Source organism: Gobio gobio (genome assembly GCF_949357685.1).
Source record: "Gobio gobio genome assembly, chromosome: 22".
NCBI classification, from domain to species: domain Eukaryota; kingdom Metazoa; phylum Chordata; class Actinopteri; order Cypriniformes; family Gobionidae; genus Gobio; species Gobio gobio.
In genome coordinates, this window is record NC_137118.1 from 26,294,389 (window position 1) to 26,438,567 (window position 144,179).

Consider the following 144,179-nt stretch of genomic DNA (forward strand, 5'->3'; position numbering starts at 1 on the left):
CCCCCTCAGCTGCGAGGGCTCTTCGACAGCGTGTCCCTCCTTCCTCCCGGGTTTCGGCACCACTGTAGTAAACGTTGTTTGTACGGGAAGAAGGAGGCGGGAACCGGCGGACAATCAAAACATTTAATCAAAATAAAATGGCGGCGACAGCCCCTCACGGTCGACTGCCGCCTACATACAAACAAACACAAAATGAAAATAAAAAGCTGCAGCCCCTCACGGACGACTGCAGCGAACACAAAATAAAACATAACACAAAATCCAGGCCTGGTCCTCTCTCGTCCCTCACTGTCGTCGCTCCTCCTTTATAGTCCCTCACTCCTCCGCGAGGGCCGAGATCGCTGCGGCGCGCAGCTGGCGCTCATCCTCCCTGATGAGCGCCGCCTCGTCCCGCCCTCACGGTCCCTCGGCCTCGCCACAGTGTCTATAATGTAATATGCTAAACTGACTTTATTGCGGGTGCGGGTCGGGCGTCGGTTCTATTTTAAGCGGGTCGGGTCGGGTGCGGATTTTAATTAGTGCTGTTGTCGGAGAAGGGGTCGGATGCGGTTTTAAGCACTGCGGGTACGGGCGGGTGCGGGTTTACAAAATCGGAGCTGTGCAGGACTCTGTTCTAGACAATAGCATTTTATATGGTCTGATTTTATGGTAGGTATTGAACTTAATGATATTAAACTACAGTGTATGGAAAAGAGAAATCAAAATTTGTATACAAAAAAAAAATAAATACAATTTGCCATGTGCACCAGGAAAGACAAATTATAAACTGAAGAAGTATGCCTGTCATTCAGTATGATAAGCATTTCAATAAAACAATTCATATAATTCATATTTTTGAATAAATAGCTTCTGTGTTTAAAATTGCCCTGTGTATAATGAGCTGGTGGGTTTATGGTGAGGTGTGTTGCACACCGGGTGTGATGGGCCGCTTTGTGCCAGAAAGTCCAGGGCCACTTTTTTGCCCCAGTCCACCCCTGCTTTCCAGTGTCTTCATGCGCAGGAAGTTGTGCAACACACATGTGGCCTTCACACACACCTCTGCAACCTCTGGACTGGTTGCAATGACACGGGCGGTACATCCGCCACCAAGCTGAGAGGATGCCAAAGGCGCACTCAACTACCAACCTAGCCCGGCTGAGGCGGTAATTGAACACCCTTTTCTCTGGTGGGATGTGATGTCCAGGGTATGGCCGCAAGAGGTTGGTCATCAGTGGGAAGCCCTCATCCCCGGCAGATTGACCATTATTTGGCTTGACACCGGAGTGGTCTGGATCAGGTGATGATGGACCAGGATCGGCTTGGGTTCCTGTCAGGTCGGGGTTGGACTTCTGGTCAAGTCTCGAGCTCAAGCCCTCCACCAAGGACAGCAAGTGTTATCTCCTATCCAATACAAAGATTATATGAACATGTGAACTCATGAATGTTTTTTTTTTTTTTAGCTGATTTACAACAGAACTGAATTCTTGCAATTGCATCACTAATTGTGTTATTTTCCTGTTTATTACTGTGAAGCTGCTGTGAAACAATCTGTATTGTATAAAGCGCCGTATAAATGAAGCTGACTTGACTTGACTATAACAAGAACATGAACACAAATTTGAAAACCTCACTACAAATAATCCAGAATTGAAGATAAATGATATTAATCCTACTCTGTCTGTTACACTACCTCACACCTGAAATCACTGATCGAGTGAATCTCCTGAACTTCTCCTGAACTTCTCCAGATCATTTCTAATCCATTCATGTTGTAACACCTGCTCTAACGTCGGCCGTTTCGTTGGATCCCGGGCTAGGCACTGGCTAATCAGATCACTGCATTCTGTACACATTTTATTAAGGAGAGAGCTGGTTAGTCATGATGACCATGTGACACGAATGTTGGCAATTATGAAAACAGCATCTGGTGAACTATAAACTGAATGCATTTCAACTTGAAACATCTTACATACTTCACCTTTACCTGTTTCTAAACAGAGCCTTTGCTTTATGTGTGTGTGTTTATCGATATTCTTCACTCACCTTTGGATAAGTTGGAGTTCTGAAATGTAACTTTGGCCTGTGTGATTTCCGTTCTATTGCCAAAGGGAGAACGTCCGTTAACCATCAGGTACAACAACACCCCTAGAGCCCAGACATTTGCTGGGACGGCGTGGAATCGAGATTCTGTGAAGACTTCAGGTGGGCAGTAAGAAGGTAATCCTGTGAGCAAGACATTTTTGCACATTGTTGAGCAATTTCTTCAAAGCATCAAATAATCAGAAAGTCACTACATCCAGGTTTCCACACTCCAAAAATACTCACCACGGTATATTTTTGTCTCGTAGCCATCACCACTAAGTAGCTGACCGCAGCCAAAGTCGATCAGCTTGAGCTCTAACGTGTTTGTCTTCACCAGGAAATTCTCTGCATGAACGTCATTATGAAAAACGCCATGCTCGATGCAGTGCTGTACCGCCAGCGCAGCCTGTCGCAGGATGACCCGTGCTGTTGTTTCATCCAGTTGACACGAATGACGAATGATGAAGTCCAGCAAGCTCTCGCAGGGGTCAGGGAACTCCATTATGAGAACGAATGTCCGAGGATGTTCAAACCAGTCGTACAGTCGGACGACGTAGGGGCTTATGGGTTCATGCCTCATCATTAGCAGCAGCGCCACTTCTGTAACGAGAGGTTCGGGATGCCCGGGCTAGAGAAAAGTAGTAGACAGAAGGTTAGCTGGGTAAAAATCTGAAGAAAACCTATCATTTTTAAATGTACTTTTCTTTGATCTTTACAGACACGATCATCAGAGCCTTTCCAGGTTTATTGATCTATTACATTTACACCTAATGCTTCCTACAGGTGTATTGACTACAGTAATCAGCACTTAAACAACAAACAGCACTTAAACAACAAATACAACTTTTGACCAACTTACAATATCAAGATAACGATCATTGTCAATCTTGTGCATCTGCTTGATGGCAACCTGCAAAAAAAAAAACAGCGTTCAATAACGGTATTCAAGCGCCTGACTTTGCACATAACATTTACGATTTGAGCATCTAAGTATTAACCCATCTGTATTAAGAATGTTTTGATGCATGCAAGAGCAAAAATGTTTGTACAATTCAGCAAGATTGCTTTACCTTTTTGCCATCAAACTTCCGTGTTCCCTTGAACACTCTCCCAAAAGTTCCGGATCCAATCATCTCTCCCACGTTATAGAGAGTCTCAAAGGAGTCTGAAAAACAAAATATGAGAAATGTATGAGCTTGCAAACAAGACGATAATAATACTGTTTAAAACAATGTTGGAGAAATAATGTCTTTAATAATTTTAATAATAAATAATACTTTTACTTTAAAAAAAGGTTCCCAGTAAAATGAAATCCAATGTGACTGTACACTGCCCAGCCTTATTTCAGTCTCACCTGTTGAGCTCGTGTTCACCGGTGAAGCCTCCATAAGGCCATTTGAAGTCTCCGTTGGCTCGACGGGAACTTGACCTGGCAGCGGATGGCACATCCACTCTTCGTCGCTCCAACTGCCCTGTTCGTTTCGGCTATCCGATCTATCGCCACTCCACCTCCAATCGACGATGTACGAGCCTCTGCTGCTAAGGCTCAACGACTCTCTGCAGAACCGCCTCACTGTATTGTCCTCAGAGAGGGACAAATATGATGTGGACATGATGCCTGCTGAAGACATTTTTAATAATATTAATAATCAATGTCAATGGTGAAATTGTTACTTTATGTTTTATTTTTTTCAACTTTCTATTTTCAATGACACATTATTTTGTTAACTGAGCCATAACTTGTGTAATAAAAGCCTATTCTGACCTCTGCGAAAGCCTTTAGATGGAGTGGACGGACGTCCATGATCATCTGGGCTCTGCCGGCTGCCGCTCTGCCACTCTCTCTTCCTGTCAGTCCGACCTGTTGGCACAGAAACAGAAAACTCAGAAGACAGAAGCGCTAAATGTGTAGGAAGCTCCTGGATCTGTGATTGCTAGATCCTTTGTTTTATATTAAAAATATCAGTGCAAACAAGACGATAATAATTCTGTTTAAAACAATGTTGGAGAAATAATGTCTGCAGATTGACCATTATTTGGCTTGACGCCGGAGTGATCTGGATCAGGTGATGATGGACCAGGATCGGGCTCTGGCTCCAGATCCGCTGGAGGAACAAAAGACTCCACAACATCCACATCACTGAGACAACAGCAGAGGAGCGAGCGCCTCACAGCCTTACACACGTTCCTGAGGAAAGAACGAACTCGTTTCCTCTTCTTACATTCTGTGGGTTTTTCTGAAATGAAGAAAACAAAACTGAATGATTAGAAACATCTCTGACGTCCAATTAGGCAGTGATAAAATGACATAACTTACGTTTTACTTAAAAAAAAGGTCACCAGTAAAATGAAATTCAATGTGACTGTACACTGCCCAGCCTTATTTCAGTCTCACCTGTTGAGCTCGTGATGTACGAGCCTCGGCTGCTAAGGCTCAACGACTCTCTGCAGAACCGCCTCACTATATTGTCCTCAGAGAGGGACAAATATGATGTGGACATGGTGCCTGGTCAAGACATTTTTAATAATATTAATAATCAATGTCAGTGGTCACATGAAATTGTTATTTTCAATGACACATTATTTGTTAAAGGGTTAGTTCACCCAAACGCCGGCGCTACGTCATATTCTCGCGCATGCGTCGTGGAGGCCTACACGGAAGACAAGAAGAGGTTGAATAAAGGCGTTATTTTGATTTTTTTTTTGGCACAAAAACTATTGACGTCGCCTCGTAAAATTATTGTAGAGCCACTGTGGTGAGATGGACTTTGTAACGACATTTTAAGTGCCTTTTATGGGTCTTGTGAGTGTAAATGTACCAGGGTTTTTCCTACATTGAAAATTTTTTGGCGGCCGCCAAAACAAATTTTTGTCCCGCCAAAGCTTTATTTGATGAGCTATTGTGATTTATGAATGATGTAGAATAGATGCTGCGCTTGTAACTGAGTGACAGAGAGACGATCAGAGCTCCTCCCTCGCTCGCACTCTCTCTGTCTTCAAAATAAGCATTCTTAGCTTTCTAATATTTCACATATTACGTTAATAAAAATCAAAAGGTCGGAAGACCGAATCCATGTTGCACGTGGCGCTATCAGACGATGTTTTCCTTTCATTGCCGCTGGGTGTGAAATGCGCTCAAAAAACATTGACTGATTCTCTGACCAGCTGACATAAAGCATACTTTCAATAAACGGGAAACAAATCGTGTCCAGTTATGAAGTGTTTTCTGTGTGTTGACAAATCTTTCGCGATGTTCTAACAGACGGGATTCGCACACAACGCGTCTGCTAATGTCCGATTCGCAACCTAATGAACCGAATCATTTTAACGACTGGTTAGAACAACTGATCTGTCCAACACTGAACTAACGAATCAGTTTAAATTTACTCAGAACACCTGAAATGAGAACACAAGTGTGCTTACACAATTTAGCAAGAGTGGGTGTAAGAGTTAGTTTTAATTATCCAGTCTTTCAGCTTATTTATGTTCATAATGTGTAGTAAAATAAATAGCCTATAAATCACTTAGTTTAGACTGTGAGGTGAACCCAGAACAAAGTTGTTGTTAGCTAGCTGATAATTTTATGAAATTGTATATGGCAGAAAATTAGGCTATTTGTTCATTTTTTAAAAACTACTTTTTAATATTGATATGATTATATACCAAAACAATTATCAGTAAATAGTGTAAAAATGAGGAACAAAAACAAACATCAAGGTATCCCACATGAAGAAATACTATAGTATATTATAGTAAAATTACTATAGTGTTTTTGAGCCATACTATAGTAAAGATACTACAGTAAATTGTAGTATATTGTATTATATTATAGTATTTACTACACTTTGTTTATTTACTGTAGTATATTTACTATAGTACAGTTCAAAAACACTATAGTATTTACTAGAGTAATTTTACTATAATATACTATAGTATTTTTTCATGTGGGATCAAAATAAGATAAGCAAAAGTTACAAACTTTCTTTGAATTTATTTAAAATGTATTGTCAGTATTGCGCTTGCAGATCATGTGGGTAGGGGACTTTTTTTACTGTGCGTGCGTGTGTCATGTCTGTCAGCCACCACCGAAGACCATTTTTGACCCAGGAAAAACCCTGTGTACTGAATGCCAATGGAGGCCTATCTGAGGCCTTCTCAGCCATCAGCTTTCAACAAAAAATATCTTCATTTGTGTTCCGAAGATGAAGGTCTTAAGGGTGTCGAACGACATGAGGGTGAGTAATTAATGACATCATTTTCATTTTTGGGTGAACTAACCCTTTAACTGAGCCATAACTTGTGTAATAAAAGCCTATTCTGACCTCTGCGAAAGCCTTTAGATGGAGTGGACGGACGTCCATGATCATCTGGGCTCTGCCGGCTGCCGCTCTGCCACGCTCTCTTCCTGTCAGTCTGACCTGTGGGCACAGAAACAGAAAACTCAGAAGACAGAAGCGCTAAATGTGTAGGAAGCTCCTGGATCTGTGATCTGGGTCTGGTCTGGCAGCGTATCCTGGGGGCCAGTTGCATAAACTAAGCCATTACGTTAAGACAGTGTCTTAAGATCTAGTATGAGCCACTAGCAGTTAGGCAAGTCTATGTTTTTATGTAACTGATTTAAAAAAATGTATGAACAGTCTTAAAGAAAAAAAATGTATGTCTAACTTGTAAGACTAGTCTTAACGGTTTATGCAACCGGCCCAGGCCTGATCACGGTCATCAGAACACTGTCTGTCTCCAAACCTCCTGACCAGCCGTCTGAGAGAAAGCAGCTCTCCTGGATATGGAGCGGCCCGAGGCTGAAATATTTCAGTAACATAACATAACTAACGTTAAAGCACTCACCTTCTCTTTCACCCATCATCTTCGCCATCGACATCCTCCTGCAATCTGGAACAAAAACAATACAAAACACAAAACAAAACAAAACAACACACAATACAATACAATAAACTCTCCTCAAAAATACTCCTCCAAAAAAAAAGAAAACAAAAACAAAGAATTAATCAAACTCGACACTCCTAAAATAAGAAAAGAACAATAAGATAAAAGTATCTACAACTCAAAAATGTAACTCTGTAAAGGATATCTCCTGCGATGTTCTTCCAGAATAAAAGTCTCGTCTCCTCCAAACAGCTTCAAAATTTCAAGGTCAGCACAGAAAATATTCTGCAAAAGTTTGTGAAATCGCCTCAGTCGTCTCTCTCAACAACAGATCAACAACACAATCGGTGCGTGTCTGAGTCTGCGTCAGAATTCATAACAGGCGTCGCCATAGCAACTAAAACGTGAATCATTCATATGAGCGGAGCCGTGAGCGCGCATCGATCTGAACACATTTATTGAATAGTTACAAACTTCATTTGGACGTTTTCTTTATTAAAAAGTTTGAACCTGTTTCATTGACTCAGTTCAAAACTTTGATTCAGTGATTCCTCTGCATCCTCATCACTCAGAAATGCTAGATGTCTGTGCATGCATCAAAATGTGTTGGTAAATACTTTGATTTATTTATTTTTACTATATTTTTGCATATGAATAAAAAATATTAAATAATGTTTCCTTGTATTAGTTTAACCTCTCAATCCGCAGTGGTGCATTAAAGGATTAATGAAATGATAAATTATTAATTTAATGCTTCATTTAGCATTTAATTAAATGCTAAAGGACCGGCCACTTAAACATCAGCATAATAAATGCAGTTACTCATCTTTCATCTCCTATCGTGCAGATCCGATCGGACGAATCCAATAAACACCAGCATGTAAGTGTAAGGGTCCACTCTGAAAAATAGAGGGGGGCAAACAAAAAAATCCTCCTTCATTTACTTGAGCGTATTTGAGTTATATTAGTAATTAATCACGTCCATTTTCAATGCAATAGCGAGTATTCTGAGGATCTCCCCTGCAGTTTAGAGTCTTCAGCTCCAGTTAAACCCTCCCAGGTCTCTCTCCTTCAATCACAGGCCTTCTGATGACTCATTATATACAGGAAGCGCATTACAGGCTCCGTGAGGTGTCAGTCAAAGCGGCTATGGTTTTGGTTGGATAAAGGCAGGCAATGCCTAGCCAATGCCTTGCCAACAAAGGTTTGATTGATGGACGTTGTAACCAATCAAAAGGCATCATCTTGCGAGAGCACACCGCAGTGGAGACTGGCACTTCTTATCAACTAAATTAGTTTTTTACACTTTGTAAATTCTGTAATAGTTGCTTTAGTTTTTCAGTAACTGTATATATCCATTATAATTAGCAGTTTATTGCAGATTTATTTGAATGAAACGCTACTCTTTACAATTACAAATCTTCTGAAATAAAGGGCCTTTTTGAAAGGACGCCTAGAGGTTTTTTTTTTTTTTTTTTGACATAAAAGCTTACAGAAGCTACATTTGTAAGAGTATCATCCTCAAATTTGAATCACAACATGATCAGAAATGCAGTTTTATATTTAGGTTATTTTCAGGCCTTTAACATTAAAGTATCATCAATTTTTCCCTGAGTGAATTTCAATACAACTTTTCAGGGTAGAGGAGGCGTGCAAGATGGCGCCCTGATCACATGTACGTTTGTGAGCTCAGCAATCCCAAACTGTTTTATAATAGTTACAACGAAACTTTTTTTTTGTTGAGAATTTCCATTTATTAATGTCTTGAATTTTTGGAACAACGATAATGGGAGGATCTGAAAAGAGGAAAGGTGTGAAGAAGTCAGGGAAAACAGTGTCGGATACTCCTGCTGGATCTGCTGGCACAGGTGACGATAAACAAGCAGTCGAACGACATAACAGTACTCCTGCAACCGGGGTATTGAAGGACAGTTTGCTAGCCTAGAAATCTAGACGCACCCTAGCGTAGGGTTGCCACCCGTCCCGTAAAATACGGAATCGTCCCGTATTTACAAGCAAAATGACGCGTTCCGTATCAAACCAATACGGGACGCGATTTGTCCCGTATTTTACACAGGTCCACACATAGTTCAATAAACACATACGGAGTTTGCAGTGTGGAGAATACTGATAGCAAATATAAAGAATCAATTTCACAATAAGTAGTACAGGAGCTCATTTGTGCGTGATTGCGGGCTTTGTTGCTATAGCGGCAGAGTCTCGAGAACATGCGCTGTGCCAGAGTGTGCCTGTAAACTTGCGCGGTTTTTTAAAAACATGTCGAGCTTGCGTTGCGTCCACCGTTTGAAGAACGCAAGGGGATCTCCAGATATAGAACTGAATTAATATCAAAAAGGTATCAATGGGTCTGTCCAGTAACTCATGATGAACCTCAGGCCAACTGCACACTTTATGAGAAGCATTTCAGTGTCTCAGACTGTCTGACTGTGGTGACAGACCAGTCTATGTGACAGACACATCCGTGCTTCTAAAGGTAGGCCTATAGTTTTTTTTAATGGATAATATATTAATATAATATTCCAATACATTATCAGAGCTTGGCAGACAGAATTATTATTTTTTTAGACAGGTTAATTTATAGATTCTAGCCTAATAAATGTTATTATTAATTTATCATTTATTTAGGCTATATCATACATACTAAATAATCCTGTCATTTAAAGTTTATGACATTTAAAAAATATTTAGATAAAAATGGGACAAATAATTACACGATAATATAGTCATAATTTAAGTAAATTATTCAAAGAAAATAAACATTTTTAAAATTCAAAAAAGTGATTAGGCCTGGTTCAGAATGACTTCTTAAAGGGACAGTTCACCCAAAAATGAAAATTCTGTCATCATTTATTCACCCTCAAGTTGTTCCAAACATGTATACATTTCTTTGTTATGTTGAACACGTAGGAAGATTACTGTGGAAGTCAATGGTGCCCCCAAAGCAGCCTGGTACAAACTTTCTTCAAAATATCTTCTTTTGTGTAGGCCTACAGGAGAACAAAGAAACTCATACAGGTTTGGAACATCATGAGGCGTCATAAGTGCACCAAATAGGCTAAGAGTTCTTTAGAATTAAATAAAATAATCAAATGTAAAATAATATAGCATGTGTTCTGTTGCAAATTCACGTACTTGATCTTATGTTTTCTTATGGTTTATTATTGAGCTGTCAAGTTGTTAATGTTGAAATAATCATTTCATGACGTATTCTTTATTTCTGCCCTTTATGCAATTGTTTTTTAGGGGATTTTTTTTTTCGGGGGTGGATATTTGCTGTCAAAGTGAGGCCAAAGTGAATGGGAGTCAATGGGATGCTAACAGCAGGTGATGGCTTGGTTAGCAATGGCTGCCCCTATGGAAGGTACACTTTCCGGGGGCTGGATTACCCCGTTGGGAAAAACCAAACTCTGGTCAGGCCAATCACAGCGTGTGTAGAGTCGGTGGGCGGGCTTTACATAATGACGGTACGAGTTGCGGAGGTTCTGCGTGCCACTCGTAAACACAGAAGCTGGCGAACAGCGGTCTTTTGAATCGGCTTTGACTCTGGAAGACTTGGAGTTAAGCTTGGAGTTAAGCCGTAGTCAACGCTTCTCGTTTACTTTGAATGGGTGACGTCATGCGTTGCCGAACTGAATTGTGGGTTCCGTTGCGTCGCTTCACTCGCGTTGCAAGCATAGGTTGCAAGCGGCAAAAGTTGAAGATTTCTCAACTTTTCAAGCGCCAACGCAGGCGTCATCCAATCAGATCACCCTATGCAAATATCCTAGAGCAGACGCTAGCCAATAGCGTTCGTTTAAAACACTGGTGAATGAAGAGTGAAGAACGATCTAAAATGGAGGAAAAGCTAATAATTGCGGTGGGTAATCACCCGGTCCTTTACGACCAACAAGGCCGGACTTACCATTGGGCTTGACTGGGCTGAAGCCCATGGGCCCCGCCCAATAGGGGGCCCCGCCCTTTTACGTAGATTTTTTTCAATAATATGTCAGTCATTTAATTTTTAATTTAAAGTTTGTTGATTGGAAAACGTGCGTGCTTATTGGGCGCGAAAAGGTCCGAAATCCGTTCAAAATAAGGATGCTAATGTCAAGGCTTCTGAACGCCACTACAAACATCAGAAGAGACTCGATTGATGTCAGAAGTTCGCTTCGTTTGGATGATGTGAACACGGTCTTCCGAACTCGGGTGCGCACCCGCGAACCGTACCAGAGTCCCCTTAAAAAGGGTGGTCTGGGGTACGGTTCATGTGAACTCCGGTACGGTTCGCTGCTGATGTGAACGCAATCGTACTAAATCGCGGAAGTGAACCGATATTAATTACATATGATTTGATAAAAATGTGTGTTTGTGTGTGTTTCACTCATTTCCGCAATCGCAATCGAACTCGGGTTCGTTCCAGGCAATCGAACCAAGTGTGAAAGCACCCTAAAACTCATTTGAATGGTGAGTACTTGCCCAGAGAATGGTTGCTCTACCCACCATCCATCGGTTGTGTATTTTGTTTTGCTTGCCGCCTTTTTGGCAAAGTTTGCCGGTCAATCCCTTTTTGAGTCTGGCTATATGTGATGTAGTAGACATACTGTAGGTCAAAGTCAGCCTAACACTTCCTATATGTGTATGGAGATGTATATAATCTATACAATATGTCAGCACTTACCAAGAACAGTTTTTTTTTTTTTAAGATTTATACACTCATAGATTTAGCTATTTATATGTAATACAAATGATTTGTTTTTCAATATGGTTTCCAGGTAAATAAGTGTTTTATTCTCATTCTGACCAAGACATTTGTGCATTGCAATAAACACATGATCACTTTGAACTTTTTTAATCATTATTTATTTATTTATTGGAAAACTTTTTCAAGCTTCAATCAGTGGTCATATAAATACATTTTCACGTTTTGTATTTTTTCTTTTTTTTTTACATGTAACACTGTATACTGTACCAGTCACCTTTTGAAATTAGCTTTGCACTTCAAATAACGATTGGATCGATTATATTGTTACGCCACCAGATGGCGACAAATTACTTTTAAAAAACATTTGTCATTGAATCGTTCATTCAGGAGATTGGTTCAAAGATGCTGATTCATCTATGAAACGATTGTATTTGATTGAGGAATTTAATCATTCATTCAAACCCAAGTTTTTTTTAAATAAATAATTCAGATTAATTAAAATTTTTTATAGACTTCAGCAATTAACATAAATTATGTTATTTTGTTTAGTTGTTTGTTCAGAATCGTGATCTCTATTTTTATTCTCAGTTTATCCAGAATTGTGTTGCTCTAATACATAGCTTATGTATCATTTTGTTCTATTTAAAGTAATGTATAGAAGGTAGGGCCCGAAAGTGACTCAAGCCCAGGGGCCCCCACCACCCTAAGTCCTGCCCTGACGACCAATCATTGTTTACATACTGGGACACAAACCGGAGAGACCAGGCCTGGAAGGAGGTGGCAGAGACGGTTGGAGAATCTGGTATGTTTCATGCTTGTATTCTGTCCGTGTACTCTGTTTATCATTGAATGACAGGCAGCATATCATATCATGTGTGGATCAAATAGGCGCTATCGCCCAGCCAAATGAGGAATAAAATATTAAAGTGATCAGTTTTCATACACAAAATAATGAATTACATTTGAGTGGAAGGTGGATTTGACCGTTTATCTGTCAGTTGGCTGGTAGATGGTAAACGCTTAAAAAAATGTATTTATTATGAACCTTGCATAATTGAAATCTATACCAGAACCTGTTTTATTTGGCATGTTTAATTCAGTTCTTATTTTAATAACTAAACAAGTTTAAACACTTGAGCAACACTTGTTGTATTTGAATTAATTGTTTAATTTATTTACATTTTTGCATGTCAGAGGATACATGTAGGACCCGATGGAAGTCACTGGGGGACAGATTTAGGAAGGAGAAGAAAAAAGAAAGGGAAATGACAAGGAGTGGGGCAGGGTCGCCTGGGACCCAACCCTGGCGTTTCATGGCGGTGTTGGGATTTCTCACACCATTCCTTCATGACCGTGAGACGTCCAGCAACATCCCCAGACGACCTCTGCCCCCTTCACATCAGTCCATCAGTCCAGAGCCAGAGGAGGACAGCCAGGTCAGAGAAGACAGCCAGGCCATCACCCAGCAAGCCCCTTCAAGCAGAGGAGATGAGGCAGGCAGTGACACAGGCAGGCAGAACCTAACAAAGCTCTCAAATACATTATTATTTCAGTACTATCAAGGAGGGTTAAGTCATTTAGAAAATCAATGTCAATCTGTGTAGAGCTGAACCATATGCTGCAAAGTTTAGGCCACACAACCGTTGACACCTAATGCGTAATAACGTTATATAATAAATTATTTCAAAGAATGATTTGACATTAAAATCATGCCATGTTCATTGATTATCAATTGTTGCTGTAACTATGCAGGCAGACAGACAGAGCAGGAGGAAACTGTCGAGATCAATGACAAGGGTAGGAAGAGAAAAAAAAAGGGAAATGTCTTCTTTTGAGAGAGGACTGTTGGCAGCAATTGAGCCCCTGACGCAGATGACCACGCTGCCACATCCACCACCACCGCCGCCGCCTCCAACACCAGCAGCAGATGAAGACGAGGTTTTCTTTCAGAGCCTCTTGCCGTCCCTTCGTAGGCTTTCTGTGCTGAGGAGGGCCAGGCTTCTGCACACACACACACATACATATTACATACATACAGCACTAAAATAAACATATTAAAATAATCGTATGGCTGTATTGTTTTCTCATGTTCATATAGAATAATACAGTAAGTATTTTAAATTTGTCGTATCATACAGCGCTGTCGACGCAATACAATCACTTAAAGGGATAGTTCTCCCAAAAATGTAAATTCTGTCATCATTTACTCACCCTCAAGTTGTTCCAAACCTGTATGAGTTTCTTTGTTCTGTGAAGGCCTTTGTATTTTCTCTCCAGTGAAAATCTGCTCAAATCATGAATGTATTAGTTGAAAACAGGGCTGAAAGGGCAAAGGCTATGTACATTATGACATGGTGATGAAAATATAAAACCAACATGTTAATTTAATGTAAAAAATAATTGTTATGACACTTGGAATCTGCACTTTTAAGAAAAATATAGGTAGCTCTTAAAAGAGCTTTTGGGTTTTGTGGCTCTGAAAAGAGCCTTTGGCGTATTCTATGAATTCGGCTGCCATGGCACTGCACCCTCCTGGTTGAAGTAGTAGGCACAGTACGTCTCTCGGAGTTGGATAGCTCTACGGGTGGCATTGTTGGAGCCCATCCTTGGTGCATCTCGCAGGGCCTCAGGAGCTGAAGATGGCTCAATGGTGGGTTCAGCTCTGTGTGCGCATCTTCTCCCCCTTTCCAGCAGGGGCGGACTGGCCATCTGGCGTACCGGGCGTTTTCCCGGTGGGCCGCTGGACAATGTGGGCCTGCCCGTTGCTACGTAAATATATGAAGAATAAATTATAGTAAAACTACGTAGCCTATATCCTTCCGTCAGCCCAGACGAATGGCCCGCGCAGCCCTCTTGAGGCAAAACTCCATGCAAAACTCTAATCTATAGCCTGCTCAGTCCCAGTGTCTCAGTGGTGTAAAAGCGCTCGTCAATGTCAAAATGTTTGCGATATCCAATCAAATTCGACGAGGCGGGATTTACTGTGCACAGCAGCCGAGCAGCGCGGGCGACACTTGAATGCGAGCCGAGGTAAGAGCTGAATACGAGTCAATGGGCAGCAATATTTCCCGACTGTTAACGATTTTAAAAATGTTAAACGACGGACATTAATTTCCAGGGATGTAAACTACTGTTGAGCTTTCAGAATGAATCAGATTATAATGCCTTTTACGTTATTCGTCGTCAAAGAATTGTAGCAACAATGACCCGATTCAATCAGATTTTGGGCCGAATACATCACCGGATGAGGCTTCTACACACCAACTCGTGACTCTCCTAATCAAATCAGACATAGACAATGGGGTGTGTGTGTAAGAGATATCGAAGTTAATGAACAACCACGATGTCCGCCAGATTGTCTGAGTCTACAGAATGGAGCATCGAATTGTACCGCCTGAAGGCATCCACATGACTTTACACACACACACATATCAGCGCTGAAAGAAGACAATTCTTGCACGACACGTGTTACTTAAAACATGGGACTTAAAGAACTGTCTTAATAATGTTCAAATATATATAATCCGTTGATTTCATGTCTTTATACAATGTATTAGAATAACTAGGATGTTTACTGTTGCCAATCAAAACCTGTATGCCAGTAACTGTGATAATCTTGTATATCTGGACGCGCAAATCGCAGAATGACCGTTCTTAGTATCTCTGTTATCGCAAAATTATGACTAGGCCAAATTTGGTTCAAAAATCAGATTTTGATGCATAATTTCAGAAATACCAGCTTTCTAAAGAAAAAGAGGCTTAGAATTTCCACCCTATTGATTAACTCAGAGGAGGGGGGTTCAGAGAACAATGGAACACTCGCGCCTTCTCGAGAAGATCTCTCCACGGACGTGATTGGATCTTTCCATAAGTCGGGCTCGGCCACTCCATCTATAAATGCAGAAGTTATCATGAACTCCTTGCGCTCCGCCATTCCGCCACTACAAGGACCCTGGCCTTTGACCTTCCTTTGAGAGAGGGATTCCTTTGGCACCAAGCCAAGAGAGAGAGACCTGCAACTTCTGGAGCGACTTTCCTGAACTTCACAGAAATTCTCCGGACTCACCTCCTTAGCGAACTTCCACGACGATTCGAACTCAGACACGTACACGAGAGAGCCTAATGCAAGTATTATATTTCACCTTTAACTGCTTGTACGAGGTTGTCTGAATTAATCCTGATTCACGAAATCATAAATGTCTGAAGGGTTTTGGTGAAGTGATTGAACTGTCTGTCTCTCTCTCTCTCTCTCTCTCTCTCTCTCTCTCATCTCTCTCATCTCTCTCTCCCTCGTGGATTCTCTCTTTCCATCATTCTTTTCCCTTTGATTTTATTCGTTAAGTTTGATTTTTCCTTGTTTGTACCATATCGTTTGTTTCTCCTATATATATGCATATTTACCCCCGTGTGATTCGTAGCTTTGTATTCTATAGTGTTTTATTAAAACTCAATAATTGCATTAAACTGAATCCTTATTGTTTTGCTCACAAATCTCGAAGTCACTGAAGCGTAAGATCTAAGCTACCCATTTAAGCTTGATTTTCATGTATTACTACTTTAGTAATACAAATTGTGCAAACATAAGAGATATTATTTGTCCTGATCAAACAGATCAATGTTTCTTAAGGTTTGTAAGATTGATAATTGATGAAGAAATCAATTTGGATAAAGGTTACTTTTAAATGATTAAAGGTTCCGTTATACGTTAATTTTTCTGTACAACAAGCTAATAATATTCATAAACTCATGAATATTCATACCATTTGAATTAATTATTCCCCAGAACTTATTGTTGTTACAGAATGCACAAAGAAACATTAGCGTAGGTGTCGCAGTTTTCAGCATATCAGAGGGAATGTTTGTCTTTCTGTTTCCAGGCTTTCTTCAGTAATTTCACAATCATTTTCAAATGATTCATAATACTCAAAATATCTTTCTCATATATCATGCTAAAACTGGCAACTTTCATATTCAAGTGGCCAATGGAAAGTGACATATGAAAATAAATATATAATTTGCTAGTTACATGCATTATTTTACACACTGGTAATCAAAAGTTTGAAATAATTAAGACTTCTTAAATTGTTTTTGAAAGAAGAAGGCTGAATTTATTTGATCAAAAATACAGTAAAACCACAAATATTAAGAAATATTGATACAATTTCCAATAGGCCTAGTTGTTTTCTATGAGAATGTATTGTAAAATGTAATTTATTTCTGTAAAAGCTGACTTTTCAGCATCATTACTTCAGTAAGTGTCACATGATCCTTCAGAAATCATTTTAATATGCTGTATTTTTCATATCATTTTTAAACTCTTTTCCACTATTTGAGCTCAATTCCATAAAATTACAGATGTCTAGATACTATAGCCACTAGAAAGGCACCCTAAAACAGTCCACATTCTGCACTACATCCTAAGTCTTCTAGACCAGAGTCCTGCACGGGTGACGGGTGACCCGCGAATATTGCTGAAACGGGTGAAAAACATCCTACTGTGTCGGATACGGGTGCGGGTCGGACAAGGGAGAACACGGGTCTAAACACGGGTTTTAAAAAGTCACGTGCAAACGAATATAGGCCTATATATAAAAATATATGCATGTATATTGTAGATGTGTTCCTGAAAATATGCATATACAAAAATATGCCTTGCCTGTATTTCAAGTTGATTTTCAAATCCATATCAGTTTATTTGTTCTCCTCCCAGGAGAATCACAACCGCGCGCGCGCTCTGCCTGCACTCGTCGAGATGGATCATGAGGAGTTGAAGAAAAGATAGCCGCAAATGTGGAAGTTCATCGCTGAGGAAGCACGCAGCTAACTGTGGTAACAAAACCAAGCACACGCAGTTCAATCGAACAGTATTTTTGTTATGGTTCCTGAGTTTAGTCTCTTAATAACACTGTCTTAGTAGCCTACATTAAGCCACTTTTGTACTTTTGTACATAGTATACGTTATTAGTATTATGTTTACTGAGTTTGGTCTCTTAATAACAGTGTCTTACCTACATTAAGCCACGTTAAGCGTTTTAGAATGTCCCGAAGTTGTCCTTAAGTTAATGGTCGTGTAATAACTTATGTATGCTGGCAATAAACATTTTTGTAAGTGTGTCTGTAGTAAACGTTGTTTGTACGGGAAGAAGGAGGCGGGAACCGGCGGACAATCAAAACATTTAATCAAAATAAAATGGCGGCGACAGCCCCTCACGGTCGACTGCCGCCTACATACAAACAAACACAAAATGAAAATAAAAAGCTGCAGCCCCTCACGGACGACTGCAGCGAACACAAAATAAAACATAACACAAAATCCAGGCCTGGTCCTCTCTCGTCCCTCACTGTCGTCGCTCCTCCTTTATAGTCCCTCACTCCTCCGCGAGGGCCGAGATCGCTGCGGCGCTCAGCTGGCGCTCATCCTCCCTGATGTGCGCCGCCTCGTCCCGCCCTCACGGTCCCTCGGCCTCGCTGCTCGCCACATACCCCCAACGCCCTTCGCAGGCGATCACGGCGGCCGCGGGACCTGGGGGTAAGAACAGCGAGGTGAGAGAACGGAGCGGGGAGCATGAGGAGCGACAGAGACGAGAGAGTGGAGAGAGGAGAAAAGAAAAAAAAAAAAAAAAAAATTCTGGTCCGGTTCCCAGACACACTGCCGCTCCGTCCTCAGCCAGCCGAGAGGCTCTTCCTCGCGGTGCCATGCGGTGGTACTGGACGGCCGGTGGACGGCTCGACACTCCTCCGCCCCCTGGCGGCTGGCGGTGGCTCCTCCTTCTGAGGGCGGCCGGAAGCGAGTCCCCGTCCCGCGCTCCCTGCTCCTCCCCAACCTGGCGGACGGCAGCGCTCCGGCTCCTCCCCAATATGGCGGGCGGCAGCAGGCTTCGGCTCCGGGCAAGCGCTGGGGACTCCTTCGCCCCCTCGCGGACGGCAGCCACCCCACCTCGACCCAGGGGCACGGCAGCGAGCTCTCCGTCCCACCGACCTTCATCCGCTCCAGCACCACCGCTTCGGGCAGCCGCTCGCGGACTTCTCTCCTCCGCGCTGCCCGAACTCCGCGGCACCGCGATCCCCCTCAGCTGCGAGGGCTCTTCGACAGCGTGTCCCTCCTTCCTCCCGGGGTTTCGGCACCACTGTAGTAAACGTTGTTTGTACGGGAAGAAGGAGGCGGGAACCGGCGGACAATCAAAACATTTAATCAAAATAAAATGGCGGCGACAGCCCCTCACGGTCGACTGCCGCCTACATACAAACAAACACAAAATGAAAATAAAAAGCTGCAGCCCCTCACGGACGACTGCAGCGAACACAAAATAAAACATAACACAAAATCCAGGCCTGGTCCTCTCTCGTCCCTCACTGTCGTCGCTCCTCCTTTATAGTCCCTCACTCCTCCGCGAGGGCCGAGATCGCTGCGGCGCGCAGCTGGCGCTCATCCTCCCTGATGAGCGCCGCCTCGTCCCGCCCTCACGGTCCCTCGGCCTCGCCACAGTGTCTATAATGTAATATGCTAAACTGACTTTATTGCGGGTGCGGGTCGGGCGTCGGTTCTATTTTAAGCGGGTCGGGTCGGGTGCGGATTTTAATTAGTGCTGTTGTCGGAGAAGGGGTCGGATGCGGTTTTAAGCACTGCGGGTACGGGCGGGTGCGGGTTTACAAAATCGGAGCTGTGCAGGACACTGTTCTAGACAATAGCATTTTATATGGTCTGATTTTATGGTAGGTATTGAACTTAATGATATTAAACTACAGTGTATGGAAAAGAGAAATCAAAATTTGTATACAAAAAAAAATAAATACAATTTGCCATGTGCACCAGGAAAGACAAATTATAAACTGAAGAAGTATGCCTGTCATTCAGTATGATAAGCATTTCAATAAAACAATTCATATAATTCATATTTTTGAATAAATAGCTTCTGTGTTTAAAATTGCCCTGTGTATAATGAGCTGGTGGGTTTATGGTGAGGTGTGTTGCACACCGGGTGTGATGGGCCGCTTTGTGCCAGAAAGTCCAGGGCCACTTTTTTGCCCCAGTCCACCCCTGCTTTCCAGTGTCTTCATGCGCAGGAAGTTGTGCAACACACATGTGGCCTTCACACACACCTCTGCAACCTCTGGACTGGTTGCAATGACACGGGCGGTACATCCGCCACCAAGCTGAGAGGATGCCAAAGGCGCACTCAACTACCAACCTAGCCCGGCTGAGGCGGTAATTGAACACCCTTTTCTCTGGTGGGATGTGATGTCCAGGGTATGGCCGCAAGAGGTTGGTCATCAGTGGGAAGCCCTCATCCCCGGCAGATTGACCATTATTTGGCTTGACACCGGAGTGGTCTGGATCAGGTGATGATGGACCAGGATCGGCTTGGGTTCCTGTCAGGTCGGGGTTGGACTTCTGGTCAAGTCTCGAGCTCAAGCCCTCCACCAAGGACAGCAAGTGTTATCTCCTATCCAATACAAAGATTATATGAACATGTGAACTCATGAATGTTTTTTTTTTTTTTAGCTGATTTACAACAGAACTGAATTCTTGCAATTGCATCACTAATTGTGTTATTTTCCTGTTTATTACTGTGAAGCTGCTGTGAAACAATCTGTATTGTATAAAGCGCCGTATAAATGAAGCTGACTTGACTTGACTATAACAAGAACATGAACACAAATTTGAAAACCTCACTACAAATAATCCAGAATTGAAGATAAATGATATTAATCCTACTCTGTCTGTTACACTACCTCACACCTGAAATCACTGATCGAGTGAATCTCCTGAACTTCTCCTGAACTTCTCCAGATCATTTCTAATCCATTCATGTTGTAACACCTGCTCTAACGTCGGCCGTTTCGTTGGATCCCGGGCTAGGCACTGGCTAATCAGATCACTGCATTCTGTACACATTTTATTAAGGAGAGAGCTGGTTAGTCATGATGACCATGTGACACGAATGTTGGCAATTATGAAAACAGCATCTGGTGAACTATAAACTGAATGCATTTCAACTTGAAACATCTTACATACTTCACCTTTACCTGTTTCTAAACAGAGCCTTTGCTTTATGTGTGTGTGTTTATCGATATTCTTCACTCACCTTTGGATAAGTTGGAGTTCTGAAATGTAACTTTGGCCTGTGTGATTTCCGTTCTATTGCCAAAGGGAGAACGTCCGTTAACCATCAGGTACAACAACACCCCTAGAGCCCAGACATTTGCTGGGACGGCGTGGAATCGAGATTCTGTGAAGACTTCAGGTGGGCAGTAAGAAGGTAATCCTGTGAGCAAGACATTTTTGCACATTGTTGAGCAATTTCTTCAAAGCATCAAATAATCAGAAAGTCACTACATCCAGGTTTCCACACTCCAAAAATACTCACCACGGTATATTTTTGTCTCGTAGCCATCACCACTAAGTAGCTGACCGCAGCCAAAGTCGATCAGCTTGAGCTCTAACGTGTTTGTCTTCACCAGGAAATTCTCTGCATGAACGTCATTATGAAAAACGCCATGCTCGATGCAGTGCTGTACCGCCAGCGCAGCCTGTCGCAGGATGACCCGTGCTGTTGTTTCATCCAGTTGACACGAATGACGAATGATGAAGTCCAGCAAGCTCTCGCAGGGGTCAGGGAACTCCATTATGAGAACGAATGTCCGAGGATGTTCAAACCAGTCGTACAGTCGGACGACGTAGGGGCTTATGGGTTCATGCCTCATCATTAGCAGCAGCGCCACTTCTGTAACGAGAGGTTCGGGATGCCCGGGCTAGAGAAAAGTAGTAGACAGAAGGTTAGCTGGGTAAAAATCTGAAGAAAACCTATCATTTTTAAATGTACTTTTCTTTGATCTTTACAGACACGATCATCAGAGCCTTTCCAGGTTTATTGATCTATTACATTTACACCTAATGCTTCCTACAGGTGTATTGACTACAGTAATCAGCACTTAAACAACAAACAGCACTTAAACAACAAATACAACTTTTGACCAACTTACAATATCAAGATAACGATCATTGTCAATCTTGTGCATCTGCTTGATGGCAACCTGCAAAAAAAAAAACAGCGTTCAATAACGGTATTCAAGCGCCTGACTTTGCACATAACATTTACGATTTGAGCATCTAAGTATTAACCCATCTGTATTAAGAATGTTTTGATGCATGCAAGAGCAAAAATGTTTGTACAATTCAGCAAGATTGCTTTACCTTTTTGCCATCAAACTTCCGTGTTCCCTTGAACACTCTCCCAAAAGTTCCGGATCCAATCATCTCTCCCACGTTATAGAGAGTCTCAAAGGAGTCTGAAAAACAAAATATGAGAAATGTATGAGCTTGCAAACAAGACGATAATAATACTGTTTAAAACAATGTTGGAGAAATAATGTCTTTAATAATTTTAATAATAAATAATACTTTTACTTTAAAAAAAGGTTCCCAGTAAAATGAAATCCAATGTGACTGTACACTGCCCAGCCTTATTTCAGTCTCACCTGTTGAGCTCGTGTTCACCGGTGAAGCCTCCATAAGGCCATTTGAAGTCTCCGTTGGCTCGACGGGAACTTGACCTGGCAGCGGATGGCACATCCACTCTTCGTCGCTCCAACTGCCCTGTTCGTTTCGGCTATCCGATCTATCGCCACTCCACCTCCAATCGACGATGTACGAGCCTCTGCTGCTAAGGCTCAACGACTCTCTGCAGAACCGCCTCACTGTATTGTCCTCAGAGAGGGACAAATATGATGTGGACATGATGCCTGCTGAAGACATTTTTAATAATATTAATAATCAATGTCAATGGTGAAATTGTTACTTTATGTTTTATTTTTTTCAACTTTCTATTTTCAATGACACATTATTTTGTTAACTGAGCCATAACTTGTGTAATAAAAGCCTATTCTGACCTCTGCGAAAGCCTTTAGATGGAGTGGACGGACGTCCATGATCATCTGGGCTCTGCCGGCTGCCGCTCTGCCACTCTCTCTTCCTGTCAGTCCGACCTGTTGGCACAGAAACAGAAAACTCAGAAGACAGAAGCGCTAAATGTGTAGGAAGCTCCTGGATCTGTGATTGCTAGATCCTTTGTTTTATATTAAAAATATCAGTGCAAACAAGACGATAATAATTCTGTTTAAAACAATGTTGGAGAAATAATGTCTGCAGATTGACCATTATTTGGCTTGACGCCGGAGTGATCTGGATCAGGTGATGATGGACCAGGATCGGGCTCTGGCTCCAGATCCGCTGGAGGAACAAAAGACTCCACAACATCCACATCACTGAGACAACAGCAGAGGAGCGAGCGCCTCACAGCCTTACACACGTTCCTGAGGAAAGAACGAACTCGTTTCCTCTTCTTACATTCTGTGGGTTTTTCTGAAATGAAGAAAACAAAACTGAATGATTAGAAACATCTCTGACGTCCAATTAGGCAGTGATAAAATGACATAACTTACGTTTTACTTAAAAAAAAGGTCACCAGTAAAATGAAATTCAATGTGACTGTACACTGCCCAGCCTTATTTCAGTCTCACCTGTTGAGCTCGTGATGTACGAGCCTCGGCTGCTAAGGCTCAACGACTCTCTGCAGAACCGCCTCACTATATTGTCCTCAGAGAGGGACAAATATGATGTGGACATGGTGCCTGGTCAAGACATTTTTAATAATATTAATAATCAATGTCAGTGGTCACATGAAATTGTTATTTTCAATGACACATTATTTGTTAAAGGGTTAGTTCACCCAAACGCCGGCGCTACGTCATATTCTCGCGCATGCGTCGTGGAGGCCTACACGGAAGACAAGAAGAGGTTGAATAAAGGCGTTATTTTGATTTTTTTTTTGGCACAAAAACTATTGACGTCGCCTCGTAAAATTATTGTAGAGCCACTGTGGTGAGATGGACTTTGTAACGACATTTTAAGTGCCTTTTATGGGTCTTGTGAGTGTAAATGTACCAGGGTTTTTCCTACATTGAAAATTTTTTGGCGGCCGCCAAAACAAATTTTTGTCCCGCCAAAGCTTTATTTGATGAGCTATTGTGATTTATGAATGATGTAGAATAGATGCTGCGCTTGTAACTGAGTGACAGAGAGACGATCAGAGCTCCTCCCTCGCTCGCACTCTCTCTGTCTTCAAAATAAGCATTCTTAGCTTTCTAATATTTCACATATTACGTTAATAAAAATCAAAAGGTCGGAAGACCGAATCCATGTTGCACGTGGCGCTATCAGACGATGTTTTCCTTTCATTGCCGCTGGGTGTGAAATGCGCTCAAAAAACATTGACTGATTCTCTGACCAGCTGACATAAAGCATACTTTCAATAAACGGGAAACAAATCGTGTCCAGTTATGAAGTGTTTTCTGTGTGTTGACAAATCTTTCGCGATGTTCTAACAGACGGGATTCGCACACAACGCGTCTGCTAATGTCCGATTCGCAACCTAATGAACCGAATCATTTTAACGACTGGTTAGAACAACTGATCTGTCCAACACTGAACTAACGAATCAGTTTAAATTTACTCAGAACACCTGAAATGAGAACACAAGTGTGCTTACACAATTTAGCAAGAGTGGGTGTAAGAGTTAGTTTTAATTATCCAGTCTTTCAGCTTATTTATGTTCATAATGTGTAGTAAAATAAATAGCCTATAAATCACTTAGTTTAGACTGTGAGGTGAACCCAGAACAAAGTTGTTGTTAGCTAGCTGATAATTTTATGAAATTGTATATGGCAGAAAATTAGGCTATTTGTTCATTTTTTAAAAACTACTTTTTAATATTGATATGATTATATACCAAAACAATTATCAGTAAATAGTGTAAAAATGAGGAACAAAAACAAACATCAAGGTATCCCACATGAAGAAATACTATAGTATATTATAGTAAAATTACTATAGTGTTTTTGAGCCATACTATAGTAAAGATACTACAGTAAATTGTAGTATATTGTATTATATTATAGTATTTACTACACTTTGTTTATTTACTGTAGTATATTTACTATAGTACAGTTCAAAAACACTATAGTATTTACTAGAGTAATTTTACTATAATATACTATAGTATTTTTTCATGTGGGATCAAAATAAGATAAGCAAAAGTTACAAACTTTCTTTGAATTTATTTAAAATGTATTGTCAGTATTGCGCTTGCAGATCATGTGGGTAGGGGACTTTTTTTACTGTGCGTGCGTGTGTCATGTCTGTCAGCCACCACCGAAGACCATTTTTGACCCAGGAAAAACCCTGTGTACTGAATGCCAATGGAGGCCTATCTGAGGCCTTCTCAGCCATCAGCTTTCAACAAAAAATATCTTCATTTGTGTTCCGAAGATGAAGGTCTTAAGGGTGTCGAACGACATGAGGGTGAGTAATTAATGACATCATTTTCATTTTTGGGTGAACTAACCCTTTAACTGAGCCATAACTTGTGTAATAAAAGCCTATTCTGACCTCTCCGAAAGCCTTTAGATGGAGTGGACGGACGTCCATGATCATCTGGGCTCTGCCGGCTGCCGCTCTGCCACGCTCTCTTCCTGTCAGTCTGACCTGTGGGCACAGAAACAGAAAACTCAGAAGACAGAAGCGCTAAATGTGTAGGAAGCTCCTGGATCTGTGATCTGGGTCTGGTCTGGCAGCGTATCCTGGGGGCCAGTTGCATAAACTAAGCCATTACGTTAAGACAGTGTCTTAAGATCTAGTATGAGCCACTAGCAGTTAGGCAAGTCTATGTTTTTATGTAACTGATTTAAAAAAATGTATGAACAGTCTTAAAGAAAAAAAATGTATGTCTAACTTGTAAGACTAGTCTTAACGGTTTATGCAACCGGCCCAGGCCTGATCACGGTCATCAGAACACTGTCTGTCTCCAAACCTCCTGACCAGCCGTCTGAGAGAAAGCAGCTCTCCTGGATATGGAGCGGCCCGAGGCTGAAATATTTCAGTAACATAACATAACTAACGTTAAAGCACTCACCTTCTCTTTCACCCATCATCTTCGCCATCGACATCCTCCTGCAATCTGGAACAAAAACAATACAAAACACAAAACAAAACAAAACAACACACAATACAATACAATAAACTCTCCTCAAAAATACTCCTCCAAAAAAAAAGAAAACAAAAACAAAGAATTAATCAAACTCGACACTCCTAAAATAAGAAAAGAACAATAAGATAAAAGTATCTACAACTCAAAAATGTAACTCTGTAAAGGATATCTCCTGCGATGTTCTTCCAGAATAAAAGTCTCGTCTCCTCCAAACAGCTTCAAAATGTCAAGGTCAGCACAGAAAATATTCTGCAAAAGTTTGTGAAATCGCCTCAGTCGTCTCTCTCAACAACAGATCAACAACACAATCGGTGCGTGTCTGAGTCTGCGTCAGAATTCATAACAGGCGTCGCCATAGCAACTAAAACGTGAATCATTCATATGAGCGGAGCCGTGAGCGCGCATCGATCTGAACACATTTATTGAATAGTTACAAACTTCATTTGGACGTTTTCTTTATTAAAAAGTTTGAACCTGTTTCATTGACTCAGTTCAAAACTTTGATTCAGTGATTCCTCTGCATCATCATCACTCAGAAATGCTAGATGTCTGTGCATGCATCAAAATGTGTTGGTAAATACTTTGATTTATTTATTTTTACTATATTTTTGCATATGAATAAAAAATATTAAATAATGTTTCCTTGTATTAGTTTAACCTCTCAATCCGCAGTGGTGCATTAAAGGATTAATGAAATGATAAATTATTAATTTAATGCTTCATTTAGCATTTAATTAAATGCTAAAGGACCGGCCACTTAAACATCAGCATAATAAATGCAGTTACTCATCTTTCATCTCCTATCGTGCAGATCCGATCGGACGAATCCAATAAACACCAGCATGTAAGTGTAAGGGTCCACTCTGAAAAATAGAGGGGGGCAAACAAAAAAATCCTCCTTCATTTACTTGAGCGTATTTGAGTTATATTAGTAATTAATCACGTCCATTTTCAATGCAATAGCGAGTATTCTGAGGATCTCCCCTGCAGTTTAGAGTCTTCAGCTCCAGTTAAACCCTCCCAGGTCTCTCTCCTTCAATCACAGGCCTTCTGATGACTCATTATATACAGGAAGCGCATTACAGGCTCCGTGAGGTGTCAGTCAAAGCGGCTATGGTTTTGGTTGGATAAAGGCAGGCAATGCCTAGCCAATGCCTTGCCAACAAAGGTTTGATTGATGGACGTTGTAACCAATCAAAAGGCATCATCTTGCGAGAGCACACCGCAGTGGAGACTGGCACTTCTTATCAACTAAATTAGTTTTTTACACTTTGTAAATTCTGTAATAGTTGCTTTAGTTTTTCAGTAACTGTATATATCCATTATAATTAGCAGTTTATTGCAGATTTATTTGAATGAAACGCTACTCTTTACAATTACAAATCTTCTGAAATAAAGGGCCTTTTTGAAAGGACGCCTAGAGGTTTTTTTTATTTTTTTTGACATAAAAGCTTACAGAAGCTACATTTGTTAGAGTATCATCCTCAAATTTGAATCACAACATGATCAGAAATGCAGTTTTATATTTAGGTTATTTTCAGGCCTTTAACATTAAAGTATCATCAATTTTTCCCTGAGTGAATTTCAATACAACTTTTCAGGGTAGAGGAGGCGTGCAAGATGGCGCCCTGATCACATGTACGTTTGTGAGCTCAGCAATCCCAAACTGTTTTATAATAGTTACAACGAAACTTTTTTTTTGTTGAGAATTTCCATTTATTAATGTCTTGAATTTTTGGAACAACGATAATGGGAGGATCTGAAAAGAGGAAAGGTGTGAAGAAGTCAGGGAAAACAGTGTCGGATACTCCTGCTGGATCTGCTGGCACAGGTGACGATAAACAAGCAGTCGAACGACATAACAGTACTCCTGCAACCGGGGTATTGAAGGACAGTTTGCTAGCCTAGAAATCTAGACGCACCCTAGCGTAGGGTTGCCACCCGTCCCGTAAAATACGGAATCGTCCCGTATTTACAAGCAAAATGACGCGTTCCGTATCAAACCAATACGGGACGCGATTTGTCCCGTATTTTACACAGGTCCACACATAGTTCAATAAACACATACGGAGTTTGCAGTGTGGAGAATACTGATAGCAAATATAAAGAATCAATTTCACAATAAGTAGTACAGGAGCTCATTTGTGCGTGATTGCGGGCTTTGTTGCTATAGCGGCGGAGTCTCGAGAACATGCGCTGTGCCAGAGTGTGCCTGTAAACTTGCGCGGTTTTTTAAAAACATGTCGAGCTTGCGTTGCGTCCACCGTTTGAAGAACGCAAGGGGATCTCCAGATATAGAACTGAATTAATATCAAAAAGGTATCAATGGGTCTGTCCAGTAACTCATGATGAACCTCAGGCCAACTGCACACTTTATGAGAAGCATTTCAGTGTCTCAGACTGTCTGACTGTGGTGACAGACCAGTCTATGTGACAGACACATCCGTGCTTCTAAAGGTAGGCCTATAGTTTTTTTTAATGGATAATATATTAATATAATATTCCAATACATTATCAGAGCTTGGCAGACAGAATTATTATTTTTTTAGACAGGTTAATTTATAGATTCTAGCCTAATAAATGTTATTATTAATTTATCATTTATTTAGGCTATATCATACATAATAAATAATCCTGTCATTTAAAGTTTATGACATTTAAAAAATATTTAGATAAAAATGGGACAAATAATTACACGATAATATAGTCATAATTTAAGTAAATTATTCAAAGAAAATAAACATTTTTAAAATTCAAAAAAGTGATTAGGCCTGGTTCAGAATGACTTCTTAAAGGGACAGTTCACCCAAAAATGAAAATTCTGTCATCATTTATTCACCCTCAAGTTGTTCCAAACATGTATACATTTCTTTGTTATGTTGAACACGTAGGAAGATTACTGTGGAAGTCAATGGTGCCCCCAAAGCAGCCTGGTACAAACTTTCTTCAAAATATCTTCTTTTGTGTAGGCCTACAGGAGAACAAAGAAACTCATACAGGTTTGGAACATCATGAGGCGTCATAAGTGCACCAAATAGGCTAAGAGTTCTTTAGAATTAAATAAAATAATCAAATGTAAAATAATATAGCATGTGTTCTGTTGCAAATTCACGTACTTGATCTTATGTTTTCTTATGGTTTATTATTGAGCTGTCAAGTTGTTAATGTTGAAATAATCATTTCATGACGTATTCTTTATTTCTGCCCTTTATGCAATTGTTTTTTAGGGGATTTTTTTTTTCGGGGGTGGATATTTGCTGTCAAAGTGAGGCCAAAGTGAATGGGAGTCAATGGGATGCTAACAGCAGGTGATGGCTTGGTTAGCAATGGCTGCCCCTATGGAAGGTACACTTTCCGGGGGCTGGATTACCCCGTTGGGAAAAACCAAACTCTGGTCAGGCCAATCACAGCGTGTGTAGAGTCGGTGGGCGGGCTTTACATAATGACGGTACGAGTTGCGGAGGTTCTGCGTGCCACTCGTAAACACAGAAGCTGGCGAACAGCGGTCTTTTGAATCGGCTTTGACTCTGGAAGACTTGGAGTTAAGCTTGGAGTTAAGCCGTAGTCAACGCTTCTCGTTTACTTTGAATGGGTGACGTCATGCGTTGCCGAACTGAATTGTGGGTTCCGTTGCGTCGCTTCACTCGCGTTGCAAGCATAGGTTGCAAGCGGCAAAAGTTGAAGATTTCTCAACTTTTCAAGCGCCAACGCAGGCGTCATCCAATCAGATCACCCTATGCAAATATCCTAGAGCAGACGCTAGCCAATAGCGTTCGTTTAAAACACTGGTGAATGAAGAGTGAAGAACGATCTAAAATGGAGGAAAAGCTAATAATTGCGGTGGGTAATCACCCGGTCCTTTACGACCAACAAGGCCGGACTTACCATTGGGCTTGACTGGGCTGGGGCCCATGGGCCCCGCCCAATAGGGGGCCCCGCCCTTTTACGTTGATTTTTTTCAATAATATGTCAGTCATTTAATTTTTAATTTAAAGTTTGTTGATTGGAAAACGTGCGTGCTTATTGGGCGCGAAAAGGTCCGAAATCCGTTCAAAATAAGGATGCTAATGTCAAGGCTTCTGAACGCCACTACAAACATCAGAAGAGACTCGATTGATGTCAGAAGTTCGCTTCGTTTGGATGATGTGAACACGGTCTTCCGAACTCGGGTGCGCACCCGCGAACCGTACCAGAGTCCCCTTAAAAAGGGTGGTCTGGGGTACGGTTCATGTGAACTCCGGTACGGTTCGCTGCTGATGTGAACGCAATCGTACTAAATCGCGGAAGTGAACCGATATTAATTACATATGATTTGATAAAAATGTGTGTTTGTGTGTGTTTCACTCATTTCCGCAATCGCAATCGAACTCGGGTTCGTTCCAGGCAATCGAACCAAGTGTGAAAGCACCCTAAAACTCATTTGAATGGTGAGTACTTGCCCAGAGAATGGTTGCTCTACCCACCATCCATCGGTTGTGTATTTTGTTTTGCTTGCCGCCTTTTTGGCAAAGTTTGCCGGTCAATCCCTTTTTGAGTCTGGCTATATGTGATGTAGTAGACATACTGTAGGTCAAAGTCAGCCTAACACTTCCTATATGTGTATGGAGATGTATATAATCTATACAATATGTCAGCACTTACCAAGAACAGTTTTTTTTTTTTTAAGATTTATACACTCATAGATTTAGCTATTTATATGTAATACAAATGATTTGTTTTTCAATATGGTTTCCAGGTAAATAAGTGTTTTATTCTCATTCTGACCAAGACATTTGTGCATTGCAATAAACACATGATCACTTTGAACTTTTTTAATCATTATTTATTTATTTATTGGAAAACTTTTTCAAGCTTCAATCAGTGGTCATATAAATACATTTTCACGTTTTGTATTTTTTCTTTTTTTTTACATGTAACACTGTATACTGTACCAGTCACCTTTTGAAATTAGCTTTGCACTTCAAATAACGATTGGATCGATTATATTGTTACGCCACCAGATGGCGACAAATTACTTTTAAAAAACATTTGTCATTGAATCGTTCATTCAGGAGATTGGTTCAAAGATGCTGATTCATCTATGAAACGATTGTATTTGATTGAGGAATTTAATCATTCATTCAAACCCAAGTTTTTTTTAAATAAATAATTCAGATTAATTAAAATTTTTTATAGACTTCAGCAATTAACATAAATTATGTTATTTTGTTTAGTTTGTTCAGAATCGTGATCTCTATTTTTATTCTCAGTTTATCCAGAATTGTGTTGCTCTAATACATAGCTTATGTATCATTTTGTTCTATTTAAAGTAATGTATAGAAGGTAGGGCCCGAAAGTGACTCAAGCCCAGGGGCCCCCACCACCCTAAGTCCTGCCCTGATGACCAATCATTGTTTACATACTGGGACACAAACCGGAGAGACCAGGCCTGGAAGGAGGTGGCAGAGACGGTTGGAGAATCTGGTATGTATCATGCTTGTATTCTGTCCGTGTACTCTGTTTATCATTGAATGACAGGCAGCATATCATATCATGTGTGGATCAAATAGGCGCTATCGCCCAGCCAAATGAGGAATAAAATATTAAAGTGATCAGTTTTCATACACAAAATAATGAATTACATTTGAGTGGAAGGTGGATTTGACCGTTTATCTGTCAGTTGGCTGGTAGATGGTAAACGCTTAAAAAAATGTATTTATTATGAACCTTGCATAATTGAAATCTATACCAGAACCTGTTTTATTTGGCATGTTTAATTCAGTTCTTATTTTAATAACTAAACAAGTTTAAACACTTGAGCAACACTTGTTGTATTTGAATTAATTGTTTAATTTATTTACATTTTTGCATGTCAGAGGATACATGTAGGACCCGATGGAAGTCACTGGGGGACAGATTTAGGAAGGAGAAGAAAAAAGAAAGGGAAATGACAAGGAGTGGGGCAGGGTCGCCTGGGACCCAACCCTGGCGTTTCATGGCGGTGTTGCGATTTCTCACACCATTCCTTCATGACCGTGAGACGTCCAGCAACATCCCCAGACGACCTCTGCCCCCTTCACATCAGTCCATCAGTCCAGAGCCAGAGGAGGACAGCCAGGTCAGAGAAGACAGCCAGGCCATCACCCAGCAAGCCCCTTCAAGCAGAGGAGATGAGGCAGGCAGTGACACAGGCAGGCAGAACCTAACAAAGCTCTCAAATACATTATTATTTCAGTACTATCAAGGAGGGTTAAGTCATTTAGAAAATCAATGTCAATCTGTGTAGAGCTGAACCATATGCTGCAAAGTTTAGGCCACACAACCGTTGACACCTAATGCGTAATAACGTTACATAATAAATTATTTCAAAGAATGATTTGACATTAAAATCATGCCATGTTCATTGATTATCAATTGTTGCTGTAACTATGCAGGCAGACAGACAGAGCAGGAGGAAACTGTCGAGATCAATGACAAGGGTAGGAAGATAAAAAAAAAGGGAAATGTCTTCTTTTGAGAGAGGACTGTTGGCAGCAATTGAGCCCCTGACGCAGATGACCACGCTGCCACATCCACCACCACCGCCGCCGCCTCCAACACCAGCAGCAGATGAAGACGAGGTTTTCTTTCAGAGCCTCTTGCCGTCCCTTCGTAGGCTTTCTGTGCTGAGGAGGGCCAGGCTTCTGCACACACACACACACATACATATTACATACATACAGCACTAAAATAAACATATTAAAATAATCGTATGGCTGTATTGTTTTCTCATGTTCATATAGAATAATACAGTAAGTATTTTAAATTTGTCGTATCATACAGCGCTGTCGACGCAATACAATCACTTAAAGGGATAGTTCTCCCAAAAATGTAAATTCTGTCATCATTTACTCACCCTCAAGTTGTTCCAAACCTGTATGAGTTTCTTTGTTCTGTGAAGGCCTTTGTATTTTCTCTCCAGTGAAAATCTGCTCAAATCATGAATGTATTAGTTGAAAACAGGGCTGAAAGGGCAAAGGCTATGTACATTATGACATGGTGATGAAAATATAAAACCAACATGTTAATTTAATGTAAAAAATAATTGTTATGACACTTGGAATCTGCACTTTTAAGAAAAATATAGGTAGCTCTTAAAAGAGCTTTTGGGTTTTGTGGCTCTGAAAAGAGCCTTTGGCGTATTCTATGAATTCGGCTGCCATGGCACTGCACCCTCCTGGTTGAAGTAGTAGGCACAGTACGTCTCTCGGAGTTGGATAGCTCTACGGGTGGCATTGTTGGAGCCCATCCTTGGTGCATCTCGCAGGGCCTCAGGAGCTGAAGATGGCTCAATGGTGGGTTCAGCTCTGTGTGCGCATCTTCTCCCCCTTTCCAGCAGGGGCGGACTGGCCATCTGGCGTACCGGGCGTTTTCCCGGTGGGCCGCTGGACAATGTGGGCCTGCCCGTTGCTACGTAAATATATGAAGAATAAATTATAGTAAAACTACGTAGCCTATATCCTTCCGTCAGCCCAGACGAATGGCCCGCGCAGCCCTCTTGAGGCAAAACTCCATGCAAAACTCTAATCTATAGCCTGCTCAGTCCCAGTGTCTCAGTGGTGTAAAAGCGCTCGTCAATGTCAAAATGTTTGCGATATCCAATCAAATTCAACGAGGCGGGATTTACTGTGCACAGCAGCCGAGCAGCGCGGGCGACACTTGAATGCGAGCCGAGGTAAGAGCTGAATACGAGTCAATGGGCAGCAATATTTCCCGACTGTTAACGATTTTAAAAATGTTTAACGACGGACATTAATTTCCAGGGATGTAAACTACTGTTGAGCTTTCAGAATGAATCAGATTATAATGCCTTTTACGTTATTCGTCGTCAAAGAATTGTAGCAACAATGACCCGATTCAATCAGATTTTGGGCCGAATACATCACCGGATGAGGCTTCTACACACCAACTCGTGACTCTCCTAATCAAATCAGACATAGACAATGGGGTGTGTGTGTAAGAGATATCGAAGTTAATGAACAACCACGATGTCCGCCAGATTGTCTGAGTCTACAGAATGGAGCATCGAATTGTACCGCCTGAAGGCATCCACATGACTTTACACACACACACATATCAGCGCTGAAAGAAGACAATTCTTGCACGACACGTGTTACTTAAAACATGGGACTTAAAGAACTGTCTTAATAATGTTCAAATATATATAATCCGTTGATTTCATGTCTTTATACAATGTATTAGAATAACTAGGATGTTTACTGTTGCCAATCAAAACCTGTATGCCAGTAACTGTGATAATCTTGTATATCTGGACGCGCAAATCGCAGAATGACCGTTCTTAGTATCTCTGTTATCGCAAAATTATGACTAGGCCAAATTTGGTTCAAAAATCAGATTTTGATGCATAATTTCAGAAATACCAGCTTTCTAAAGAAAAAGAGGCTTAGAATTTCCACCCTATTGATTAATTCAGAGGAGGGGGGTTCAGAGAACAATGGAACACTCGCGCCTTCTCGAGAAGATCTCTCCACGGACGTGATTGGATCTTTCCATAAGTCGGGCTCGGCCACTCCATCTATAAATGCAGAAGTTATCATGAACTCCTTGCGCTCCGCCATTCCGCCACTACAAGGACCCTGGCCTTTGACCTTCCTTTGAGAGAGGGATTCCTTTGGCACCAAGCCAAGAGAGAGAGACCTGCAACTTCTGGAGCGACTTTCCTGAACTTCACAGAAATTCTCCGGACTCACCTCCTTAGCGAACTTCCACGACGATTCGAACTCAGACACGTACACGAGAGAGCCTAATGCAAGTATTATATTTCACCTTTAACTGCTTGTACGAGGTTGTCTGAATTAATCCTGATTCACGAAATCATAAATGTCTGAAGGGTTTTGGTGAAGTGATTGAACTGTCTGTCTCTCTCTCTCTCTCTCTCTCTCTCTCTCTCTCTCTCTCTCTCTCTCTCTCTCATCTCTCTCATCTCTCTCTCCCTCGTGGATTCTCTCTTTCCATCATTCTTTTCCCTTTGATTTTATTCGTTAAGTTTGATTTTTCCTTGTTTGTACCATATCGTTTGTTTCTCCTATATATATGCATATTTACCCCCGTGTGATTCGTAGCTTTGTATTCTATAGTGTTTTATTAAAACTCAATAATTGCATTAAACTGAATCCTTATTGTTTTGCTCACAAATCTCGAAGTCACTGAAGCGTAAGATCTAAGCTACCCATTTAAGCTTGATTTTCATGTATTACTACTTTAGTAATACAAATTGTGCAAACATAAGAGATATTATTTGTCCTGATCAAACAGATCAATGTTTCTTAAGGTTTGTAAGATTGATAATTGATGAAGAAATCAATTTGGATAAAGGTTACTTTTAAATGATTAAAGGTTCCGTTATACGTTAATTTTTCTGTACAACAAGCTAATAATATTCATAAACTCATGAATATTCATACCATTTGAATTAATTATTCCCCAGAACTTATTGTTGTTACAGAATGCACAAAGAAACATTAGCGTAGGTGTCGCAGTTTTCAGCATATCAGAGGGAATGTTTGTCTTTCTGTTTCCAGGCTTTCTTCAGTAATTTCACAATCATTTTCAAATGATTCATAATACTCAAAATATCTTTCTCATATATCATGCTAAAACTGGCAACTTTCATATTCAAGTGGCCAATGGAAAGTGACATATGAAAATAAATATATAATTTGCTAGTTACATGCATTATTTTACACACTGGTAATCAAAAGTTTGAAATAATTAAGACTTCTTAAATTGTTTTTGAAAGAAGAAGGCTGAATTTATTTGATCAAAAATACAGTAAAACGATACTCGGTTACTTAACGTAACCTCGGTTCTCTCTAGAAGAGGGAACGAGTATTGCGTAAGTTCCTTACGCTACGGGAAAGTATTCTTTCTTCGAGATTTCTGAAAAACCCAAAATTATCCTTAATTTTGTAACATTGTCAACGCAGTGCGGCAGCCTGGCAGACCATAGCAGGCTATTCCAGCGTGCTATTGGCTGCTCTGCTGGCAACTGCAGCAGCCTATCGGTGAGCCCGCGTGACGTGGCGACCAATGAGGGCGCTTCGCGCCCACCTGGCTTCATTTGCCTACAGGTGGGGCGTGGCCACGTGTATATAAGCAGGGCTCACGGGCTGCATATTCGGTTTTCTTAGTTCTGAAGCGTAAAAGCCAGCGGGGCGCACGGCAAGGAACGCAATACTCGTTCCCTCTTCTAGAGAGAACCGAGGTTACGTTAAGTAACCGAGTATCGTTCTCTTACGAGAGGTTCTCTCGTATTGCGTAAGTTCCTTACGCTACGGGAACATATTGTCAACGCCGTGCGCGCCTCGCATACAGCATATGTATCCCAGGGAACCGGGGACCATAACACTGCTCGGGCAGGGTGGCCGGTAAAGAAAAAACGGGCCACCACATATACAGACACTTCATTCGAACTGACGGGTGGTTTACGACGGGTGGTTACAACACCCTGTCCCATGAATGAGGGAACGGCACCTGCCGGTCTCCTTCAAATTCACCACACCTTGTCTCATGAATGAGGGAGCGGCAACGCCGGTCGCCTTCAAATTCACAATATCTTGTTATATGAGTGAGGTAACGGCACCGCCGGTCACCTTCAAACTCACAACAGCTCGTCTCGTAAATGAGGGAACGGCACCGCCGGTCTCCTTCAAATTCACATGAGCCTAGTACCGAACTTACTACCAGTATGTGAGCTATGTCTGCGCAGAATCACTGGGCAGAACCAACGGCCCTATTGAACTGATAACACTTTCGCCTGTAAGGCAGGAACTTCCAGATTGTAAAATCTCACGAACGTAGACGGGGAGGCCCAGCCTGCCGCCATACAGATATCGTGGATGGAAATCCCTCTGGCCCAAGCCCACGAAGAGGCCATGCCTCTGGTGGAGTGTGCTCTGACACCTAGCGGGCACTGCAGGTGTTTGGAAGCATATGCAGTTGCAATCGCGTCCACTATCCACCTGGACAGGGTCTGTTTCGAGGAGGCGAGACCTTTAGTGCGCCCACCAAACGAAACAAATAGCTGCTCAGAACGCCTGAAGGCGGCGGAGCGTGTGACATAAACCCTCAATGCCCTGACAGGGCAGAGGAAATTGCCACCGTCCCCCTCATCGGATGCTGGCAGAGCCGAGAGGGAGATAATCTGCGCCCTGAAGGGAGTGCCGATCGCTTTGGGGACATAACCATGCCTCGGTCTGAGAATGACCTTAGAGTCATTAGGACCGAACTCCATACACGTCGGGCTCACTGAGAGCGCGTGTAGATCCCCCACGCGTTTCACTGAAGCCAGAGCTATCAGAAACGTGGTTTTCAGCGAAAGGAACCTTGGTTCCACAGTCTCGAGCGGTTCAAAGGGATGAGCCTTCAGGGCCTCTAGGACCAAGGCCAGATCCCATATAGGAACCGACGGGGGCCGCGGGGGATTCATCCGTCTGGCTCCTCTGAGGAAACGGACGATGAGCTCGTTCCTTCCTAGCGTGCTACCTAGCGTCGTCTGAGCGAACGCTGCTATAGCCGCCACATACACTTTGAGCGTGGAAGGGGACCTGCCCAATTCCAAAAGCTCTTGGAGGAAGGAGAGCACCCGCTGGACCCCACATTGCTGTGGGTCCAATCCCTTGGAAACACACCACTCAGTGAACACCGACCACTTAGAACTATATAACCGCCTCGTCGAGGGGGCTCTAGAGTGTGAAATCGTGTTCATAACCCCTTCGGGCAGGTCAACGGGTATCCGTTGGTCACCCATACATGCAGAGACCATCGCTCTGGATGGGGATGCCAAACTGAGCCTCCTGCTTGAGAGAGAAGGTCTGCTCTCAGCGGAACTGGCCAGGGGGGTGAGTGCGACAGCTTCACCAGCTCTGGGTACCAAATCTGGTTCTCCCAGCGCGGTGCTATAAGGAGCACCGGACGGCGCGTTTCCCTGATTTTCGCTATGACCTGGGGCAATAGGGAGATCGGCGGGAAAGCATACAGCGGGAGGCTGGGCCAAGTTTGGGACAGCGCATCCTCGCTTTTGGACAGAAACGTCGGGCAGCGGGCGTTCTCTTTTGTTGCAAAGAGGTCGAGCTCCGCTCTGCCGAACAGGCGCCATACCAGCTGGACTGTCTGGGGGTGCAGGGACCATTCTCCTGGGAGAATGAGGCCCCTGGACAGCTTGTCCGGGCCCACATTGAGGTGGCCCGGCACGTGCGCAGCTCTCAACGAGCGCAGCGAGCTGTGTGCCCACACGAGCAGGCGTTCTGTCAGATTGCCCAGACCTCTGGACCTGACACCGCCCTGCCGGTTCACGTAGGACACCACTGTGGTGTTGTCCGACCGGACTAACACATGGTGTCCTCGTATAAGCGGGAGAAACTGCTTGAGCGCGTTCTCTACTGCTATCATCTCCAAACAGTTTATGTGTAGGAGTTTTTCCTCGCTCGACCAAAGGCCCGAGGCTGATCTGCCCTCGAAAACGGCGCCCCAACCCGTGGTGGAGGCGTCCGTCGAGATGACCTTGCGGTGTGAGATGGCTCCCATCGTCACTCCCCTCTGGTACCAGTCGGCTACTAACCAGGGCTCTAGGGCTGACACGCAGCCCTGAGTCACTCTGATCCTGAAGCCACCGGACGCCCAGGCCCTGTGAGGCACTCGGGCGTTTAACCAGCATTGCAGCGGGCGCATGCGCATTAAGCCCAGCTGGAGCACAGCTGCAGCTGAGGCCATACGTCCCAGCATCCTCTGAAACAGCTTGAGAGGTGCGATTTTGCCTGGCCGAAAATACGCAGCCATGCGCCGAACTTGGCGCGCGCGATGGGGTGACAGGCGGGCTGACATTGCCACAGTGTCCAGATTCAAACCCAGAAATGAGGTTGATTGCGTGGGCACTAATGAGCTCTTGGTCCAATTGACCGTGAGCCCTAGGCTGTCCAGATGGCTGAGCAGCATTGCCCTGTGGGCGAGGAGCTCGGCCTCCGACTGCGCCAGGATGAGCCAATCGTCCAGATAGTTCAATACTCGCATCCCTCGATTTCTCAGAGGAGCGAGGGCCGCGTCCATGCACTTCGTAAATGTACGGGGTGCTAGTGACAGGCCGAACGGAAGGACGGTGTATTGATAAGCCTGGCCGTCGAAGGCGAATCGTAAGAATGGCCTGTGACGCGGCGTTATCTTGATTTGAAAATATGCATCTTTCAAATCTAGGGAGATTAGCCAGTCTCTCGGGCGAATATGCGCGAGGATCTGCTTGGTCGTGAGCATCTTGAACGATCTTTTCATAAGAGCTTTGTTCAGACGCCTCAGATCCAGAATCGGTCTGAGCGACCCATCCCTTTTTGGCACGAGAAAATACCGGCTGTAAAAGCCTGACTCGCTCATAGAGTGGGGAACCGGTTCTATAGCCCCTTTGCACAGCAGCGTGGCTATTTCTGCTCGAAGTAGATGTGCTACTTCCTCGCTCACTCTCGTCTCTGTACGCGCACAGAAGCGCGGAGGGCGGCGAGCGAACTGCAGAGTGTAGCCGTGCTTCACTGTTTTCAGCACCCATTCTGATACACCTGGAATGGCTTCCCACGCTCTCGCGTGCGCCACACGGGATAGAACGGCCTCCGGGCTCAAAACGCCGCGCTTCGCGGGTTTGACGGCCCGTATAGGAGGGGCGGGCGCAGTGCGCGCGCTCTCTGTGCTGTGGGCCAGCCGATCGCTCGCGATGGCTGGCCGCCCTACACACTGCATCTCTGCCGCTTCGAGCGGGGAGTGGCTTGTGTGCGGCCCTACACTCATCGCTCCGGCCACCCTGGGCGGAAAATAAATGGTGTGTGGCGTGGCGCGTGGCGCCTGAGGCATAATGTTCGCGAAAATGTGTGAGCGCGTTTGAGCGGGCACAACTCTTACGCGTGGAACATGACCGGTTAAGAGTGGCTGTGTGACAGCGCGTGTGGTGGTTAGTCGTGGACGCAAACAAGCGGACACGTGACCTAACTCTAGCACTCGAGCGGCCGGTGGCCGCTTTATGTGAGTGGGGGACACAGGGTTTATAGTGCTTGTGTGCAGGGGTGAACACAGAAAAGTGGGCACATTTACTGCATTTGAAACACATACGGCGCGAGCCGTGCGACCAGAAATAATGCAACTTTTGTGATTTCTCTGGTTCGCCGTAAAAACGGCGGTTGTTGACAGGCGAGAAGGCATTTTTGCCGGCTCGTTGGCTGCGTGAAATCCATCTGCAGCAGCCACAGTGGTGGGGGCTGACAGGAAAAAGAGTTTTGACGGTGGTCCGGCCGCGGCGGGACTTAACCGTCGTTTCTCGCCTCTTGCTAGGAGGACTTTGGAGGCTCGGGCTTCAGCGTGATCCTAGGCCGGGGGCCCAGAGGTGGAGGCGGCTTACCACGGCTGGAAGAGCGCGATCTGGGGCGGCCGCTCGGTCTTCTCTGAGACGAAGGGGGCCGCGCTGGGCGCTGCGCGGAGCTCGTTGCTGGCTGGTCACGAGGACGGCGAGCAGCGGAGCTATTGCTAGCGCCGGGGCGTCGAGGCAGGAAAAGGTTCATGGCCTGCGTCGTTTTCTGCACTTCGGAGAAACGGTCGACGATCCCCTTGACCGCTGGTCCGAAAAGCCCAGACGGAGAGAGCGGGGCGTTTAGGAAGGCCGCGCGCTCTGTTTCTCGCATGTCCGCGAGCGTGAGCCAGAGGTGGCGCTCAGCTACCGTGAGGGAGGCCATAGAGCGTCCGAGGGCCTGTGCTGCGGTCTTGGTGGCGCGAAGGGAGAGATCCGTCGCGCTTCGCAAATCCGTGATTAACTCAGCGTCACAGCATTTCTCGTCCATGTCGCGGAGGAGATTAGCTTGGAGGATTTGCAGCACGGCCATAGAGTGCAGAGCGGACGCAGCTTGACCGGAGGCAGCGAAAGCGCGGCCGATCAGCGATGACGTCACTCTGCAGGCCTTAGACGGGAGGGCAGCCTTTGAGCGCCAACCAGAAGGCGGGCAAAGGTGCGCTGCGACCGCCTCTTCCACCGGAGGGATAGCGTTGTAACCTTTCTCGGCCGCGCCGTCAACTTGTGAGAGCGTCGAAGAAGCCTGAGACGAGACCCTCGCGGAGAATGGCGCATTCCAGGACTTTGCGAGCTCCTCGTGAAGCTCCGGCAAAAAGGGTGCAGTCCTGGAGGTGGGCGCACGGCGGCGACTGTTTAGGAAGCATCCGTCAAGTCGGTTCGGCGCTGCCACCTTGGGCGGGGCCCATTCGAGGCCTAGCTGCTCGACAGCCCGGGTGAGAAGGCGCAAGAGTTCGGCGTCCTCACCCGCTCGAGAGCGTCCGGAGCCCCGGACTGAAGAGGACGCGGAAGACCAGTCCTCGCTGTCGGAAGCCATGATGGAGCAGCTGTCGGCGCGTTCCGCGGCCGCATCCGCCTCATCCCCGGAGGCGGCAACAGAAATGGCGGCCTGGGGTGGGGGCGGGGAAGGCGAGAGTGAAGCGGGCGGGAAAGGTTCCGGCGAGCTTCTCTCTGCGAGCTCCGGAGTCCGCTGCGAGCGGCGCTTCTTCTTGCGCGGCGTGGCAGGGACTGGAGGGATATCATCTTCGAACAGGACGAGTCGAGCCCGCAGGGTCGACATCGTCAGTTCTTCGCACTCTTGGCATCCGCCAGCGTGGAGTGCGGCGGCGGCGTGATCACGGCCCAGGCAGAGAGCGCAGATCACATGGCGGTCCCCGGAGCTGAGCTGCGCGTGAAACGAGCCGCAGGTGGAACGAGACATTTGTATCAACGCTCGGCTCTTTTTGTGAAAAGTGTGACGCAGCGGCGACAACACTTTGAGCGTAAAAGGATATGGGGCTGCCGGATAGCAGAGCAGGCACGGAAGGCTGAAGGTGGCGCGATGCTGCCGGCTTCCTCAGGCGCTGTCCTCTGCTTGCTTGTCTGCGCGGTCACGGCGGCGGGTTCCAGATCCAGCGATGCGAAGGGCTTCGCTGAAGAAAAGAAAATCGAATATGCAGCCCGTGAGCCCTGCTTATATACACGTGGCCACGCCCCACCTGTAGGCAAATGAAGCCAGGTGGGCGCGAAGCGCCCTCATTGGTCGCCACGTCACGCGGGCTCACCGATAGGCTGCTGCAGTTGCCAGCAGAGCAGCCAATAGCACGCTGGAATAGCCTGCTATGGTCTGCCAGGCTGCCGCACTGCGTTGACAATGTTACAAAATTAAGGATAATTTTGGGTTTTTCAGAAATCTCGAAGAAAGAATACTTTCCCGTAGCGTAAGGAACTTACGCAATACGAGAGAACCTCTCGTAAGAGAACCACAAATATTAAGAAATATTGATACAATTTCCAATAGGCCTAGTTGTTTTCTATGAGAATGTATTGTAAAATGTAATTTATTTCTGTAAAAGCTGACTTTTCAGCATCATTACTTCAGTAAGTGTCACATGATCCTTCAGAAATCATTTTAATATGCTGTATTTTTCATATCATTTTTAAACTCTTTTCCACTATTTGAGCTCAATTCCATAAAATTACAGATGTCTAGATACTATAGCCACTAGAAAGGCACCCTAAAACAGTCCACATTCTGCACTACATCCTAAGTCTTCTAGACCAGAGTCCTGCACGGGTGACGGGTGACCCGCGAATATTGCTGAAACGGGTGAAAAACATCCTACTGTGTCGGATACGGGTGCGGGTCGGACAAGGGAGAACACGGGTCTAAACACGGGTTTTAAAAAGTCACGTGCAAACGAATATAGGCCTATATATAAAAATATATGCATGTATATTGTAGATGTGTTCCTGAAAATATGCATATACAAAAATATGCCTTGCCTGTATTTCAAGTTGATTTTCAAATCCATATCAGTTTATTTGTTCTCCTCCCAGGAGAATCACAACCGCGCGCGCGCTCTGCCTGCACTCATCGAGATGGATCATGAGGAGTTGAAGAAAAGATAGCCGCAAATGTGGAAGTTCATCGCTGAGGAGGCACGCAGCTAACTGTGGTAACAAAACCAAGCACACGCAGTTCAATCGAACAGTATTTTTGTTATGGTTTTGTGTTTTTGTTATGGAGTTTAGTCTCTTAATAACACTGTCTTAGTAGCCTACATTAAGCCACTTTTGTACTTTTGTACATAGTATACGTTATTAGTATTATGTTTACTGAGTTTGGTCTCTTAATAACAGTGTCTTACCTACATTAAGCCACGTTAAGCGTTTTAGAATGTCCCGAAGTTGTCCTTAAGTTAATGGTCGTGTAATAACTTATGTATGCTGGCAATAAACATTTTTGTAAGTGTGTCTGTAGTAAACGTTGTTTGTACGGGAAGAAGGAGGCGGGAACCGGCGGACAATCAAAACATTTAATCAAAATAAAATGGCGGCGACAGCCCCTCACGGTCGACTGCCGCCTACATACAAACAAACACAAAATGAAAATAAAAAGCTGCAGCCCCTCACGGACGACTGCAGCGAACACAAAATAAAACATAACACAAAATCCAGGCCTGGTCCTCTCTCGTCCCTCACTGTCGTCACTCCTCCTTTATAGTCCCTCACTCCTCCGCGAGGGCCGAGATCGCTGTGGCGCTCAGCTGGCGCTCATCCTCCCTGATGTGCGCCGCCTCGTCCCGCCCTCACGGTCCCTCGGCCTCGCTGCTCGCCACATACCCCCAACGCCCTTCGCAGGCGATCACGGCGGCCGCGGGACCTGGGGGTAAGAACAGCGAGGTGAGAGAACGGAGCGGGGAGCATGAGGAGCGACAGAGACGAGAGAGTGGAGAGAGGAGAAAAGAAAAAAAAAAAAAAAAAAATTCTGGTCCGGTTCCCAGACACACTGCCGCTCCGTCCTCAGCCAGCCGAGAGGCTCTTCCTCGCGGTGCCATGCGGTGGTACTGGACGGCCGGTGGACGGCTCGACACTCCTCCGCCCCCTGGCGGCTGGCGGTGGCTCCTCCTTCTGAGGGCGGCCGGAAGCGAGTCCCCGTCCCGCGCTCCCTGCTCCTCCCCAACCTGGCGGACGGCAGCGCTCCGGCTCCTCCCCAATATGGCGGGCGGCAGCAGGCTTCGGCTCCGGGCAAGCGCTGGGGACTCCTTCGCCCCCTCGCGGACGGCAGCCACCCCACCTCGACCCAGGGGCACGGCAGCGAGCTCTCCGTCCCACCGACCTTCATCCGCTCCAGCACCACCGCTTCGGGCAGCCGCTCGCGGACTTCTCTCCTCCGCGCTGCCCGAACTCCGCGGCACCGCGATCCCCCTCAGCTGCGAGGGCTCTTCGACAGCGTGTCCCTCCTTCCTCCCGGGGTTTCGGCACCACTGTAGTAAACGTTGTTTGTACGGGAAGAAGGAGGCGGGAACCGGCGGACAATCAAAACATTTAATCAAAATAAAATGGCGGCGACAGCCCCTCACGGTCGACTGCCGCCTACATACAAACAAACACAAAATGAAAATAAAAAGCTGCAGCCCCTCACGGACGACTGCAGCGAACACAAAATAAAACATAACACAAAATCCAGGCCTGGTCCTCTCTCGTCCCTCACTGTCGTCGCTCCTCCTTTATAGTCCCTCACTCCTCCGCGAGGGCCGAGATCGCTGCGGCGCGCAGCTGGCGCTCATCCTCCCTGATGAGCGCCGCCTCGTCCCGCCCTCACGGTCCCTCGGCCTCGCCACAGTGTCTATAATGTAATATGCTAAACTGACTTTATTGCGGGTGCGGGTCGGGCGTCGGTTCTATTTTAAGCGGGTCGGGTCGGGTGCGGATTTTAATTAGTGCTGTTGTCGGAGAAGGGGTCGGATGCGGTTTTAAGCACTGCGGGTACGGGCGGGTGCGGGTTTACAAAATCGGAGCTGTGCAGGACTCTGTTCTAGACAATAGCATTTTATATGGTCTGATTTTATGGTAGGTATTGAACTTAATGATATTAAACTACAGTGTATGGAAAAGAGAAATCAAAATTTGTATACAAAAAAAAATAAATACAATTTGCCATGTGCACCAGGAAAGACAAATTATAAACTGAAGAAGTATGCCTGTCATTCAGTATGATAAGCATTTCAATAAAACAATTCATATAATTCATATTTTTGAATAAATAGCTTCTGTGTTTAAAATTGCCCTGTGTATAATGAGCTGGTGGGTTTATGGTGAGGTGTGTTGCACACCGGGTGTGATGGGCCGCTTTGTGCCAGAAAGTCCAGGGCCACTTTTTTGCCCCAGTCCACCCCTGCTTTCCAGTGTCTTCATGCGCAGGAAGTTGTGCAACACACATGTGGCCTTCACACACACCTCTGCAACCTCTGGACTGGTTGCAATGACACGGGCGGTACATCCGCCACCAAGCTGAGAGGATGCCAAAGGCGCACTCAACTACCAACCTAGCCCGGCTGAGGCGGTAATTGAACACCCTTTTCTCTGGTGGGATGTGATGTCCAGGGTATGGCCGCAAGAGGTTGGTCATCAGTGGGAAGCCCTCATCCCCGGCAGATTGACCATTATTTGGCTTGACACCGGAGTGGTCTGGATCAGGTGATGATGGACCAGGATCGGCTTGGGTTCCTGTCAGGTCGGGGTTGGACTTCTGGTCAAGTCTCGAGCTCAAGCCCTCCACCAAGGACAGCAAGTGTTATCTCCTATCCAATACAAAGATTATATGAACATGTGAACTCATGAATGTTTTTTTTTTTTTTAGCTGATTTACAACAGAACTGAATTCTTGCAATTGCATCACTAATTGTGTTATTTTCCTGTTTATTACTGTGAAGCTGCTGTGAAACAATCTGTATTGTATAAAGCGCCGTATAAATGAAGCTGACTTGACTTGACTATAACAAGAACATGAACACAAATTTGAAAACCTCACTACAAATAATCCAGAATTGAAGATAAATGATATTAATCCTACTCTGTCTGTTACACTACCTCACACCTGAAATCACTGATCGAGTGAATCTCCTGAACTTCTCCTGAACTTCTCCAGATCATTTCTAATCCATTCATGTTGTAACACCTGCTCTAACGTCGGCCGTTTCGTTGGATCCCGGGCTAGGCACTGGCTAATCAGATCACTGCATTCTGTACACATTTTATTAAGGAGAGAGCTGGTTAGTCATGATGACCATGTGACACGAATGTTGGCAATTATGAAAACAGCATCTGGTGAACTATAAACTGAATGCATTTCAACTTGAAACATCTTACATACTTCACCTTTACCTGTTTCTAAACAGAGCCTTTGCTTTATGTGTGTGTGTTTATCGATATTCTTCACTCACCTTTGGATAAGTTGGAGTTCTGAAATGTAACTTTGGCCTGTGTGATTTCCGTTCTATTGCCAAAGGGAGAACGTCCGTTAACCATCAGGTACAACAACACCCCTAGAGCCCAGACATTTGCTGGGACGGCGTGGAATCGAGATTCTGTGAAGACTTCAGGTGGGCAGTAAGAAGGTAATCCTGTGAGCAAGACATTTTTGCACATTGTTGAGCAATTTCTTCAAAGCATCAAATAATCAGAAAGTCACTACATCCAGGTTTCCACACTCCAAAAATACTCACCACGGTATATTTTTGTCTCGTAGCCATCACCACTAAGTAGCTGACCGCAGCCAAAGTCGATCAGCTTGAGCTCTAACGTGTTTGTCTTCACCAGGAAATTCTCTGCATGAACGTCATTATGAAAAACGCCATGCTCGATGCAGTGCTGTACCGCCAGCGCAGCCTGTCGCAGGATGACCCGTGCTGTTGTTTCATCCAGTTGACACGAATGACGAATGATGAAGTCCAGCAAGCTCTCGCAGGGGTCAGGGAACTCCATTATGAGAACGAATGTCCGAGGATGTTCAAACCAGTCGTACAGTCGGACGACGTAGGGGCTTATGGGTTCATGCCTCATCATTAGCAGCAGCGCCACTTCTGTAACGAGAGGTTCGGGATGCCCGGGCTAGAGAAAAGTAGTAGACAGAAGGTTAGCTGGGTAAAAATCTGAAGAAAACCTATCATTTTTAAATGTACTTTTCTTTGATCTTTACAGACACGATCATCAGAGCCTTTCCAGGTTTATTGATCTATTACATTTACACCTAATGCTTCCTACAGGTGTATTGACTACAGTAATCAGCACTTAAACAACAAACAGCACTTAAACAACAAATACAACTTTTGACCAACTTACAATATCAAGATAACGATCATTGTCAATCTTGTGCATCTGCTTGATGGCAACCTGCAAAAAAAAAAACAGCGTTCAATAACGGTATTCAAGCGCCTGACTTTGCACATAACATTTACGATTTGAGCATCTAAGTATTAACCCATCTGTATTAAGAATGTTTTGATGCATGCAAGAGCAAAAATGTTTGTACAATTCAGCAAGATTGCTTTACCTTTTTGCCATCAAACTTCCGTGTTCCCTTGAACACTCTCCCAAAAGTTCCGGATCCAATCATCTCTCCCACGTTATAGAGAGTCTCAAAGGAGTCTGAAAAACAAAATATGAGAAATGTATGAGCTTGCAAACAAGACGATAATAATACTGTTTAAAACAATGTTGGAGAAATAATGTCTTTAATAATTTTAATAATAAATAATACTTTTACTTTAAAAAAAGGTTCCCAGTAAAATGAAATCCAATGTGACTGTACACTGCCCAGCCTTATTTCAGTCTCACCTGTTGAGCTCGTGTTCACCGGTGAAGCCTCCATAAGGCCATTTGAAGTCTCCGTTGGCTCGACGGGAACTTGACCTGGCAGCGGATGGCACATCCACTCTTCGTCGCTCCAACTGCCCTGTTCGTTTCGGCTATCCGATCTATCGCCACTCCACCTCCAATCGACGATGTACGAGCCTCTGCTGCTAAGGCTCAACGACTCTCTGCAGAACCGCCTCACTGTATTGTCCTCAGAGAGGGACAAATATGATGTGGACATGATGCCTGCTGAAGACATTTTTAATAATATTAATAATCAATGTCAATGGTGAAATTGTTACTTTATGTTTTATTTTTTTCAACTTTCTATTTTCAATGACACATTATTTTGTTAACTGAGCCATAACTTGTGTAATAAAAGCCTATTCTGACCTCTGCGAAAGCCTTTAGATGGAGTGGACGGACGTCCATGATCATCTGGGCTCTGCCGGCTGCCGCTCTGCCACTCTCTCTTCCTGTCAGTCCGACCTGTTGGCACAGAAACAGAAAACTCAGAAGACAGAAGCGCTAAATGTGTAGGAAGCTCCTGGATCTGTGATTGCTAGATCCTTTGTTTTATATTAAAAATATCAGTGCAAACAAGACGATAATAATTCTGTTTAAAACAATGTTGGAGAAATAATGTCTGCAGATTGACCATTATTTGGCTTGACGCCGGAGTGATCTGGATCAGGTGATGATGGACCAGGATCGGGCTCTGGCTCCAGATCCGCTGGAGGAACAAAAGACTCCACAACATCCACATCACTGAGACAACAGCAGAGGAGCGAGCGCCTCACAGCCTTACACACGTTCCTGAGGAAAGAACGAACTCGTTTCCTCTTCTTACATTCTGTGGGTTTTTCTGAAATGAAGAAAACAAAACTGAATGATTAGAAACATCTCTGACGTCCAATTAGGCAGTGATAAAATGACATAACTTACGTTTTACTTAAAAAAAAGGTCACCAGTAAAATGAAATTCAATGTGACTGTACACTGCCCAGCCTTATTTCAGTCTCACCTGTTGAGCTCGTGATGTACGAGCCTCGGCTGCTAAGGCTCAACGACTCTCTGCAGAACCGCCTCACTATATTGTCCTCAGAGAGGGACAAATATGATGTGGACATGGTGCCTGGTCAAGACATTTTTAATAATATTAATAATCAATGTCAGTGGTCACATGAAATTGTTATTTTCAATGACACATTATTTGTTAAAGGGTTAGTTCACCCAAACGCCGGCGCTACGTCATATTCTCGCGCATGCGTCGTGGAGGCCTACACGGAAGACAAGAAGAGGTTGAATAAAGGCGTTATTTTGATTTTTTTTTTGGCACAAAAACTATTGACGTCGCCTCGTAAAATTATTGTAGAGCCACTGTGGTGAGATGGACTTTGTAACGACATTTTAAGTGCCTTTTATGGGTCTTGTGAGTGTAAATGTACCAGGGTTTTTCCTACATTGAAAATTTTTTGGCGGCCGCCAAAACAAATTTTTGTCCCGCCAAAGCTTTATTTGATGAGCTATTGTGATTTATGAATGATGTAGAATAGATGCTGCGCTTGTAACTGAGTGACAGAGAGACGATCAGAGCTCCTCCCTCGCTCGCACTCTCTCTGTCTTCAAAATAAGCATTCTTAGCTTTCTAATATTTCACATATTACGTTAATAAAAATCAAAAGGTCGGAAGACCGAATCCATGTTGCACGTGGCGCTATCAGACGATGTTTTCCTTTCATTGCCGCTGGGTGTGAAATGCGCTCAAAAAACATTGACTGATTCTCTGACCAGCTGACATAAAGCATACTTTCAATAAACGGGAAACAAATCGTGTCCAGTTATGAAGTGTTTTCTGTGTGTTGACAAATCTTTCGCGATGTTCTAACAGACGGGATTCGCACACAACGCGTCTGCTAATGTCCGATTCGCAACCTAATGAACCGAATCATTTTAACGACTGGTTAGAACAACTGATCTGTCCAACACTGAACTAACGAATCAGTTTAAATTTACTCAGAACACCTGAAATGAGAACACAAGTGTGCTTACACAATTTAGCAAGAGTGGGTGTAAGAGTTAGTTTTAATTATCCAGTCTTTCAGCTTATTTATGTTCATAATGTGTAGTAAAATAAATAGCCTATAAATCACTTAGTTTAGACTGTGAGGTGAACCCAGAACAAAGTTGTTGTTAGCTAGCTGATAATTTTATGAAATTGTATATGGCAGAAAATTAGGCTATTTGTTCATTTTTTAAAAACTACTTTTTAATATTGATATGATTATATACCAAAACAATTATCAGTAAATAGTGTAAAAATGAGGAACAAAAACAAACATCAAGGTATCCCACATGAAGAAATACTATAGTATATTATAGTAAAATTACTATAGTGTTTTTGAGCCATACTATAGTAAAGATACTACAGTAAATTGTAGTATATTGTATTATATTATAGTATTTACTACACTTTGTTTATTTACTGTAGTATATTTACTATAGTACAGTTCAAAAACACTATAGTATTTACTAGAGTAATTTTACTATAATATACTATAGTATTTTTTCATGTGGGATCAAAATAAGATAAGCAAAAGTTACAAACTTTCTTTGAATTTATTTAAAATGTATTGTCAGTATTGCGCTTGCAGATCATGTGGGTAGGGGACTTTTTTTACTGTGCGTGCGTGTGTCATGTCTGTCAGCCACCACCGAAGACCATTTTTGACCCAGGAAAAACCCTGTGTACTGAATGCCAATGGAGGCCTATCTGAGGCCTTCTCAGCCATCAGCTTTCAACAAAAAATATCTTCATTTGTGTTCCGAAGATGAAGGTCTTAAGGGTGTCGAACGACATGAGGGTGAGTAATTAATGACATCATTTTCATTTTTGGGTGAACTAACCCTTTAACTGAGCCATAACTTGTGTAATAAAAGCCTATTCTGACCTCTGCGAAAGCCTTTAGATGGAGTGGACGGACGTCCATGATCATCTGGGCTCTGCCGGCTGCCGCTCTGCCACGCTCTCTTCCTGTCAGTCTGACCTGTGGGCACAGAAACAGAAAACTCAGAAGACAGAAGCGCTAAATGTGTAGGAAGCTCCTGGATCTGTGATCTGGGTCTGGTCTGGCAGCGTATCCTGGGGGCCAGTTGCATAAACTAAGCCATTACGTTAAGACAGTGTCTTAAGATCTAGTATGAGCCACTAGCAGTTAGGCAAGTCTATGTTTTTATGTAACTGATTTAAAAAAATGTATGAACAGTCTTAAAGAAAAAAAATGTATGTCTAACTTGTAAGACTAGTCTTAACGGTTTATGCAACCGGCCCAGGCCTGATCACGGTCATCAGAACACTGTCTGTCTCCAAACCTCCTGACCAGCCGTCTGAGAGAAAGCAGCTCTCCTGGATATGGAGCGGCCCGAGGCTGAAATATTTCAGTAACATAACATAACTAACGTTAAAGCACTCACCTTCTCTTTCACCCATCATCTTCGCCATCGACATCCTCCTGCAATCTGGAACAAAAACAATACAAAACACAAAACAAAACAAAACAACACACAATACAATACAATAAACTCTCCTCAAAAATACTCCTCCAAAAAAAAAGAAAACAAAAACAAAGAATTAATCAAACTCGACACTCCTAAAATAAGAAAAGAACAATAAGATAAAAGTATCTACAACTCAAAAATGTAACTCTGTAAAGGATATCTCCTGCGATGTTCTTCCAGAATAAAAGTCTCGTCTCCTCCAAACAGCTTCAAAATTTCAAGGTCAGCACAGAAAATATTCTGCAAAAGTTTGTGAAATCGCCTCAGTCGTCTCTCTCAACAACAGATCAACAACACAATCGGTGCGTGTCTGAGTCTGCGTCAGAATTCATAACAGGCGTCGCCATAGCAACTAAAACGTGAATCATTCATATGAGCGGAGCCGTGAGCGCGCATCGATCTGAACACATTTATTGAATAGTTACAAACTTCATTTGGACGTTTTCTTTATTAAAAAGTTTGAACCTGTTTCATTGACTCAGTTCAAAACTTTGATTCAGTGATTCCTCTGCATCATCATCACTCAGAAATGCTAGATGTCTGTGCATGCATCAAAATGTGTTGGTAAATACTTTGATTTATTTATTTTTACTATATTTTTGCATATGAATAAAAAATATTAAATAATGTTTCCTTGTATTAGTTTAACCTCTCAATCCGCAGTGGTGCATTAAAGGATTAATGAAATGATAAATTATTAATTTAATGCTTCATTTAGCATTTAATTAAATGCTAAAGGACCGGCCACTTAAACATCAGCATAATAAATGCAGTTACTCATCTTTCATCTCCTATCGTGCAGATCCGATCGGACGAATCCAATAAACACCAGCATGTAAGTGTAAGGGTCCACTCTGAAAAATAGAGGGGGGCAAACAAAAAAATCCTCCTTCATTTACTTGAGCGTATTTGAGTTATATTAGTAATTAATCACGTCCATTTTCAATGCAATAGCGAGTATTCTGAGGATCTCCCCTGCAGTTTAGAGTCTTCAGCTCCAGTTAAACCCTCCCAGGTCTCTCTCCTTCAATCACAGGCCTTCTGATGACTCATTATATACAGGAAGCGCATTACAGGCTCCGTGAGGTGTCAGTCAAAGCGGCTATGGTTTTGGTTGGATAAAGGCAGGCAATGCCTAGCCAATGCCTTGCCAACAAAGGTTTGATTGATGGACGTTGTAACCAATCAAAAGGCATCATCTTGCGAGAGCACACCGCAGTGGAGACTGGCACTTCTTATCAACTAAATTAGTTTTTTACACTTTGTAAATTCTGTAATAGTTGCTTTAGTTTTTCAGTAACTGTATATATCCATTATAATTAGCAGTTTATTGCAGATTTATTTGAATGAAACGCTACTCTTTACAATTACAAATCTTCTGAAATAAAGGGCCTTTTTGAAAGGACGCCTAGAGGTTTTTTTTTTTTTTTTTTGACATAAAAGCTTACAGAAGCTACATTTGTTAGAGTATCATCCTCAAATTTGAATCACAACATGATCAGAAATGCAGTTTTATATTTAGGTTATTTTCAGGCCTTTAACATTAAAGTATCATACATTTTTCCCTGAGTGAATTTCAATACAACTTTTCAGGGTAGAGGAGGCGTGCAAGATGGCGCCCTGATCACATGTACGTTTGTGAGCTCAGCAATCCCAAACTGTTTTATAATAGTTACAACGAAACTTTTTTTTTGTTGAGAATTTCCATTTATTAATGTCTTGAATTTTTGGAACAACGATAATGGGAGGATCTGAAAAGAGGAAAGGTGTGAAGAAGTCAGGGAAAACAGTGTCGGATACTCCTGCTGGATCTGCTGGCACAGGTGACGATAAACAAGCAGTCGAACGACATAACAGTACTCCTGCAACCGGGGTATTGAAGGACAGTTTGCTAGCCTAGAAATCTAGACGCACCCTAGCGTAGGGTTGCCACCCGTCCCGTAAAATACGGAATCGTCCCGTATTTACAAGCAAAATGACGCGTTCCGTATCAAACCAATACGGGACGCGATTTGTCCCGTATTTTACACAGGTCCACACATAGTTCAATAAACACATACGAAGTTTGCAGTGTGGAGAATACTGATAGCAAATATAAAGAATCAATTTCACAATAAGTAGTACAGGAGCTCATTTGTGCGTGATTGCGGGCTTTGTTGCTATAGCGGCGGAGTCTCGAGAACATGCGCTGTGCCAGAGTGTGCCTGTAAACTTGCGCGGTTTTTTAAAAACATGTCGAGCTTGCGTTGCGTCCACCGTTTGAAGAACGCAAGGGGATCTCCAGATATAGAACTGAATTAATATCAAAAAGGTATCAATGGGTCTGTCCAGTAACTCATGATGAACCTCAGGCCAACTGCACACTTTATGAGAAGCATTTCAGTGTCTCAGACTGTCTGACTGTGGTGACAGACCAGTCTATGTGACAGACACATCCGTGCTTCTAAAGGTAGGCCTATAGTTTTTTTTAATGGATAATATATTAATATAATATTCCAATACATTATCAGAGCTTGGCAGACAGAATTATTATTTTTTTAGACAGGTTAATTTATAGATTCTAGCCTAATAAATGTTATTATTAATTTATCATTTATTTAGGCTATATCATACATAATAAATAATCCTGTCATTTAAAGTTTATGACATTTAAAAAATATTTAGATAAAAATGGGACAAATAATTACACGATAATATAGTCATAATTTAAGTAAATTATTCAAAGAAAATAAACATTTTTAAAATTCAAAAAAGTGATTAGGCCTGGTTCAGAATGACTTCTTAAAGGGACAGTTCACCCAAAAATGAAAATTCTGTCATCATTTATTCACCCTCAAGTTGTTCCAAACATGTATACATTTCTTTGTTATGTTGAACACGTAGGAAGATTACTGTGGAAGTCAATGGTGCCCCCAAAGCAGCCTGGTACAAACTTTCTTCAAAATATCTTCTTTTGTGTAGGCCTACAGGAGAACAAAGAAACTCATACAGGTTTGGAACATCATGAGGCGTCATAAGTGCACCAAATAGGCTAAGAGTTCTTTAGAATTAAATAAAATAATCAAATGTAAAATAATATAGCATGTGTTCTGTTGCAAATTCACGTACTTGATCTTATGTTTTCTTATGGTTTATTATTGAGCTGTCAAGTTGTTAATGTTGAAATAATCATTTCATGACGTATTCTTTATTTCTGCCCTTTATGCAATTGTTTTTTAGGGGATTTTTTTTTTCGGGGGTGGATATTTGCTGTCAAAGTGAGGCCAAAGTGAATGGGAGTCAATGGGATGCTAACAGCAGGTGATGGCTTGGTTAGCAATGGCTGCCCCTATGGAAGGTACACTTTCCGGGGGCTGGATTACCCCGTTGGGAAAAACCAAACTCTGGTCAGGCCAATCACAGCGTGTGTAGAGTCGGTGGGCGGGCTTTACATAATGACGGTACGAGTTGCGGAGGTTCTGCGTGCCACTCGTAAACACAGAAGCTGGCGAACAGCGGTCTTTTGAATCGGCTTTGACTCTGGAAGACTTGGAGTTAAGCTTGGAGTTAAGCCGTAGTCAACGCTTCTCGTTTACTTTGAATGGGTGACGTCATGCGTTGCCGAACTGAATTGTGGGTTCCGTTGCGTCGCTTCACTCGCGTTGCAAGCATAGGTTGCAAGCGGCAAAAGTTGAAGATTTCTCAACTTTTCAAGCGCCAACGCAGGCGTCATCCAATCAGATCACCCTATGCAAATATCCTAGAGCAGACGCTAGCCAATAGCGTTCGTTTAAAACACTGGTGAATGAAGAGTGAAGAACGATCTAAAATGGAGGAAAAGCTAATAATTGCGGTGGGTAATCACCCGGTCCTTTACGACCAACAAGGCCGGACTTACCATTGGGCTTGACTGGGCTGAAGCCCATGGGCCCCGCCCAATAGGGGGCCCCGCCCTTTTACGTTGATTTTTTTCAATAATATGTCAGTCATTTAATTTTTAATTTAAAGTTTGTTGATTGGAAAACGTGCGTGCTTATTGGGCGCGAAAAGGTCCGAAATCCGTTCAAAATAAGGATGCTAATGTCAAGGCTTCTGAACGCCACTACAAACATCAGAAGAGACTCGATTGATGTCAGAAGTTCGCTTCGTTTGGATGATGTGAACACGGTCTTCCGAACTCGGGTGCGCACCCGCGAACCGTACCAGAGTCCCCTTAAAAAGGGTGGTCTGGGGTACGGTTCATGTGAACTCCGGTACGGTTCGCTGCTGATGTGAACGCAATCGTACTAAATCGCGGAAGTGAACCGATATTAATTACATATGATTTTATAAAAATGTGTGTTTGTGTGTGTTTCACTCATTTCCGCAATCGCAAACGAACTCGGGTTCGTTCCAGGCAATCGAACCAAGTGTGAAAGCACCCTAAAACTCATTTGAATGGTGAGTACTTGCCCAGAGAATGGTTGCTCTACCCACCATCCATCGGTTGTGTATTTTGTTTTGCTTGCCGCCTTTTTGGCAAAGTTTGCCGGTCAATCCCTTTTTGAGTCTGGCTATATGTGATGTAGTAGACATACTGTAGGTCAAAGTCAGCCTAACACTTCCTATATGTGTATGGAGATGTATATAATCTATACAATATGTCAGCACTTACCAAGAACAGTTTTTTTTTTTTAAAGATTTATACACTCATAGATTTAGCTATTTATATGTAATACAAATGATTTGTTTTTCAATATGGTTTCCAGGTAAATAAGTGTTTTATTCTCATTCTGACCAAGACATTTGTGCATTGCAATAAACACATGATCACTTTGAACTTTTTTAATCATTATTTATTTATTTATTGGAAAACTTTTTCAAGCTTCAATCAGTGGTCATATAAATACATTTTCACGTTTTGTATTTTTTCTTTTTTTTTACATGTAACACTGTATACTGTACCAGTCACCTTTTGAAATTAGCTTTGCACTTCAAATAACGATTGGATCGATTATATTGTTACGCCACCAGATGGCGACAAATTACTTTTAAAAAACATTTGTCATTGAATCGTTCATTCAGGAGATTGGTTCAAAGATGCTGATTCATCTATGAAACGATTGTATTTGATTGAGGAATTTAATCATTCATTCAAACCCAAGTTTTTTTTAAATAAATAATTCAGATTAATTAAAATTTTTTATAGACTTCAGCAATTAACATAAATTATGTTATTTTGTTTAGTTTGTTCAGAATCGTGATCTCTATTTTTATTCTCAGTTTATCCAGAATTGTGTTGCTCTAATACATAGCTTATGTATCATTTTGTTCTATTTAAAGTAATGTATAGAAGGTAGGGCCCGAAAGTGACTCAAGCCCAGGGGCCCCCACCACCCTAAGTCCTGCCCTGATGACCAATCATTGTTTACATACTGGGACACAAACCGGAGAGACCAGGCCTGGAAGGAGGTGGCAGAGACGGTTGGAGAATCTGGTATGTATCATGCTTGTATTCTGTCCGTGTACTCTGTTTATCATTGAATGACAGGCAGCATATCATATCATGTGTGGATCAAATAGGCGCTATCGCCCAGCCAAATGAGGAATAAAATATTAAAGTGATCAGTTTTCATACACAAAATAATGAATTACATTTGAGTGGAAGGTGGATTTGACCGTTTATCTGTCAGTTGGCTGGTAGATGGTAAACGCTTAAAAAAATGTATTTATTATGAACCTTGCATAATTGAAATCTATACCAGAACCTGTTTTATTTGGCATGTTTAATTCAGTTCTTATTTTAATAACTAAACAAGTTTAAACACTTGAGCAACACTTGTTGTATTTGAATTAATTGTTTAATTTATTTACATTTTTGCATGTCAGAGGATACATGTAGGACCCGATGGAAGTCACTGGGGGACAGATTTAGGAAGGAGAAGAAAAAAGAAAGGGAAATGACAAGGAGTGGGGCAGGGTCGCCTGGGACCCAACCCTGGCGTTTCATGGCGGTGTTGCGATTTCTCACACCATTCCTTCATGACCGTGAGACGTCCAGCAACATCCCCAGACGACCTCTGCCCCCTTCACATCAGTCCATCAGTCCAGAGCCAGAGGAGGACAGCCAGGTCAGAGAAGACAGCCAGGCCATCACCCAGCAAGCCCCTTCAAGCAGAGGAGATGAGGCAGGCAGTGACACAGGCAGGCAGAACCTAACAAAGCTCTCAAATACATTATTATTTCAGTACTATCAAGGAGGGTTAAGTCATTTAGAAAATCAATGTCAATCTGTGTAGAGCTGAACCATATGCTGCAAAGTTTAGGCCACACAACCGTTGACACCTAATGCGTAATAACGTTATATAATAAATTATTTCAAAGAATGATTTGACATTAAAATCATGCCATGTTCATTGATTATCAATTGTTGCTGTAACTATGCAGGCAGACAGACAGAGCAGGAGGAAACTGTCGAGATCAATGACAAGGGTAGGAAGATAAAAAAAAAGGGAAATGTCTTCTTTTGAGAGAGGACTGTTGGCAGCAATTGAGCCCCTGACGCAGATGACCACGCTGCCACATCCACCACCACCGCCGCCGCCTCCAACACCAGCAGCAGATGAAGACGAGGTTTTCTTTCAGAGCCTCTTGCCGTCCCTTCGTAGGCTTTCTGTGCTGAGGAGGGCCAGGCTTCTGCACACACACACACACATACATATTACATACATACAGCACTAAAATAAACATATTAAAATAATCGTATGGCTGTATTGTTTTCTCATGTTCATATAGAATAATACAGTAAGTATTTTAAATTTGTCGTATCATACAGCGCTGTCGACGCAATACAATCACTTAAAGGGATAGTTCTCCCAAAAATGTAAATTCTGTCATCATTTACTCACCCTCAAGTTGTTCCAAACCTGTATGAGTTTCTTTGTTCTGTGAAGGCCTTTGTATTTTCTCTCCAGTGAAAATCTGCTCAAATCATGAATGTATTAGTTGAAAACAGGGCTGAAAGGGCAAAGGCTATGTACATTATGACATGGTGATGAAAATATAAAACCAACATGTTAATTTAATGTAAAAAATAATTGTTATGACACTTGGAATCTGCACTTTTAAGAAAAATATAGGTAGCTCTTAAAAGAGCTTTTGGGTTTTGTGGCTCTGAAAAGAGCCTTTGGCGTATTCTATGAATTCGGCTGCCATGGCACTGCACCCTCCTGGTTGAAGTAGTAGGCACAGTACGTCTCTCGGAGTTGGATAGCTCTACGGGTGGCATTGTTGGAGCCCATCCTTGGTGCATCTCGCAGGGCCTCAGGAGCTGAAGATGGCTCAATGGTGGGTTCAGCTCTGTGTGCGCATCTTCTCCCCCTTTCCAGCAGGGGCGGACTGGCCATCTGGCGTACCGGGCGTTTTCCCGGTGGGCCGCTGGACAATGTGGGCCTGCCCGTTGCTACGTAAATATATGAAGAATAAATTATAGTAAAACTACGTAGCCTATATCCTTCCGTCAGCCCAGACGAATGGCCCGCGCAGCCCTCTTGAGGCAAAACTCCATGCAAAACTCTAATCTATAGCCTGCTCAGTCCCAGTGTCTCAGTGGTGTAAAAGCGCTCGTCAATGTCAAAATGTTTGCGATATCCAATCAAATTCAACGAGGCGGGATTTACTGTGCACAGCAGCCGAGCAGCGCGGGCGACACTTGAATGCGAGCCGAGGTAAGAGCTGAATACGAGTCAATGGGCAGCAATATTTCCCGACTGTTAACGATTTTAAAAATGTTTAACGACGGACATTAATTTCCAGGGATGTAAACTACTGTTGAGCTTTCAGAATGAATCAGATTATAATGCCTTTTACGTTATTCGTCGTCAAAGAATTGTAGCAACAATGACCCGATTCAATCAGATTTTGGGCCGAATACATCACCGGATGAGGCTTCTACACACCAACTCGTGACTCTCCTAATCAAATCAGACATAGACAATGGGGTGTGTGTGTAAGAGATATCGAAGTTAATGAACAACCACGATGTCCGCCAGATTGTCTGAGTCTACAGAATGGAGCATCGAATTGTACCGCCTGAAGGCATCCACATGACTTTACACACACACACATATCAGCGCTGAAAGAAGACAATTCTTGCACGACACGTGTTACTTAAAACATGGGACTTAAAGAACTGTCTTAATAATGTTCAAATATATATAATCCGTTGATTTCATGTCTTTATACAATGTATTAGAATAACTAGGATGTTTACTGTTGCCAATCAAAACCTGTATGCCAGTAACTGTGATAATCTTGTATATCTGGACGCGCAAATCGCAGAATGACCGTTCTTAGTATCTCTGTTATCGCAAAATTATGACTAGGCCAAATTTGGTTCAAAAATCAGATTTTGATGCATAATTTCAGAAATACCAGCTTTCTAAAGAAAAAGAGGCTTAGAATTTCCACCCTATTGATTAATTCAGAGGAGGGGGGTTCAGAGAACAATGGAACACTCGCGCCTTCTCGAGAAGATCTCTCCACGGACGTGATTGGATCTTTCCATAAGTCGGGCTCGGCCACTCCATCTATAAATGCAGAAGTTATCATGAACTCCTTGCGCTCCGCCATTCCGCCACTACAAGGACCCTGGCCTTTGACCTTCCTTTGAGAGAGGGATTCCTTTGGCACCAAGCCAAGAGAGAGAGACCTGCAACTTCTGGAGCGACTTTCCTGAACTTCACAGAAATTCTCCGGACTCACCTCCTTAGCGAACTTCCACGACGATTCGAACTCAGACACGTACACGAGAGAGCCTAATGCAAGTATTATATTTCACCTTTAACTGCTTGTACGAGGTTGTCTGAATTAATCCTGATTCACGAAATCATAAATGTCTGAAGGGTTTTGGTGAAGTGATTGAACTGTCTGTCTCTCTCTCTCTCTCTCTCTCTCTCTCTCTCTCATCTCTCTCTCCCTCGTGGATTCTCTCTTTCCATCATTCTTTTCCCTTTGATTTTATTCGTTAAGTTTGATTTTTCCTTGTTTGTACCATATCGTTTGTTTCTCCTATATATATGCATATTTACCCCCGTGTGATTCGTAGCTTTGTATTCTATAGTGTTTTATTAAAACTCAATAATTGCATTAAACTGAATCCTTATTGTTTTGCTCACAAATCTCGAAGTCACTGAAGCGTAAGATCTAAGCTACCCATTTAAGCTTGATTTTCATGTATTACTACTTTAGTAATACAAATTGTGCAAACATAAGAGATATTATTTGTCCTGATCAAACAGATCAATGTTTCTTAAGGTTTGTAAGATTGATAATTGATGAAGAAATCAATTTGGATAAAGGTTACTTTTAAATGATTAAAGGTTCCGTTATACGTTAATTTTTCTGTACAACAAGCTAATAATATTCATAAACTCATGAATATTCATACCATTTGAATTAATTATTCCCCAGAACTTATTGTTGTTACAGAATGCACAAAGAAACATTAGCGTAGGTGTCGCAGTTTTCAGCATATCAGAGGGAATGTTTGTCTTTCTGTTTCCAGGCTTTCTTCAGTAATTTCACAATCATTTTCAAATGATTCATAATACTCAAAATATCTTTCTCATATATCATGCTAAAACTGGCAACTTTCATATTCAAGTGGCCAATGGAAAGTGACATATGAAAATAAATATATAATTTGCTAGTTACATGCATTATTTTACACACTGGTAATCAAAAGTTTGAAATAATTAAGACTTCTTAAATTGTTTTTGAAAGAAGAAGGCTGAATTTATTTGATCAAAAATACAGTAAAACCACAAATATTAAGAAATATTGATACAATTTCCAATAGGCCTAGTTGTTTTCTATGAGAATGTATTGTAAAATGTAATTTATTTCTGTAAAAGCTGACTTTTCAGCATCATTACTTCAGTAAGTGTCACATGATCCTTCAGAAATCATTTTAATATGCTGTATTTTTCATATCATTTTTAAACTCTTTTCCACTATTTGAGCTCAATTCCATAAAATTACAGATGTCTAGATACTATAGCCACTAGAAAGGCACCCTAAAACAGTCCACATTCTGCACTACATCCTAAGTCTTCTAGACCAGAGTCCTGCACGGGTGACGGGTGACCCGCGAATATTGCTGAAACGGGTGAAAAACATCCTACTGTGTCGGATACGGGTGCGGGTCGGACAAGGGAGAACACGGGTCTAAACACGGGTTTTAAAAAGTCACGTGCAAACGAATATAGGCCTATATATAAAAATATATGCATGTATATTGTAGATGTGTTCCTGAAAATATGCATATACAAAAATATGCCTTGCCTGTATTTCAAGTTGATTTTCAAATCCATATCAGTTTATTTGTTCTCCTCCCAGGAGAATCACAACCGCGCGCGCGCTCTGCCTGCACTCGTCGAGATGGATCATGAGGAGTTGAAGAAAAGATAGCCGCAAATGTGGAAGTTCATCGCTGAGGAAGCACGCAGCTAACTGTGGTAACAAAACCAAGCACACGCAGTTCAATCGAACAGTATTTTTGTTATGGTTCCTGAGTTTAGTCTCTTAATAACACTGTCTTAGTAGCCTACATTAAGCCACTTTTGTACTTTTGTACATAGTATACGTTATTAGTATTATGTTTACTGAGTTTGGTCTCTTAATAACAGTGTCTTACCTACATTAAGCCACGTTAAGCGTTTTAGAATGTCCCGAAGTTGTCCTTAAGTTAATGGTCGTGTAATAACTTATGTATGCTGGCAATAAACATTTTTGTAAGTGTGTCTGTAGTAAACGTTGTTTGTACGGGAAGAAGGAGGCGGGAACCGGCGGACAATCAAAACATTTAATCAAAATAAAATGGCGGCGACAGCCCCTCACGGTCGACTGCCGCCTACATACAAACAAACACAAAATGAAAATAAAAAGCTGCAGCCCCTCACGGACGACTGCAGCGAACACAAAATAAAACATAACACAAAATCCAGGCCTGGTCCTCTCTCGTCCCTCACTGTCGTCGCTCCTCCTTTATAGTCCCTCACTCCTCCGCGAGGGCCGAGATCGCTGCGGCGCTCAGCTGGCGCTCATCCTCCCTGATGTGCGCCGCCTCGTCCCGCCCTCACGGTCCCTCGGCCTCGCTGCTCGCCACATACCCCCAACGCCCTTCGCAGGCGATCACGGCGGCCGCGGGACCTGGGGGTAAGAACAGCGAGGTGAGAGAACGGAGCGGGGAGCATGAGGAGCGACAGAGACGAGAGAGTGGAGAGAGGAGAAAAGAAAAAAAAAAAAAAAAAAAATTCTGGTCCGGTTCCCAGACACACTGCCGCTCCGTCCTCAGCAAGCCGAGAGGCTCTTCCTCGCGGTGCCATGCGGTGGTACTGGACGGCCGGTGGACGGCTCGACACTCCTCCGCCCCCTGGCGGCTGGCGGTGGCTCCTCCTTCTGAGGGCGGCCGGAAGCGAGTCCCCGTCCCGCGCTCCCTGCTCCTCCCCAACCTGGCGGACGGCAGCGCTCCGGCTCCTCCCCAATATGGCGGGCGGCAGCAGGCTTCGGCTCCGGGCAAGCGCTGGGGACTCCTTCGCCCCCTCGCGGACGGCAGCCACCCCACCTCGACCCAGGGGCACGGCAGCGAGCTCTCCGTCCCACCGACCTTCATCCGCTCCAGCACCACCGCTTCGGGCAGCCGCTCGCGGACTTCTCTCCTCCGCGCTGCCCGAACTCCGCGGCACCGCGATCCCCCTCAGCTGCGAGGGCTCTTCGACAGCGTGTCCCTCCTTCCTCCCGGGGTTTCGGCACCACTGTAGTAAACGTTGTTTGTACGGGAAGAAGGAGGCGGGAACCGGCGGACAATCAAAACATTTAATCAAAATAAAATGGCGGCGACAGCCCCTCACGGTCGACTGCCGCCTACATACAAACAAACACAAAATGAAAATAAAAAGCTGCAGCCCCTCACGGACGACTGCAGCGAACACAAAATAAAACATAACACAAAATCCAGGCCTGGTCCTCTCTCGTCCCTCACTGTCGTCGCTCCTCCTTTATAGTCCCTCACTCCTCCGCGAGGGCCGAGATCGCTGCGGCGCGCAGCTGGCGCTCATCCTCCCTGATGAGCGCCGCCTCGTCCCGCCCTCACGGTCCCTCGGCCTCGCCACAGTGTCTATAATGTAATATGCTAAACTGACTTTATTGCGGGTGCGGGTCGGGCGTCGGTTCTATTTTAAGCGGGTCGGGTCGGGTGCGGATTTTAATTAGTGCTGTTGTCGGAGAAGGGGTCGGATGCGGTTTTAAGCACTGCGGGTACGGGCGGGTGCGGGTTTACAAAATCGGAGCTGTGCAGGACTCTGTTCTAGACAATAGCATTTTATATGGTCTGATTTTATGGTAGGTATTGAACTTAATGATATTAAACTACAGTGTATGGAAAAGAGAAATCAAAATTTGTATACAAAAAAAAATAAATACAATTTGCCATGTGCACCAGGAAAGACAAATTATAAACTGAAGAAGTATGCCTGTCATTCAGTATGATAAGCATTTCAATAAAACAATTCATATAATTCATATTTTTGAATAAATAGCTTCTGTGTTTAAAATTGCCCTGTGTATAATGAGCTGGTGGGTTTATGGTGAGGTGTGTTGCACACCGGGTGTGATGGGCCGCTTTGTGCCAGAAAGTCCAGGGCCACTTTTTTGCCCCAGTCCACCCCTGCTTTCCAGTGTCTTCATGCGCAGGAAGTTGTGCAACACACATGTGGCCTTCACACACACCTCTGCAACCTCTGGACTGGTTGCAATGACACGGGCGGTACATCCGCCACCAAGCTGAGAGGATGCCAAAGGCGCACTCAACTACCAACCTAGCCCGGCTGAGGCGGTAATTGAACACCCTTTTCTCTGGTGGGATGTGATGTCCAGGGTATGGCCGCAAGAGGTTGGTCATCAGTGGGAAGCCCTCATCCCCGGCAGATTGACCATTATTTGGCTTGACACCGGAGTGGTCTGGATCAGGTGATGATGGACCAGGATCGGCTTGGGTTCCTGTCAGGTCGGGGTTGGACTTCTGGTCAAGTCTCGAGCTCAAGCCCTCCACCAAGGACAGCAAGTGTTATCTCCTATCCAATACAAAGATTATATGAACATGTGAACTCATGAATGTTTTTTTTTTTTTTAGCTGATTTACAACAGAACTGAATTCTTGCAATTGCATCACTAATTGTGCTATTTTCCTGTTTATTACTGTGAAGCTGCTGTGAAACAATCTGTATTGTATAAAGCGCCGTATAAATGAAGCTGACTTGACTTGACTATAACAAGAACATGAACACAAATTTGAAAACCTCACTACAAATAATCCAGAATTGAAGATAAATGATATTAATCCTACTCTGTCTGTTACACTACCTCACACCTGAAATCACTGATCGAGTGAATCTCCTGAACTTCTCCTGAACTTCTCCAGATCATTTCTAATCCATTCATGTTGTAACACCTGCTCTAACGTCGGCCGTTTCGTTGGATCCCGGGCTAGGCACTGGCTAATCAGATCACTGCATTCTGTACACATTTTATTAAGGAGAGAGCTGGTTAGTCATGATGACCATGTGACACGAATGTTGGCAATTATGAAAACAGCATCTGGTGAACTATAAACTGAATGCATTTCAACTTGAAACATCTTACATACTTCACCTTTACCTGTTTCTAAACAGAGCCTTTGCTTTATGTGTGTGTGTTTATCGATATTCTTCACTCACCTTTGGATAAGTTGGAGTTCTGAAATGTAACTTTGGCCTGTGTGATTTCCGTTCTATTGCCAAAGGGAGAACGTCCGTTAACCATCAGGTACAACAACACCCCTAGAGCCCAGACATTTGCTGGGACGGCGTGGAATCGAGATTCTGTGAAGACTTCAGGTGGGCAGTAAGAAGGTAATCCTGTGAGCAAGACATTTTTGCACATTGTTGAGCAATTTCTTCAAAGCATCAAATAATCAGAAAGTCACTACATCCAGGTTTCCACACTCCAAAAATACTCACCACGGTATATTTTTGTCTCGTAGCCATCACCACTAAGTAGCTGACCGCAGCCAAAGTCGATCAGCTTGAGCTCTAACGTGTTTGTCTTCACCAGGAAATTCTCTGCATGAACGTCATTATGAAAAACGCCATGCTCGATGCAGTGCTGTACCGCCAGCGCAGCCTGTCGCAGGATGACCCGTGCTGTTGTTTCATCCAGTTGACACGAATGACGAATGATGAAGTCCAGCAAGCTCTCGCAGGGGTCAGGGAACTCCATTATGAGAACGAATGTCCGAGGATGTTCAAACCAGTCGTACAGTCGGACGACGTAGGGGCTTATGGGTTCATGCCTCATCATTAGCAGCAGCGCCACTTCTGTAACGAGAGGTTCGGGATGCCCGGGCTAGAGAAAAGTAGTAGACAGAAGGTTAGCTGGGTAAAAATCTGAAGAAAACCTATCATTTTTAAATGTACTTTTCTTTGATCTTTACAGACACGATCATCAGAGCCTTTCCAGGTTTATTGATCTATTACATTTACACCTAATGCTTCCTACAGGTGTATTGACTACAGTAATCAGCACTTAAACAACAAACAGCACTTAAACAACAAATACAACTTTTGACCAACTTACAATATCAAGATAACGATCATTGTCAATCTTGTGCATCTGCTTGATGGCAACCTGCAAAAAAAAAAACAGCGTTCAATAACGGTATTCAAGCGCCTGACTTTGCACATAACATTTACGATTTGAGCATCTAAGTATTAACCCATCTGTATTAAGAATGTTTTGATGCATGCAAGAGCAAAAATGTTTGTACAATTCAGCAAGATTGCTTTACCTTTTTGCCATCAAACTTCCGTGTTCCCTTGAACACTCTCCCAAAAGTTCCGGATCCAATCATCTCTCCCACGTTATAGAGAGTCTCAAAGGAGTCTGAAAAACAAAATATGAGAAATGTATGAGCTTGCAAACAAGACGATAATAATACTGTTTAAAACAATGTTGGAGAAATAATGTCTTTAATAATTTTAATAATAAATAATACTTTTACTTTAAAAAAAGGTTCCCAGTAAAATGAAATCCAATGTGACTGTACACTGCCCAGCCTTATTTCAGTCTCACCTGTTGAGCTCGTGTTCACCGGTGAAGCCTCCATAAGGCCATTTGAAGTCTCCGTTGGCTCGACGGGAACTTGACCTGGCAGCGGAAGGCACATCCACTCTTCGTCGCTCCAACTGCCCTGTTCGTTTCGGCTATCCGATCTATCGCCACTCCACCTCCAATCGACGATGTACGAGCCTCTGCTGCTAAGGCTCAACGACTCTCTGCAGAACCGCCTCACTGTATTGTCCTCAGAGAGGGACAAATATGATGTGGACATGATGCCTGCTGAAGACATTTTTAATAATATTAATAATCAATGTCAATGGTGAAATTGTTACTTTATGTTTTATTTTTTTCAACTTTCTATTTTCAATGACACATTATTTTGTTAACTGAGCCATAACTTGTGTAATAAAAGCCTATTCTGACCTCTGCGAAAGCCTTTAGATGGAGTGGACGGACGTCCATGATCATCTGGGCTCTGCCGGCTGCCGCTCTGCCACTCTCTCTTCCTGTCAGTCCGACCTGTTGGCACAGAAACAGAAAACTCAGAAGACAGAAGCGCTAAATGTGTAGGAAGCTCCTGGATCTGTGATTGCTAGATCCTTTGTTTTATATTAAAAATATCAGTGCAAACAAGACGATAATAATTCTGTTTAAAACAATGTTGGAGAAATAATGTCTGCAGATTGACCATTATTTGGCTTGACGCCGGAGTGATCTGGATCAGGTGATGATGGACCAGGATCGGGCTCTGGCTCCAGATCCGCTGGAGGAACAAAAGACTCCACAACATCCACATCACTGAGACAACAGCAGAGGAGCGAGCGCCTCACAGCCTTACACACGTTCCTGAGGAAAGAACGAACTCGTTTCCTCTTCTTACATTCTGTGGGTTTTTCTGAAATGAAGAAAACAAAACTGAATGATTAGAAACATCTCTGACGTCCAATTAGGCAGTGATAAAATGACATAACTTACGTTTTACTTAAAAAAAAGGTCACCAGTAAAATGAAATTCAATGTGACTGTACACTGCCCAGCCTTATTTCAGTCTCACCTGTTGAGCTCGTGATGTACGAGCCTCGGCTGCTAAGGCTCAACGACTCTCTGCAGAACCGCCTCACTATATTGTCCTCAGAGAGGGACAAATATGATGTGGACATGGTGCCTGGTCAAGACATTTTTAATAATATTAATAATCAATGTCAGTGGTCACATGAAATTGTTATTTTCAATGACACATTATTTGTTAAAGGGTTAGTTCACCCAAACGCCGGCGCTACGTCATATTCTCGCGCATGCGTCGTGGAGGCCTACACGGAAGACAAGAAGAGGTTGAATAAAGGCGTTATTTTGATTTTTTTTTTGGCACAAAAACTATTGACGTCGCCTCGTAAAATTATTGTAGAGCCACTGTGGTGAGATGGACTTTGTAACGACATTTTAAGTGCCTTTTATGGGTCTTGTGAGTGTAAATGTACCAGGGTTTTTCCTACATTGAAAATTTTTTGGCGGCCGCCAAAACAAATTTTTGTCCCGCCAAAGCTTTATTTGATGAGCTATTGTGATTTATGAATGATGTAGAATAGATGCTGCGCTTGTAACTGAGTGACAGAGAGACGATCAGAGCTCCTCCCTCGCTCGCACTCTCTCTGTCTTCAAAATAAGCATTCTTAGCTTTCTAATATTTCACATATTACGTTAATAAAAATCAAAAGGTCGGAAGACCGAATCCATGTTGCACGTGGCGCTATCAGACGATGTTTTCCTTTCATTGCCGCTGGGTGTGAAATGCGCTCAAAAAACATTGACTGATTCTCTGACCAGCTGACATAAAGCATACTTTCAATAAACGGGAAACAAATCGTGTCCAGTTATGAAGTGTTTTCTGTGTGTTGACAAATCTTTCGCGATGTTCTAATGGTGCGTTCACACCGGACGCGATTCGCGCGATTCGCGCGAGTGATTTACATGTTAAGTCAATGCAGAGACGCGAAATGGCATTCTGCGGCGCGATTCGCGCGAATGAGGCGGCGAGATTCGCGCGATTCGCGCGATTGAGGCGGCGAGAAGGACGCGACTTGAGCGTTTTGAACGCGAATCGCTCGAGTTGAAAAATCTGAACTCTGGCGGAAATTCGCGCCGCGTTGACCAATCACAAGCTTGCTCTAGTAGTGACGCATTTACAAGCGGAGGCAGAAATCCGAACAACAATGGAGGACAAGATTATCGTGGCTGTGTGTGGGTACCCGGAGCTGTACGATACGTCCTCCTATCATTACAGGAACAGGAATAAAAAGGATCTTGCTTGGAAGAAAGTGAGTGAGGAGGTCGGACAGTCTGGTAAGTTGTAAAAAAACGTCCTTTACTCAATTTGAGCTATACATCGAGACTACAAGCTAGATAAAGCAGTCACATTCGCTGTACTTTACAAATACTTTCCCGCTGAGTTGATTTGCTTTATTCAGATGAATTGTGCAGAAAGAGGTGGAAGGGTCTCAGGGACACATATTTGAAGGAGAGGAGAAAAGAGATGGATAAGAGGAGTGGGTCAGCAGCAGGGTCAGGAAAAAAGTGGAAGTACTCTGCGGTCCTGTCTTTCCTCGACCCCTTCGTCTCCCCACGGGAGACAAGTGGAAATATGGAGAGGGGGGATGAGGAGAATCAGGCCGCAGGGTACGACCACCCTGATGAGAACCAGGGCGAGACAGCAGCAGCAGCAGGGTACTCAGAGACAGGTGTGTTGACAAGTGAAGCAACACAGCAGGGCATATATGTTGTTGTATTTTTATGATGAAAGGTCTAAAAAAAAAAATTCTCTAACTCGTGTAACGTGCAATGTGTGTAATGTTGTAAAATATATTTAATTTTTGTCATAACAGAGCCGATGGGCTCTTTTGATGGCAGTGAGGCTGGGTCCCCTCTGCCAGAACCTGCTGCTGCTGCTTCTTCCCCTGCTGGCCCTTCAGCATCTGCTGCTGTACCCACAGGTGTGTACAGGCAATAATGTCCATGTTTAGATGCATATTATATATACTGTAAGCACTCGTAGTTTAATCCTTTTCTGGGGATGTATAATTTTAGGAGAATCTGTGACAGATAAAATATATGGCATTAAAAAATTGAGTGTTTATAAATATGTGTATATTATATCTACTGTAAGCACCCGTAGTTCTATCATTTTCTGCCTTCTCAATGTACAAAATGTTATCATTTGATACAGTGCCACCAAGAGGAAGAGCCCAGAGAAGGCGCAGGGAGCAGCCTTCAGAGGTGGAGCGGCAGCTCCTGGAAGCCCTCAGGACCCGTCCTGTGGCTCCAGCGCCGCCTCCACGCTCAGAGGATGAGCTCTTCCTCTTAAGTCTGGTCCCTTCCCTGCAGAGGTTACCGCCTCAGACGAAAGATTTCGTCAAATTTCAAATTCATAAATTAATTTATGAAAGCAGCACAGTTCTGCTTAATTTGGAACATTTGGAACCCAGTCAGTAATTTTTAAGAGGCAGAAATCTCTGCAGGGAATGAACCAGACATTCTCTCCTTTCTCCTCTCCTTCACTTTGTCCCTCACTCTTCCCTCTTCCAAGCAAGATCCTTTTTATTCCTGCATGTTAATTGTAAATAGTTTTAAATGTTCTTTGTATATTTTTTTAATATATTGTTTATTTTATTTGATTAATTTTGTATAAATAAATGTTTTATATAATGAACAAAGGTTTTGGGATGTTACTTTGTGCACAACATAGTAAATCATAATGTATAGTTGTTACATAAATATTATTTCTATGTTTAGACTAGAATACGTATGGCAAACATTTGTACATTAATTCTAATTATATCCTATTGCAAATACACTCACAATAGTATAGTAAAAATTTGTTATTTGTTATTGGAACAGTGTTGTGGTGTAGTGTAATGAGAATGCAGCAACGAGACAGGTATGCTTTTTGGAGGCTGGCTCCATTTATCATTTGAAAACGAACAACAACTGATGGGTGATTTACAAGATAAAAGAAAAAAGATAACAATATTTACAAGAGAGGATAAAAAGATGTGATTTAAAATATAGTACAAAAGAAGAAAGAAATATATACACAACTATTCAGTCGGTTGCCATGCGACTGCTCCCTCGGCTGAAAAGTGAGCCATGAAGCTGTCCCTGACCCGGATGGCCTCTCTGGCAGAATAGTTTGCGGCAACCCGACCAAGACTCTGCAGCGAGTCCTCTGCACCTTGCACCCCCCCACTCACAGCAGGTGCCTCAGCAGATCGCCGCATGAAATTGTGGAGGATGCACGTCGCCTTCACACAGCGCTCCACAACATCAGGCTGAACCTCTATGAGGCGACGATACATCCTCCACTGAGAGGACAGGATCCCGAAGGCGTTCTCCACCACCAGCCGGGCTCTGGAGAGACGGTAATTAAAAACTCGTTTCTCTCGGGGAAGGGTGCGCCCAGGGAATGGCCTCATGAGGTTTTTCCTGAGGGGAAAGGCCTCATCTGCCACAAAGACATGGGGCTGGGGTCCTCTGTGGTCCGCTCCTGGAAGAGGATGGTCAGGTGGCAGATGGAGGGTGCCACCACGGAGTGCCTGGCCAAAGGCGGAGTTGGCCAGAGTTCCACCATCACTCGTCCGCCCATATCCCCCGACATCAATGACCCTAAAACAGTACTTGGAATCCACAACTGCAAGGAGAACTAAAGAAAAAGTTCCCTTGTAGTTGTGGAACTGGGAGCCGGTGTTGGGGGGGGCCTTGATGAGGACGTGCTTGCCGTCCAGTGCTCCACAGCAGAGGGGGAAGTTCCACCTCTCCTCGAAGCCCTCTGCGATTGACCGCCATTCATCCGTGGAGGGCACAGCCATGAACTCGTCCACCAAGCAGTCCCAGATTGCAGTCACCACATCTGGGACAACCTGGCAGACAGTGGAGACACCAACGCGGAAGCTGCTGGCAATGGTCCGGAAGGAGTCTCCAGTGGCAAGATATCTGAGAGAGAGAGAAAAAAATTAAATAAAATAAACATTGTTATAAATGAAAATTGCAATTTCATATTAGCAAATATAAATGTATAATACTGATACAATACTGGGGTTTTTGAGGGGGTTTTTTTACAGTTAAACAAGCTTGCTAAATGCCCTTAACTTTGCATTTGCTCTGATTTGCTTGCTACATTGCAAAAACAAACTATTATTCAATATTATAATATAGCAATTACCTGCATGATTCAAAATTCACTTTGACTGTTGTATTTCAATATTTCAAAATTTAATAACATTTCTCATTTCAATAACCATGAAAAAATACTATAGTATATTATAGTACAATTACTCTAGAAAATACTATTGTGTTTTTGAACCATCCTATAGTAAAGGTACTACAGTAAATTGTAGTATATTATAGTATTTACTACACTTTGTTAATTTACTGTATTTTATTTACTATAGTACGATTCAAAAACACTAGTATTTACTAGAGTAATTTTACTATAATATAATATAGTATTTTTAAACAACCATTTTCATTAAAAATTCATATTAAAGTGCTATATTGAGAACTGTGTGTTCAGAATATATGAGAGACTATATATTCTGTTATATAACATATAACATGTATAATAATTATATGTTCTCATCAGTCATTATTTAACGTTACTTGTAATCACACAGAATATTAAATGATTTACTGACCGGAGACAGATGGACAGGCGCTCTGCAGGTGGAATGCAGCGCCTGTAGTTGGTATCCTGGAGGGAAATCCTCTCACCGACACGGGACAACAGGTCATCAAACTGGGACCGGCTCAGTCGGAAGTACTGCTGAAAGCGGCCGTCATCCAGTCGCAGCTCCTGGAGGAGTTGATGAAACTCACCGAGCTGGGTGCGCTTCTGGAGGATCTGATGGACCCAGACACGGCGCCGAACGAGTCTACGCCGCTTTTCAGCCTTCCACATCAAATATAGCGCAGCTACCCTCTCAACAAAATCTATGTCAGCCATTTCAGAACGAGACTGGAGCAGAAAAAAAGAGCAGGAGCCAGCGGCAAATGTGAGAGAGACTAGCCGAGGAAAGGCGGGTCTCGCCGGGTAAACGCGCGTGGAACGCCGCTGATTGCCTGGATCTCACAACTCCGAAAACGCTAGGCAAAATGCTTAAATAGGCACTCTTTTTATAAATTAATCACAGATTTAAGCTTTAAACAACTATATTACCGACTGAAAAAGTATTTAAACTACGTTTTGTCACACGTTAATAGTATTATATTTTACAAAAAAGACCTCAAGTGACCGAGACGAGCTGGCTATAGGCTCATATAGGGCAGAAGCCCCTCCCATGACGCGAATTCGCGTCTGTTGTGTAGTTGTCACACGCGAATTTCACGCGCGATTCGCGCGAATTTCACGCGCGATTCGCGCGAGTAAACTCAAAATGTACACGCGTCCACCTTCGCGCGATTAGCGCGAATTATTCGCGCGAATCGCGTCCGGTGTGAACGCCACATTACAGACGGGATTCGCACACAACGCGTCTGCTAATGTCCGATTCGCAACCTAATGAACCGAATCATTTTAACGACTGGTTAGAACAACTGATCTGTCCAACACTGAACTAACGAATCAGTTTAAATTTACTCAGAACACCTGAAATGAGAACACAAGTGTGCTTACACAATTTAGCAAGAGTGGGTGTAAGAGTTAGTTTTAATTATCCAGTCTTTCAGCTTATTTATGTTCATAATGTGTAGTAAAATAAATAGCCTATAAATCACTTAGTTTAGACTGTGAGGTGAACCCAGAACAAAGTTGTTGTTAGCTAGCTGATAATTTTATGAAATTGTATATGGCAGAAAATTAGGCTATTTGTTCATTTTTTAAAAACTACTTTTTAATATTGATATGATTATATACCAAAACAATTATCAGTAAATAGTGTAAAAATGAGGAACAAAAACAAACATCAAGGTATCCCACATGAAGAAATACTATAGTATATTATAGTAAAATTACTATAGTGTTTTTGAGCCATACTATAGTAAAGATACTACAGTAAATTGTAGTATATTGTATTATATTATAGTATTTACTACACTTTGTTTATTTACTGTAGTATATTTACTATAGTACAGTTCAAAAACACTATAGTATTTACTAGAGTAATTTTACTATAATATACTATAGTATTTTTTCATGTGGGATCAAAATAAGATAAGCAAAAGTTACAAACTTTCTTTGAATTTATTTAAAATGTATTGTCAGTATTGCGCTTGCAGATCATGTGGGTAGGGGACTTTTTTTACTGTGCGTGCGTGTGTCATGTCTGTCAGCCACCACCGAAGACCATTTTTGACCCAGGAAAAACCCTGTGTACTGAATGCCAATGGAGGCCTATCTGAGGCCTTCTCAGCCATCAGCTTTCAACAAAAAATATCTTCATTTGTGTTCCGAAGATGAAGGTCTTAAGGGTGTCGAACGACATGAGGGTGAGTAATTAATGACATCATTTTCATTTTTGGGTGAACTAACCCTTTAACTGAGCCATAACTTGTGTAATAAAAGCCTATTCTGACCTCTGCGAAAGCCTTTAGATGGAGTGGACGGACGTCCATGATCATCTGGGCTCTGCCGGCTGCCGCTCTGCCACGCTCTCTTCCTGTCAGTCTGACCTGTGGGCACAGAAACAGAAAACTCAGAAGACAGAAGCGCTAAATGTGTAGGAAGCTCCTGGATCTGTGATCTGGGTCTGGTCTGGCAGCGTATCCTGGGGGCCAGTTGCATAAACTAAGCCATTACGTTAAGACAGTGTCTTAAGATCTAGTATGAGCCACTAGCAGTTAGGCAAGTCTATGTTTTTATGTAACTGATTTAAAAAAATGTATGAACAGTCTTAAAGAAAAAAAATGTATGTCTAACTTGTAAGACTAGTCTTAACGGTTTATGCAACCGGCCCAGGCCTGATCACGGTCATCAGAACACTGTCTGTCTCCAAACCTCCTGACCAGCCGTCTGAGAGAAAGCAGCTCTCCTGGATATGGAGCGGCCCGAGGCTGAAATATTTCAGTAACATAACATAACTAACGTTAAAGCACTCACCTTCTCTTTCACCCATCATCTTCGCCATCGACATCCTCCTGCAATCTGGAACAAAAACAATACAAAACACAAAACAAAACAAAACAACACACAATACAATACAATAAACTCTCCTCAAAAATACTCCTCCAAAAAAAAAGAAAACAAAAACAAAGAATTAATCAAACTCGACACTCCTAAAATAAGAAAAGAACAATAAGATAAAAGTATCTACAACTCAAAAATGTAACTCTGTAAAGGATATCTCCTGCGATGTTCTTCCAGAATAAAAGTCTCGTCTCCTCCAAACAGCTTCAAAATTTCAAGGTCAGCACAGAAAATATTCTGCAAAAGTTTGTGAAATCGCCTCAGTCGTCTCTCTCAACAACAGATCAACAACACAATCGGTGCGTGTCTGAGTCTGCGTCAGAATTCATAACAGGCGTCACCATAGCAACTAAAACGTGAATCATTCATATGAGCGGAGCCGTGAGCGCGCATCGATCTGAACACATTTATTGAATAGTTACAAACTTCATTTGGACGTTTTCTTTATTAAAAAGTTTGAACCTGTTTCATTGACTCAGTTCAAAACTTTGATTCAGTGATTCCTCTGCATCATCATCACTCAGAAATGCTAGATGTCTGTGCATGCATCAAAATGTGTTGGTAAATACTTTGATTTATTTATTTTTACTATATTTTTGCATATGAATAAAAAATATTAAATAATGTTTCCTTGTATTAGTTTAACCTCTCAATCCGCAGTGGTGCATTAAAGGATTAATGAAATGATAAATTATTAATTTAATGCTTCATTTAGCATTTAATTAAATGCTAAAGGACCGGCCACTTAAACATCAGCATAATAAATGCAGTTACTCATCTTTCATCTCCTATCGTGCAGATCCGATCGGACGAATCCAATAAACACCAGCATGTAAGTGTAAGGGTCCACTCTGAAAAATAGAGGGGGGCAAACAAAAAAATCCTCCTTCATTTACTTGAGCGTATTTGAGTTATATTAGTAATTAATCACGTCCATTTTCAATGCAATAGCGAGTATTCTGAGGATCTCCCCTGCAGTTTAGAGTCTTCAGCTCCAGTTGAACCCTCCCAGGTCTCTCTCCTTCAATCACAGGCCTTCTGATGACTCATTATATACAGGAAGCGCATTACAGGCTCCGTGAGGTGTCAGTCAAAGCGGCTATGGTTTTGGTTGGATAAAGGCAGGCAATGCCTAGCCAATGCCTTGCCAACAAAGGTTTGATTGATGGACGTTGTAACCAATCAAAAGGCATCATCTTGCGAGAGCACACCGCAGTGGAGACTGGCACTTCTTATCAACTAAATTAGTTTTTTACACTTTGTAAATTCTGTAATAGTTGCTTTAGTTTTTCAGTAACTGTATATATCCATTATAATTAGCAGTTTATTGCAGATTTATTTGAATGAAACGCTACTCTTTACAATTACAAATCTTCTGAAATAAAGGGCCTTTTTGAAAGGACGCCTAGAGGTTTTTTTTTTTTTTTTTGACATAAAAGCTTACAGAAGCTACATTTGTAAGAGTATCATCCTCAAATTTGAATCACAACATGATCAGAAATGCAGTTTTATATTTAGGTTATTTTCAGGCCTTTAACATTAAAGTATCATACATTTTTCCCTGAGTGAATTTCAATACAACTTTTCAGGGTAGAGGAGGCGTGCAAGATGGCGCCCTGATCACATGTACGTTTGTGAGCTCAGCAATCCCAAACTGTTTTATAATAGTTACAACGAAACTTTTTTTTTGTTGAGAATTTCCATTTATTAATGTCTTGAATTTTTGGAACAACGATAATGGGAGGATCTGAAAAGAGGAAAGGTGTGAAGAAGTCAGGGAAAACAGTGTCGGATACTCCTGCTGGATCTGCTGGCACAGGTGACGATAAACAAGCAGTCGAACGACATAACAGTACTCCTGCAACCGGGGTATTGAAGGACAGTTTGCTAGCCTAGAAATCTAGACGCACCCTAGCGTAGGGTTGCCACCCGTCCCGTAAAATACGGAATCGTCCCGTATTTACAAGCAAAATGACGCGTTCCGTATCAAACCAATACGGGACGCGATTTGTCCCGTATTTTACACAGGTCCACACATAGTTCAATAAACACATACGGAGTTTGCAGTGTGGAGAATACTGATAGCAAATATAAAGAATCAATTTCACAATAAGTAGTACAGGAGCTCATTTGTGCGTGATTGCGGGCTTTGTTGCTATAGCGGCGGAGTCTCGAGAACATGCGCTGTGCCAGAGTGTGCCTGTAAACTTGCGCGGTTTTTTAAAAACATGTCGAGCTTGCGTTGCGTCCACCGTTTGAAGAACGCAAGGGGATCTCCAGATATAGAACTGAATTAATATCAAAAAGGTATCAATGGGTCTGTCCAGTAAATCATGATGAACCTCAGGCCAACTGCACACTTTATGAGAAGCATTTCAGTGTCTCAGACTGTCTGACTGTGGTGACAGACCAGTCTATGTGACAGACACATCCGTGCTTCTAAAGGTAGGCCTATAGTTTTTTTTAATGGATAATATATTAATATAATATTCCAATACATTATCAGAGCTTGGCAGACAGAATTATTATTTTTTTAGACAGGTTAATTTATAGATTCTAGCCTAATAAATGTTATTATTAATTTATCATTTATTTAGGCTATATCATACATAATAAATAATCCTGTCATTTAAAGTTTATGACATTTAAAAAATATTTAGATAAAAATGGGACAAATAATTACACGATAATATAGTCATAATTTAAGTAAATTATTCAAAGAAAATAAACATTTTTAAAATTCAAAAAAGTGATTAGGCCTGGTTCAGAATGACTTCTTAAAGGGACAGTTCACCCAAAAATGAAAATTCTGTCATCATTTATTCACCCTCAAGTTGTTCCAAACATGTATACATTTCTTTGTTATGTTGAACACGTAGGAAGATTACTGTGGAAGTCAATGGTGCCCCCAAAGCAGCCTGGTACAAACTTTCTTCAAAATATCTTCTTTTGTGTAGGCCTACAGGAGAACAAAGAAACTCATACAGGTTTGGAACATCATGAGGCGTCATAAGTGCACCAAATAGGCTAAGAGTTCTTTAGAATTAAATAAAATAATCAAATGTAAAATAATATAGCATGTGTTCTGTTGCAAATTCACGTACTTGATCTTATGTTTTCTTATGGTTTATTATTGAGCTGTCAAGTTGTTAATGTTGAAATAATCATTTCATGACGTATTCTTTATTTCTGCCCTTTATGCAATTGTTTTTTAGGGGATTTTTTTTTTCGGGGGTGGATATTTGCTGTCAAAGTGAGGCCAAAGTGAATGGGAGTCAATGGGATGCTAACAGCAGGTGATGGCTTGGTTAGCAATGGCTGCCCCTATGGAAGGTACACTTTCCGGGGGCTGGATTACCCCGTTGGGAAAAACCAAACTCTGGTCAGGCCAATCACAGCGTGTGTAGAGTCGGTGGGCGGGCTTTACATAATGACGGTACGAGTTGCGGAGGTTCTGCGTGCCACTCGTAAACACAGAAGCTGGCGAACAGCGGTCTTTTGAATCGGCTTTGACTCTGGAAGACTTGGAGTTAAGCTTGGAGTTAAGCCGTAGTCAACGCTTCTCGTTTACTTTGAATGGGTGACGTCATGCGTTGCCGAACTGAATTGTGGGTTCCGTTGCGTCGCTTCACTCGCGTTGCAAGCATAGGTTGCAAGCGGCAAAAGTTGAAGATTTCTCAACTTTTCAAGCGCCAACGCAGGCGTCATCCAATCAGATCACCCTATGCAAATATCCTAGAGCAGACGCTAGCCAATAGCGTTCGTTTAAAACACTGGTGAATGAAGAGTGAAGAACGATCTAAAATGGAGGAAAAGCTAATAATTGCGGTGGGTAATCACCCGGTCCTTTACGACCAACAAGGCCGGACTTACCATTGGGCTTGACTGGGCTGAAGCCCATGGGCCCCGCCCAATAGGGGGCCCCGCCCTTTTACGTTGATTTTTTTCAATAATATGTCAGTCATTTAATTTTTAATTTAAAGTTTGTTGATTGGAAAACGTGCGTGCTTATTGGGCGCGAAAAGGTCCGAAATCCGTTCAAAATAAGGATGCTAATGTCAAGGCTTCTGAACGCCACTACAAACATCAGAAGAGACTCGATTGATGTCAGAAGTTCGCTTCGTTTGGATGATGTGAACACGGTCTTCCGAACTCGGGTGCGCACCCGCGAACCGTACCAGAGTCCCCTTAAAAAGGGTGGTCTGGGGTACGGTTCATGTGAACTCCAGTACGGTTCGCTGCTGATGTGAACGCAATCGTACTAAATCGCGGAAGTGAACCGATATTAATTACATATGATTTGATAAAAATGTGTGTTTGTGTGTGTTTCACTCATTTCCGCAATCGCAATCGAACTCGGGTTCGTTCCAGGCAATCGAACCAAGTGTGAAAGCACCCTAAAACTCATTTGAATGGTGAGTACTTGCCCAGAGAATGGTTGCTCTACCCACCATCCATCGGTTGTGTATTTTGTTTTGCTTGCCGCCTTTTTGGCAAAGTTTGCCGGTCAATCCCTTTTTGAGTCTGGCTATATGTGATGTAGTAGACACACTGTAGGTCAAAGTCAGCCTAACACTTCCTATATGTGTATGGAGATGTATATAATCTATACAATATGTCAGCACTTACCAAGAACAGTTTTTTTTTTTTTAAGATTTATACACTCATAGATTTAGCTATTTATATGTAATACAAATGATTTGTTTTTCAATATGGTTTCCAGGTAAATAAGTGTTTTATTCTCATTCTGACCAAGACATTTGTGCATTGCAATAAACACATGATCACTTTGAACTTTTTTAATCATTATTTATTTATTTATTGGAAAACTTTTTCAAGCTTCAATCAGTGGTCATATAAATACATTTTCACGTTTTGTATTTTTTCTTTTTTTACATGTAACACTGTATACTGTACCAGTCACCTTTTGAAATTAGCTTTGCACTTCAAATAACGATTGGATCGATTATATTGTTACGCCACCAGATGGCGACAAATTACTTTTAAAAAACATTTGTCATTGAATCGTTCATTCAGGAGATTGGTTCAAAGATGCTGATTCATCTATGAAACGATTGTATTTGATTGAGGAATTTAATCATTCATTCAAACCCAAGTTTTTTTAAAATAAATAATTCAGATTAATTAAAAATTTTTATAGACTTCAGCAATTAACATAAATTATGTTATTTTGTTTAGTTGTTTGTTCAGAATCGTGATCTCTATTTTTATTCTCAGTTTATCCAGAATTGTGTTGCTCTAATACATAGCTTATGTATCATTTTGTTCTATTTAAAGTAATGTATAGAAGGTAGGGCCCGAAAGTGACTCAAGCCCAGGGGCCCCCACCACCCTAAGTCCTGCCCTGACGACCAATCATTGTTTACATACTGGGACACAAACCGGAGAGACCAGGCCTGGAAGGAGGTGGCAGAGACGGTTGGAGAATCTGGTATGTATCATGCTTGTATTCTGTCCGTGTACTCTGTTTATCATTGAATGACAGGCAGCATATCATATCATGTGTGGATCAAATAGGCGCTATCGCCCAGCCAAATGAGGAATAAAATATTAAAGTGATCAGTTTTCATACACAAAATAATGAATTACATTTGAGTGGAAGGTGGATTTGACCGTTTATCTGTCAGTTGGCTGGTAGATGGTAAACGCTTAAAAAAATGTATTTATTATGAACCTTGCATAATTGAAATCTATACCAGTGTAGCAATTATGGACGCAGACATATAGATGAGTTAATCTTCCAATGATTCGATCAAATTAACATCCTTTTCAACAAAGCACAATGCAGCTCCAGGAAACCATCATCATCACGAGTGAGATGGGGGGTTTGTTTCTGCCCGGAGCTACTAGTTCTGACTTCCTATGGACTCGCCACCAAACTCAGTTAAAAGAGGACAAAGGGCTCGTGGTTGTCACAAGACAAAGAAACAACCAGACCTCTGTCTTTGCAATGACCGGTAAATGAACTCCACGACACAGCTAAAAAACTCCAAGTAAGCTCACAGAAACTGTCACATATGGAGTGCAGCAAATCACGGATTATTGGACTTTTTCATTTCAAATAGCCTTCGACGTAGCTTGTTAGTGTGTTTACAACTAATACACGTTAGTTAGACTATTAGGCATGTATATTACTCACAATTCATGCAATTATGTAACTATTGAATGAGTGGATGAAAAAGCATCGTGTTTGGTACCGGTGCGTTCGTATGGGTATAATCCAACAGATGAGCTGAATGAAATCTTTATAGAATTGATCATGTCCTTATAGTAAGAAATTAGGTCTAAATTTACTCTCTGCTTAAGAGCAGGAAACTAAATTCTAGAGATAACCTAATTTTGTGGGAGGGGTGGAGACACAGTCACCCCTGAAGCCTAATTGGCCAGAACCCATCCAGGGGATGGGCAAATGTTTGAGTTTAGTCTCAGAACACGAACGAAAAGTTCAGTTCTGTTCTCAAGTTCAGGTCTCAGTTCTGTTTTCAGTTCTGTCTCCAGTTCTGTCTCCAGTTCTGTTTTCAGTTCTGTGTTCAGTTCTGTGTACGGTTCTGTCTACAGTTCTGTGTACGGTTCTGTCTACAGTTCTCTACAGTTCTGTTCTCAAGTTCAGTTCTCAGTTCTGTTCACAGTTCTGTTCTCTACAGTTCTGTACAGTTCAGACCAGAAGCAGTGCAGAGTTCAGCTCAAGTTCGGTTCCAGTTCGGTTCGAGCTGGTTCGCGGCCTGTTCGCAGTTCAGAGATGAGCTCAGTCCTAGCAGTATGACCAGAGAGAGTTCGGAACGGAGTTCCCAGGAGACGATCTGACGATCGTGACAGACCAACATCAGAGAAAATGGGTTAACAACGATTTCATTCAGGCCATCTGCTTTTCTCTCACTTTCCTTTCTTTTACTTAAAGTTTATTTTATTTCCGCTAAGTCTCGGGTCTGTTAAAGTTTCGCCGTAAAAGTCTCTCAACAACGAGTTTCTAACAGCGCGCTCCAACTTCAAACAACGCCCACAAGACTTTCATCCAGCCGCCAACACCCCACGTGTTCGGCCTCCCCAGACGTCGACCAGACCTTCAGCGAATCAAAGATCCGGGAAAATCCCTGTACAGCCAGGAGAAGGGAATCCCCCTTTGTCAGACGACACGCGAAACCCAAACGCAAGTAACGCCTTTTTGATTCCAAGCTGAACTGGTGCATTAGATCAAATGTAATAACCCTGCCTAAGAAACGATAGGAGGTTAAATTACTGATCAATGGTTTCTTCAGGTCATGTTTCATAAATGCATAGATTGCTTAGGATTTCATAATTTCTCTCTCTTAGAACTTATTCTTTCCTCACCTTCTTCCTTTCTGCAACGTGTGAATGTGCGAGTGTGTGTGTTTATGTTAGATATTAGTTTGATGTGTTAGATTAATCAATAAAGTTCCGTTTGTATTCAAAGATAACTGTTCTTGTGTTACGTGCTTATCAATTTAATGTCTTGAACTGCCGATCTAAGTTACCTGGCTGTTAAATAGTGTTTCACTATTGTTCGGATATTAATATCCGCTGCAGAGTTGATATTTACGGCCCGTTCAAATGAACGCTAGAAGAGTCATTTGCTCGGCTGTAAAATAGACTCTCAAAATTCCCTATGAATTCATTAAATTCATTCATTTGAGCTAAATATACATGTTTCCCTTTAACAGAGCCCCCTTTAAGTCCTTACATATCGGCGGACGAATAAGTTAAGGTGTAAACATTAATTCTGAATTATTTATACTACATAGTGTCATTCGAGTCTTTCATTTTAATTCAGTTCCCCGTTGAGTTATTATTTTATCTGACTCATAGTCGCTACACCAGAACCTGTTTTATTTGGCATGTTTAATTCAGTTCTTATTTTAATAACTAAACAAGTTTAAACACTTGAGCAACACTTGTTGTATTTGAATTAATTGTTTAATTTATTTACATTTTTGCATGTCAGAGGATACATGTAGGACCCGATGGAAGTCACTGGGGGACAGATTTAGGAAGGAGAAGAAAAAAGAAAGGGAAATGACAAGGAGTGGGGCAGGGTCGCCTGGGACCCAACCCTGGCGTTTCATGGCGGTGTTGGGATTTCTCACACCATTCCTTCATGACCGTGAGACGTCCAGCAACATCCCCAGACGACCTCTGCCCCCTTCACATCAGTCCATCAGTCCAGAGCCAGAGGAGGACAGCCAGGTCAGAGAAGACAGCCAGGCCATCACCCAGCAAGCCCCTTCAAGCAGAGGAGATGAGGCAGGCAGTGACACAGGCAGGCAGAACCTAACAAAGCTCTCAAATACATTATTATTTCAGTACTATCAAGGAGGGTTAAGTCATTTAGAAAATCAATGTCAATCTGTGTAGAGCTGAACCATATGCTGCAAAGTTTAGGCCACACAACCGTTGACACCTAATGCGTAATAACGTTATATAATAAATTATTTCAAAGAATGATTTGACATTAAAATCATGCCATGTTCATTGATTATCAATTGTTGCTGTAACTATGCAGGCAGACAGACAGAGCAGGAGGAAACTGTCGAGATCAATGACAAGGGTAGGAAGAGAAAAAAAAAGGGAAATGTCTTCTTTTGAGAGAGGACTGTTGGCAGCAATTGAGCCCCTGACGCAGATGACCACGCTGCCACATCCACCACCACCGCCGCCGCCTCCAACACCAGCAGCAGATGAAGACGAGGTTTTCTTTCAGAGCCTCTTGCCGTCCCTTCGTAGGCTTTCTGTGCTGAGGAGGGCCAGGCTTCTGCACACACACACACATACATATTACATACATACAGCACTAAAATAAACATATTAAAATAATCGTATGGCTGTATTGTTTTCTCATGTTCATATAGAATAATACAGTAAGTATTTTAAATTTGTCGTATCATACAGCGCTGTCGACGCAATACAATCACTTAAAGGGATAGTTCTCCCAAAAATGTAAATTCTGTCATCATTTACTCACCCTCAAGTTGTTCCAAACCTGTATGAGTTTCTTTGTTCTGTGAAGGCCTTTGTATTTTCTCTCCAGTGAAAATCTGCTCAAATCATGAATGTATTAGTTGAAAACAGGGCTGAAAGGGCAAAGGCTATGTACATTATGACATGGTGATGAAAATATAAAACCAACATGTTAATTTAATGTAAAAAATAATTGTTATGACACTTGGAATCTGCACTTTTAAGAAAAATATAGGTAGCTCTTAAAAGAGCTTTTGGGTTTTGTGGCTCTGAAAAGAGCCTTTGGCGTATTCTATGAATTCGGCTGCCATGGCACTGCACCCTCCTGGTTGAAGTAGTAGGCACAGTACGTCTCTCGGAGTTGGATAGCTCTACGGGTGGCATTGTTGGAGCCCATCCTTGGTGCATCTCGCAGGGCCTCAGGAGCTGAAGATGGCTCAATGGTGGGTTCAGCTCTGTGTGCGCATCTTCTCCCCCTTTCCAGCAGGGGCGGACTGGCCATCTGGCGTACCGGGCGTTTTCCCGGTGGGCCGCTGGACAATGTGGGCCTGCCCGTTGCTACGTAAATATATGAAGAATAAATTATAGTAAAACTACGTAGCCTATATCCTTCCGTCAGCCCAGACGAATGGCCCGCGCAGCCCTCTTGAGGCAAAACTCCATGCAAAACTCTAATCTATAGCCTGCTCAGTCCCAGTGTCTCAGTGGTGTAAAAGCGCTCGTCAATGTCAAAATGTTTGCGATATCCAATCAAATTCAACGAGGCGGGATTTACTGTGCACAGCAGCCGAGCAGCGCGGGCGACACTTGAATGCGAGCCGAGGTAAGAGCTGAATACGAGTCAATGGGCAGCAATATTTCCCGACTGTTAACGATTTTAAAAATGTTAAACGACGGACATTAATTTCCAGGGATGTAAACTACTGTTGAGCTTTCAGAATGAATCAGATTATAATGCCTTTTACGTTATTCGTCGTCAAAGAATTGTAGCAACAATGACCCGATTCAATCAGATTTTGGGCCGAATACATCACCGGATGAGGCTTCTACACACCAACTCGTGACTCTCCTAATCAAATCAGACATAGACAATGGGGTGTGTGTGTAAGAGATATCGAAGTTAATGAACAACCACGATGTCCGCCAGATTGTCTGAGTCTACAGAATGGAGCATCGAATTGTACCGCCTGAAGGCATCCACATGACTTTACACACACACACATATCAGCGCTGAAAGAAGACAATTCTTGCACGACACGTGTTACTTAAAACATGGGACTTAAAGAACTGTCTTAATAATGTTCAAATATATATAATCCGTTGATTTCATGTCTTTATACAATGTATTAGAATAACTAGGATGTTTACTGTTGCCAATCAAAACCTGTATGCCAGTAACTGTGATAATCTTGTATATCTGGACGCGCAAATCGCAGAATGACCGTTCTTAGTATCTCTGTTATCGCAAAATTATGACTAGGCCAAATTTGGTTCAAAAATCAGATTTTGATGCATAATTTCAGAAATACCAGCTTTCTAAAGAAAAAGAGGCTTAGAATTTCCACCCTATTGATTAACTCAGAGGAGGGGGGTTCAGAGAACAATGGAACACTCGCGCCTTCTCGAGAAGATCTCTCCACGGACGTGATTGGATCTTTCCATAAGTCGGGCTCGGCCACTCCATCTATAAATGCAGAAGTTATCATGAACTCCTTGCGCTCCGCCATTCCGCCACTACAAGGACCCTGGCCTTTGACCTTCCTTTGAGAGAGGGATTCCTTTGGCACCAAGCCAAGAGAGAGAGACCTGCAACTTCTGGAGCGACTTTCCTGAACTTCACAGAAATTCTCCGGACTCACCTCCTTAGCGAACTTCCACGACGATTCGAACTCAGACACGTACACGAGAGAGCCTAATGCAAGTATTATATTTCACCTTTAACTGCTTGTACGAGGTTGTCTGAATTAATCCTGATTCACGAAATCATAAATGTCTGAAGGGTTTTGGTGAAGTGATTGAACTGTCTGTCTCTCTCTCTCTCTCTCTCTCTCTCTCTCTCTCTCTCTCTCTCTCTCTCATCTCTCTCTCCCTCGTGGATTCTCTCTTTCCATCATTCTTTTCCCTTTGATTTTATTCGTTAAGTTTGATTTTTCCTTGTTTGTACCATATCGTTTGTTTCTCCTATATATATGCATATTTACCCCCGTGTGATTCGTAGCTTTGTATTCTATAGTGTTTTATTAAAACTCAATAATTGCATTAAACTGAATCCTTATTGTTTTGCTCACAAATCTCGAAGTCACTGAAGCGTAAGATCTAAGCTACCCATTTAAGCTTGATTTTCATGTATTACTACTTTAGTAATACAAATTGTGCAAACATAAGAGATATTATTTGTCCTGATCAAACAGATCAATGTTTCTTAAGGTTTGTAAGATTGATAATTGATGAAGAAATCAATTTGGATAAAGGTTACTTTTAAATGATTAAAGGTTCCGTTATACGTTAATTTTTCTGTACAACAAGCTAATAATATTCATAAACTCATGAATATTCATACCATTTGAATTAATTATTCCCCAGAACTTATTGTTGTTACAGAATGCACAAAGAAACATTAGCGTAGGTGTCGCAGTTTTCAGCATATCAGAGGGAATGTTTGTCTTTCTGTTTCCAGGCTTTCTTCAGTAATTTCACAATCATTTTCAAATGATTCATAATACTCAAAATATCTTTCTCATATATCATGCTAAAACTGGCAACTTTCATATTCAAGTGGCCAATGGAAAGTGACATATGAAAATAAATATATAATTTGCTAGTTACATGCATTATTTTACACACTGGTAATCAAAAGTTTGAAATAATTAAGACTTCTTAAATTGTTTTTGAAAGAAGAAGGCTGAATTTATTTGATCAAAAATACAGTAAAACCACAAATATTAAGAAATATTGATACAATTTCCAATAGGCCTAGTTGTTTTCTATGAGAATGTATTGTAAAATGTAATTTATTTCTGTAAAAGCTGACTTTTCAGCATCATTACTTCAGTAAGTGTCACATGATCCTTCAGAAATCATTTTAATATGCTGTATTTTTCATATCATTTTTAAACTCTTTTCCACTATTTGAGCTCAATTCCATAAAATTACAGATGTCTAGATACTATAGCCACTAGAAAGGCACCCTAAAACAGTCCACATTCTGCACTACATCCTAAGTCTTCTAGACCAGAGTCCTGCACGGGTGACGGGTGACCCGCGAATATTGCTGAAACGGGTGAAAAACATCCTACTGTGTCGGATACGGGTGCGGGTCGGACAAGGGAGAACACGGGTCTAAACACGGGTTTTAAAAAGTCACGTGCAAACGAATATAGGCCTATATATAAAAATATATGCATGTATATTGTAGATGTGTTCCTGAAAATATGCATATACAAAAATATGCCTTGCCTGTATTTCAAGTTGATTTTCAAATCCATATCAGTTTATTTGTTCTCCTCCCAGGAGAATCACAACCGCGCGCGCGCTCTGCCTGCACTCGTCGAGATGGATCATGAGGAGTTGAAGAAAAGATAGCCGCAAATGTGGAAGTTCATCGCTGAGGAAGCACGCAGCTAACTGTGGTAACAAAACCAAGCACACGCAGTTCAATCGAACAGTATTTTTGTTATGGTTCCTGAGTTTAGTCTCTTAATAACACTGTCTTAGTAGCCTACATTAAGCCACTTTTGTACTTTTGTACATAGTATACGTTATTAGTATTATGTTTACTGAGTTTGGTCTCTTAATAACAGTGTCTTACCTACATTAAGCCACGTTAAGCGTTTTAGAATGTCCCGAAGTTGTCCTTAAGTTAATGGTTGTGTAATAACTTATGTATGCTGGCAATAAACATTTTTGTAAGTGTGTCTGTAGTAAACGTTGTTTGTACGGGAAGAAGGAGGCGGGAACCGGCGGACAATCAAAACATTTAATCAAAATAAAATGGCGGCGACAGCCCCTCACGGTCGACTGCCGCCTACATACAAACAAACACAAAATGAAAATAAAAAGCTGCAGCCCCTCACGGACGACTGCAGCGAACACAAAATAAAACATAACACAAAATCCAGGCCTGGTCCTCTCTCGTCCCTCACTGTCGTCGCTCCTCCTTTATAGTCCCTCACTCCTCCGCGAGGGCCGAGATCGCTGCGGCGCTCAGCTGGCGCTCATCCTCCCTGATGTGCGCCGCCTCGTCCCGCCCTCACGGTCCCTCGGCCTCGCTGCTCGCCACATACCCCCAACGCCCTTCGCAGGCGATCACGGCGGCCGCGGGACCTGGGGGTAAGAACAGCGAGGTGAGAGAACGGAGCGGGGAGCATGAGGAGCGACAGAGACGAGAGAGTGGAGAGAGGAGAAAAGAAAAAAAAAAAGAAAAAAATTCTGGTCCGGTTCCCAGACACACTGCCGCTCGGTCCTCAGCCAGCCGAGAGGCTCTTCCTCGCGGTGCCATGCGGTGGTACTGGACGGCCGGTGGACGGCTCGACACTCCTCCGCCCCCTGGCGGCTGGCGGTGGCTCCTCCTTCTGAGGGCGGCCGGAAGCGAGTCCCCGTCCCGCGCTCCCTGCTCCTCCCCAACCTGGCGGACGGCAGCGCTCCGGCTCCTCCCCAATATGGCGGGCGGCAGCAGGCTTCGGCTCCGGGCAAGCGCTGGGGACTCCTTCGCCCCCTCGCGGACGGCAGCCACCCCACCTCGACCCAGGGGCACGGCAGCGAGCTCTCCGTCCCACCGACCTTCATCCGCTCCAGCACCACCGCTTCGGGCAGCCGCTCGCGGACTTCTCTCCTCCGCGCTGCCCGAACTCCGCGGCACCGCGATCCCCCTCAGCTGCGAGGGCTCTTCGACAGCGTGTCCCTCCTTCCTCCCGGGTTTCGGCACCACTGTAGTAAACGTTGTTTGTACGGGAAGAAGGAGGCGGGAACCGGCGGACAATCAAAACATTTAATCAAAATAAAATGGCGGCGACAGCCCCTCACGGTCGACTGCCGCCTACATACAAACAAACACAAAATGAAAATAAAAAGCTGCAGCCCCTCACGGACGACTGCAGCGAACACAAAATAAAACATAACACAAAATCCAGGCCTGGTCCTCTCTCGTCCCTCACTGTCGTCGCTCCTCCTTTATAGTCCCTCACTCCTCCGCGAGGGCCGAGATCGCTGCGGCGCGCAGCTGGCGCTCATCCTCCCTGATGAGCGCCGCCTCGTCCCGCCCTCACGGTCCCTCGGCCTCGCCACAGTGTCTATAATGTAATATGCTAAACTGACTTTATTGCGGGTGCGGGTCGGGCGTCGGTTCTATTTTAAGCGGGTCGGGTCGGGTGCGGATTTTAATTAGTGCTGTTGTCGGAGAAGGGGTCGGATGCGGTTTTAAGCACTGCGGGTACGGGCGGGTGCGGGTTTACAAAATCGGAGCTGTGCAGGACTCTGTTCTAGACAATAGCATTTTATATGGTCTGATTTTATGGTAGGTATTGAACTTAATGATATTAAACTACAGTGTATGGAAAAGAGAAATCAAAATTTGTATACAAAAAAAAAAAAATACAATTTGCCATGTGCACCAGGAAAGACAAATTATAAACTGAAGAAGTATGCCTGTCATTCAGTATGATAAGCATTTCAATAAAACAATTCATATAATTCATATTTTTGAATAAATAGCTTCTGTGTTTAAAATTGCCCTGTGTATAATGAGCTGGTGGGTTTATGGTGAGGTGTGTTGCACACCGGGTGTGATGGGCCGCTTTGTGCCAGAAAGTCCAGGGCCACTTTTTTGCCCCAGTCCACCCCTGCTTTCCAGTGTCTTCATGCGCAGGAAGTTGTGCAACACACATGTGGCCTTCACACACACCTCTGCAACCTCTGGACTGGTTGCAATGACACGGGCGGTACATCCGCCACCAAGCTGAGAGGATGCCAAAGGCGCACTCAACTACCAACCTAGCCCGGCTGAGGCGGTAATTGAACACCCTTTTCTCTGGTGGGATGTGATGTCCAGGGTATGGCCGCAAGAGGTTGGTCATCAGTGGGAAGCCCTCATCCCCGGCAGATTGACCATTATTTGGCTTGACACCGGAGTGGTCTGGATCAGGTGATGATGGACCAGGATCGGCTTGGGTTCCTGTCAGGTCGGGGTTGGACTTCTGGTCAAGTCTCGAGCTCAAGCCCTCCACCAAGGACAGCAAGTGTTATCTCCTATCCAATACAAAGATTATATGAACATGTGAACTCATGAATGTTTTTTTTTTTTTTAGCTGATTTACAACAGAACTGAATTCTTGCAATTGCATCACTAATTGTGTTATTTTCCTGTTTATTACTGTGAAGCTGCTGTGAAACAATCTGTATTGTATAAAGCGCCGTATAAATGAAGCTGACTTGACTTGACTATAACAAGAACATGAACACAAATTTGAAAACCTCACTACAAATAATCCAGAATTGAAGATAAATGATATTAATCCTACTCTGACTGTTACACTACCTCACACCTGAAATCACTGATCGAGTGAATCTCCTGAACTTCTCCTGAACTTCTCCAGATCATTTCTAATCCATTCATGTTGTAACACCTGCTCTAACGTCGGCCGTTTCGTTGGATCCCGGGCTAGGCACTGGCTAATCAGATCACTGCATTCTGTACACATTTTATTAAGGAGAGAGCTGGTTAGTCATGATGACCATGTGACACGAATGTTGGCAATTATGAAAACAGCATCTGGTGAACTATAAACTGAATGCATTTCAACTTGAAACATCTTACATACTTCACCTTTACCTGTTTCTAAACAGAGCCTTTGCTTTATGTGTGTGTGTTTATCGATATTCTTCACTCACCTTTGGATAAGTTGGAGTTCTGAAATGTAACTTTGGCCTGTGTGATTTCCGTTCTATTGCCAAAGGGAGAACGTCCGTTAACCATCAGGTACAACAACACCCCTAGAGCCCAGACATTTGCTGGGACGGCGAGGAATCGAGATTCTGTGAAGACTTCAGGTGGGCAGTAAGAAGGTAATCCTGTGAGCAAGACATTTTTGCACATTGTTGAGCAATTTCTTCAAAGCATCAAATAATCAGAAAGTCACTACATCCAGGTTTCCACACTCCAAAAATACTCACCACGGTATATTTTTGTCTCGTAGCCATCACCACTAAGTAGCTGACCGCAGCCAAAGTCGATCAGCTTGAGCTCTAACGTGTTTGTCTTCACCAGGAAATTCTCTGCATGAACGTCATTATGAAAAACGCCATGCTCGATGCAGTGCTGTACCGCCAGCGCAGCCTGTCGCAGGATGACCCGTGCTGTTGTTTCATCCAGTTGACACGAATGACGAATGATGAAGTCCAGCAAGCTCTCGCAGGGGTCAGGGAACTCCATTATGAGAACGAATGTCCGAGGATGTTCAAACCAGTCGTACAGTCGGACGACGTAGGGGCTTATGGGTTCATGCCTCATCATTAGCAGCAGCGCCACTTCTGTAACGAGAGGTTCGGGATGCCCGGGCTAGAGAAAAGTAGTAGACAGAAGGTTAGCTGGGTAAAAATCTGAAGAAAACCTATCATTTTTAAATGTACTTTTCTTTGATCTTTACAGACACGATCATCAGAGCCTTTCCAGGTTTATTGATCTATTACATTTACACCTAATGCTTCCTACAGGTGTATTGACTACAGTAATCAGCACTTAAACAACAAACAGCACTTAAACAACAAATACAACTTTTGACCAACTTACAATATCAAGATAACGATCATTGTCAATCTTGTGCATCTGCTTGATGGCAACCTGCAAAAAAAAAAACAGCGTTCAATAACGGTATTCAAGCGCCTGACTTTGCACATAACATTTACGATTTGAGCATCTAAGTATTAACCCATCTGTATTAAGAATGTTTTGATGCATGCAAGAGCAAAAATGTTTGTACAATTCAGCAAGATTGCTTTACCTTTTTGCCATCAAACTTCCGTGTTCCCTTGAACACTCTCCCAAAAGTTCCGGATCCAATCATCTCTCCCACGTTATAGAGAGTCTCAAAGGAGTCTGAAAAACAAAATATGAGAAATGTATGAGCTTGCAAACAAGACGATAATAATACTGTTTAAAACAATGTTGGAGAAATAATGTCTTTAATAATTTTAATAATAAATAATACTTTTACTTTAAAAAAAGGTTCCCAGTAAAATGAAATCCAATGTGACTGTACACTGCCCAGCCTTATTTCAGTCTCACCTGTTGAGCTCGTGTTCACCGGTGAAGCCTCCATAAGGCCATTTGAAGTCTCCGTTGGCTCGACGGGAACTTGACCTGGCAGCGGATGGCACATCCACTCTTCGTCGCTCCAACTGCCCTGTTCGTTTCGGCTATCCGATCTATCGCCACTCCACCTCCAATCGACGATGTACGAGCCTCTGCTGCTAAGGCTCAACGACTCTCTGCAGAACCGCCTCACTGTATTGTCCTCAGAGAGGGACAAATATGATGTGGACATGATGCCTGCTGAAGACATTTTTAATAATATTAATAATCAATGTCAATGGTGAAATTGTTACTTTATGTTTTATTTTTTTCAACTTTCTATTTTCAATGACACATTATTTTGTTAACTGAGCCATAACTTGTGTAATAAAAGCCTATTCTGACCTCTGCGAAAGCCTTTAGATGGAGTGGACGGACGTCCATGATCATCTGGGCTCTGCCGGCTGCCGCTCTGCCACTCTCTCTTCCTGTCAGTCCGACCTGTTGGCACAGAAACAGAAAACTCAGAAGACAGAAGCGCTAAATGTGTAGGAAGCTCCTGGATCTGTGATTGCTAGATCCTTTGTTTTATATTAAAAATATCAGTGCAAACAAGACGATAATAATTCTGTTTAAAACAATGTTGGAGAAATAATGTCTGCAGATTGACCATTATTTGGCTTGACGCCGGAGTGATCTGGATCAGGTGATGATGGACCAGGATCGGGCTCTGGCTCCAGATCCGCTGGAGGAACAAAAGACTCCACAACATCCACATCACTGAGACAACAGCAGAGGAGCGAGCGCCTCACAGCCTTACACACGTTCCTGAGGAAAGAACGAACTCGTTTCCTCTTCTTACATTCTGTGGGTTTTTCTGAAATGAAGAAAACAAAACTGAATGATTAGAAACATCTCTGACGTCCAATTAGGCAGTGATAAAATGACATAACTTACGTTTTACTTAAAAAAAAGGTCACCAGTAAAATGAAATTCAATGTGACTGTACACTGCCCAGCCTTATTTCAGTCTCACCTGTTGAGCTCGTGATGTACGAGCCTCGGCTGCTAAGGCTCAACGACTCTCTGCAGAACCGCCTCACTATATTGTCCTCAGAGAGGGACAAATATGATGTGGACATGGTGCCTGGTCAAGACATTTTTAATAATATTAATAATCAATGTCAGTGGTCACATGAAATTGTTATTTTCAATGACACATTATTTGTTAAAGGGTTAGTTCACCCAAACGCCGGCGCTACGTCATATTCTCGCGCATGCGTCGTGGAGGCCTACACGGAAGACAAGAAGAGGTTGAATAAAGGCGTTATTTTGATTTTTTTTTTGGCACAAAAACTATTGACGTCGCCTCGTAAAATTATTGTAGAGCCACTGTGGTGAGATGGACTTTGTAACGACATTTTAAGTGCCTTTTATGGGTCTTGTGAGTGTAAATGTACCAGGGTTTTTCCTACATTGAAAATTTTTTGGCGGCCGCCAAAACAAATTTTTGTCCCGCCAAAGCTTTATTTGATGAGCTATTGTGATTTATGAATGATGTAGAATAGATGCTGCGCTTGTAACTGAGTGACAGAGAGACGATCAGAGCTCCTCCCTCGCTCGCACTCTCTCTGTCTTCAAAATAAGCATTCTTAGCTTTCTAATATTTCACATATTACGTTAATAAAAATCAAAAGGTCGGAAGACCGAATCCATGTTGCACGTGGCGCTATCAGACGATGTTTTCCTTTCATTGCCGCTGGGTGTGAAATGCGCTCAAAAAACATTGACTGATTCTCTGACCAGCTGACATAAAGCATACTTTCAATAAACGGGAAACAAATCGTGTCCAGTTATGAAGTGTTTTCTGTGTGTTGACAAATCTTTCGCGATGTTCTAACAGACGGGATTCGCACACAACGCGTCTGCTAATGTCCGATTCGCAACCTAATGAACCGAATCATTTTAACGACTGGTTAGAACAACTGATCTGTCCAACACTGAACTAACGAATCAGTTTAAATTTACTCAGAACACCTGAAATGAGAACACAAGTGTGCTTACACAATTTAGCAAGAGTGGGTGTAAGAGTTAGTTTTAATTATCCAGTCTTTCAGCTTATTTATGTTCATAATGTGTAGTAAAATAAATAGCCTATAAATCACTTAGTTTAGACTGTGAGGTGAACCCAGAACAAAGTTGTTGTTAGCTAGCTGATAATTTTATGAAATTGTATATGGCAGAAAATTAGGCTATTTGTTCATTTTTTAAAAACTACTTTTTAATATTGATATGATTATATACCAAAACAATTATCAGTAAATAGTGTAAAAATGAGGAACAAAAACAAACATCAAGGTATCCCACATGAAGAAATACTATAGTATATTATAGTAAAATTACTATAGTGTTTTTGAGCCATACTATAGTAAAGATACTACAGTAAATTGTAGTATATTGTATTATATTATAGTATTTACTACACTTTGTTTATTTACTGTAGTATATTTACTATAGTACAGTTCAAAAACACTATAGTATTTACTAGAGTAATTTTACTATAATATACTATAGTATTTTTTCATGTGGGATCAAAATAAGATAAGCAAAAGTTACAAACTTTCTTTGAATTTATTTAAAATGTATTGTCAGTATTGCGCTTGCAGATCATGTGGGTAGGGGACTTTTTTTACTGTGCGTGCGTGTGTCATGTCTGTCAGCCACCACCGAAGACCATTTTTGACCCAGGAAAAACCCTGTGTACTGAATGCCAATGGAGGCCTATCTGAGGCCTTCTCAGCCATCAGCTTTCAACAAAAAATATCTTCATTTGTGTTCCGAAGATGAAGGTCTTAAGGGTGTCGAACGACATGAGGGTGAGTAATTAATGACATCATTTTCATTTTTGGGTGAACTAACCCTTTAACTGAGCCATAACTTGTGTAATAAAAGCCTATTCTGACCTCTGCGAAAGCCTTTAGATGGAGTGGACGGACGTCCATGATCATCTGGGCTCTGCCGGCTGCCGCTCTGCCACGCTCTCTTCCTGTCAGTCCGACCTGTGGGCACAGAAACAGAAAACTCAGAAGACAGAAGCGCTAAATGTGTAGGAAGCTCCTGGATCTGTGATCTGGGTCTGGTCTGGCAGCGTATCCTGGGGGCCAGTTGCATAAACTAAGCCATTACGTTAAGACAGTGTCTTAAGATCTAGTATGAGCCACTAGCAGTTAGGCAAGTCTATGTTTTTATGTAACTGATTTAAAAAAATGTATGAACAGTCTTAAAGAAAAAAAATGTATGTCTAACTTGTAAGACTAGTCTTAACGGTTTATGCAACCGGCCCAGGCCTGATCACGGTCATCAGAACACTGTCTGTCTCCAAACCTCCTGACCAGCCGTCTGAGAGAAAGCAGCTCTCCTGGATATGGAGCGGCCCGAGGCTGAAATATTTCAGTAACATAACATAACTAACGTTAAAGCACTCACCTTCTCTTTCACCCATCATCTTCGCCATCGACATCCTCCTGCAATCTGGAACAAAAACAATACAAAACACAAAACAAAACAAAACAACACACAATACAATACAATAAACTCTCCTCAAAAATACTCCTCCAAAAAAAAAGAAAACAAAAACAAAGAATTAATCAAACTCGACACTCCTAAAATAAGAAAAGAACAATAAGATAAAAGTATCTACAACTCAAAAATGTAACTCTGTAAAGGATATCTCCTGCGATGTTCTTCCAGAATAAAAGTCTCGTCTCCTCCAAACAGCTTCAAAATTTCAAGGTCAGCACAGAAAATATTCTGCAAAAGTTTGTGAAATCGCCTCAGTCGTCTCTCTCAACAACAGATCAACAACACAATCGGTGCGTGTCTGAGTCTGCGTCAGAATTCATAACAGGCGTCGCCATAGCAACTAAAACGTGAATCATTCATATGAGCGGAGCCGTGAGCGCGCATCGATCTGAACACATTTATTGAATAGTTACAAACTTCATTTGGACGTTTTCTTTATTAAAAAGTTTGAACCTGTTTCATTGACTCAGTTCAAAACTTTGATTCAGTGATTCCTCTGCATCATCATCACTCAGAAATGCTAGATGTCTGTGCATGCATCAAAATGTGTTGGTAAATACTTTGATTTATTTATTTTTACTATATTTTTGCATATGAATAAAAAATATTAAATAATGTTTCCTTGTATTAGTTTAACCTCTCAATCCGCAGTGGTGCATTAAAGGATTAATGAAATGATAAATTATTAATTTAATGCTTCATTTAGCATTTAATTAAATGCTAAAGGACCGGCCACTTAAACATCAGCATAATAAATGCAGTTACTCATCTTTCATCTCCTATCGTGCAGATCCGATCGGACGAATCCAATAAACACCAGCATGTAAGTGTAAGGGTCCACTCTGAAAAATAGAGGGGGGCAAACAAAAAAATCCTCCTTCATTTACTTGAGCGTATTTGAGTTATATTAGTAATTAATCACGTCCATTTTCAATGCAATAGCGAGTATTCTGAGGATCTCCCCTGCAGTTTAGAGTCTTCAGCTCCAGTTGAACCCTCCCAGGTCTCTCTCCTTCAATCACAGGCCTTCTGATGACTCATTATATACAGGAAGCGCATTACAGGCTCCGTGAGGTGTCAGTCAAAGCGGCTATGGTTTTGGTTGGATAAAGGCAGGCAATGCCTAGCCAATGCCTTGCCAATGCCTTGCCAACAAAGGTTTGATTGATGGACGTTGTAACCAATCAAAAGGCATCATCTTGCGAGAGCACACCGCAGTGGAGACTGGCACTTCTTATCAACTAAATTAGTTTTTTACACTTTGTAAATTCTGTAATAGTTGCTTTAGTTTTTCAGTAACTGTATATATCCATTATAATTAGCAGTTTATTGCAGATTTATTTGAATGAAACGCTACTCTTTACAATTACAAATCTTCTGAAATAAAGGGCCTTTTTGAAAGGACGCCTAGAGGTTTTTTTTTTTTTTTTTGACATAAAAGCTTACAGAAGCTACATTTGTAAGAGTATCATCCTCAAATTTGAATCACAACATGATCAGAAATGCAGTTTTATATTTAGGTTATTTTCAGGCCTTTAACATTAAAGTATCATACATTTTTCCCTGAGTGAATTTCAATACAACTTTTCAGGGTAGAGGAGGCGTGCAAGATGGCGCCCTGATCACATGTACGTTTGTGAGCTCAGCAATCCCAAACTGTTTTATAATAGTTACAACGAAACTTTTTTTTTGTTGAGAATTTCCATTTATTAATGTCTTGAATTTTTGGAACAACGATAATGGGAGGATCTGAAACAGTGGCGGTTCTAGGGGGGTGGCCAGGGGGGCCGGTGCCCCCGTGTCAACAAGCCTGGCCCCCCCTCTGGCCCCCGTAAATTTGGAATCACATCGCACCAAACAATGTTCTGAAACTGGTTGCAATGTGCGTTTTTTGCTGTGGCGGTGTGTGATGAAAAGAGCACTTTATTGTGTCATAACCAATAACCAATGCAGAGAAGCAATGAGGAGGCTGCGCGCAAGTGATGTCTGTTTATGAATGATTCGTCACTCAGTCTGCATTCGCTCAAATAGTTGTAAAACGCGGGCTATAGCGGTTGCTACGCTCTTGATTATAGATAAAATAAGCTCTCTTTATACACGTTGTGTTGAATGTAACTGCACCCTTACGCAGCAGTGATAGCTACTGGAGATTAATTTTACTGACTTGACGACTTTGAATTCCATTCAGTCATTTCGTTCATTTACTGGTAGTTAAAATATATTTTTTCAATGGCTAATTTCTCCGAACACGTCCACATATGTAATCTTTGATCATATTCCGAATTAGGAAGATGCAGCCAAAGATAAATTATGACCAACGCAATGAAAGAACCGTTCATGTGCGAATATGACAGAGATAGGCATACCCGAGAAAAGATACAGAATAATGTAATTTCAGTCTTGTTCACATATAGCGAGAAATAATATTATTTTATCCAATTGTCCAGTGTTGCTTATAGAGTATTAGATGTTTGTTTTGATGTCTATGCTAACTTTGCGAAGAGTCTGCTAACAGAGAGCAGGTAGGCTACAAAACATGTAAAATAAATGGTTTAGTTTTACTTTTATAAATTGAGCATGCATGATCATATTACAGATACATTACTTTTCAAATAAATAAATGAACTTGAAATGATTTTACTTCACGTGTAGAGACTGCAGATCGAGTGATACAGTACATGGCCAAATAAAAGACTTTCAATAATCTGGGAATAAAATAAAGGGTTAGTTCCCCCTAAAAGAAAATAAAAACACCTAATGTAACTCACCCTCGTGTTGTTCCAAAACCTGTATTGTTAGAATGTCATTAACCAAACCATTTCAGTGCCAGAATGTCCATAAAATTCAAGATATGCGGCAGAAATGCCCCTGTTTGAGTTTTAGACTCAGAGCGTTTTTACACTGGGCACGTTTGTTGTGGTCCGCGTCAGAGCGCGTTCTACACCGCGAATACACCGCAGGCTCCCTCTCGCTCGTATCCAAGGTAAATCATCAACACTATCATCCCTTACACATGTGTTGTATTGAACTAAATACACCGTCATCTGATAAAATGCATGCGCAGGTTACTTTTCTTGCGCACCCGAGTTTATCTTATAATAATACAGTCTTATGTATCCTGTTTATATATATATATATATATATATATATATATATATATATATATATATATATATATATATATATATATATATATATATATATATATATATATATATATATATATATATATATATATATATATATATTAACAAAAGTACATATTTTGTGTTTATTTCCATTTGTTTAGCTACGCATTTGTGTTGCCTCTATCCAAAAAAATACATATACAATGGTTATTAGCAGTTGTGTACTTTGTTTTTGATTCATTATTGCATTAAATATTATTATATTGGATCTAACTATAATTACCCAGTTGTGAATCATATGACCAGTGGATCGTCCGTGGGTGGCCAGAAAACATTTATTATAAACCAGCGGCTCGGTAGCGGACCACTGTCGGAAAAGTGGTGGCTGCCGCCGGTGGTCCGCTAGGAAAACGATGAGCAAAATGCCAGCGGGCCGCCGGTGGGCCGCCAACTTTGCCTCCAGTGGTCCGCCACTGGCCCGCTAGTCGTATTAGCTTGTTGCTTTCAAATTCCCATGAATCGCAGCACAGCTCGAGCGCAATTTGCGCAACCGAGCTCAGACTACCTCCTTCAGGCAGTCTCGAATTCAGTTCCCCTGAGCTCAGCTCACCCGGGTCCGCATGACAACTTTCACATTACCAATTATTCAAACTAAACTGCCAGTGTGAAAACGCCCTCACATTTACATCATGATATAGACTAAGCAATATAACATGAGTAACGAGTGCAATATCACACAAGTTCTGTTTTTCTACCCAGAATAGCATGAGTGCAAATGCGATAGGCCTACTGATCTTATACAACAGTTTAATAAAATAAATAAGTTAATATTGTGTTCAACATAAGAAAGTCCTATTTGGAACGACATGGGGGTGAGTAAATGGTGATAGAATTTTCAGGTGAACTACCTAATTATCTACTGGTTAAGATAAATGTTAACGTGTGCCCCCTAAAAGCACAAGTGGCCCCTGCCTGGCCCCCATAGTTACCGTGGTCTAGAACCGCCACTGATCTGAAAAGAGGAAAGGTGTGAAGAAGTCAGGGAAAACAGTGTCGGATACTCCTGCTGGATCTGCTGGCACAGGTGACGATAAACAAGCAGTCGAACGACATAACAGTACTCCTGCAACCGGGGTATTGAAGGACAGTTTGCTAGCCTAGAAATCTAGACGCACCCTAGCGTAGGGTTGCCACCCGTCCCGTAAAATACGGAATCGTCCCGTATTTACAAGCAAAATGACGCGTTCCGTATCAAACCAATACGGGACGCGATTTGTCCCGTATTTTACACAGGTCCACACATAGTTCAATAAACACATACGGAGTTTGCAGTGTGGAGAATACTGATAGCAAATATAAAGAATCAATTTCACAATAAGTAGTACAGGAGCTCATTTGTGCGTGATTGCGGGCTTTGTTGCTATAGCGGCGGAGTCTCGAGAACATGCGCTGTGCCAGAGTGTGCCTGTAAACTTGCGCGGTTTTTTAAAAACATGTCGAGCTTGCGTTGCGTCCACCGTTTGAAGAACGCAAGGGGATCTCCAGATATAGAACTGAATTAATATCAAAAAGGTATCAATGGGTCTGTCCAGTAACTCATGATGAACCTCAGGCCAACTGCACACTTTATGAGAAGCATTTCAGTGTCTCAGACTGTCTGACTGTGGTGACAGACCAGTCTATGTGACAGACACATCCGTGCTTCTAAAGGTAGGCCTATAGTTTTTTTTAATGGATAATATATTAATATAATATTCCAATACATTATCAGAGCTTGGCAGACAGAATTATTATTTTTTTAGACAGGTTAATTTATAGATTCTAGCCTAATAAATGTTATTATTAATTTATCATTTATTTAGGCTATATCATACATAATAAATAATCCTGTCATTTAAAGTTTATGACATTTAAAAAATATTTAGATAAAAATGGGACAAATAATTACACGATAATATAGTCATAATTTAAGTAAATTATTCAAAGAAAATAAACATTTTTAAAATTCAAAAAAGTGATTAGGCCTGGTTCAGAATGACTTCTTAAAGGGACAGTTCACCCAAAAATGAAAATTCTGTCATCATTTATTCACCCTCAAGTTGTCCCAAAGCAGCCTGGTACAAACTTTCTTCAAAATATCTTCTTTTGTGTAGGCCTACAGGAGAACAAAGAAACTCATACAGGTTTGGAACATCATGAGGCGTCATAAGTGCACCAAATAGGCTAAGAGTTCTTTAGAATTAAATAAAATAATCAAATGTAAAATAATATAGCATGTGTTCTGTTGCAAATTCACGTACTTGATCTTATGTTTTCTTATGGTTTATTATTGAGCTGTCAAGTTGTTAATGTTGAAATAATCATTTCATGACGTATTCTTTATTTCTGCCCTTTATGCAATTGTTTTTTAGGGGATTTTTTTTTTCGGGGGTGGATATTTGCTGTCAAAGTGAGGCCAAAGTGAATGGGAGTCAATGGGATGCTAACAGCAGGTGATGGCTTGGTTAGCAATGGCTGCCCCTATGGAAGGTACACTTTCCGGGGGCTGGATTACCCCGTTGGGAAAAACCAAACTCTGGTCAGGCCAATCACAGCGTGTGTAGAGTCGGTGGGCGGGCTTTACATAATGACGGTACGAGTTGCGGAGGTTCTGCGTGCCACTCGTAAACACAGAAGCTGGCGAACAGCGGTCTTTTGAATCGGCTTTGACTCTGGAAGACTTGGAGTTAAGCTTGGAGTTAAGCCGTAGTCAACGCTTCTCGTTTACTTTGAATGGGTGACGTCATGCGTTGCCGAACTGAATTGTGGGTTCCGTTGCGTCGCTTCACTCGCGTTGCAAGCATAGGTTGCAAGCGGCAAAAGTTGAAGATTTCTCAACTTTTCAAGCGCCAACGCAGGCGTCATCCAATCAGATCACCCTATGCAAATATCCTAGAGCAGACGCTAGCCAATAGCGTTCGTTTAAAACACTGGTGAATGAAGAGTGAAGAACGATCTAAAATGGAGGAAAAGCTAATAATTGCGGTGGGTAATCACCCGGTCCTTTACGACCAACAAGGCCGGACTTACCATTGGGCTTGACTGGGCTGAAGCCCATGGGCCCCGCCCAATAGGGGGCCCCGCCCTTTTACGTTGATTTTTTTCAATAATATGTCAGTCATTTAATTTTTAATTTAAAGTTTGTTGATTGGAAAACGTGCGTGCTTATTGGGCGCGAAAAGGTCCGAAATCCGTTCAAAATAAGGATGCTAATGTCAAGGCTTCTGAACGCCACTACAAACATCAGAAGAGACTCGATTGATGTCAGAAGTTCGCTTCGTTTGGATGATGTGAACACGGTCTTCCGAACTCGGGTGCGCACCCGCGAACCGTACCAGAGTCCCCTTAAAAAGGGTGGTCTGGGGTACGGTTCATGTGAACTCCGGTACGGTTCGCTGCTGATGTGAACGCAATCGTACTAAATCGCGGAAGTGAATATGATTTGATAAAAATGTGTGTTTGTGTGTGTTTCACTCATTTCCGCAATCGCAATCGAACTCGGGTTCGTTCCAGGCAATCGAACCAAGTGTGAAAGCACCCTAAAACTCATTTGAATGGTGAGTACTTGCCCAGAGAATGGTTGCTCTACCCACCATCCATCGGTTGTGTATTTTGTTTTGCTTGCCGCCTTTTTGGCAAAGTTTGCCGGTCAATCCCTTTTTGAGTCTGGCTATATGTGATGTAGTAGACATACTGTAGGTCAAAGTCAGCCTAACACTTCCTATATGTGTATGGAGATGTATATAATCTATACAATATGTCAGCACTTACCAAGAACAGTTTTTTTTTTTTAAGATTTATACACTCATAGATTTAGCTATTTATATGTAATACAAATGATTTGTTTTTCAATATGGTTTCCAGGTAAATAAGTGTTTTATTCTCATTCTGACCAAGACATTTGTGCATTGCAATAAACACATGATCACTTTGAACTTTTTTAATCATTATTTATTTATTTATTGGAAAACTTTTTCAAGCTTCAATCAGTGGTCATATAAATACATTTTCACGTTTTGTATTTTTTCTTTTTTTTTACATGTAACACTGTATACTGTACCAGTCACCTTTTGAAATTAGCTTTGCACTTCAAATAACGATTGGATCGATTATATTGTTACGCCACCAGATGGCGACAAATTACTTTTAAAAAACATTTGTCATTGAATCGTTCATTCAGGAGATTGGTTCAAAGATGCTGATTCATCTATGAAACGATTGTATTTGATTGAGGAATTTAATCATTCATTCAAACCCAAGTTTTTTTTAAATAAATAATTCAGATTAATTAAACATTTTTATAGACTTCAGCTAAAGCTTTAAAGTAATGTATAGAAGGTAGGGCCCGAAAGTGACTCAAGCCCAGGGGCCCCCACCACCCTAAGTCCTGCCCTGACGACCAATCATTGTTTACATACTGGGACACAAACCGGAGAGACCAGGCCTGGAAGGAGGTGGCAGAGACGGTTGGAGAATCTGGTATGTATCATGCTTGTATTCTGTCCGTGTACTCTGTTTATCATTGAATGACAGGCAGCATATCATATCATGTGTGGATCAAATAGGCGCTATCGCCCAGCCAAATGAGGAATAAAATATTAAAGTGATCAGTTTTCATACACAAAATAATGAATTACATTTGAGTGGAAGGTGGATTTGACCGTTTATCTGTCAGTTGGCTGGTAGATGGTAAACGCTTAAAAAAATGTATTTATTATGAACCTTGCATAATTGAAATCTATACCAGAACCTGTTTTATTTGGCATGTTTAATTCAGTTCTTATTTTAATAACTAAACAAGTTTAAACACTTGAGCAACACTTGTTGTATTTGAATTAATTGTTTAATTTATTTACATTTTTGCATGTCAGAGGATACATGTAGGACCCGATGGAAGTCACTGGGGGACAGATTTAGGAAGGAGAAGAAAAAAGAAAGGGAAATGACAAGGAGTGGGGCAGGGTCGCCTGGGACCCAACCCTGGCGTTTCATGGCGGTGTTGGGATTTCTCACACCATTCCTTCATGACCGTGAGACGTCCAGCAACATCCCCAGACGACCTCTGCCCCCTTCACATCAGTCCATCAGTCCAGAGCCAGAGGAGGACAGCCAGGTCAGAGAAGACAGCCAGGCCATCACCCAGCAAGCCCCTTCAAGCAGAGGAGATGAGGCAGGCAGTGACACAGGCAGGCAGAACCTAACAAAGCTCTCAAATACATTATTATTTCAGTACTATCAAGGAGGGTTAAGTCATTTAGAAAATCAATGTCAATCTGTGTAGAGCTGAACCATATGCTGCAAAGTTTAGGCCACACAACCGTTGACACCTAATGCGTAATAACGTTATATAATAAATTATTTCAAAGAATGATTTGACATTAAAATCATGCCATGTTCATTGATTATCAATTGTTGCTGTAACTATGCAGGCAGACAGACAGAGCAGGAGGAAACTGTCGAGATCAATGATAAGGGTAGGAAGATAAAAAAAAAGGGAAATGTCTTCTTTTGAGAGAGGACTGTTGGCAGCAATTGAGCCCCTGACGCAGATGACCACGCTGCCACATCCACCACCACCGCCGCCGCCTCCAACACCAGCAGCAGATGAAGACGAGGTTTTCTTTCAGAGCCTCTTGCCGTCCCTTCGTAGGCTTTCTGTGCTGAGGAGGGCCAGGCTTCTGCACACACACACATACATATTACATACATACAGCACTAAAATAAACATATTAAAATAATCGTATGGCTGTATTGTTTTCTCATGTTCATATAGAATAATACAGTAAGTATTTTAAATTTGTCGTATCATACAGCGCTGTCGACGCAATACAATCACTTAAAGGGATAGTTCTCCCAAAAATGTAAATTCTGTCATCATTTACTCACCCTCAAGTTGTTCCAAACCTGTATGAGTTTCTTTGTTCTGTGAAGGCCTTTGTATTTTCTCTCCAGTGAAAATCTGCTCAAATCATGAATGTATTAGTTGAAAACAGGGCTGAAAGGGCAAAGGCTATGTACATTATGACATGGTGATGAAAATATAAAACCAACATGTTAATTTAATGTAAAAAATAATTGTTATGACACTTGGAATCTGCACTTTTAAGAAAAATATAGGTAGCTCTTAAAAGAGCTTTTGGGTTTTGTGGCTCTGAAAAGAGCCTTTGGCGTATTCTATGAATTCGGCTGCCATGGCACTGCACCCTCCTGGTTGAAGTAGTAGGCACAGTACGTCTCTCGGAGTTGGATAGCTCTACGGGTGGCATTGTTGGAGCCCATCCTTGGTGCATCTCGCAGGGCCTCAGGAGCTGAAGATGGCTCAATGGTGGGTTCAGCTCTGTGTGCGCATCTTCTCCCCCTTTCCAGCAGGGGCGGACTGGCCATCTGGCGTACCGGGCGTTTTCCCGGTGGGCCGCTGGACAATGTGGGCCTGCCCGTTGCTACGTAAATATATGAAGAATAAATTATAGTAAAACTACGTAGCCTATATCCTTCCGTCAGCCCAGACGAATGGCCCGCGCAGCCCTCTTGAGGCAAAACTCCATGCAAAACTCTAATCTATAGCCTGCTCAGTCCCAGTGTCTCAGTGGTGTAAAAGCGCTCGTCAATGTCAAAATGTTTGCGATATCCAATCAAATTCAACGAGGCGGGATTTACTGTGCACAGCAGCCGAGCAGCGCGGGCGACACTTGAATGCGAGCCGAGGTAAGAGCTGAATACGAGTCAATGGGCAGCAATATTTCCCGACTGTTAACGATTTTAAAAATGTTAAACGACGGACATTAATTTCCAGGGATGTAAACTACTGTTGAGCTTTCAGAATGAATCAGATTATAATGCCTTTTACGTTATTCGTCGTCAAAGAATTGTAGCAACAATGACCCGATTCAATCAGATTTTGGGCCGAATACATCACCGGATGAGGCTTCTACACACCAACTCGTGACTCTCCTAATCAAATCAGACATAGACAATGGGGTGTGTGTGTAAGAGATATCGAAGTTAATGAACAACCACGATGTCCGCCAGATTGTCTGAGTCTACAGAATGGAGCATCGAATTGTACCGCCTGAAGGCATCCACATGACTTTACACACACACACATATCAGCGCTGAAAGAAGACAATTCTTGCACGACACGTGTTACTTAAAACATGGGACTTAAAGAACTGTCTTAATAATGTTCAAATATATATAATCCGTTGATTTCATGTCTTTATACAATGTATTAGAATAACTAGGATGTTTACTGTTGCCAATCAAAACCTGTATGCCAGTAACTGTGATAATCTTGTATATCTGGACGCGCAAATCGCAGAATGACCGTTCTTAGTATCTCTGTTATCGCAAAATTATGACTAGGCCAAATTTGGTTCAAAAATCAGATTTTGATGCATAATTTCAGAAATACCAGCTTTCTAAAGAAAAAGAGGCTTAGAATTTCCACCCTATTGATTAACTCAGAGGAGGGGGGTTCAGAGAACAATGGAACACTCGCGCCTTCTCGAGAAGATCTCTCCACGGACGTGATTGGATCTTTCCATAAGTCGGGCTCGGCCACTCCATCTATAAATGCAGAAGTTATCATGAACTCCTTGCGCTCCGCCATTCCGCCACTACAAGGACCCTGGCCTTTGACCTTCCTTTGAGAGAGGGATTCCTTTGGCACCAAGCCAAGAGAGAGAGACCTGCAACTTCTGGAGCGACTTTCCTGAACTTCACAGAAATTCTCCGGACTCACCTCCTTAGCGAACTTCCACGACGATTCGAACTCAGACACGTACACGAGAGAGCCTAATGCAAGTATTATATTTCACCTTTAACTGCTTGTACGAGGTTGTCTGAATTAATCCTGATTCACGAAATCATAAATGTCTGAAGGGTTTTGGTGAAGTGATTGAACTGTCTGTCTCTCTCTCTCTCTCTCTCTCTCTCTCTCTCTCATCTCTCTCATCTCTCTCTCCCTCGTGGATTCTCTCTTTCCATCATTCTTTTCCCTTTGATTTTATTCGTTAAGTTTGATTTTTCCTTGTTTGTACCATATCGTTTGTTTCTCCTATATATATGCATATTTACCCCCGTGTGATTCGTAGCTTTGTATTCTATAGTGTTTTATTAAAACTCAATAATTGCATTAAACTGAATCCTTATTGTTTTGCTCACAAATCTCGAAGTCACTGAAGCGTAAGATCTAAGCTACCCATTTAAGCTTGATTTTCATGTATTACTACTTTAGTAATACAAATTGTGCAAACATAAGAGATATTATTTGTCCTGATCAAACAGATCAATGTTTCTTAAGGTTTGTAAGATTGATAATTGATGAAGAAATCAATTTGGATAAAGGTTACTTTTAAATGATTAAAGGTTCCGTTATACGTTAATTTTTCTGTACAACAAGCTAATAATATTCATAAACTCATGAATATTCATACCATTTGAATTAATTATTCCCCAGAACTTATTGTTGTTACAGAATGCACAAAGAAACATTAGCGTAGGTGTCGCAGTTTTCAGCATATCAGAGGGAATGTTTGTCTTTCTGTTTCCAGGCTTTCTTCAGTAATTTCACAATCATTTTCAAATGATTCATAATACTCAAAATATCTTTCTCATATATCATGCTAAAACTGGCAACTTTCATATTCAAGTGGCCAATGGAAAGTGACATATGAAAATAAATATATAATTTGCTAGTTACATGCATTATTTTACACACTGGTAATCAAAAGTTTGAAATAATTAAGACTTCTTAAATTGTTTTTGAAAGAAGAAGGCTGAATTTATTTGATCAAAAATACAGTAAAACCACAAATATTAAGAAATATTGATACAATTTCCAATAGGCCTAGTTGTTTTCTATGAGAATGTATTGTAAAATGTAATTTATTTCTGTAAAAGCTGACTTTTCAGCATCATTACTTCAGTAAGTGTCACATGATCCTTCAGAAATCATTTTAATATGCTGTATTTTTCATATCATTTTTAAACTCTTTTCCACTATTTGAGCTCAATTCCATAAAATTACAGATGTCTAGATACTATAGCCACTAGAAAGGCACCCTAAAACAGTCCACATTCTGCACTACATCCTAAGTCTTCTAGACCAGAGTCCTGCACGGGTGACGGGTGACCCGCGAATATTGCTGAAACGGGTGAAAAACATCCTACTGTGTCGGATACGGGTGCGGGTCGGACAAGGGAGAACACGGGTCTAAACACGGGTTTTAAAAAGTCACGTGCAAACGAATATAGGCCTATATATAAAAATATATGCATGTATATTGTAGATGTGTTCCTGAAAATATGCATATACAAAAATATGCCTTGCCTGTATTTCAAGTTGATTTTCAAATCCATATCAGTTTATTTGTTCTCCTCCCAGGAGAATCACAACCGCGCGCGCGCTCTGCCTGCACTCGTCGAGATGGATCATGAGGAGTTGAAGAAAAGATAGCCGCAAATGTGGAAGTTCATCGCTGAGGAAGCACGCAGCTAACTGTGGTAACAAAACCAAGCACACGCAGTTCAATCGAACAGTATTTTTGTTATGGTTCCTGAGTTTAGTCTCTTAATAACACTGTCTTAGTAGCCTACATTAAGCCACTTTTGTACTTTTGTACATAGTATACGTTATTAGTATTATGTTTACTGAGTTTGGTCTCTTAATAACAGTGTCTTACCTACATTAAGCCACGTTAAGCGTTTTAGAATGTCCCGAAGTTGTCCTTAAGTTAATGGTCGTGTAATAACTTATGTATGCTGGCAATAAACATTTTTGTAAGTGTGTCTGTAGTAAACGTTGTTTGTACGGGAAGAAGGAGGCGGGAACCGGCGGACAATCAAAACATTTAATCAAAATAAAATGGCGGCGACAGCCCCTCACGGTCGACTGCCGCCTACATACAAACAAACACAAAATGAAAATAAAAAGCTGCAGCCCCTCACGGACGACTGCAGCGAACACAAAATAAAACATAACACAAAATCCAGGCCTGGTCCTCTCTCGTCCCTCACTGTCGTCGCTCCTCCTTTATAGTCCCTCACTCCTCCGCGAGGGCCGAGATCGCTGCGGCGCTCAGCTGGCGCTCATCCTCCCTGATGTGCGCCGCCTCGTCCCGCCCTCACGGTCCCTCGGCCTCGCTGCTCGCCACATACCCCCAACGCCCTTCGCAGGCGATCACGGCGGCCGCGGGACCTGGGGGTAAGAACAGCGAGGTGAGAGAACGGAGCGGGGAGCATGAGGAGCGACAGAGACGAGAGAGTGGAGAGAGGAGAAAAGAAAAAAAAAAAAAAAAAAATTCTGGTCCGGTTCCCAGACACACTGCCGCTCCGTCCTCAGCCAGCCGAGAGGCTCTTCCTCGCGGTGCCATGCGGTGGTACTGGACGGCCGGTGGACGGCTCGACACTCCTCCGCCCCCTGGCGGCTGGCGGTGGCTCCTCCTTCTGAGGGCGGCCGGAAGCGAGTCCCCGTCCCGCGCTCCCTGCTCCTCCCCAACCTGGCGGACGGCAGCGCTCCGGCTCCTCCCCAATATGGCGGGCGGCAGCAGGCTTCGGCTCCGGGCAAGCGCTGGGGACTCCTTCGCCCCCTCGCGGACGGCAGCCACCCCACCTCGACCCAGGGGCACGGCAGCGAGCTCTCCGTCCCACCGACCTTCATCCGCTCCAGCACCACCGCTTCGGGCAGCCGCTCGCGGACTTCTCTCCTCCGCGCTGCCCGAACTCCGCGGCACCGCGATCCCCCTCAGCTGCGAGGGCTCTTCGACAGCGTGTCCCTCCTTCCTCCCGGGGTTTCGGCACCACTGTAGTAAACGTTGTTTGTACGGGAAGAAGGAGGCGGGAACCGGCGGACAATCAAAACATTTAATCAAAATAAAATGGCGGCGACAGCCCCTCACGGTCGACTGCCGCCTACATACAAACAAACACAAAATGAAAATAAAAAGCTGCAGCCCCTCACGGACGACTGCAGCGAACACAAAATAAAACATAACACAAAATCCAGGCCTGGTCCTCTCTCGTCCCTCACTCCTCCGCGAGGGCCGAGATCGCTGCGGCGCGCAGCTGGCGCTCATCCTCCCTGATGAGCGCCGCCTCGTCCCGCCCTCACGGTCCCTCGGCCTCGCCACAGTGTCTATAATGTAATATGCTAAACTGACTTTATTGCGGGTGCGGGTCGGGCGTCGGTTCTATTTTAAGCGGGTCGGGTCGGGTGCGGATTTTAATTAGTGCTGTTGTCGGAGAAGGGGTCGGATGCGGTTTTAAGCACTGCGGGTACGGGCGGGTGCGGGTTTACAAAATCGGAGCTGTGCAGGACTCTGTTCTAGACAATAGCATTTTATATGGTCTGATTTTATGGTAGGTATTGAACTTAATGATATTAAACTACAGTGTATGGAAAAGAGAAATCAAAATTTGTATACAAAAAAAAAAAAATACAATTTGCCATGTGCACCAGGAAAGACAAATTATAAACTGAAGAAGTATGCCTGTCATTCAGTATGATAAGCATTTCAATAAAACAATTCATATAATTCATATTTTTGAATAAATAGCTTCTGTGTTTAAAATTGCCCTGTGTATAATGAGCTGGTGGGTTTATGGTGAGGTGTGTTGCACACCGGGTGTGATGGGCCGCTTTGTGCCAGAAAGTCCAGGGCCACTTTTTTGCCCCAGTCCACCCCTGCTTTCCAGTGTCTTCATGCGCAGGAAGTTGTGCAACACACATGTGGCCTTCACACACACCTCTGCAACCTCTGGACTGGTTGCAATGACACGGGCGGTACATCCGCCACCAATCTGAGAGGATGCCAAAGGCGCACTCAACTACCAACCTAGCCCGGCTGAGGCGGTAATTGAACACCCTTTTCTCTGGTGGGATGTGATGTCCAGGGTATGGCCGCAAGAGGTTGGTCATCAGTGGGAAGCCCTCATCCCCGGCAGATTGACCATTATTTGGCTTGACACCGGAGTGGTCTGGATCAGGTGATGATGGACCAGGATCGGCTTGGGTTCCTGTCAGGTCGGGGTTGGACTTCTGGTCAAGTCTCGAGCTCAAGCCCTCCACCAAGGACAGCAAGTGTTATCTCCTATCCAATACAAAGATTATATGAACATGTGAACTCATGAATGTTTTTTTTTTTTTAGCTGATTTACAACAGAACTGAATTCTTGCAATTGCATCACTAATTGTGTTATTTTCCTGTTTATTACTGTGAAGCTGCTGTGAAACAATCTGTATTGTATAAAGCGCCGTATAAATGAAGCTGACTTGACTTGACTATAACAAGAACATGAACACAAATTTGAAAACCTCACTACAAATAATCCAGAATTGAAGATAAATGATATTAATCCTACTCTGTCTGTTACACTACCTCACACCTGAAATCACTGATCGAGTGAATCTCCTGAACTTCTCCTGAACTTCTCCAGATCATTTCTAATCCATTCATGTTGTAACACCTGCTCTAACGTCGGCCGTTTCGTTGGATCCCGGGCTAGGCACTGGCTAATCAGATCACTGCATTCTGTACACATTTTATTAAGGAGAGAGCTGGTTAGTCATGATGACCATGTGACACGAATGTTGGCAATTATGAAAACAGCATCTGGTGAACTATAAACTGAATGCATTTCAACTTGAAACATCTTACATACTTCACCTTTACCTGTTTCTAAACAGAGCCTTTGCTTTATGTGTGTGTGTTTATCGATATTCTTCACTCACCTTTGGATAAGTTGGAGTTCTGAAATGTAACTTTGGCCTGTGTGATTTCCGTTCTATTGCCAAAGGGAGAACGTCCGTTAACCATCAGGTACAACAACACCCCTAGAGCCCAGACATTTGCTGGGACGGCGTGGAATCGAGATTCTGTGAAGACTTCAGGTGGGCAGTAAGAAGGTAATCCTGTGAGCAAGACATTTTTGCACATTGTTGAGCAATTTCTTCAAAGCATCAAATAATCAGAAAGTCACTACATCCAGGTTTCCACACTCCAAAAATACTCACCACGGTATATTTTTGTCTCGTAGCCATCACCACTAAGTAGCTGACCGCAGCCAAAGTCGATCAGCTTGAGCTCTAACGTGTTTGTCTTCACCAGGAAATTCTCTGCATGAACGTCATTATGAAAAACGCCATGCTCGATGCAGTGCTGTACCGCCAGCGCAGCCTGTCGCAGGATGACCCGTGCTGTTGTTTCATCCAGTTGACACGAATGACGAATGATGAAGTCCAGCAAGCTCTCGCAGGGGTCAGGGAACTCCATTATGAGAACGAATGTCCGAGGATGTTCAAACCAGTCGTACAGTCGGACGACGTAGGGGCTTATGGGTTCATGCCTCATCATTAGCAGCAGCGCCACTTCTGTAACGAGAGGTTCGGGATGCCCGGGCTAGAGAAAAGTAGTAGACAGAAGGTTAGCTGGGTAAAAATCTGAAGAAAACCTATCATTTTTAAATGTACTTTTCTTTGATCTTTACAGACACGATCATCAGAGCCTTTCCAGGTTTATTGATCTATTACATTTACACCTAATGCTTCCTACAGGTGTATTGACTACAGTAATCAGCACTTAAACAACAAACAGCACTTAAACAACAAATACAACTTTTGACCAACTTACAATATCAAGATAACGATCATTGTCAATCTTGTGCATCTGCTTGATGGCAACCTGCAAAAAAAAAAACAGCGTTCAATAACGGTATTCAAGCGCCTGACTTTGCACATAACATTTACGATTTGAGCATCTAAGTATTAACCCATCTGTATTAAGAATGTTTTGATGCATGCAAGAGCAAAAATGTTTGTACAATTCAGCAAGATTGCTTTACCTTTTTGCCATCAAACTTCCGTGTTCCCTTGAACACTCTCCCAAAAGTTCCGGATCCAATCATCTCTCCCACGTTATAGAGAGTCTCAAAGGAGTCTGAAAAACAAAATATGAGAAATGTATGAGCTTGCAAACAAGACGATAATAATACTGTTTAAAACAATGTTGGAGAAATAATGTCTTTAATAATTTTAATAATAAATAATACTTTTACTTTAAAAAAAGGTTCCCAGTAAAATGAAATCCAATGTGACTGTACACTGCCCAGCCTTATTTCAGTCTCACCTGTTGAGCTCGTGTTCACCGGTGAAGCCTCCATAAGGCCATTTGAAGTCTCCGTTGGCTCGACGGGAACTTGACCTGGCAGCGGATGGCACATCCACTCTTCGTCGCTCCAACTGCCCTGTTCGTTTCGGCTATCCGATCTATCGCCACTCCACCTCCAATCGACGATGTACGAGCCTCTGCTGCTAAGGCTCAACGACTCTCTGCAGAACCGCCTCACTGTATTGTCCTCAGAGAGGGACAAATATGATGTGGACATGATGCCTGCTGAAGACATTTTTAATAATATTAATAATCAATGTCAATGGTGAAATTGTTACTTTATGTTTTATTTTTTTCAACTTTCTATTTTCAATGACACATTATTTTGTTAACTGAGCCATAACTTGTGTAATAAAAGCCTATTCTGACCTCTGCGAAAGCCTTTAGATGGAGTGGACGGACGTCCATGATCATCTGGGCTCTGCCGGCTGCCGCTCTGCCACTCTCTCTTCCTGTCAGTCCGACCTGTTGGCACAGAAACAGAAAACTCAGAAGACAGAAGCGCTAAATGTGTAGGAAGCTCCTGGATCTGTGATTGCTAGATCCTTTGTTTTATATTAAAAATATCAGTGCAAACAAGACGATAATAATTCTGTTTAAAACAATGTTGGAGAAATAATGTCTGCAGATTGACCATTATTTGGCTTGACGCCGGAGTGATCTGGATCAGGTGATGATGGACCAGGATCGGGCTCTGGCTCCAGATCCGCTGGAGGAACAAAAGACTCCACAACATCCACATCACTGAGACAACAGCAGAGGAGCGAGCGCCTCACAGCCTTACACACGTTCCTGAGGAAAGAACGAACTCGTTTCCTCTTCTTACATTCTGTGGGTTTTTCTGAAATGAAGAAAACAAAACTGAATGATTAGAAACATCTCTGACGTCCAATTAGGCAGTGATAAAATGACATAACTTACGTTTTACTTAAAAAAAAGGTCACCAGTAAAATGAAATTCAATGTGACTGTACACTGCCCAGCCTTATTTCAGTCTCACCTGTTGAGCTCGTGATGTACGAGCCTCGGCTGCTAAGGCTCAACGACTCTCTGCAGAACCGCCTCACTATATTGTCCTCAGAGAGGGACAAATATGATGTGGACATGGTGCCTGGTCAAGACATTTTTAATAATATTAATAATCAATGTCAGTGGTCACATGAAATTGTTATTTTCAATGACACATTATTTGTTAAAGGGTTAGTTCACCCAAACGCCGGCGCTACGTCATATTCTCGCGCATGCGTCGTGGAGGCCTACACGGAAGACAAGAAGAGGTTGAATAAAGGCGTTATTTTGATTTTTTTTTTGGCACAAAAACTATTGACGTCGCCTCGTAAAATTATTGTAGAGCCACTGTGGTGAGATGGACTTTGTAACGACATTTTAAGTGCCTTTTATGGGTCTTGTGAGTGTAAATGTACCAGGGTTTTTCCTACATTGAAAATTTTTTGGCGGCCGCCAAAACAAATTTTTGTCCCGCCAAAGCTTTATTTGATGAGCTATTGTGATTTATGAATGATGTAGAATAGATGCTGCGCTTGTAACTGAGTGACAGAGAGACGATCAGAGCTCCTCCCTCGCTCGCACTCTCTCTGTCTTCAAAATAAGCATTCTTAGCTTTCTAATATTTCACATATTACGTTAATAAAAATCAAAAGGTCGGAAGACCGAATCCATGTTGCACGTGGCGCTATCAGACGATGTTTTCCTTTCATTGCCGCTGGGTGTGAAATGCGCTCAAAAAACATTGACTGATTCTCTGACCAGCTGACATAAAGCATACTTTCAATAAACGGGAAACAAATCGTGTCCAGTTATGAAGTGTTTTCTGTGTGTTGACAAATCTTTCGCGATGTTCTAACAGACGGGATTCGCACACAACGCGTCTGCTAATGTCCGATTCGCAACCTAATGAACCGAATCATTTTAACGACTGGTTAGAACAACTGATCTGTCCAACACTGAACTAACGAATCAGTTTAAATTTACTCAGAACACCTGAAATGAGAACACAAGTGTGCTTACACAATTTAGCAAGAGTGGGTGTAAGAGTTAGTTTTAATTATCCAGTCTTTCAGCTTATTTATGTTCATAATGTGTAGTAAAATAAATAGCCTATAAATCACTTAGTTTAGACTGTGAGGTGAACCCAGAACAAAGTTGTTGTTAGCTAGCTGATAATTTTATGAAATTGTATATGGCAGAAAATTAGGCTATTTGTTCATTTTTTAAAAACTATTTTTTAATATTGATATGATTATATACCAAAACAATTATCAGTAAATAGTGTAAAAATGAGGAACAAAAACAAACATCAAGGTATCCCACATGAAGAAATACTATAGTATATTATAGTAAAATTACTATAGTGTTTTTGAGCCATACTATAGTAAAGATACTACAGTAAATTGTAGTATATTGTATTATATTATAGTATTTACTACACTTTGTTTATTTACTGTAGTATATTTACTATAGTACAGTTCAAAAACACTATAGTATTTACTAGAGTAATTTTACTATAATATACTATAGTATTTTTTCATGTGGGATCAAAATAAGATAAGCAAAAGTTACAAACTTTCTTTGAATTTATTTAAAATGTATTGTAAGTATTGCGCTTGCAGATCATGTGGGTAGGGGACTTTTTTTACTGTGCGTGCGTGTGTCATGTCTGTCAGCCACCACCGAAGACCATTTTTGACCCAGGAAAAACCCTGTGTACTGAATGCCAATGGAGGCCTATCTGAGGCCTTCTCAGCCATCAGCTTTCAACAAAAAATATCTTCATTTGTGTTCCGAAGATGAAGGTCTTAAGGGTGTCGAACGACATGAGGGTGAGTAATTAATGACATCATTTTCATTTTTGGGTGAACTAACCCTTTAACTGAGCCATAACTTGTGTAATAAAAGCCTATTCTGACCTCTGCGAAAGCCTTTAGATGGAGTGGACGGACGTCCATGATCATCTGGGCTCTGCCGGCTGCCGCTCTGCCACGCTCTCTTCCTGTCAGTCTGACCTGTGGGCACAGAAACAGAAAACTCAGAAGACAGAAGCGCTAAATGTGTAGGAAGCTCCTGGATCTGTGATCTGGGTCTGGTCTGGCAGCGTATCCTGGGGGCCAGTTGCATAAACTAAGCCATTACGTTAAGACAGTGTCTTAAGATCTAGTATGAGCCACTAGCAGTTAGGCAAGTCTATGTTTTTATGTAACTGATTTAAAAAAATGTATGAACAGTCTTAAAGAAAAAAAATGTATGTCTAACTTGTAAGACTAGTCTTAACGGTTTATGCAACCGGCCCAGGCCTGATCACGGTCATCAGAACACTGTCTGTCTCCAAACCTCCTGACCAGCCGTCTGAGAGAAAGCAGCTCTCCTGGATATGGAGCGGCCCGAGGCTGAAATATTTCAGTAACATAACATAACTAACGTTAAAGCACTCACCTTCTCTTTCACCCATCATCTTCGCCATCGACATCCTCCTGCAATCTGGAACAAAAACAATACAAAACACAAAACAAAACAAAACAACACACAATACAATACAATAAACTCTCCTCAAAAATACTCCTCCAAAAAAAAAGAAAACAAAAACAAAGAATTAATCAAACTCGACACTCCTAAAATAAGAAAAGAACAATAAGATAAAAGTATCTACAACTCAAAAATGTAACTCTGTAAAGGATATCTCCTGCGATGTTCTTCCAGAATAAAAGTCTCGTCTCCTCCAAACAGCTTCAAAATTTCAAGGTCAGCACAGAAAATATTCTGCAAAAGTTTGTGAAATCGCCTCAGTCGTCTCTCTCAACAACAGATCAACAACACAATCGGTGCGTGTCTGAGTCTGCGTCAGAATTCATAACAGGCGTCACCATAGCAACTAAAACGTGAATCATTCATATGAGCGGAGCCGTGAGCGCGCATCGATCTGAACACATTTATTGAATAGTTACAAACTTCATTTGGACGTTTTCTTTATTAAAAAGTTTGAACCTGTTTCATTGACTCAGTTCAAAACTTTGATTCAGTGATTCCTCTGCATCATCATCACTCAGAAATGCTAGATGTCTGTGCATGCATCAAAATGTGTTGGTAAATACTTTGATTTATTTATTTTTACTATATTTTTTGCATATGAATAAAAAATATTAAATAATGTTTCCTTGTATTAGTTTAACCTCTCAATCCGCAGTGGTGCATTAAAGGATTAATGAAATGATAAATTATTAATTTAATGCTTCATTTAGCATTTAATTAAATGCTAAAGGACCGGCCACTTAAACATCAGCATAATAAATGCAGTTACTCATCTTTCATCTCCTATCATGCAGATCCGATCGGACGAATCCAATAAACACCAGCATGTAAGTGTAAGGGTCCACTCTGAAAAATAGAGGGGGGCAAACAAAAAAATCCTCCTTCATTTACTTGAGCGTATTTGAGTTATATTAGTAATTAATCACGTCCATTTTCAATGCAATAGCGAGTATTCAGAGGATCTCCCCTGCAGTTTAGAGTCTTCAGCTCCAGTTAAACCCTCCCAGGTCTCTCTCCTTCAATCACAGGCCTTCTGATGACTCATTATATACAGGAAGCGCATTACAGGCTCCGTGAGGTGTCAGTCAAAGCGGCTATGGTTTTGGTTGGATAAAGGCAGGCAATGCCTAGCCAATGCCTTGCCAACAAAGGTTTGATTGATGGACGTTGTAACCAATCAAAAGGCATCATCTTGCGAGAGCACACCGCAGTGGAGACTGGCACTTCTTATCAACTAAATTAGTTTTTTACACTTTGTAAATTCTGTAATAGTTGCTTTAGTTTTTCAGTAACTGTATATATCCATTATAATTAGCAGTTTATTGCAGATTTATTTGAATGAAACGCTACTCTTTACAATTACAAATCTTCTGAAATAAAGGGCCTTTTTGAAAGGACGCCTAGAGGTTTTTTTTTTTTTTTTTGACATAAAAGCTTACAGAAGCTACATTTGTAAGAGTATCATCCTCAAATTTGAATCACAACATGATCAGAAATGCAGTTTTATATTTAGGTTATTTTCAGGCCTTTAACATTAAAGTATCATACATTTTTCCCTGAGTGAATTTCAATACAACTTTTCAGGGTAGAGGAGGCGTGCAAGATGGCGCCCTGATCACATGTACGTTTGTGAGCTCAGCAATCCCAAACTGTTTTATAATAGTTACAACGAAACTTTTTTTTTGTTGAGAATTTCCATTTATTAATGTCTTGAATTTTTGGAACAACGATAATGGGAGGATCTGAAAAGAGGAAAGGTGTGAAGAAGTCAGGGAAAACAGTGTCGGATACTCCTGCTGGATCTGCTGGCACAGGTGACGATAAACAAGCAGTCGAACGACATAACAGTACTCCTGCAACCGGGGTATTGAAGGACAGTTTGCTAGCCTAGAAATCTAGACGCACCCTAGCGTAGGGTTGCCACCCGTCCCGTAAAATACGGAATCGTCCCGTATTTACAAGCAAAATGACGCGTTCCGTATCAAACCAATACGGGACGCGATTTGTCCCGTATTTTACACAGGTCCACACATAGTTCAATAAACACATACGGAGTTTGCAGTGTGGAGAATACTGATAGCAAATATAAAGAATCAATTTCACAATAAGTAGTACAGGAGCTCATTTGTGCGTGATTGCGGGCTTTGTTGCTATAGCGGCGGAGTCTCGAGAACATGCGCTGTGCCAGAGTGTGCCTGTAAACTTGCGCGGTTTTTTAAAAACATGTCGAGCTTGCGTTGCGTCCACCGTTTGAAGAACGCAAGGGGATCTCCAGATATAGAACTGAATTAATATCAAAAAGGTATCAATGGGTCTGTCCAGTAAATCATGATGAACCTCAGGCCAACTGCACACTTTATGAGAAGCATTTCAGTGTCTCAGACTGTCTGACTGTGGTGACAGACCAGTCTATGTGACAGACACATCCGTGCTTCTAAAGGTAGGCCTATAGTTTTTTTTAATGGATAATATATTAATATAATATTCCAATACATTATCAGAGCTTGGCAGACAGAATTATTATTTTTTTAGACAGGTTAATTTATAGATTCTAGCCTAATAAATGTTATTATTAATTTATCATTTATTTAGGCTATATCATACATAATAAATAATCCTGTCATTTAAAGTTTATGACATTTAAAAAATATTTAGATAAAAATGGGACAAATAATTACACGATAATATAGTCATAATTTAAGTAAATTATTCAAAGAAAATAAACATTTTTAAAATTCAAAAAAGTGATTAGGCCTGGTTCAGAATGACTTCTTAAAGGGACAGTTCACCCAAAAATGAAAATTCTGTCATCATTTATTCACCCTCAAGTTGTTCCAAACATGTATACATTTCTTTGTTATGTTGAACACGTAGGAAGATTACTGTGGAAGTCAATGGTGCCCCCAAAGCAGCCTGGTACAAACTTTCTTCAAAATATCTTCTTTTGTGTAGGCCTACAGGAGAACAAAGAAACTCATACAGGTTTGGAACATCATGAGGCGTCATAAGTGCACAAAATAAGCTAAGAGTTCTTTAGAATTAAATAAAATAATCAAATGTAAAATAATATAGCATGTGTTCTGTTGCAAATTCACGTACTTGATCTTATGTTTTCTTATGGTTTATTATTGAGCTGTCAAGTTGTTAATGTTGAAATAATCATTTCATGACGTATTCTTTATTTCTGCCCTTTATGCAATTGTTTTTTAGGGGATTTTTTTTTTCGGGGGTGGATATTTGCTGTCAAAGTGAGGCCAAAGTGAATGGGAGTCAATGGGATGCTAACAGCAGGTGATGGCTTGGTTAGCAATGGCTGCCCCTATGGAAGGTACACTTTCCGGGGGCTGGATTACCCCGTTGGGAAAAACCAAACTCTGGTCAGGCCAATCACAGCGTGTGTAGAGTCGGTGGGCGGGCTTTACATAATGACGGTACGAGTTGCGGAGGTTCTGCGTGCCACTCGTAAACACAGAAGCTGGCGAACAGCGGTCTTTTGAATCGGCTTTGACTCTGGAAGACTTGGAGTTAAGCTTGGAGTTAAGCCGTAGTCAACGCTTCTCGTTTACTTTGAATGGGTGACGTCATGCGTTGCCGAACTGAATTGTGGGTTCCGTTGCGTCGCTTCACTCGCGTTGCAAGCATAGGTTGCAAGCGGCAAAAGTTGAAGATTTCTCAACTTTTCAAGCGCCAACGCAGGCGTCATCCAATCAGATCACCCTATGCAAATATCCTAGAGCAGACGCTAGCCAATAGCGTTCGTTTAAAACACTGGTGAATGAAGAGTGAAGAACGATCTAAAATGGAGGAAAAGCTAATAATTGCGGTGGGTAATCACCCGGTCCTTTACGACCAACAAGGCCGGACTTACCATTGGGCTTGACTGGGCTGAAGCCCATGGGCCCCGCCCAATAGGGGGCCCCGCCCTTTTACGTAGATTTTTTTCAATAATATGTCAGTCATTTAATTTTTAATTTAAAGTTTGTTGATTGGAAAACGTGCGTGCTTATTGGGCGCGAAAAGGTCCGAAATCCGTTCAAAATAAGGATGCTAATGTCAAGGCTTCTGAACGCCACTACAAACATCAGAAGAGACTCGATTGATGTCAGAAGTTCGCTTCGTTTGGATGATGTGAACACGGTCTTCCGAACTCGGGTGCGCACCCGCGAACCGTACCAGAGTCCCCTTAAAAAGGGTGGTCTGGGGTACGGTTCATGTGAACTCCGGTACGGTTCGCTGCTGATGTGAACGCAATCGTACTAAATCGCGGAAGTGAACCGATATTAATTACATATGATTTGATAAAAATGTGTGTTTGTGTGTGTTTCACTCATTTCCGCAATCGCAATCGAACTCGGGTTCGTTCCAGGCAATCGAACCAAGTGTGAAAGCACCCTAAAACTCATTTGAATGGTGAGTACTTGCCCAGAGAATGGTTGCTCTACCCACCATCCATCGGTTGTGTATTTTGTTTTGCTTGCCGCCTTTTTGGCAAAGTTTGCCGGTCAATCCCTTTTTGAGTCTGGCTATATGTGATGTAGTAGACATACTGTAGGTCAAAGTCAGCCTAACACTTCCTATATGTGTATGGAGATGTATATAATCTATACAATATGTCAGCACTTACCAAGAACAGTTTTTTTTTTTTTAAGATTTATACACTCATAGATTTAGCTATTTATATGTAATACAAATGATTTGTTTTTCAATATGGTTTCCAGGTAAATAAGTGTTTTATTCTCATTCTGACCAAGACATTTGTGCATTGCAATAAACACATGATCACTTTGAACTTTTTTAATCATTATTTATTTATTTATTGGAAAACTTTTTCAAGCTTCAATCAGTGGTCATATAAATACATTTTCACGTTTTGTATTTTTTCTTTTTTTTTTACATGTAACACTGTATACTGTACCAGTCACCTTTTGAAATTAGCTTTGCACTTCAAATAACGATTGGATCGATTATATTGTTACGCCACCAGATGGCGACAAATTACTTTTAAAAAACATTTGTCATTGAATCGTTCATTCAGGAGATTGGTTCAAAGATGCTGATTCATCTATGAAACGATTGTATTTGATTGAGGAATTTAATCATTCATTCAAACCCAAGTTTTTTTAAAATAAATAATTCAGATTAATTAAAAATTTTTATAGACTTCAGCAATTAACATAAATTATGTTATTTTGTTTAGTTGTTTGTTCAGAATCGTGATCTCTATTTTTATTCTCAGTTTATCCAGAATTGTGTTGCTCTAATACATAGCTTATGTATCATTTTGTTCTATTTAAAGTAATGTATAGAAGGTAGGGCCCGAAAGTGACTCAAGCCCAGGGGCCCCCACCACCCTAAGTCCTGCCCTGACGACCAATCATTGTTTACATACTGGGACACAAACCGGAGAGACCAGGCCTGGAAGGAGGTGGCAGAGACGGTTGGAGAATCTGGTATGTTTCATGCTTGTATTCTGTCCGTGTACTCTGTTTATCATTGAATGACAGGCAGCATATCATATCATGTGTGGATCAAATAGGCGCTATCGCCCAGCCAAATGAGGAATAAAATATTAAAGTGATCAGTTTTCATACACAAAATAATGAATTACATTTGAGTGGAAGGTGGATTTGACCGTTTATCTGTCAGTTGGCTGGTAGATGGTAAACGCTTAAAAAAATGTATTTATTATGAACCTTGCATAATTGAAATCTATACCAGAACCTGTTTTATTTGGCATGTTTAATTCAGTTCTTATTTTAATAACTAAACAAGTTTAAACACTTGAGCAACACTTGTTGTATTTGAATTAATTGTTTAATTTATTTACATTTTTGCATGTCAGAGGATACATGTAGGACCCGATGGAAGTCACTGGGGGACAGATTTAGGAAGGAGAAGAAAAAAGAAAGGGAAATGACAAGGAGTGGGGCAGGGTCGCCTGGGACCCAACCCTGGCGTTTCATGGCGGTGTTGGGATTTCTCACACCATTCCTTCATGACCGTGAGACGTCCAGCAACATCCCCAGACGACCTCTGCCCCCTTCACATCAGTCCATCAGTCCAGAGCCAGAGGAGGACAGCCAGGTCAGAGAAGACAGCCAGGCCATCACCCAGCAAGCCCCTTCAAGCAGAGGAGATGAGGCAGGCAGTGACACAGGCAGGCAGAACCTAACAAAGCTCTCAAATACATTATTATTTCAGTACTATCAAGGAGGGTTAAGTCATTTAGAAAATCAATGTCAATCTGTGTAGAGCTGAACCATATGCTGCAAAGTTTAGGCCACACAACCGTTGACACCTAATGCGTAATAACGTTATATAATAAATTATTTCAAAGAATGATTTGACATTAAAATCATGCCATGTTCATTGATTATCAATTGTTGCTGTAACTATGCAGGCAGACAGACAGAGCAGGAGGAAACTGTCGAGATCAATGACAAGGGTAGGAAGAGAAAAAAAAAGGGAAATGTCTTCTTTTGAGAGAGGACTGTTGGCAGCAATTGAGCCCCTGACGCAGATGACCACGCTGCCACATCCACCACCACCGCCGCCGCCTCCAACACCAGCAGCAGATGAAGACGAGGTTTTCTTTCAGAGCCTCTTGCCGTCCCTTCGTAGGCTTTCTGTGCTGAGGAGGGCCAGGCTTCTGCACACACACACACATACATATTACATACATACAGCACTAAAATAAACATATTAAAATAATCGTATGGCTGTATTGTTTTCTCATGTTCATATAGAATAATACAGTAAGTATTTTAAATTTGTCGTATCATACAGCGCTGTCGACGCAATACAATCACTTAAAGGGATAGTTCTCCCAAAAATGTAAATTCTGTCATCATTTACTCACCCTCAAGTTGTTCCAAACCTGTATGAGTTTCTTTGTTCTGTGAAGGCCTTTGTATTTTCTCTCCAGTGAAAATCTGCTCAAATCATGAATGTATTAGTTGAAAACAGGGCTGAAAGGGCAAAGGCTATGTACATTATGACATGGTGATGAAAATATAAAACCAACATGTTAATTTAATGTAAAAAATAATTGTTATGACACTTGGAATCTGCACTTTTAAGAAAAATATAGGTAGCTCTTAAAAGAGCTTTTGGGTTTTGTGGCTCTGAAAAGAGCCTTTGGCGTATTCTATGAATTCGGCTGCCATGGCACTGCACCCTCCTGGTTGAAGTAGTAGGCACAGTACGTCTCTCGGAGTTGGATAGCTCTACGGGTGGCATTGTTGGAGCCCATCCTTGGTGCATCTCGCAGGGCCTCAGGAGCTGAAGATGGCTCAATGGTGGGTTCAGCTCTGTGTGCGCATCTTCTCCCCCTTTCCAGCAGGGGCGGACTGGCCATCTGGCGTACCGGGCGTTTTCCCGGTGGGCCGCTGGACAATGTGGGCCTGCCCGTTGCTACGTAAATATATGAAGAATAAATTATAGTAAAACTACGTAGCCTATATCCTTCCGTCAGCCCAGACGAATGGCCCGCGCAGCCCTCTTGAGGCAAAACTCCATGCAAAACTCTAATCTATAGCCTGCTCAGTCCCAGTGTCTCAGTGGTGTAAAAGCGCTCGTCAATGTCAAAATGTTTGCGATATCCAATCAAATTCAACGAGGCGGGATTTACTGTGCACAGCAGCCGAGCAGCGCGGGCGACACTTGAATGCGAGCCGAGGTAAGAGCTGAATACGAGTCAATGGGCAGCAATATTTCCCGACTGTTAACGATTTTAAAAATGTTAAACGACGGACATTAATTTCCAGGGATGTAAACTACTGTTGAGCTTTCAGAATGAATCAGATTATAATGCCTTTTACGTTATTCGTCGTCAAAGAATTGTAGCAACAATGACCCGATTCAATCAGATTTTGGGCCGAATACATCACCGGATGAGGCTTCTACACACCAACTCGTGACTCTCCTAATCAAATCAGACATAGACAATGGGGTGTGTGTGTAAGAGATATCGAAGTTAATGAACAACCACGATGTCCGCCAGATTGTCTGAGTCTACAGAATGGAGCATCGAATTGTACCGCCTGAAGGCATCCACATGACTTTACACACACACACATATCAGCGCTGAAAGAAGACAATTCTTGCACGACACGTGTTACTTAAAACATGGGACTTAAAGAACTGTCTTAATAATGTTCAAATATATATAATCCGTTGATTTCATGTCTTTATACAATGTATTAGAATAACTAGGATGTTTACTGTTGCCAATCAAAACCTGTATGCCAGTAACTGTGATAATCTTGTATATCTGGACGCGCAAATCGCAGAATGACCGTTCTTAGTATCTCTGTTATCGCAAAATTATGACTAGGCCAAATTTGGTTCAAAAATCAGATTTTGATGCATAATTTCAGAAATACCAGCTTTCTAAAGAAAAAGAGGCTTAGAATTTCCACCCTATTGATTAACTCAGAGGAGGGGGGTTCAGAGAACAATGGAACACTCGCGCCTTCTCGAGAAGATCTCTCCACGGACGTGATTGGATCTTTCCATAAGTCGGGCTCGGCCACTCCATCTATAAATGCAGAAGTTATCATGAACTCCTTGCGCTCCGCCATTCCGCCACTACAAGGACCCTGGCCTTTGACCTTCCTTTGAGAGAGGGATTCCTTTGGCACCAAGCCAAGAGAGAGAGACCTGCAACTTCTGGAGCGACTTTCCTGAACTTCACAGAAATTCTCCGGACTCACCTCCTTAGCGAACTTCCACGACGATTCGAACTCAGACACGTACACGAGAGAGCCTAATGCAAGTATTATATTTCACCTTTAACTGCTTGTACGAGGTTGTCTGAATTAATCCTGATTCACGAAATCATAAATGTCTGAAGGGTTTTGGTGAAGTGATTGAACTGTCTGTCTCTCTCTCTCTCTCTCTCTCTCTCTCTCTCTCTCTCTCATCTCTCTCATCTCTCTCTCCCTCGTGGATTCTCTCTTTCCATCATTCTTTTCCCTTTGATTTTATTCGTTAAGTTTGATTTTTCCTTGTTTGTACCATATCGTTTGTTTCTCCTATATATATGCATATTTACCCCCGTGTGATTCGTAGCTTTGTATTCTATAGTGTTTTATTAAAACTCAATAATTGCATTAAACTGAATCCTTATTGTTTTGCTCACAAATCTCGAAGTCACTGAAGCGTAAGATCTAAGCTACCCATTTAAGCTTGATTTTCATGTATTACTACTTTAGTAATACAAATTGTGCAAACATAAGAGATATTATTTGTCCTGATCAAACAGATCAATGTTTCTTAAGGTTTGTAAGATTGATAATTGATGAAGAAATCAATTTGGATAAAGGTTACTTTTAAATGATTAAAGGTTCCGTTATACGTTAATTTTTCTGTACAACAAGCTAATAATATTCATAAACTCATGAATATTCATACCATTTGAATTAATTATTCCCCAGAACTTATTGTTGTTACAGAATGCACAAAGAAACATTAGCGTAGGTGTCGCAGTTTTCAGCATATCAGAGGGAATGTTTGTCTTTCTGTTTCCAGGCTTTCTTCAGTAATTTCACAATCATTTTCAAATGATTCATAATACTCAAAATATCTTTCTCATATATCATGCTAAAACTGGCAACTTTCATATTCAAGTGGCCAATGGAAAGTGACATATGAAAATAAATATATAATTTGCTAGTTACATGCATTATTTTACACACTGGTAATCAAAAGTTTGAAATAATTAAGACTTCTTAAATTGTTTTTGAAAGAAGAAGGCTGAATTTATTTGATCAAAAATACAGTAAAACCACAAATATTAAGAAATATTGATACAATTTCCAATAGGCCTAGTTGTTTTCTATGAGAATGTATTGTAAAATGTAATTTATTTCTGTAAAAGCTGACTTTTCAGCATCATTACTTCAGTAAGTGTCACATGATCCTTCAGAAATCATTTTAATATGCTGTATTTTTCATATCATTTTTAAACTCTTTTCCACTATTTGAGCTCAATTCCATAAAATTACAGATGTCTAGATACTATAGCCACTAGAAAGGCACCCTAAAACAGTCCACATTCTGCACTACATCCTAAGTCTTCTAGACCAGAGTCCTGCACGGGTGACGGGTGACCCGCGAATATTGCTGAAACGGGTGAAAAACATCCTACTGTGTCGGATACGGGTGCGGGTCGGACAAGGGAGAACACGGGTCTAAACACGGGTTTTAAAAAGTCACGTGCAAACGAATATAGGCCTATATATAAAAATATATGCATGTATATTGTAGATGTGTTCCTGAAAATATGCATATACAAAAATATGCCTTGCCTGTATTTCAAGTTGATTTTCAAATCCATATCAGTTTATTTGTTCTCCTCCCAGGAGAATCACAACCGCGCGCGCGCTCTGCCTGCACTCGTCGAGATGGATCATGAGGAGTTGAAGAAAAGATAGCCGCAAATGTGGAAGTTCATCGCTGAGGAAGCACGCAGCTAACTGTGGTAACAAAACCAAGCACACGCAGTTCAATCGAACAGTATTTTTGTTATGGTTCCTGAGTTTAGTCTCTTAATAACACTGTCTTAGTAGCCTACATTAAGCCACTTTTGTACTTTTGTACATAGTATACGTTATTAGTATTATGTTTACTGAGTTTGGTCTCTTAATAACAGTGTCTTACCTACATTAAGCCACGTTAAGCGTTTTAGAATGTCCCGAAGTTGTCCTTAAGTTAATGGTCGTGTAATAACTTATGTATGCTGGCAATAAACATTTTTGTAAGTGTGTCTGTAGTAAACGTTGTTTGTACGGGAAGAAGGAGGCGGGAACCGGCGGACAATCAAAACATTTAATCAAAATAAAATGGCGGCGACAGCCCCTCACGGTCGACTGCCGCCTACATACAAACAAACACAAAATGAAAATAAAAAGCTGCAGCCCCTCACGGACGACTGCAGCGAACACAAAATAAAACATAACACAAAATCCAGGCCTGGTCCTCTCTCGTCCCTCACTGTCGTCGCTCCTCCTTTATAGTCCCTCACTCCTCCGCGAGGGCCGAGATCGCTGCGGCGCTCATCCTCCCTGATGTGCGCCGCCTCGTCCCGCCCTCACGGTCCCTCGGCCTCGCTGCTCGCCACATACCCCCAACGCCCTTCGCAGGCGATCACGGCGGCCGCGGGACCTGGGGGTAAGAACAGCGAGGTGAGAGAACGGAGCGGGGAGCATGAGGAGCGACAGAGACGAGAGAGTGGAGAGAGGAGAAAAAAAAAAAAAAAAAAAAAAAATTCTGGTCCGGTTCCCAGACACACTGCCGCTCGGTCCTCAGCCAGCCGAGAGGCTCTTCCTCGCGGTGCCATGCGGTGGTACTGGACGGCCGGTGGACGGCTCGACACTCCTCCGCCCCCTGGCGGCTGGCGGTGGCTCCTCCTTCTGAGGGCGGCCGGAAGCGAGTCCCCGTCCCGCGCTCCCTGCTCCTCCCCAACCTGGCGGACGGCAGCGCTCCGGCTCCTCCCCAATATGGCGGGCGGCAGCAGGCTTCGGCTCCGGGCAAGCGCTGGGGACTCCTTCGCCCCCTCGCGGACGGCAGCCACCCCACCTCGACCCAGGGGCACGGCAGCGAGCTCTCCGTCCCACCGACCTTCATCCGCTCCAGCACCACCGCTTCGGGCAGCCGCTCGCGGACTTCTCTCCTCCGCGCTGCCCGAACTCCGCGGCACCGCGATCCCCCTCAGCTGCGAGGGCTCTTCGACAGCGTGTCCCTCCTTCCTCCCGGGTTTCGGCACCACTGTAGTAAACGTTGTTTGTACGGGAAGAAGGAGGCGGGAACCGGCGGACAATCAAAACATTTAATCAAAATAAAATGGCGGCGACAGCCCCTCACGGTCGACTGCCGCCTACATACAAACAAACACAAAATGAAAATAAAAAGCTGCAGCCCCTCACGGACGACTGCAGCGAACACAAAATAAAACATAACACAAAATCCAGGCCTGGTCCTCTCTCGTCCCTCACTCCTCCGCGAGGGCCGAGATCGCTGCGGCGCGCAGCTGGCGCTCATCCTCCCTGATGAGCGCCGCCTCGTCCCGCCCTCACGGTCCCTCGGCCTCGCCACAGTGTCTATAATGTAATATGCTAAACTGACTTTATTGCGGGTGCGGGTCGGGCGTCGGTTCTATTTTAAGCGGGTCGGGTCGGGTGCGGATTTTAATTAGTGCTGTTGTCGGAGAAGGGGTCGGATGCGGTTTTAAGCACTGCGGGTACGGGCGGGTGCGGGTTTACAAAATCGGAGCTGTGCAGGACTCTGTTCTAGACAATAGCATTTTATATGGTCTGATTTTATGGTAGGTATTGAACTTAATGATATTAAACTACAGTGTATGGAAAAGAGAAATCAAAATTTGTATACAAAAAAAAATAAATACAATTTGCCATGTGCACCAGGAAAGACAAATTATAAACTGAAGAAGTATGCCTGTCATTCAGTATGATAAGCATTTCAATAAAACAATTCATATAATTCATATTTTTGAATAAATAGCTTCTGTGTTTAAAATTGCCCTGTGTATAATGAGCTGGTGGGTTTATGGTGAGGTGTGTTGCACACCGGGTGTGATGGGCCGCTTTGTGCCAGAAAGTCCAGGGCCACTTTTTTGCCCCAGTCCACCCCTGCTTTCCAGTGTCTTCATGCGCAGGAAGTTGTGCAACACACATGTGGCCTTCACACACACCTCTGCAACCTCTGGACTGGTTGCAATGACACGGGCGGTACATCCGCCACCAAGCTGAGAGGATGCCAAAGGCGCACTCAACTACCAACCTAGCCCGGCTGAGGCGGTAATTGAACACCCTTTTCTCTGGTGGGATGTGATGTCCAGGGTATGGCCGCAAGAGGTTGGTCATCAGTGGGAAGCCCTCATCCCCGGCAGATTGACCATTATTTGGCTTGACACCGGAGTGGTCTGGATCAGGTGATGATGGACCAGGATCGGCTTGGGTTCCTGTCAGGTCGGGGTTGGACTTCTGGTCAAGTCTCGAGCTCAAGCCCTCCACCAAGGACAGCAAGTGTTATCTCCTATCCAATACAAAGATTATATGAACATGTGAACTCATGAATGTTTTTTTTTTTTTTAGCTGATTTACAACAGAACTGAATTCTTGCAATTGCATCACTAATTGTGTTATTTTCCTGTTTATTACTGTGAAGCTGCTGTGAAACAATCTGTATTGTATAAAGCGCCGTATAAATGAAGCTGACTTGACTTGACTATAACAAGAACATGAACACAAATTTGAAAACCTCACTACAAATAATCCAGAATTGAAGATAAATGATATTAATCCTACTCTGTCTGTTACACTACCTCACACCTGAAATCACTGATCGAGTGAATCTCCTGAACTTCTCCTGAACTTCTCCAGATAATTTCTAATCCATTCATGTTGTAACACCTGCTCTAACGTCGGCCGTTTCGTTGGATCCCGGGCTAGGCACTGGCTAATCAGATCACTGCATTCTGTACACATTTTATTAAGGAGAGAGCTGGTTAGTCATGATGACCATGTGACACGAATGTTGGCAATTATGAAAACAGCATCTGGTGAACTATAAACTGAATGCATTTCAACTTGAAACATCTTACATACTTCACCTTTACCTGTTTCTAAACAGAGCCTTTGCTTTATGTGTGTGTGTTTATCGATATTCTTCACTCACCTTTGGATAAGTTGGAGTTCTGAAATGTAACTTTGGCCTGTGTGATTTCCGTTCTATTGCCAAAGGGAGAACGTCCGTTAACCATCAGGTACAACAACACCCCTAGAGCCCAGACATTTGCTGGGACGGCGTGGAATCGAGATTCTGTGAAGACTTCAGGTGGGCAGTAAGAAGGTAATCCTGTGAGCAAGACATTTTTGCACATTGTTGAGCAATTTCTTCAAAGCATCAAATAATCAGAAAGTCACTACATCCAGGTTTCCACACTCCAAAAATACTCACCACGGTATATTTTTGTCTCGTAGCCATCACCACTAAGTAGCTGACCGCAGCCAAAGTCGATCAGCTTGAGCTCTAACGTGTTTGTCTTCACCAGGAAATTCTCTGCATGAACGTCATTATGAAAAACGCCATGCTCGATGCAGTGCTGTACCGCCAGCGCAGCCTGTCGCAGGATGACCCGTGCTGTTGTTTCATCCAGTTGACACGAATGACGAATGATGAAGTCCAGCAAGCTCTCGCAGGGGTCAGGGAACTCCATTATGAGAACGAATGTCCGAGGATGTTCAAACCAGTCGTACAGTCGGACGACGTAGGGGCTTATGGGTTCATGCCTCATCATTAGCAGCAGCGCCACTTCTGTAACGAGAGGTTCGGGATGCCCGGGCTAGAGAAAAGTAGTAGACAGAAGGTTAGCTGGGTAAAAATCTGAAGAAAACCTATCATTTTTAAATGTACTTTTCTTTGATCTTTACAGACACGATCATCAGAGCCTTTCCAGGTTTATTGATCTATTACATTTACACCTAATGCTTCCTACAGGTGTATTGACTACAGTAATCAGCACTTAAACAACAAACAGCACTTAAACAACAAATACAACTTTTGACCAACTTACAATATCAAGATAACGATCATTGTCAATCTTGTGCATCTGCTTGATGGCAACCTGCAAAAAAAAAAACAGCGTTCAATAACGGTATTCAAGCGCCTGACTTTGCACATAACATTTACGATTTGAGCATCTAAGTATTAACCCATCTGTATTAAGAATGTTTTGATGCATGCAAGAGCAAAAATGTTTGTACAATTCAGCAAGATTGCTTTACCTTTTTGCCATCAAACTTCCGTGTTCCCTTGAACACTCTCCCAAAAGTTCCGGATCCAATCATCTCTCCCACGTTATAGAGAGTCTCAAAGGAGTCTGAAAAACAAAATATGAGAAATGTATGAGCTTGCAAACAAGACGATAATAATACTGTTTAAAACAATGTTGGAGAAATAATGTCTTTAATAATTTTAATAATAAATAATACTTTTACTTTAAAAAAAGGTTCCCAGTAAAATGAAATCCAATGTGACTGTACACTGCCCAGCCTTATTTCAGTCTCACCTGTTGAGCTCGTGTTCACCGGTGAAGCCTCCATAAGGCCATTTGAAGTCTCCGTTGGCTCGACGGGAACTTGACCTGGCAGCGGATGGCACATCCACTCTTCGTCGCTCCAACTGCCCTGTTCGTTTCGGCTATCCGATCTATCGCCACTCCACCTCCAATCGACGATGTACGAGCCTCTGCTGCTAAGGCTCAACGACTCTCTGCAGAACCGCCTCACTGTATTGTCCTCAGAGAGGGACAAATATGATGTGGACATGATGCCTGCTGAAGACATTTTTAATAATATTAATAATCAATGTCAATGGTGAAATTGTTACTTTATGTTTTATTTTTTTCAACTTTCTATTTTCAATGACACATTATTTTGTTAACTGAGCCATAACTTGTGTAATAAAAGCCTATTCTGACCTCTGCGAAAGCCTTTAGATGGAGTGGACGGACGTCCATGATCATCTGGGCTCTGCCGGCTGCCGCTCTGCCACTCTCTCTTCCTGTCAGTCCGACCTGTTGGCACAGAAACAGAAAACTCAGAAGACAGAAGCGCTAAATGTGTAGGAAGCTCCTGGATCTGTGATTGCTAGATCCTTTGTTTTATATTAAAAATATCAGTGCAAACAAGACGATAATAATTCTGTTTAAAACAATGTTGGAGAAATAATGTCTGCAGATTGACCATTATTTGGCTTGACGCCGGAGTGATCTGGATCAGGTGATGATGGACCAGGATCGGGCTCTGGCTCCAGATCCGCTGGAGGAACAAAAGACTCCACAACATCCACATCACTGAGACAACAGCAGAGGAGCGAGCGCCTCACAGCCTTACACACGTTCCTGAGGAAAGAACGAACTCGTTTCCTCTTCTTACATTCTGTGGGTTTTTCTGAAATGAAGAAAACAAAACTGAATGATTAGAAACATCTCTGACGTCCAATTAGGCAGTGATAAAATGACATAACTTACGTTTTACTTAAAAAAAAGGTCACCAGTAAAATGAAATTCAATGTGACTGTACACTGCCCAGCCTTATTTCAGTCTCACCTGTTGAGCTCGTGATGTACGAGCCTCGGCTGCTAAGGCTCAACGACTCTCTGCAGAACCGCCTCACTATATTGTCCTCAGAGAGGGACAAATATGATGTGGACATGGTGCCTGGTCAAGACATTTTTAATAATATTAATAATCAATGTCAGTGGTCACATGAAATTGTTATTTTCAATGACACATTATTTGTTAAAGGGTTAGTTCACCCAAACGCCGGCGCTACGTCATATTCTCGCGCATGCGTCGTGGAGGCCTACACGGAAGACAAGAAGAGGTTGAATAAAGGCGTTATTTTGATTTTTTTTTTGGCACAAAAACTATTGACGTCGCCTCGTAAAATTATTGTAGAGCCACTGTGGTGAGATGGACTTTGTAACGACATTTTAAGTGCCTTTTATGGGTCTTGTGAGTGTAAATGTACCAGGGTTTTTCCTACATTGAAAATTTTTTGGCGGCCGCCAAAACAAATTTTTGTCCCGCCAAAGCTTTATTTGATGAGCTATTGTGATTTATGAATGATGTAGAATAGATGCTGCGCTTGTAACTGAGTGACAGAGAGACGATCAGAGCTCCTCCCTCGCTCGCACTCTCTCTGTCTTCAAAATAAGCATTCTTAGCTTTCTAATATTTCACATATTACGTTAATAAAAATCAAAAGGTCGGAAGACCGAATCCATGTTGCACGTGGCGCTATCAGACGATGTTTTCCTTTCATTGCCGCTGGGTGTGAAATGCGCTCAAAAAACATTGACTGATTCTCTGACCAGCTGACATAAAGCATACTTTCAATAAACGGGAAACAAATCGTGTCCAGTTATGAAGTGTTTTCTGTGTGTTGACAAATCTTTCGCGATGTTCTAACAGACGGGATTCGCACACAACGCGTCTGCTAATGTCCGATTCGCAACCTAATGAACCGAATCATTTTAACGACTGGTTAGAACAACTGATCTGTCCAACACTGAACTAACGAATCAGTTTAAATTTACTCAGAACACCTGAAATGAGAACACAAGTGTGCTTACACAATTTAGCAAGAGTGGGTGTAAGAGTTAGTTTTAATTATCCAGTCTTTCAGCTTATTTATGTTCATAATGTGTAGTAAAATAAATAGCCTATAAATCACTTAGTTTAGACTGTGAGGTGAACCCAGAACAAAGTTGTTGTTAGCTAGCTGATAATTTTATGAAATTGTATATGGCAGAAAATTAGGCTATTTGTTCATTTTTTAAAAACTACTTTTTAATATTGATATGATTATATACCAAAACAATTATCAGTAAATAGTGTAAAAATGAGGAACAAAAACAAACATCAAGGTATCCCACATGAAGAAATACTATAGTATATTATAGTAAAATTACTATAGTGTTTTTGAGCCATACTATAGTAAAGATACTACAGTAAATTGTAGTATATTGTATTATATTATAGTATTTACTACACTTTGTTTATTTACTGTAGTATATTTACTATAGTACAGTTCAAAAACACTATAGTATTTACTAGAGTAATTTTACTATAATATACTATAGTATTTTTTCATGTGGGATCAAAATAAGATAAGCAAAAGTTACAAACTTTCTTTGAATTTATTTAAAATGTATTGTCAGTATTGCGCTTGCAGATCATGTGGGTAGGGGACTTTTTTTACTGTGCGTGCGTGTGTCATGTCTGTCAGCCACCACCGAAGACCATTTTTGACCCAGGAAAAACCCTGTGTACTGAATGCCAATGGAGGCCTATCTGAGGCCTTCTCAGCCATCAGCTTTCAACAAAAAATATCTTCATTTGTGTTCCGAAGATGAAGGTCTTAAGGGTGTCGAACGACATGAGGGTGAGTAATTAATGACATCATTTTCATTTTTGGGTGAACTAACCCTTTAACTGAGCCATAACTTGTGTAATAAAAGCCTATTCTGACCTCTGCGAAAGCCTTTAGATGGAGTGGACGGACGTCCATGATCATCTGGGCTCTGCCGGCTGCCGCTCTGCCACGCTCTCTTCCTGTCAGTCTGACCTGTGGGCACAGAAACAGAAAACTCAGAAGACAGAAGCGCTAAATGTGTAGGAAGCTCCTGGATCTGTGATCTGGGTCTGGTCTGGCAGCGTATCCTGGGGGCCAGTTGCATAAACTAAGCCATTACGTTAAGACAGTGTCTTAAGATCTAGTATGAGCCACTAGCAGTTAGGCAAGTCTATGTTTTTATGTAACTGATTTAAAAAAATGTATGAACAGTCTTAAAGAAAAAAAAATGTATGTCTAACTTGTAAGACTAGTCTTAACGGTTTATGCAACCGGCCCAGGCCTGATCACGGTCATCAGAACACTGTCTGTCTCCAAACCTCCTGACCAGCCGTCTGAGAGAAAGCAGCTCTCCTGGATATGGAGCGGCCCGAGGCTGAAATATTTCAGTAACATAACATAACTAACGTTAAAGCACTCACCTTCTCTTTCACCCATCATCTTCGCCATCGACATCCTCCTGCAATCTGGAACAAAAACAATACAAAACACAAAACAAAACAAAACAACACACAATACAATACAATAAACTCTCCTCAAAAATACTCCTCCAAAAAAAAAGAAAACAAAAACAAAGAATTAATCAAACTCGACACTCCTAAAATAAGAAAAGAACAATAAGATAAAAGTATCTACAACTCAAAAATGTAACTCTGTAAAGGATATCTCCTGCGATGTTCTTCCAGAATAAAAGTCTCGTCTCCTCCAAACAGCTTCAAAATTTCAAGGTCAGCACAGAAAATATTCTGCAAAAGTTTGTGAAATCGCCTCAGTCGTCTCTCTCAACAACAGATCAACAACACAATCGGTGCGTGTCTGAGTCTGCGTCAGAATTCATAACAGGCGTCGCCATAGCAACTAAAACGTGAATCATTCATATGAGCGGAGCCGTGAGCGCGCATCGATCTGAACACATTTATTGAATAGTTACAAACTTCATTTGGACGTTTTCTTTATTAAAAAGTTTGAACCTGTTTCATTGACTCAGTTCAAAACTTTGATTCAGTGATTCCTCTGCATCATCATCACTCAGAAATGCTAGATGTCTGTGCATGCATCAAAATGTGTTGGTAAATACTTTGATTTATTTATTTTTACTATATTTTTGCATATGAATAAAAAATATTAAATAATGTTTCCTTGTATTAGTTTAACCTCTCAATCCGCAGTGGTGCATTAAAGGATTAATGAAATGATAAATTATTAATTTAATGCTTCATTTAGCATTTAATTAAATGCTAAAGGACCGGCCACTTAAACATCAGCATAATAAATGCAGTTACTCATCTTTCATCTCCTATCGTGCAGATCCGATCGGACGAATCCAATAAACACCAGCATGTAAGTGTAAGGGTCCACTCTGAAAAATAGAGGGGGGCGAACAAAAAAATCCTCCTTCATTTACTTGAGCGTATTTGAGTTATATTAGTAATTAATCACGTCCATTTTCAATGCAATAGCGAGTATTCTGAGGATCTCCCCTGCAGTTTAGAGTCTTCAGCTCCAGTTAAACCCTCCCAGGTCTCTCTCCTTCAATCACAGGCCTTCTGATGACTCATTATATACAGGAAGCGCATTACAGGCTCCGTGAGGTGTCAGTCAAAGCGGCTATGGTTTTGGTTGGATAAAGGCAGGCAATGCCTAGCCAATGCCTTGCCAACAAAGGTTTGATTGATGGACGTTGTAACCAATCAAAAGGCATCATCTTGCGAGAGCACACCGCAGTGGAGACTGGCACTTCTTATCAACTAAATTAGTTTTTTACACTTTGTAAATTCTGTAATAGTTGCTTTAGTTTTTCAGTAACTGTATATATCCATTATAATTAGCAGTTTATTGCAGATTTATTTGAATGAAACGCTACTCTTTACAATTACAAATCTTCTGAAATAAAGGGCCTTTTTGAAAGGACGCCTAGAGGTTTTTTTTATTTTTTTTGACATAAAAGCTTACAGAAGCTACATTTGTTAGAGTATCATCCTCAAATTTGAATCACAACATGATCAGAAATGCAGTTTTATATTTAGGTTATTTTCAGGCCTTTAACATTAAAGTATCATACATTTTTCCCTGAGTGAATTTCAATACAACTTTTCAGGGTAGAGGAGGCGTGCAAGATGGCGCCCTGATCACATGTACGTTTGTGAGCTCAGCAATCCCAAACTGTTTTATAATAGTTACAACGAAACTTTTTTTTTGTTGAGAATTTCCATTTATTAATGTCTTGAATTTTTGGAACAACGATAATGGGAGGATCTGAAAAGAGGAAAGGTGTGAAGAAGTCAGGGAAAACAGTGTCGGATACTCCTGCTGGATCTGCTGGCACAGGTGACGATAAACAAGCAGTCGAACGACATAACAGTACTCCTGCAACCGGGGTATTGAAGGACAGTTTGCTAGCCTAGAAATCTAGACGCACCCTAGCGTAGGGTTGCCACCCGTCCCGTAAAATACGGAATCGTCCCGTATTTACAAGCAAAATGACGCGTTCCGTATCAAACCAATACGGGACGCGATTTGTCCCGTATTTTACACAGGTCCACACATAGTTCAATAAACACATACGGAGTTTGCAGTGTGGAGAATACTGATAGCAAATATAAAGAATCAATTTCACAATAAGTAGTACAGGAGCTCATTTGTGCGTGATTGCGGGCTTTGTTGCTATAGCGGCGGAGTCTCGAGAACATGCGCTGTGCCAGAGTGTGCCTGTAAACTTGCGCGGTTTTTTAAAAACATGTCGAGCTTGCGTTGCGTCCACCGTTTGAAGAACGCAAGGGGATCTCCAGATATAGAACTGAATTAATATCAAAAAGGTATCAATGGGTCTGTCCAGTAAATCATGATGAACCTCAGGCCAACTGCACACTTTATGAGAAGCATTTCAGTGTCTCAGACTGTCTGACTGTGGTGACAGACCAGTCTATGTGACAGACACATCCGTGCTTCTAAAGGTAGGCCTATAGTTTTTTTTAATGGATAATATATTAATATAATATTCCAATACATTATCAGAGCTTGGCAGACAGAATTATTATTTTTTTAGACAGGTTAATTTATAGATTCTAGCCTAATAAATGTTATTATTAATTTATCATTTATTTAGGCTATATCATACATAATAAATAATCCTGTCATTTAAAGTTTATGACATTTAAAAAATATTTAGATAAAAATGGGACAAATAATTACACGATAATATAGTCATAATTTAAGTAAATTATTCAAAGAAAATAAACATTTTTAAAATTCAAAAAAGTGATTAGGCCTGGTTCAGAATGACTTCTTAAAGGGACAGTTCACCCAAAAATGAAAATTCTGTCATAATTTATTCACCCTCAAGTTGTTCCAAACATGTATACATTTCTTTGTTATGTTGAACACGTAGGAAGATTACTGTGGAAGTCAATGGTGCCCCCAAAGCAGCCTGGTACAAACTTTCTTCAAAATATCTTCTTTTGTGTAGGCCTACAGGAGAACAAAGAAACTCATACAGGTTTGGAACATCATGAGGCGTCATAAGTGCACCAAATAGGCTAAGAGTTCTTTAGAATTAAATAAAATAATCAAATGTAAAATAATATAGCATGTGTTCTGTTGCAAATTCACGTACTTGATCTTATGTTTTCTTATGGTTTATTATTGAGCTGTCAAGTTGTTAATGTTGAAATAATCATTTCATGACGTATTCTTTATTTCTGCCCTTTATGCAATTGTTTTTTAGGGGATTTTTTTTTTCGGGGGTGGATATTTGCTGTCAAAGTGAGGCCAAAGTGAATGGGAGTCAATGGGATGCTAACAGCAGGTGATGGCTTGGTTAGCAATGGCTGCCCCTATGGAAGGTACACTTTCCGGGGGCTGGATTACCCCGTTGGGAAAAACCAAACTCTGGTCAGGCCAATCACAGCGTGTGTAGAGTCGGTGGGCGGGCTTTACATAATGACGGTACGAGTTGCGGAGGTTCTGCGTGCCACTCGTAAACACAGAAGCTGGCGAACAGCGGTCTTTTGAATCGGCTTTGACTCTGGAAGACTTGGAGTTAAGCTTGGAGTTAAGCCGTAGTCAACGCTTCTCGTTTACTTTGAATGGGTGACGTCATGCGTTGCCGAACTGAATTGTGGGTTCCGTTGCGTCGCTTCACTCGCGTTGCAAGCATAGGTTGCAAGCGGCAAAAGTTGAAGATTTCTCAACTTTTCAAGCGCCAACGCAGGCGTCATCCAATCAGATCACCCTATGCAAATATCCTAGAGCAGACGCTAGCCAATAGCGTTCGTTTAAAACACTGGTGAATGAAGAGTGAAGAACGATCTAAAATGGAGGAAAAGCTAATAATTGCGGTGGGTAATCACCCGGTCCTTTACGACCAATCATTGTTTACATACTGGGACACAAACCGGAGACACCAGGCCTGGAAGGAGGTGGCAGAGACGGTTGGAGAATCTGGTATGTATCATGCTTGTATTCTGTCCGTGTACTCTGTTTATCATTGAATGACAGGCAGCATATCATATCATGTGTGGATCAAATAGGCGCTATCGCCCAGCCAAATGAGGAATAAAATATTAAAGTGATCAGTTTTCATACACAAAATAATGAATTACATTTGAGTGGAAGGTGGATTTGACCGTTTATCTGTCAGTTGGCTGGTAGATGGTAAACGCTTAAAAAATGTATTTATTATGAACCTTGCATAATTGAAATCTATACCAGAACCTGTTTTATTTGGCATGTTTAATTCAGTTCTTATTTTAATAACTAAACAAGTTTAAACACTTGAGCAACACTTGTTGTATTTGAATGAATTGTTTAATTTATTTACATTTTTGCATGTCAGAGGATACATGTAGGACCCGATGGAAGTCACTGGGGGACAGATTTAGGAAGGAGAAGAAAAAAGAAAGGGAAATGACAAGGAGTGGGGCAGGGTCGCCTGGGACCCAACCCTGGCGTTTCATGGCGGTGTTGGGATTTCTCACACCATTCCTTCATGACCGTGAGACGTCCAGCAACATCCCCAGACGACCTCTGCCCCCTTCACATCAGTCCATCAGTCCAGAGCCAGAGGAGGACAGCCAGGTCAGAGAAGACAGCCAGGCCATCACCCAGCAAGCCCCTTCAAGCAGAGGAGATGAGGCAGGCAGTGACACAGGCAGGCAGAACCTAACAAAGCTCTCAAATACATTATTATTTCAGTACTATCAAGGAGGGTTAAGTCATTTAGAAAATCAATGTCAATCTGTGTAGAGCTGAACCATATGCTGCAAAGTTTAGGCCACACAACCGTTGACACCTAATGCGTAATAACGTTATATAATAAATTATTTCAAAGAATGATTTGACATTAAAATCATGCCATGTTCATTGATTATCAATTGTTGCTGTAACTATGCAGGCAGACAGACAGAGCAGGAGGAAACTGTCGAGATCAATGACAAGGGTAGGAAGATAAAAAAAAAGGGAAATGTCTTCTTTTGAGAGAGGACTGTTGGCAGCAATTGAGCCCCTGACGCAGATGACCACGCTGCCACATCCACCACCACCGCCGCCGCCTCCAACACCAGCAGCAGATGAAGACGAGGTTTTCTTTCAGAGCCTCTTGCCGTCCCTTCGTAGGCTTTCTGTGCTGAGGAGGGCCAGGCTTCTGCACACACACACACACATACATATTACATACATACAGCACTAAAATAAACATATTAAAATAATCGTATGGCTGTATTGTTTTCTCATGTTCATATAGAATAATACAGTAAGTATTTTAAATTTGTCGTATCATACAGCGCTGTCGACGCAATACAATCACTTAAAGGGATAGTTCTCCCAAAAATGTAAATTCTGTCATCATTTTCTCACCCTCAAGTTGTTCCAAACATGTATGAGTTTCTTTGTTCTGTGAAGGCCTTTGTATTTTCTCTCCAGTGAAAATCTGCTCAAATCATGAATGTATTAGTTGAAAACAGGGCTGAAAGGGCAAAGGCTATGTACATTATGACATGGTAATGAAAATATAAAACCAACATGTTAATTGAATGTAAAAAATAATTGTTATGACACTTGGAATCTGCACTTTTAAGAAAAATATAGGTAGCTCTTAAAAGAGCTTTTGGGTTTTGTGGCTCTGAAAAGAGCCTTTGGCGTATTCTATGAATTCGGCTGCCATGGCACTGCACCCTCCTGGTTGAAGTAGTAGGCACAGTACGTCTCTCGGAGTTGGATAGCTCTACGGGTGGCATTGTTGGAGCCCATCCTTGGTGCATCTCGCAGGGCCTCAGGAGCTGAAGATGGCTCAATGGTGGGTTCAGCTCTGTGTGCGCATCTTCTCCCCCTTTCCAGCAGGGGCGGACTGGCCATCTGGCGTACCGGGCGTTTTCCCGGTGGGCCGCTGGACAATGTGGGCCTGCCCGTTGCTACGTAAATATATGAAGAATAAATTATAGTAAAACTACGTAGCCTATATCCTTCCGTCAGCCCAGACGAATGGCCCGCGCAGCCCTCTTGAGGCAAAACTCCATGCAAAACTCTAATCTATAGCCTGCTCAGTCCCAGTGTCTCAGTGGTGTAAAAGCGCTCGTCAATGTCAAAATGTTTGCGATATCCAATCAAATTCAACGAGGCGGGATTTACTGTGCACAGCAGCCGAGCAGCGCGGGCGACACTTGAATGCGAGCCGAGGTAAGAGCTGAATACGAGTCAATGGGCAGCAATATTTCCCGACTGTTAACGATTTTAAAAATGTTAAACGACGGACATTAATTTCCAGGGATGTAAACTACTGTTGAGCTTTCAGAATGAATCAGATTATAATGCCTTTTACGTTATTCATCGTCAAAGAATGCACAAAGATACATTAGTGTATAGGTGTCGCAGTTTTCAGCATATCAGAGGGAATGTTTGTCTTTCTGTTTCCAGGCTTTCTTCAGTAATTTCACAATCATTTTCAAATGATTCATAATACTCAAAATATCCTTCTCATATATCATGCTAAAACTGGCAACTTTCATATTCAAGTGGCCAATGGAAAGTGACATATGAAAATAAATATATAATTTGCTAGTTAAATGCATTATTTTACACACTGGTAATCAAAAGTTTGAAATAATTAAGACTTCTGGCTGAATTTATTTGATCAAAAATACAGTAAAACCACAAATATTAAGAAATATTAATACAATTTCCAATAGGCCTAGTTGTTTTCTATGAGAATGTATTGTAAAATGTAATTTATTTCTGTAAAAGCTGACTTTTCAGCATCATTACTTCAGTAAGTGTCACATGATCCTTCAGAAATCATTTTAATATGCTGTATTTTTCATATCATTTTTAAACTCTTTTCCACTATTTGAGCTCTATTCCATAAAATTACAGATGTCTAGAAACTATAGCCACTAGAAAGGCACCCTAAAACAGTCCACATTCTGCACTACATCCTAAGTCTTCTAGACCAGAGTCCTGCACGGGTGACGGGTGACCCGCGAATATTGCTGAAACGGGTGAAAAACATCCTACTGTGTCGGATACGGGTGCGGGTCGGACAAGGGAGAACACGGGTCTAAACAGGGGTTTTAAACAGTCACGTGCAAACGAATATAGGCCTATATATAAAAATATATGCATGTATATTGTAGATGTGTTCCTAAAAATATGCATATACAAAAATATGCCTTGCCTGTATTTCAAGATGATTTTCAAATCCATATCAGTTTATTTGTTCTCCTCCCAGGAGAATCACAACCGCGCGCGCGCTCTGCCTGTACTCGTCGAGATGGATCATGAGGAGTTGAAGAAAAGATAGCCGCAAATGTGGAAGTTCATCGCTGAGGAAGCACGCAGCTAACTGTGGTAACAAAACCAAGCACACGCAGTTCAATCGAACAGTATTTTTGTTATGGTTCCTGAGTTTAGTCTCTTAATAACACTGTCTTAGTAGCCTACATTAAGCCACTTTTGTACTTTTGTACATAGTATACGTTATTAGTATTATGTTTACTGAGTTTGGTGTCTTAATAACAGTGTCTTACCTACATTAAGCCACGTTAAGCGTTTTAGAATGTCCCGAAGTTGTCCTTAAGTTAATGGTCGTGTAATAACTTATGTATGCTGGCAATAAACATTTTTGTAAGTGTGTCTATAATGTAATATGCTAAACTGACTTTATTGCGGGTGCGGGTCGGGTGTCGGTTCTATTTTAAGCGGGTCGGGTCGGGTGCAGATTTTAATTAGTGCTGTTGTCGGAGAAGGGGTCGGATGCGGTTTTAAGCACTGCGGGTACGGGCGGGTGCGGGTTTACAAAATCGGAGCTGTGCAGGACTCTGTTCTAGACAATAGCATTTTATATGGTCTGATTTTATGGTAGGTATTGAACTTAATGATATTAAACTACAGTGTATGGAAAAGAGAAATCAAAATTTGTATACAAAAAAAAATAAATACAATTTGCCATGTGCACCAGGAAAGACAAATTATAACCTGAAGAAGTATGCCTGTCATTCAGTATGATAAGCATTTCAATAAAACAATTCATATAATTCATATTTTTGAATAAATAGCTTCTGTGTTTAAAATTGCCCTGTGTATAATGAGCTGGTGGGTTTATGGTGAGGTGTGTTGCACACCGGGTGTGATGGGCCGCTTTGTGCCAGAAAGTCCAGGGCCACTTTTTTGCCCCAGTCCACCCCTGCTTTCCAGTGTCTTCATGCGCAGGAAGTTGTGCAACACACATGTGGCCTTCACACACACCTCTGCAACCTCTGGACTGGTTGCAATGACACGGGCGGTACATCCGCCACCGAGCTGAGAGGATGCCAAAGGCGCACTCAACTACCAACCTAGCCCGGCTGAGGCGGTAATTGAACACCCTTTTCTCTGGTGGGATGTGATGTCCAGGGTATGGCCGCAAGAGGTTGGTCATCAGTGGGAAGCCCTCATCCCCGGCAGATTGACCATTATTTGGCTTGACACCGGAGTGGTCTGGATCAGGTGATGATGGACCAGGATCGGCTTGGGTTCCTGTCAGGTCGGGGTTGGACTTCTGGTCAAGTCTCGAGCTCAAGCCCTCCACCAAGGACAGCAAGTGTTATCTCCTATCCAATACAAAGATTATATGAACATGTGAACTCATGAATGTTTTTTTTTTTTTAGCTGATTTACAACAGAACTGAATTCTTGCAATTGCATCACTAATTGTGCTATTTTCCTGTTTATTACTGTGAAGCTGCTGTGAAACAATCTGTATTGTATAAAGCGCTGTATAAATGAAGCTGACTTGACTTGACTATAACAAGAACATGAACACAAATTTGAAAACCTCACTACAAATAATCCAGAATTGAAGATAAATGATATTAATCCTACTCTGTCTGTTACACTACCTCACACCTGAAATCACTGATCGAGTGAATCTCCTGAACTTCTCCTGAACTTCTCCAGATCATTTCTAATCCATTCATGTTGTAACACCTGCACTAACGTCGGCCGTTTCGTTGGATCCCGGGCTAGGCACTGGCTAATCAGATCACTGCATTCTGTACACATTTTATTAAGGAGAGAGCTGGTTAGTCATGATGACCATGTGACACGAATGTTGGCAATTATGAAAACAGCATCTGGTGAACTATAAACTGAATGTATTTCAACTTGAAACATCTTACATACTTCACCTTTACCTGTTTCTAAACAGAGCCTTTGCTTTATGTGTGTGTGTTTATCGATATTCTTCACTCACCTTTGGATAAGTTGGAGTTCTGAAATGTAACTTTGGCCTGTGTGATTTCCGTTCTATTGCCAAAGGGACATAACATAACATAACTAGGTACAAGGTAACATAACATAACTAACGTTAAAGCACTCACCTTCTCTTTCACCCATCATCTTCGCCATCGACATCCTCCTGCAATCTGGAATAAAAACAATACAAAACACAAAACAAAACACAAAACAATACAATAAACTCTCCTCAAAAATACTCCTCCAAAAAAGAAATGAAAAACAAAAAATAAATAAAACTCGACACTCCTAAAATAAGAAAAGAACAATAAAATAAAAGTATTTACAACTCAAAAATGT

General features: G+C 42.1%; 5 protein-coding genes across 5 annotated transcripts; 1 reads left to right on the forward strand and 4 right to left on the reverse strand.

The window, feature by feature from the left end:
* Positions 1 to 2,014: 2,014 nt before the first annotated feature.
* LOC307119125 (uncharacterized protein) lies at positions 2,015 to 7,302 on the reverse strand (the record flags this gene model as incomplete). The annotated part of the gene is made up of 10 exons (XM_079805205.1): positions 6,907 to 7,302; positions 6,384 to 6,479; positions 4,457 to 4,567; positions 4,092 to 4,298; positions 3,827 to 3,922; positions 3,416 to 3,682; positions 3,132 to 3,226; positions 2,921 to 2,971; positions 2,305 to 2,689; positions 2,015 to 2,202 (listed from the first exon to the last, which is right to left on the reverse strand). The coding sequence occupies exons 1-10, from the start codon at positions 6,938 to 6,940 to the stop codon at positions 2,015 to 2,017; spliced, it is 1,530 nt and encodes a 509-aa protein (XP_079661331.1). The 5' UTR covers positions 6,941 to 7,302.
* A 38,662-nt stretch (positions 7,303 to 45,964) lies between these two features.
* Positions 45,965 to 51,252, reverse strand: LOC307119126 (uncharacterized protein; the record flags this gene model as incomplete). Its single annotated transcript, XM_079805206.1, has 10 exons — positions 50,857 to 51,252; positions 50,334 to 50,429; positions 48,407 to 48,517; positions 48,042 to 48,248; positions 47,777 to 47,872; positions 47,366 to 47,632; positions 47,082 to 47,176; positions 46,871 to 46,921; positions 46,255 to 46,639; positions 45,965 to 46,152 (listed from the first exon to the last, which is right to left on the reverse strand). Exons 1-10 carry the CDS (start codon positions 50,888 to 50,890, stop codon positions 45,965 to 45,967), a joined length of 1,530 nt encoding a protein of 509 aa, XP_079661332.1. The 5' UTR covers positions 50,891 to 51,252.
* Positions 51,253 to 68,260: 17,008 nt separating this feature from the next.
* LOC307118474 (uncharacterized protein) lies at positions 68,261 to 69,672 on the forward strand. The gene is made up of 3 exons (XM_079804099.1): positions 68,261 to 68,393; positions 68,933 to 69,040; positions 69,274 to 69,672. Exons 1-3 carry the CDS (start codon positions 68,264 to 68,266, stop codon positions 69,537 to 69,539), a joined length of 504 nt encoding a protein of 167 aa, XP_079660225.1. The 5' UTR covers positions 68,261 to 68,263; the 3' UTR covers positions 69,540 to 69,672.
* A 472-nt stretch (positions 69,673 to 70,144) lies between these two features.
* On the reverse strand, positions 70,145 to 116,259 carry LOC307119127 (uncharacterized protein; the record flags this gene model as incomplete). The annotated part of the gene is made up of 12 exons (XM_079805207.1): positions 115,864 to 116,259; positions 115,341 to 115,436; positions 113,414 to 113,524; positions 113,049 to 113,255; positions 112,784 to 112,879; positions 112,373 to 112,639; positions 112,089 to 112,183; positions 111,878 to 111,928; positions 111,262 to 111,646; positions 110,980 to 111,159; positions 71,738 to 72,032; positions 70,145 to 71,036 (listed from the first exon to the last, which is right to left on the reverse strand). Exons 1-12 carry the CDS (start codon positions 115,895 to 115,897, stop codon positions 70,145 to 70,147), a joined length of 2,709 nt encoding a protein of 902 aa, XP_079661333.1. The 5' UTR covers positions 115,898 to 116,259.
* A 13,387-nt stretch (positions 116,260 to 129,646) lies between these two features.
* LOC307119128 (uncharacterized protein) lies at positions 129,647 to 134,935 on the reverse strand (the record flags this gene model as incomplete). Its single annotated transcript, XM_079805208.1, has 10 exons — positions 134,540 to 134,935; positions 134,016 to 134,111; positions 132,089 to 132,199; positions 131,724 to 131,930; positions 131,459 to 131,554; positions 131,048 to 131,314; positions 130,764 to 130,858; positions 130,553 to 130,603; positions 129,937 to 130,321; positions 129,647 to 129,834 (listed from the first exon to the last, which is right to left on the reverse strand). Exons 1-10 carry the CDS (start codon positions 134,571 to 134,573, stop codon positions 129,647 to 129,649), a joined length of 1,530 nt encoding a protein of 509 aa, XP_079661334.1. The 5' UTR covers positions 134,574 to 134,935.
* Positions 134,936 to 144,179: the final 9,244 nt, after the last annotated feature.

What these genes read in the sequence shown, in the direction of transcription:
- LOC307118474 (XM_079804099.1), top strand. Translation starts at nt 68,264, where the DNA reads ATGGAGGACAAGATTATCGTGGCTGTGTGTGGGTACCCGGAGCTGTAC. An exon ending in TGAGGAGGTCGGACAGTCTG is followed by an intron (nt 68,394 to 68,932) that starts GTAAGTTGTAAA and finishes TTGTCATAACAG; the next exon opens with AGCCGATGGGCTCTTTTGAT. An exon ending in ATCTGCTGCTGTACCCACAG is followed by an intron (nt 69,041 to 69,273) that starts GTGTGTACAGGC and finishes CATTTGATACAG; the next exon opens with TGCCACCAAGAGGAAGAGCC.